The sequence below is a fragment of the Scyliorhinus torazame genome, chromosome 17 (assembly GCF_047496885.1).
Source record: "Scyliorhinus torazame isolate Kashiwa2021f chromosome 17, sScyTor2.1, whole genome shotgun sequence".
NCBI classification, from domain to species: Eukaryota; Metazoa; Chordata; class Chondrichthyes; order Carcharhiniformes; family Scyliorhinidae; genus Scyliorhinus; species Scyliorhinus torazame.
In genome coordinates, this window is record NC_092723.1 from 49,691,306 (window position 1) to 49,835,484 (window position 144,179).

At 47.1% G+C, this 144,179-nt stretch overlaps 2 protein-coding genes across 2 annotated transcripts; both read left to right on the plus strand.

Moving 5' to 3' along the window:
- Positions 1 to 3,909: 3,909 nt before the first annotated feature.
- LOC140393459 (immunoglobulin-like and fibronectin type III domain-containing protein 1) lies at positions 3,910 to 96,936 on the plus strand. The gene is made up of 20 exons (XM_072479791.1): positions 3,910 to 3,961; positions 4,080 to 4,202; positions 5,591 to 5,730; positions 10,191 to 10,290; positions 16,790 to 17,022; positions 25,419 to 25,532; positions 26,113 to 26,281; positions 26,638 to 26,907; positions 30,222 to 31,139; positions 40,200 to 40,324; positions 48,697 to 48,838; positions 50,887 to 51,183; positions 52,424 to 52,723; positions 52,847 to 53,020; positions 60,463 to 60,591; positions 62,782 to 63,084; positions 74,676 to 74,764; positions 74,852 to 75,044; positions 76,877 to 77,176; positions 96,432 to 96,936. The coding sequence occupies exons 1-20, from the start codon at positions 3,910 to 3,912 to the stop codon at positions 96,764 to 96,766; spliced, it is 4,506 nt and encodes a 1,501-aa protein (XP_072335892.1). The 3' UTR covers positions 96,767 to 96,936.
- A 28,579-nt stretch (positions 96,937 to 125,515) lies between these two features.
- LOC140393865 (uncharacterized) lies at positions 125,516 to 143,928 on the plus strand. The gene is made up of 5 exons (XM_072480404.1): positions 125,516 to 125,868; positions 128,642 to 129,267; positions 129,477 to 129,630; positions 138,273 to 138,393; positions 140,012 to 143,928. The coding sequence occupies exons 1-5, from the start codon at positions 125,590 to 125,592 to the stop codon at positions 140,269 to 140,271; spliced, it is 1,440 nt and encodes a 479-aa protein (XP_072336505.1). The 5' UTR covers positions 125,516 to 125,589; the 3' UTR covers positions 140,272 to 143,928.
- The last annotated feature ends 251 nt before the right edge of the window (positions 143,929 to 144,179 follow it).

The window sequence follows — 144,179 nt, forward strand, 5'->3', positions numbered from 1 at the left end:
AATTGTCATGCTGGGAGAGAGTTTGAAGTATTTCAAGGTAACAGAGGGAAGCTTTTACCTTAATCTGACAAGACATTGAAATTGACATAATGGGAGAAACATGAAAGGTTTGAATCCTACAGAAGGAAGACTTTTACCTTCACCTGACAGACAATTGAACCTGGCATGCTGAAAGAGAGTTAAAGATTTTCAAGGTTACAAAGGGAGGACTTGCCGGACAACCTTTATCCTGGGAAATAACCCCCACTTTAGCCCCTCAAGTCCAACCCAAGCCCCCCGACCCCCACCTCCCTGGGATGACCCTTTTTGGCATCCTGGAGGTATGTGCAGCGATGGTACTCATCCCATTGCTCCCCCTCAGTGTCCCTGGCATCTTGAGCCCACTTTAGGGACTAGAGGTAATTCGTGCCCGGGTGACTTCCCGCTGGAGCATGGAGAATGGGCGAATAACAGGAGCCTGCTGCATTCGACTTTAATCTCATTAATGAGAATAAAATGAGTTCAAATAAGTTGTGATCAGGATTTCATCCTTCTGGGTAAGATCCTGATCATGCTAGTTGGAGTGTCTCGGGAGACTGGGAAACTGATTTGCCCCTGGGTGCTCTTCCACAATTCTCCCGACAAAGCAGGATTCATGCCGGGCACAATACATCTGGAGAATTGCCTGCTGGCCTGCCCCCGAGTAGTGGACTTTGGGGATGGTGGAAGCATTGAATATAGTTATTAAGAAATTTGGAGTACCCAATTTTTTTTTCTCCAATTAAGGGGCAATTTAGCATGGCCAATTTACATTAATTTTAATGGATAACACCTCACGGTTACAGAAGGTCAGAAGTACAATATTAATCCTTATCATGTTCTTCCAATTAACAGCTTTGACATTACAATCATAAGTGGAGAGTAAGAAGGAAAACATGGACAAGAACGTGAATCCATCAATAAATAGCACCAGACCAGGTAATGCTTTTTGAGGCCATGGGTAAAAATATCTGTTTTCAACTAATGCTCAATAGATTATGCTAAATAGATTGACAAATTGGTTTATCAAGTTTTCATCAAATAAAATGTCCACTGTGGGCACTTTTAGATGAGATTTTGCAACTAGCTGGAGTTACAAAGAGCTCAGGTCAGCTTCAAGCAGTGGGGATTACGTCCTGGCGATAATCTCCAATTTCTCATTGTGTGGCGATCTAAAGTCATCTGATTCATTATCTGATTTATTAACAATACTTTGCAGACACTTTTCACCTGTCCTCATCAGCAGATGATTAGCATCACTCGTTCTTTATCATACACTTACTATCATAGACTATTCAATGGGGTTGGGGGCTGCTTTATTGACTCTTTTAATCACTTTTTGATTATATGTTTTAAGTTTCATTCACTCTTTGTTTTTGTTTAAGGCAGTATCCCCTTTTAATTTGCTGATTTAGTTTAATTAGTTGAACTCAAAATAGTTCAATGGGAGGGGGATGAGGTTATTCATGAAGGCCCCACCTTCTCAACCTTGCCCCTCGCCTGAGGTGTGGTGTTCCTCAGGTTAAATCACCACAAGTCAGCTCTCCCCCCCCCAAGGGGGAAAACAACCTATGGTCATCTGGGCTATGGTGACTATTAACTGAGAAAACAGGACCTTTTAAATACATGGGGTGGGATTTTCCATTTCTGAGGCTACGTGCCGGCGCAAACGGAGAATCCGTGGGAGTTTTAGGATGGGAAAACCGGCGCGAACCCATCACCAGTTCCGGTACCGCTGAGGGGCTAGCACCAGCACCACGTGTAACGCCTGCAAATCATGTTGAATATGGCCGGAGAATCGGCGGGTCCTGGCCCGCGCATGCGCAGGGCTAACGGTCTGCACCGGTTGCAAGGGAAAACATGGCGCCGGCCATGCTGGAACCCTAACCTATCAACCCAGACCCACGGCCCATCCCCCGTCCACCCCCCACACCACTCCCCCAGCCCTAGCAGAAGCCCCCCGTTCAGCGGCATGGATCCCAGGTGAGTGTGGCGCGCTGGACACTGACCGCAGCCGGCACTCCGGTTTCCCGATTGCTGGGACCAGACGTGGCCCGTGCCATCGCAAACTCGGCCCATTGAGGTGAAGCATCGCGGGTGGATCGGCTGATGACGTGCCAACAGCGTTGCAACTGCGCGCAGCGCGCGGCCCGATGACACCGGTTTAGAGGGGGCGGAGCATTGCTGACGGGTGTCAAACTGGCACCTGCCCCGATTTTGGCGTCGGAAGCCATTCTCCGCCCGATCGCCAATTCCGATTTCAGCGTCGGGCTACGGAGAATCCAGCCCATGATTTTAAGTAAATTTCAATCAATAGATTCTAGGACAAATGCAAATGAGAAAACCATTTAAGGTGTTCCTTCCAGTAAAATTCCTGTTCATCCCAATGGCATCCACTTGTTCCTTCAGTAATTCTATGTTTTTTGTCTAAGTTGGAAGTGTATCACCTGTCTGCATGCAGAACCTTTGGCATCACTCCTAAATTTCCCTTTTTCTTATTGAAGCTGTGTTCTCGTGATTAAATCTGAAGATATTTTATCTTTCTGTCTTTTCCACATTACCTATTATTTCGTGAACATTATAAAGTCACCACTTGATTGACTCCTTTCAAGGTTGCTTCAACTGTCTTTTCTCATCAGTGAATGGTTTGAGGAGGGCAGAGTCATGACTCTTGCTGAATCTAACTGTAGCAATTGTATGTCAGTGTCCCTTGTGTTCCCAGACACTGGGTCCAACAAAGAATTCCAGTTGGCTCAGAAAGTCACCGCATTTTTGTATTTGCTGATTTACTGCCATCTTACTACTACCGTTGCTATGTACTGATGAAAATTGTTTGATGGAACTTTTCCCAAAAATAGTCAGAGTGGCACAGCGGGTGGGAAAAATGACGAGGAAGCCGCCAGCCCAAACGATGGCTTTCCCTGCCGTATCGTTCAGCTCATAGTCAAAAGAAAATGAAGGGGCAGGTCACACAACATCATGCGGGTGGGGTGGGCTCCGATTGGGCCCACCATGCCAGCAACTTCAGTTTTAAAAAATCGGGGCGCACTTATGCAAGAGATTAAAACAAAAACCTCCCCCCCCCCCCCCCCACCACCACCACACCAAACACCACCCCTGTCAATACCCAATGCCCTCACTCCACAATGCTCCGCCACCAAATGGAACACATCCACACGTAACCACTGCACCTCTACCCCCACCCCACATAACCTCCCGCCCATGGAATTCCCCACCACAATGGAACATTCAACCCAAGCAATATCCCCTTTCCCCAAAGAACGCACCTGACCAGCTAGACCAAGCACAATGCCTGCACTGCTCCCTGGCACTTCCAAAGGAGTGAAAGTTAGGGAGGGGTTTGGGGCGGGGGGGGTGCAGTTATCAGGTATAAAAGCCTGATAATAACATTTAAATATCTTGAAATTGGGAGTCTCGTTACATCATTAGGCAAACGGCTCAGCTGCCCTCCGCTCATTCACACACTTATCCTTTGGCCACGAGAGGATCCTCAGCAGTGAATCTCTTCTCTTTTCTGTTTGACTGTTGGCAGCTGCCTCTATGGTGCTGACACTCCTAGAGTACGCTTTTCAGGCATCTGGGCATGCAGTGCACTAATCATCCTCTGAGACATGGCACCTGCGCCTTTGAGAAAGCATTTGAGAGTTGAGAATATTTTGTTTATTAAATGGTTAACAGTAACAACAATTTAAAAGTCAACCACATAATATTCCACATATCACACTGACCATTAAACAGCAAGGAAACATTACCATTCCATATTGGTACCAATAAGATTGAAATGAATGAAAATGAGGGTCAATGATATTCTCGCCATTTTTGGGCGAGAAAAGGAACTCACCATCGGGAGTGGGCTGGGTAAATCTCAAAATGGTTTGCGTTCAGAGTGAATCTCGATTTGCCCTCTCCAGTTATTCGCCTGGTGCGCCACGATCCACGCTGGGTGCAACGCAGTTGCTGAATCGTGTCCAAAAAGTGCTAAATATTAGTGTCTCTTCCGCTTTAGCAAAACTATTTTTGTTTTTATTAAAACTCAGTAGGTGTCAAAACAAAGAAATCATCAACTCCAGGAGTCACAATAATAGAGTTCACAGAAAATATCCCACAAGGATATAGCGGACCAGATATTGAACGCAGACCAGTCCCGTTGACCATGCAGGAAGGTAAGGATCTACATCTTTTGCCTCAACTGTGCTATGTTCAAAGGTAACCTTCAGAAAATTGTGCTGCAGATTTCTACTTACCTTGGAATACATTCACACACCCAGTTTTGTGGTGGTGTGATTTAGAGGTCATAACAATTGCAAAACAAAAAGTGAAGATCTGAATTTCTGGGCTTAACCTGACTCCAGAGAAAGATAGACAGGGAATTCTCTGAGGAAGTAATCTAATTTCCGCTTCATTGGATTCTGCACAGAGGATGACAGAGTAGAGAGAGAGAGAGAGAGAGACTAGAGAAGCTAGAGTTGTTCTAATTAAAACAGAGCAAGTTAAGGGGAGATTTATAGAGATGTTAAATTTTATGAGGCGTTCAAAATTATGAAGGAGAAACTGGCAAGATGCTTCATAGCTCGAGGACACAGAGTCAAGATATTTGGCAAAAGATCCAGCAGCGAGATGAGGTCAGGTGAGATTCTGTTCTCATGCAGAGAGTCATTATGATCTGGATTGTGTTGTCTGCAAGGTTGGTGCAAGCAGGTTCAATAGATTTCAAAAGAGAATTTAAGATATGTTTGAAAGGGAAACATTTACAGCACGATGTAGAAAGAGTGGAGGAGTGGGACTAATAATTGTTTTAAAGAGCTGACATAGGCAAGCTGTTGAAGTTGAAATTTCCTGGAGGCCGCTGGATGGACACCATTCTAATTGGTTGCGAGCAGGCAATTGAGCCTGTTAAGAAGTCAATTAAATGGTCTATTCCACAGGTTTTCAGATTTTCCCAGCTTCCACACTGCTAGCTATTAATTACACAGCTCTGACAAAATTCCCTTTCATCTTCAGCTGTCACAAAACCTGGCTGGCATCCTGATATTGTGAATTCCTTACTGGAGACGATATTTTGCCCTATATTTCTATTACACCTTGGCAGCATAAAATCAATGACCAGGAGGTCTGCCACTAGTCACTTTCATAAAATGACCTCATGGCTCCAACAAATGATTACCTTCGCTCTTCGATGTCCAGCTAAACAATAGTGTAACTTGGCATTGTAACAATGTGCCGAATACTGTGATCTCTCAGATATTGTGTCCTCCTCAAGGGCAATTAGAGATGAGCAACAAATGCCAGCCTTGCCAAAGGCACCCATATCCCATAAAGCAATAAATGTAAACTTGCCACTCCATTAGTTCCCCTCCCTTTCAGAAGGAGGAACAAAATGAAGATGAAGCCATCTGTAAGCCACCAAGCCTGTTTGCTTTTATATGTAATGTATGGCAGTCACTGGCATTCAAGGGCTGATGAATTCATTATATACAAACTGTAGTGACACAATTTTTTTCTGGTCTGGGAATGGGCTCATTAACATTTTTGTGTTAACTATTTTTAAAAGGTAAAAGTACTCATTTTAAAGTTGCTGTGCGAGGAAATCCAGAGCCTACTGTAGTCTGGAACTTTAAAGCAGAAGATCTTAGTAACAGTGGCAAATATAGTGTCTACTTCAACAAGACTATGAATGAACATGTTCTGCAGGTATGAACTGTGCACCTAGCTTGCCGTATGCAATATCATTGGTTGAATAAAATATACATTATTTTCTCAGTGTGACCCTTCCTGAAGAATACGTTGAGCAGAAAACAGATATTTCAGTCAGTCTAAAGTCCTGATGATCAACAGTATTCCCTCACATTCATGGATTTCTATTATAGCTGCATATGTAGCTGCTGTGAGTCCCAATCAGTAAAATAATCACCTCTGGAAATGTATTCTGAATCACAAAAACGGTTTGTTGGATGGTGAAGTTCGTACAATCTCAGTCTGTATTTTGGGCCCAAAGAGGGAACCCATCAGCCAGCAAGAGGTGACTAATGTTGTAAACTAGTGAAGTGGGGGGGGGGGGGGGGGTGCTGTCAAAATTGGCCACCTTCCTGAAATATTAAAATGGACATTTAAGGGTCAAATAAGGCTTGTTGTCAAGCCCATTGTCCTGAATACTATGCTGCGCATGCTCTAACACTTTTCCTGTGGGCAACAGGGCAAGAGCAGGAAGCCTGACTTTTAACCTCAAATGGTTCGAAGGCCAGAAGAAAGTGGGGTTGCAAGTTATGGGGAGCCCCCCACCCCCACCCTCCCCTCGACCGAGCAAACTCTTCCTTAACTCCCTCTCTTAAACCCTCCCCGCCCGCCAAATAATAACTGCTGCTTTCTCTTGCCAGTTACAACACTGTACTAGTAATGCATCAAATGCAACCAAATCTATGTCAAACAGATATCTGCGGATGTTCAACTGCTCCACCATTGAATTAACTGCAACTCAGAAGGCAAGGTAGCTCCTACCTGTTTGAAATTTGCCTTTCAACAGAAAATCAAGCTCATTCACAAAGTCTTAACACACTGTTACATTAGAGGTTCCCAGGTAACGGTTTATGCAGCAATTGTCCAGTAGTGCAAACTTCCCCTGGACAAATGCACTGTTCTGGGAATCATCCAACAATGCGATATAAATCACTAACTTCAAATGGTTCTCACAGGTTATACTAATGGTAACTCTGAAAGAATTAAAATAAATAAAAGCACTTCCACATTCAAAGCAATGATTTCAAATGTCCAGACTGATCCCCACACGGGACACCCCCACCCAGATCCCCCACTCACATGGTATTACCTAACGCCAATCCCACCAGACCCAACCAGCAGCTCCTCCCCCCCCATGCGACTCAACCCCATATACCCATTCTGTCCCACACTAAAACGGACCTGACCAGACCTGACACTAACTTCCCCCTCCCTCAACCAAATTTACCTGACCTCCTGACCAGACATGACCGGCTGGACCACCTCTGACATGACCACCACATTATGACTCGACCTGATCTCCACCTCCCATGATCTGTTCTCCCCTCCCCTGACGTCCGTCCCATCCACCCTCCCCAGACGTCTGAATCCAGCCCGCCAACGTTGTCCAACGCCCCGATGTCTGACATCCCCACCCTCAAAGTCAAATCACCACCTGATGTCCTCTCCCTACCAATTGCTGACCCTCCCCCGATATCAAATTTCCCTCCCGCCCATGCTGAAGGCCGTCCCCACTTCTATAAAAGAAGAGGGTGTGTCCTCCTTCGCTCCGCTTCTTTTGGCCTCCGCTCTAGACTCAAGGACCTGCTGCATTGCTTGAATCTTACCCAGCCTGAGTCCGGGAGGCCAGGCTAGGCAGGCATTTAAGAAATTTAGCACTGGAAAGTGCATGTGGAGTGGCAATTGTTACGTACCCATTTTGTGTTATAACTAGATGGGAAGATCCCAAAATGGGCTTGAACCAGATTAGCAAATTTGAATAAGCATTTAAATATGCTCAGTTTGTTTAAAATCGGGCCTCCCATCTTCTGGGATTCTGTGCCATGCCAGGAATCACTATTGGTTTCCATCAATGGAGTCATGATTATTACGCTGGTGGTGGTTGCGGGGGGGGGGGGAGGGGGGTACTGGAAGGTCACTGTGTGGTTGGGGACAGGGTACTATCCCCGACAACCTGTCAGTGCCAGGGTGCCAAGGTGCACTCCCAGAGTGCCAAAGGGGTAAGGCCTGAAACGGGTGTTGCGAAAGAAGGGGGAATGGGGGGCCATGAAAAGGGGGGAATTGAGAGGAGAAAATGACGGGTGGACCATGCGAGGTGGGCAGAATGGGGGGGAGGGGGGTGCTTTTGATGACCTTATTGCAGAGTGTCTCTCACATGGGGGTGGGCCACCGATGCTGTCAATTGTGGGGGGATGTGCCTGATGGGGCTAATAGGGGGTATGTTCTGAAGGAAGACTCTTTGGGAGGGCCCAAATGGCAGCGATCCTTGGGAGGTGGTGGTGCCTGCACTGTTACTTTGAGATCGGGCACCCAATCTCTCTTATGTTGAACTTGCCGGCATTTTTAGGTCCCCCACATCACTTTCCGGCAGCTGTCACCCCATGCTCCAATAAAATGACTGTGTGGGAGAATTGCGATGGGAATCGTGCCGGAACAACCAACTGGTTGTACTGGTTTCCCCACCCGAATAGACACTCAGGGTGGAATTCTCTGCCCGGCTACCTGAATTCCTGCCTGAGGTCAATGGGCCTTTACATGGTTCGGATCCCGCTGGATCTTGCGGTGCATGGGGTGGAAGGATCCAGTCTCAGTCATTTTTAGGAGAACAAGGAAAAAACATTAATTGAATCTGAAAAGTTAGATTACAATACAATCCTTCTTTACTCCCCCTTTATTTTTACAATTGCACAGAGGTTTTAGGATTAACAGGTATTACAAAATACATCTTAATCTACAATCGTCTCATGAACACACAAACTCCCTTTTAAGCATATCAAATGACTGCGTGCACATACAGTTCCCACTCTGAACAAGTGAATGCCTCCTCAGAATCCCCTCCAGATGATTTCCACATGAAAGTTTCCAAACTCCACTCCCCAAAACACGCTTTAAAATTTTTGCTCATAATTATGCTTTCCCTTTGCGGCTTGCATTCTGAAATCCAGACCAGCTTTTCCAAATGTCACTTTTAAACAAAGCTTCCACTCCAATGTTAACAGCGATTCACTTAGCTGAAGGGGGCCAGCAGGGCGCTGGAGTGCTCAGCACAGCTCTGGCTGCCGATACAGGGCCCTGCACTTCCGACCGCGGGTCCACGCATTCGCGCGGCCGCCACCTGTGGCTGCAGCCCCGTGCAACATGGCGGACCCACACAGCAAGCCGGCCCACACAAAATAGGCCCCGCCCCAGATCGCGCACACTCGCCGATCGGTGGCCCCCGATCGGGACCCTGGCTGTCCTGGAGGACCCCCCCACCCCGGTAATGGATCCCCCCACCCCCCACCAGGGCGGCTGTAGCAGCCACCACTCCGAGTGCCCGCCGGGTGGAACCATGTTAGAACCACACGGTGGGAACTCGGCCAGCTGCCGGTGGAGAATCGCCGTGGGGGCCTCTTTCAATGGCCCCCGACCAGTGCCACATCAACCATGCTCGCGTGACTGGTGGCGATTATCCGGTCCGTGGAGAATTGTGGGAAGGTGTCAGACCCAATCGCGGGTCTGACGCCCCATTCTCCGCCCCTGCGCTGAGCGCGATTTCGGCGGGAAGGTGCGGAGAGTCACGGCCTTTAACTCTCAATGCCCATACTGTTTTTAAAATGACATCAAATGTTTCATCTTCCTCTGAAGTCTGCTGTCCCACTTTAAATCTAGTTACTACAGTTGGCTTTTAACTCTTTGTTTACTCTTCCTTGAATTCTTCTGAATAGTACTTGGGCTCTGTTCTCTGAACTTTAGTTGTCTTAAACACTCTTTCTGTCCCAATTCACTGGTTATCTGAACTGTAACTTGTACTTTAGGAAGCCTGCCTCTTTGCAGCTGCCATCCTGTCCAGTCTTTCTACTGGCAGATTTGAGGGATGTGCTGTCCCCGAGATCTTGCCCACAAATTCAGCTGAAATTAAAACTTAGAAGCTTTTATTAACCTTACAATGGCCTTCAGTTGCTAAGAAACTCCCACACCCTTCTGCCTTTTATTTATTCTTCATGACATAGCCCTCTCTAAGCACAATAGACACACAGTTGGAATTTAACTGACCCCTCCCCCACATAGAAACACTTTTATCCAGCATCATTCCAACTATAGGTTTTACACTTCCAGGCACAGAAACATTAAATTAAACCCATTTAAAACTATACTTTAGTTTTAATGTTTACCAGAACAAATATAAATCCCTTAAAACTACCTTTATTTTCTGAGCGCAATTCAACACTGATTACCACTCTGAGGAAATTACGGCTCAGTGCATAACATACAAAGGTAATTCTGTTACCTGAACTATTCTCCTGAGTTATAATCTATGGTTTGAGAACCACTATTCTAAGTTTACACCAAGACCATTTGGATAGGGAATATCCTGCATGGAATATATTTTGTTTTTGAGACATAAATGTATTAATTTATGTTTATTATTATTTAAGATAAAAAAACTGACTACAGATGATGCTGGTTCCTATAACTGCATTGTGTTGAATGAATATGGAGAGGCCAAATGTAAAGTAAATCTCAATATTATAGAAGGTAAGAATCTAGTACAATACCCCTAATGTTTGAAAGTTACCATCTCAGTTAAATACTTAAAATACGCACAAGTATCTTCAATACTTTAAGCTGTGTCCTGTTCAATATATTTACTGCTTTGTGACAATCAATAGAAATACCAGGAATGATTTTCAGCCCGCATTCGCTTTCAGAGAGAATGGAAAATCCTGAGAGAATTGGGAAACGCAATTCTCTCCAGAGAGATTGCATCTCTCGATTTTCCCCGCCCCTTGCTGGTGGTGTCGCACCTCATTTTAATGAATTTTAATAAATTGAAATGTCATTAGGCGGCCTCCCCTCCACATAAACCTGCCCTCACTGAATATTCACACCTTGATGATGTGAGACTGACAACAGGTTTAGAAAGACAAGATTCAGTCGAGGGGATTCCTGCAGGGGTGCAAAGTTAAGTATACCTTTCGGGAGAGAGGGACATGCCTGGGCTGTGCCCTGATACTGCCTCCTGGCACTGCCCCAGCACAGATGCCAACCTGGTAATGCCAATCTATGCCAAGGGGCAGTGCCAGAGGTCATTGCCTGGGTTGGACCCTTGTGGAAGCCCTTTTGGGAGTTCCAGTAATGTATGATTGTGGGGGGGGAGAGCAGGCACTGAGGGTCGAAGGTGTAGGCATGGGGGAGCTTGAAGTGAAGGAGGAATGCCAGCGAAACATCCGCTGTGGTGAGACAGTGGATCACCGATGATTGTCCAATGGGGGAGGGGAGAGCCCCGATGATCATCACTGCTACATGGGGAGCCTCTGATGATTGTTTGTGGCAGGGGGTGGTAGCAGGGGGCTCAACTTCACTGCTGATCAGCGCGCCCTTTAAAGATGGTGCCCTGATCGCTTTGGACCCAGCCTTGCTCACTCTATTAGGCCTCATCCCACCAGACTGAGGGTATAAAATACATCCACTCATTTTATTTATCCAGAGAGACTCAATCTCAGCAGAGAAAACTGGTCTGTGCAGAGCTTCACACCGATTTTCATTCTGAGCCTGACACTTTGAAAAAATATGATTGGATTCCACCTACCATAAGAGTTCTCAGAAATGACCTAACAAGCCATTCATTCAAGGATATATAGGGATGGACAACAAATGCTGGTCCAGCCAGAGCCACCCACATCCCATGAATGAATGAATAAAAAGAAGTTATTAAATGAGGGGACGATGATATACAATGGGAAATATAACCCAACTGGTGAACCTAACTTGTGTATTGATGTCCTTCAGGCGAGAAACGCATTGTCCTTACTGGATCTAGTCTACATTTGGCTCCAATCCCACACCAATTTGGTTGACTTCTCCTACTCTCTGAAGTGGCGTATCAAGCCACTTCAGTCGCCCATCAAACCCTAGTTGTAACTAGGGATTGGCAATAGATGTCAGCCTTGCCAGCAATGCTGACAACCCAAGAATGCATGTAAACAAAAGATTAAGGAAACCAGTATCAATGAGAAGTCTTACAACACCAGGTTAAAGTCCAACAGGTTTGTTTCGAATCACCACATTTTGGAGCGCAGCTCCTTCCTCAGGTGAGTGAAGGAGTGAAGGAGCTGTGCTCTGAAAGCTAGTGATTCGAAACAAACATGATAGACTTTAACCTGGTGTATAAGGCTTCTTACTGTACCCACCCCAGTCCAATGCCAGTACCCACCCCAGTCCAATGCAACTTTTCTGGAGGAAACATGAGGGAGAGAAAGAGCAGCTTCTTTCCTCTAAGCATCTAGGGCTCCAACTGTCCTTCCCCCGGCTCTCTGCAAATCATCCCATTCAGAGGATCCAATAACTGGCTATTACTGGGCAGAATATGGCCTTTTGGCCAATTCATTGGCCACCAGCCAACCAATCAAAACGAATCACCTGATGCCGAAAAATCTGAGCTCCACTGTCTGAAAGACAGCAGTGTTTTCTCTGGAATTTCTGAATTCCCCCCTACCCCTGCTTGACTTAAAGATATATGTCTGTTAAGTATCCATGGTTCAAAAGGATGACAGCACAAATAAAGAAAGGGGAAAAAAGGGAATCAACAAGGGCCCTTACAGTAGACAGGATAAATATGTCCGATTTTGGAATTAATTCAATCACTCATGATAAGCACAGTTGGAAGTTTGTCATGGTTATTTTTAACCGAACCTACAACTGTTCTGTTTTGCAGGTTAATTTCAATACTGCTTCCTACACAAATGCATTCCTGAAATGTAAAGGGCGGGATTCTGACCTCACTGGGTCAGAGAATCGCCGGGGGCGACGTGAATCCCGCCCCCGCCAGCTGCCGAATTCTACTGCTCCGGGGATTTTGCAGGCGCAGGAATTGGCCGCGCCGGTCCCCCCGGCGATTCTCCGGCCCGTGATGGGCTGAGTGGCTGCCCGTTTTTTTTTGCCGGTCCCGCCGGCATAAATTAGAGTAGGTACTTACCGGCGGGACCTGGTGGCGCGGGCGGCCTCCTGGGTCCTCGGGGGGTAGCAGGGGGATTTGACCCCGGGGGGTGCCTCCACGGTGGCCTGGCCCGCGATCGGGACCCACCGATCCGCGGGTGAGCCTGTGCCGTGGAGGCACTCTATTGTTCCGCGTCGGCCGCTGTGGTCCTCCATGATGGCCAACACGGAGATATACCCCCCTGCGCATGCGCTGGGATGACGCCAGCACATGCTGGCGCTTCTGCTCATGTGCCAACTCGCGCCGGATGACGGGGGCCCTTCAGCGCCGAGATTGGCGCGGCGCCAAGCCCCTTCCCCGCCGGCCGGCGAGGCGCAAACCACTCCGGGGCCAGCCTAGCCCCTGAAGGTGCGGATGATTCCGCACCTTTGGGGCAGCCCGATGCCAGAGTGGTTCACGGCACTACTCGGCGCCGGGACCCCCCGCCCCGCCGCGTAGGGGAGAATTCTGCCCAAAATGTTCCAGCAACTGTTTGAAATTTCCATCTGATTTTAGTCAATATACCAGCTGAGGGATGAAACGTAGCACATTTGTACTTTTGTTACATTTCACTAGTAAAGACATTCAGTCCTTCTCATATCTTGAACATACATCATTTAAAGCTTAGGGTAAATACAATTAAAAATCAATATGGGCATCACGATGTGATTGCTAACTCTGATTAAAAAAACACACCCCTGATGCAAAACTCTTACTTTGAACTGTAGAAACCATAATAAGGCCCTTACATTATTTGAAGCAATGAAATGTACATAAATTGAAGTGTTAGGTGTTGTGACTATTGCTGGCACTAGTGATAGTTAAAATAGTACCTTGATTTATTCACTTGGGCCTAAATACTCGAATCTGGGACCGTGATGTTTTTACACATAGAAATTTGTGAAGCTCACCAATGAAGTTACCTTATACTGCTGGTCATGGCTGATTCTCTGTTTGGAAAATAAATCCCTGTCGTCAGCAAGATTCGTAGAAAAGGCAGAATGAGTATAAGACTGGATTGCTGCTTGCCGCCAAAATAACATTTTCACAAAAGCAAATGCTCTCTTTGTCTGATGACTTGGGTAAATTGGAAAGTAGGTTATTATTTCAAATGAATTATTTCAATAACTGTTACCAGTTTAGCCCAGCAAAGGAAAGAAACCTCCCAGTAATATATCTTTGTATATTCCCACATACAGAAAACCCCTGCTTTATCCATCGACAGCATTAATCTTATATTGTTCATGAGTGCAGAGTACAAAACTACTTTTATTTCCTTTGCCTTAAAATTTCTGAATTTCAACTAATGTGTTTCTCTTTTTGTTTGCCACTGATATTTTCGGAATTAGATGCATACAAGAAGAAATTTAAAAAACCTGGAGAAGTAGAAGGTGAGCACGCATATTTAATTATAAAGGAAAAATTCTCAACTACACTTAACAGATGAAGCAATTTTGGTGTGTGTCCTTCAATAGAACATTTTGGCTTTGATGGGGAGACAAGTGGCTGGTTTTGGAATATTACTGTATACAGTGATAGGATAATCTGGCGGCAGAACTATATTTTCCTACGAGGCAAAGAAAGCAATGCTGAGGTAGCAAATTTAGATTAAACAAAGCTGGAAGCTGGAAAAATTAGCCTTGTGTATATGGACATACAGATATATATTCCATTCAAATTCTCTTCCCGCTCCTAATGGTGCACTAAGGCAGATTTTTGTCTGTTTCCATAGCTAGTAATTCCGGGGACAGGTCATTAGTCTATCGCCGGGCTTTTATAACTTGAAGGGACTCCACTCTACATCAAGCATTGCTGGCCATGTGTCTCGCCTCTCTTAGCACCCACCATTTGTGTGTTGGAAGTATTGACAGGTTGACACACTCGACGTGTTGGCTGCGTTATGAACGCACCTTCCTTGGTTATCAGCTCATGGGTGGAACTCAAACCAGGAGCTTCTGGCTCAGAGGCAGGGACGCTACCCATTGCACTACAACACCTTTGTTTTAGATACATGACATACCTAATATGGGGGCGGCATGGTAGCACAGTGGTTAGCACAGTTGCTTCACAGCTCTAGGGTCCCAAGTTCGATTCCCAGCTTGGGTCACTGTCTATGCGGAATCTGCACATTCTCCCTGTGTCTGCGTGGATTTCCTCCGGGTGCTCCGGTTTCCTCCCACAGTCCAAAGATGTGCAGGTTAGGTGGATTGGCCATGATAAATTGCCCTTAGTGTCCAAAAAGGTGAGATGAGGTTACTGGGTTATGGGGATAGGATGGAGGCGTGGGCTTAAGTAGGGTGCTCTTTCAAACAGCCGGTGCAGACTCGATGGGCCGAATGGTCTCCTTCTGCACTGTAAATTCTATGAATAATTCAAAGACCCACTATTAAACGCATTGTGACCATTGTGTTCTATTCTCTGCAGCGAAAAGTACAGATCCTGTGGATTTTCGGAAGATGTTGAAAAGGTGGTATGCATTTTAAGCATTAAGTAGTCAGTTGAAAAAATATTCGATTCTGAGACACTTATGGTTAAAATGAAAAAGGACAGCCTTGTATTTATATTAGAACTTTTCCTGACCACTGAATGTCCAAAAACACTTTACAAAGCCATGGAATATTTTTGAAGTGTAGTCTCTGTTGCACTGTGGGAAACATGGCAGCTAATTTGCACACAGCAATCTCTGACAAACAACAATGTGATAATGAGCAAGTAATCTAAATAATTGTGATGTTGATTGAGGGATAAATATTGGCCGACACACCGGGGATAACATCCCTGTGCTTCTTCAAAATAATGTCATGGGATCTCTTACCTCCACCTGAGCATGAGGACAGGTCTTGGTAAATGACATGCTACATGACGCAAGCAATTAGAATTTGCACTTTGAACAACTGAGAGGAACAGCAGGGCCAAAATTGAACAAAGATCCCACAGTGCACTGGAAAATAATAGAGGCTGTGAATTGATGCTAAGATTGTTTGCACCTGCCCTTTGTCCTCCTCTCTTACCATGGATTTACTATTGTAATGAAAGAAGTGAGTGGAGAGCCATTTGCTCGTTCTGTGGCACAATAGATCAATATTGCAAGATGCCTCGAAGGAGGTAAGACAGGCATCAGGGTTCAGTTGACAGTTCCTGTCACTGATTAAGCCAGCTTTATGCTTCATGGTTCCTAGCAATAGATTGCACAACTCCGTTTCTGACTCTTTGTTGACCCAAACACTCAACCAGGGAGATGGAGGAGTGCCTGCAGGTGTAGTTGCTATAATTTTGGCGAGTATGGCTGAGTACATTTTGTTGGCACGACATATTGTATGCAGTGCCAGTGAATGCATGAATTCAGGTATTGCCATGTATTATTATTTCTGGCAGTGGCTTTGCCTTCCCAGCTTCCTATGGGAATAGCAGCACTATTTCTGTACAAAAATGCAGATTGTCTACCTCTGTCTGCAGCTAGACAGAGGTACAAGAACTGATGAATGAACATGGAGCACCCCTGCTGCAGTGTGGCCTGGATAATTTGTTCTGTTGTTTCTCCTCCTCTCTCAACAAGCCCAGGAACCCCAGGAGAACTGAGAAATAGGTTGCTCGTTCTCGTTGACTTTCGGGTTCCATTGCGAAGGTAATCACCTCAAAGGCCCATTTGAATCGAACACTTGTAAGCTTCTTTCCACGATGGCTAACTGCAGGCTAACAAATGTGACCAAAATCACACAAGGCTGCAAAAAGATTGATGTAGTGACCACTTGCACTGATATAGATAATGGTCCTTGTTAACCTATGCTGGAGACCTTAACCCTGATGTCAGCTGAACTCCTCAATAACCTCTAAGGGGAGGTACATTCTCCCGAGGTAAGGACTTCTAGATCGCTTTCTTTTGTGGGTCAGATCCTTTTTTCTTCTCAAAATCGATCAAAATATTGACAATTATTCAAAGGACAATCAAGGCCTAGACCTTTATGAACTGAAAAACATGGACAGAGAACTCAAACTATTGTTTGCTGATTTGGTAAATGCATTAAATATTTGTATGTTGTGTGCCTCACATTTTTATAGAGAAAATTAAAATGAATTTATTAAATCCATTCCCTCATGACAAATCATGCAGTGTTCCTTCACCCGGAAAGAAAGAAGAAAAGTATCGAAGTGAAAATGTCTGGGATATTCTAATGCATGCTGACAAGAAAGACTATGAAAAGATTTGCATGGAGCATGGCCTCACTGATTTCCGAGGCATGTTGACAAAACTGACGCAGATGAAAAAGGAAAGAGAGGAAAAGCAAGCAATGGTAACGTACAGTTGTTACAGCTGGTGGCCAATTCTACAAATTAGTTCAATTTAGATCATTCCCTGATACTACCTTGGAGTAAAACAAATATGCCACAATAATGTAACAAACATGAGTTTTATGATGTTGTGTGTTGACACTAAGGGCGGGATTCTCCATTGTTAGTCCGCCTCCATACCGCTGCGAGTGAGGAGGGAGAATTTAGCACTCGGTTAAATCTCCATGTACTGCAGCGGGACCGCAAAATCCCACAAATTTAGGGTAAAATTAGAACATTAGAACATTAGAACATTACAGCGCAGTACAGGCCCTTCGGCCCTCGATGTTGCACCGACCTGTGAAACCACTCTAAAGCCCCATCTACACTATTCCCTTATTGTCCATATGTCTATCCAATGACCATTTGAATGTCCTTAGTGTTGGCGAGTCCACTACTGTTGCAGGCTGCAGGCAGGGCATTCCACGCCCTTACTACTCTCTGAGTAAAGAACCTACCTCTGACATCTATCTTATATCGATCTCCCTTCAATTTAAAAGTATGTCCCCTCGTGCTAGACATCACCATCCGAGGAAAAAGGCTCTCGCTGTCCACCCTATCCAATCCTCTGATCATCTTGTATGCCTCAATTAAGTCACCTCTTAACCTTCTTCTCTCTAACGAAAACAGCCTCAAGTCCCTCAGCCTTTCCTCATAAGATCGTCTCTCCATACCAGGCAACATTCTGGTAAATCTCCTCTGCACCCTTTCCAATGCTTCCACATCCTTCCTATAATGCGGCGACCAGAATTGCACGCAATACTCCAAATGCGGCCGCACCAGAGTGTTGTAGAGCTGCAACATGACCTCATGGCTCCGAAACTCAATCCCTCTACCAATAAAGGCTAACACACCGTACGCTTTCTTAACAACCCTCTCAACCTGGGTGGCAACTTTCAGGGATCTATGTACATGGACACTGAAAAATCTCTGCTCATCCACACTGCCAAGAATCTTACCTTTAGCTCAGTACTCAGTCTTCCTGTTATTCCTTCCAAAATGAATCACCTCACACTTTTCTGCATTAAACTCCATTTGCCACCTCTCAGCCCAGTGCTGCAGCTTATCTATGTCCCTCTGTAACTTGTAACATCCTTCCGCACTATCCACAACTCCACCGACTTTAGTGTCATCTGCAAATTTACTCACCCATCCTTCTACGCCCTCCTCCAGGTCATTTATAAAAATGACAAACAGCAGTGGCCCCAAAACAGATCCTTGTGGTACACCACTAGTAACTGGACTCCAGTCTGAACATTTCCCATGAACCACCACCCTTTGTCTTCTTCCAGCTAGCCAATTTCTGATCCAAACTGCTAAATCACCCTGAATCCCATGCCTCTGTATTTTCTGCAGTAGCCTACCATGGGGAACCTTATAAACGCTTTGCTGAAATCCATATACACCACATCAACTGCTTTACCCTCATCCACCTGTTTGGTCACCTTCTCAAAGAACTCTATAAGGTTTGTGAAGCACGACCTACCCTTCACAAACCCGTGTTGACTATGTCTAATCAAATTATTCCTTTCCAGATGATTATACATCCTATCTCTTATAAACCTTTCCAAGATTTTTCCCACAACAGAGGTAAGGCTCACTGGTCTATAGTTACCGGGGTTATCTCTACTCCCCTTCTTGAACAAGGGGACAACATTTTCTATCCTCCAGTCTTCTGGCACTATTCCTGTAGACAAAGATGACTTAAAGATCAAGGCCAAAGGCTCAGCAATCTCCTCCCGATCTTCCCAGAGAATCCTAGGATAAATCCCATCCGGCCCAGGGGACTTATCTATTTTCACACTTTCCAGAATTGCTAACACCTCCTCCTTATGAACCTCAAGCCCTTCTAGTCTAGTAGCCTGAATCTCAGAATTCTCCTCGACAACATTGTCTTTTTCCTGTGTGAATACTGACGAAAAATATTCATTTAGCACCTCTCCTATCTCATCGGACTCCAAGCACAACTTCCCACTACTGTCCTAGACTGGCCCTACTCTTACCCTAGTCATTCTTTTATTCCTGACATATCTATAGAAAGCTTTAGGGTTATCCTTGATCCTATCTGCCAAAGACTTCTCATGTCCCCTCCTGGCTCTTCTTAGCTCTCTCTTTAGGTCCTTCCTAGCTAACTTGTAACTCTCGAGTGCCCTAACTGAACCTTCATATCTCATCTTTACATAAGTCTCCTTCTTCCTCTTGACAAGTGTTTCGACTGCTTTAGTAAACCACGGTTCCCTCACTCGACCACTTCCTCCCTGCCTGACAGGTACATACTTACCAAGGACACGCAGTAGCTGTTCCTTGAACAAGCTCCACATTTCCATTGTGCCCATCCCCTGCAGTTTTCCTCTCCATCCGATGTATCCTAAGTCTTGCCTCATCGCATCATAATTGCCTTTCCCCCAGATATAACTCTTGCCCTACGGTATATACCTATCCCTTTCCATCACTAAAGTAAACGTAATTGAATTGTGGTCACTATCACCAAAGTGCTCACCTACCTCCAAATCTAACACCTGTCCTGGTTCATTACCCAGTATCAAATCCAATATGGCTTTGCCTCTCGTTGGCCTATCTACATACTGTGTCAGGAAACCCTCCTGCACACATTGGACAAAAACGGACCCATCTAATATACTTGAACTATAGTGTTTCCAGTCAATATTTGGAAAGTTAAAGTCCCCCATAACAACTACCCTATTGCTTTCTCTCCTATCCAGAATCAGCAATCCTCTCCTCTACATCTCTGGAACTTTTCGGAGGCCTATAGAAAACCCCTAACAGGGTGACCTCTCCTTTCCTGTTTCTAACCTCAGCCCATACTACCTCAGTAGATGAGTCCTCATCAAACGTCCTTTCTGCCACCGTAATACTGTCCTTGACTAACAATGCCACCCCTCCCCCTCTTTTACCACCTTCCCTGAGCTTACTGAAATATCTAAATCCTGGCACCTGCAACAATCATTCCTTTCCCTGCTCTATCCATGTCTCCGAAATGGCCACAACATCGAAGTCCCAGGTACCAACCCATGCCGCAAGTTCACCCACCTTATTCCGGATGCTCCTGGCATTGAAGAAGACACACTTTAAACCACCTTCCTGCCTGCCGGTACACTCCTGCAACTTTGAAACCTTACTCATTACCTCACTATGGAGGAATGACGGTAGCCATGTGATCCATTCTAAATTCTGCTGACAATAAATCTGATAGCTTGATGGATAATGGTTAAAGGGTTATTTTAGTGGGAAAAAGATACAAAAGGCGCTGTCCACCGGCCGCGTTGCGCACTCCGTCGAGCGAGGTGCAGCCAGTGAATCCTGGGAGAGGCCTCTTGTGGGCTTCCTGGCAGCCTTCACGCCTCGGGGCATCCACCCAAGTTGCATGAGGTGTTGGAATCTGAAGTACTCCAAAAGGGTGGTGAAGTGTTGGGAACTCTGATACACAGACGAACCAACACGGTTGCGAATGGTACAACGCAGTTTTATTTCAATGAACTATAAACATAGTAAACTCTGGTATTCAGCACCTGGTTAACCTCTGAGTGGCTGGCAATGAGGTCTGTGCCCTGAGCTCTCCCCTGCTCGAGTGCCCAGGACGTGTCGTGTTCCCTGCTTTGTACTGTGTATGCTCTTGTCCGTGATCGGCTGTCGTGTTTTGTGTGTTGATTGGTCCGTTGATCTGTCCATCATTATGTGTGTGCTGTGATGTTCATCTGAATATCATGACAGGTGGGACGAAACGACATGTGCCAATGTCGATTGAAAAGCGGCATAGGCAAACGTACCCAATATCGAGCGGCCACGAGAGACCTACTGGTCTCCCCAGTGAGGCCACAGCCGGGCACCGTTCAGCAGTGGTCCACACAAACGTAGCCCAGGCAGAACGACACCCGGTGGGTCTCCCTGGCCATCGGAGACCCCTGGGTGGTCAGGGTCAGTGCAGATTGGCTCCCTGGTCCTCCCCCAGGAATGAAGACACCTTGGCACTGCCCAGCTGGCACCTTGGCACTGCCAGCCTGGCACTGCCAAGATGTCCAGCTGACACTGCCCATCTGGCAAGAGCACTGCCCGAGTACTAGGCTGGCAGTACAAGGGTGCCTGGTGACAATGTCAAGGCTTAGGGGCTGAGGGGGGTCATGCCCATAAAAGGGGGGATGGAGGGAGGCACGTGGGGGAGGGGGGGTGCATGGCAGGTAAGTAAGGCCCTTTGGGATGTTGGGGGCTGAATGGTGGGGGGCCTGAAAGCGGGGGCCTGTAAGGGGACATGGGTTGGCGTGAAGAAGAGGGACGCCAGGGTCCCCATAGCGGGTGTCCTCACTTGGGGCATGTGGGCTCATGCCCATGTGTGTGGGGGATGACATTTCCCATGGGTAGGGGGTTTGGGGGACCCACAAGCTCAAATAGAGATCCGGGCACCCTTTCAAAATGGCAAGTCCGATCTCTGAGTTCAGCTCCCCAGTGCTCAAATAAATTCCAAGTGTGGGCTGAACTGGTGAGAAATTCCCAGAGCCCAAAGAAGTGACTAAGGGCGTGATCCAATGCAACACTGTGCCGGAAAAGCAGTTTATCGCAGTGTAACATGGCCATTGAAAGCCAGGAGACCCCGCTCAAGGGATCTACTTGGCTCACCATGCATCGCGAGATTCAACATAATCTCGCAAGATGTTGCGATGTGAATCCCACCCACAATGGGTGGGATCGCTTTTTGGAAAATGTTCATGTTAGAGTGAGGCAGTATGTGCTGATTCTCGAGGTACCTGAGGCTTTGTGATTCAAACCCTTCACCTCAGAGAGCTCGGGCGAACACTGCTTAGCACTGGTCCCCACAAACGAGGACCAGATGGAACGGCACTTATGGGGGTCTCCCAGGGAATTGGATACCCCCAGCTGGATGCCCTTGGGACAGGGCGGTGCCCTGGCACTGCTGCTGCCACCTTGGCACCCTGGCCGTGCCAGCCTGGCACCTTGGCAGTGTTACCTGGGTGCCAGCCTGGCATTGCCAAGGTGGCACTGCCAGCTAGCATGTTCACTGCCAGAGCAGCAGGTTGGCAATACCAAGCACGGTAGCACATAGGTTAGCACAGTTGCTTCACAGCTCCAGGGTCCAGGGTCCCAGGTTCGATTCACGGTTTAGGTCACTGTCTGTGTGGAGTCTGCACGTTCTCCCCTTGTCTATGTAGGTTTCCTCCAGGTGCTCTGATTTCCTCCCACAGTCCAAAGATGTGCAGGTTAGATGGATTGGCCATGCTAAATTTCCCTTAGGATCCAAAAGTTTGGGTTATGAGGTTAATGGGATAGGTGGTGGTGTTGGCATAGGTAGGGTACTCTTTCCAAGGGCTGGTGCAGTCTCGATGGGCCGAATGGCCTCCTTCTGCACTGTAAACTATATGATATGGTGTGATGATTTTGTTGTGCGCAATCGGTTGTCTAGTGTGTGTGTTGGGGGGAGGGGAGGAGGCCGAGGACCCTCCCATTGTGCGGTTCGGGCTGTGGGGTTGCGGGGAGGTGGGGGTTGTTCAGGGGTCTCAGTGATTAGGATGCCGAATCTCTCACTACTATGGGGAGTTTCAGCGAGCAGAACATCCCACTGTACAAAACAGGCCTTGGCCGCGCGTTCTCCATTCTCGCCCTTTATTCAACGTGAGTGTTTCTCAGCATTGAGAGCGACTGGAAACACGCAACTAAACACGCTTGTTTGGAACCATGGACAGAGTCAATGGATAGTGGTTGGGAATTCACCACCAAAGCCAACGGGAAACTCCCTGAAAAATCCACCATAAATGAACTTAGAAACTTTTCTGTTGAATCGCACCCAAAATATTCAGACCTGTAAACAATAATCTAAGACGCTATGCTGATGGTAGATAGACGGTTAATCTCCAAGGCCAAGGGAGATGTTAGGGTGTTTTTTAATTCTTTCATTTTAACCTGTCTATTTAATTCCAAGATAGAATGGTGTTGAGCAATCTAGTGGCTGTCTAATCAGCATTTCTTTTTTAAGAATTAAAAAAAAAATTTAGAGTATCCAATTCTTTTTTTCCAATTAAGGGGCAACTTAGCATGGCCAATCCACCTACCTACACATCGTTGGGTTGTGAGTGTGAGACCCACGCAGACACGGGGAGAATGTGCAAACTCCACACGGAGAGTGACCCAAGGCCGGGTTAGAACACGTTCCACCATGCCGCCCCCCGCCGCTCCCCCAATCAGCATTTCTACATGGATACAAGGCCTATGTGATCAACATTGCCATACTAATGAGGTTTGAGAAGGGAAGGGTTGAGCCATTGTTGGATCAGGTTGCAAATTTTCCTAAAATATCACTGGATCTCAAGAATGTGGAAATGTGAGAGCAGAGAGATAGAGGCAGCAAGTCTCTATTGTTCATCATGGAAAAGGAAGTTCACACTCCAATTGAATAAACTAAGGTTGTGAAATTTAAACAAAGCTGAAAGATTTGCCTAGCTTTGGCTAGAGGGAGCGATCTCCAAGGTAACCCAACAGACTTTTATGGGGTTAGATGTCATCTGGCTGGAAAAGGAAAAGGAAATAAGAATCACTTTGAACTTGTTCTGAGGAAACATGGTATCTACTTAAGGAACAAAGTAAAGTATAACTGGGGAAGATTTTAAGTCATTTAAAAATTTTAATGGTGTGTCTTTTCTGTAGTTTTCTACAGGTGGAAGTTTTCTACTGAAATAGTGTATCGTCAATGTTGCTTTTAGCTTGTGTGTTATACACTCATAATATCCTTAAAGTGGCAATGATGGGTGAATTGCCACTCCGGAGGGACTTACCTTCACTGTGATTGCAAAGTCTGTCTCACCCAGACTTCCTCATTCAGGCTGGGTGAGACAAGAGCAGCGAAGCATTCCTGCACCAGCGACATGCAAATGGAGTACAGCAAGGGTGGACATGGCCGCTTTTTACAGCAGCAGCTGGTAAAGGAAAAAACGGGGGTTCACACATAGGACTGGGGGCTGGGGGGGCCAGAGTCAGATCAAGGTTGTAGAATTGGACCAGGGGGCAGAGTTAAAAGGGGTGGCGGAGTGGAAGGTAGGTCATGTTGGTGGGGGTGGGAATCAGGCTGACAGGAGGGTGCAGTTATTGGACTGGACATAGGAAAGGGATGGGCCTTGAACTGGAGTGTCAGGTCAGGGATGTCTGGTCGGGAGGGCAGGGTGGTTGTCGACTATTGGGTTGGCCAAGGGTGGAGGGGTGGTGGCGGTTAGTCGGACGGGGGTGTTGGGCAGGACCGGGTTGTTGGCCCAGACTGGATGGATAGGTCCAGTGGTGGGGGAGGTTTCTGGCATCGGGTCTTGCTCGGGTTCAGCTTGGATTGGGCGATGGTCAGGGATGGTGTGGGGATGTCCCTTGTGAGCTCGGTCTGGGTGTTTAAAATAGTTATGCTAAAGTTAGAAGTGTTTGTTTTTTCCTTCTAACTCTTTCAGACTAACTATGAGTGTAAAATTGGCAGAACCATCTGAAGTTAGCGATTTAAATCACTTTGTGAGATGTTTCTAGCCCTGCACAATTTGTCTAGTGAAAATTAGCCCTTTTAGAAAACTGCCAGGTAAACACTTAGCTGGGATCTTCCAAGAGAGATACCCCAGCTCATCTTTGGGGCAACCCACAAATTCAACACTGTAGAGCCAGAAAGGTTTGGCGCATAGTAAAAATCTTAAAACATGAAATCTAGTCATGTGATTCTTTCAGCCTTTCACTTAAATTTATTTTTAAAAGTTAGAGATCTCTTCGATCGGGTTGAAATTTTCCTAAAATATCACTGGACCTCAAGAGGGTCATTGTTCAAGAATATGAGAACGAGAGAGCAGAGAGGGTTCAATTTGCATTGTCCTACAAGATTATCCATCAAACATCTCTTTACATAGCTGAAGTGCCCAAATTCATCATTTTGCATCAGCCACTCAATAAGGTTGGTGGTCAACCTGGCGCCTCTTCTCTACACTACCTTGGGCCTTAGATGCCCCCCTTATTCTGAGCGATCAGAACTAAACAGAATATATAAGGTGGGGTCTGACCAGAGCACTGTACAATTTGATCATGATTTTCTCTGACTCGTATTCACAATGTTCTGCTCTATTAGGACTTACCAAGGACTTTATTTTTGTTTACTCCGAAAGAGAAAAAAAATCATTAGACTAAACAGAAAGTGTAAATTATTCAATTGCCTGTATTTGGGCCATTCAGAAGCATGTGCAAGTATTGACAATCAAAGTATTTTCCATATGTTGAAACAAATGGTAAGACATTCATTTAATAACTTTAGCAGATAGATGGTGATCAGTGTACCCTCTGACATATTTTTTTCTTATCTCTTCTATCCTACTTCTAGTATGTGAAAGAAATCAGTAACCTGAAACATGTTGCCATGAAGCCAGATGGATCAGCTAGCTTTGGATTTGATATGGAACTCAAAAGTCCACTGCTAAATATTTATGTGTACAAGGTGATTGTTAGTTTTGCCTTAATGAATTTGCAGCAGTAATATAAAATGCTTCAGAGATAGACCAGAACATTCAATCAGTGTTTGCCCATTACTTACAAAAATGACAATTTTAGGTCTGGCAGTTAATTGGTTAGATATTATCTGTTATGCAATACAGTTGCTTCAATAAGTTGATTCGAACATTTCTTTTGTGACAATAGTGATATAGCTGGTGCTTTCATCTCAAGTGATCTTCCTTACCTTCAAACCTTCCGTCCCTTTTCAATTACCAAGAGTAGTGACTGTGTCTACTTACGTGTGTTATAGTGTACCAGACAAGGTTTTGCTTGTTTAGCTCTGCTGCATTAGGTGCCTGTCACTTTCTCTTCTTTTCTGACTTTCACAAAATGGTCACAGAGTTAGAATTGTAATGGGCTGGACAGTTGGACAATGATTGCACTTTTGTATGATTAGAATAAGTAGCACAACTCGTTTGCGATCAAAGTACTCATAGCAAATTTAGAGCCTAAAAAGTAAATAATCTCGTTTTTGTTTACCACACATTGATTCAGCAATAAGCTGTTTGTAATGTTCATTAAAGGACGGAAAACTGATCAAGCTTTCGATGGACGAGGACCAAAAGCATCAACTCAAACGTGCAGGCAAAAAATACACCTTCTGCATTAAAAATCTCCAGCTTGACGATGTTGGAATGTACAAAGTAAATGTTGAAGATGTAGAGATTTTTGTAACAGAAGTGGATATCAATCGTAAGTGCCAGAATTTATGTTGTAACCCACAAGTATCTTACGGGGTGGGAATAGTTAACTTGCCCATGAACCTTCAGAATACGAGCTCCCCCGTTAAGGGGACGGGGAACCTCTAAACAATGTCTAGTTGTATGACATATAAAGCTGGCCAGTTAGGCACCGGTAAGGCAGACCCAGTTGGGATCTACCATGTGATGTATATAATAGTTACTGTAAATAAACTAAGTTTACTTGAACTACTCGCTGTGGATTTCTTCGTGGCCTTATAAAAATGTCCTATTACACATCCATTGTATTCTTATTGGACATCTTTGTTCTAGTTATTAATTGTGCTGCTTCTTTATTTTTAATTACAGTTATCCCTGTTGAGTTCAAACAGCGAATGAAAGATGTAAAATGCAAGGAGAACAGTGATGCCATCTTTGAGTGCACTATTTCATTACCCCTCCCAGCAGAGTGGTCATACAAAAAGTTAACCCTGGAAAACAGCGATAAATATAAAATGCGGGTCTCAGTTGACGGTTTGACTCACAAGCTAATTATAAAGGATGCACATCCTGTGGACAAAGGAGTGTATACAATGTCTGCAGGAGCTGGGTGCTGTGGTGCATACCTTACTGTGGAAAGTAAGTTTTCTGTTTTATGAGCTTGTACTACATTCCAAAATCTGACTTCTTTAAATCTTTGTTAAGAAGTACCATAAGCACAATTTTATCTTCAGAAGCAATGTACCGAAGTAAAGAGGACATGAGATTTTAAAGCCAGTCAGAAAGGCGAAAACAATTTCCAATAAATTCTATCAGCCAAACAACCAGCTAAATTTTAAGTAAAACAATCTGAAAAGGGGAATGTTATCTGGCCAGGGCTTTCATTTTAGACAGATGGATGTTAATTCTCTTTGCCAATCAGAAGCCAAACTAGGGTGGTTGCGGGTGGGTAGGATGAAGGTAAAAAGGAGTGATGAACATATCCATTCTTTTAAGAAAGCAGGAACATTAGAAATAGGCGCAGGAATAGGTCATATTTCTCCTCGAGTCTGCTTCACCATTCAATCAGAAAATGACTAATTTTCTACCTCATCATGACTTTCCTGCCCTTTTCCCACATCATTTGATTCCCTTAAAGCCCCAAAATCTGTTGCTCTTAATCCTAAATATACAAACCATTTGCACATTCACAGACCTCGGAGTACAGAGAACTCTAGACCAGTGAGGAATCAACATTGAGGGAAAATGTGGCTCCTGATCTCAGCCCTAAATAGTGTGCACATTATCCCTAGACTACATGTGACGTCCAGTCCTGGACTCTCCAGCCAGGTGAAAAAGGTTTCTCAACATTAACCCTGTCAAACCCTTAAAGAATGATACACGTTTTGATAAGATCAGAAATGCTGAGTTGGTGATCCAGCTTGGCCCCCTCCTGCATCAGAGATATCAGTCTTTAGTCAATTCATTTCAGCCCATATGATATCAAGAAATGGCTGAAGGCACTGGACACAGCAAAGGCTAGGGCCCATGACAATTTCCTGGATGTAATACTGAAGACTTGTACCCCAGACTAGCCTTGGCCCAGGCAAAGCTGTTCCAGTACAGCTACAATAATGGTATCTGCCTGACAATGTGAAGAATTACCCAGGCCGTCTTGTCCACCAAAAGCAAGACAAATCCAATTCAGCCAGTTGCTGCCCATCAGGCTATTCTCCATCATCAGCAAAGTGAGTGAAGGTATTGCTGGCAGTGCTACCAAGTGCAACTTACTCACAAAATGCCTTCAAGCTGTGCCAAGCTGGCCCTCCATGCTGCTTAGTGGGTCTGTGACGTAGAGGAGCAGATCATCCGCATAGAGCAAGACTCTGTGCTCTCTGGCTCCTCTTTGGATCCCCTTCCAGTTTTTTGCCACTCTTAGTGTGATCGCTAGTAATACGATCGCTGCTCATTGCTGCACTCTAGCTCATATTACACCCCCCCCCCCCCCCCCCCCCCCCCCCCTCCGCCCCCTCATGACCCCAAGAGGTGACAATCTGCCCACAGAGTTGTAGCCTGCATCCACACTGCATAGTGACAGGACTGGATTAATACCAGCAGGGCCAGGATGGTCATTATTTGGTCACTTTAGAATCTCAGTTGGTGGCAGGGTTGAAAGGTTGACCATAAGCTTTTCTGCCCATAACTTAACTCTGGGTTCAGGTACACGACCATCCTGCCTAATTAAATGCCCTTCCTACTTCCAAGCTCGTCATCCGAGAGAACAGACGATTCCACTCCGCCTCTCGTTACAGCATCTTTGCATCCTCCACACTGCTTGCATACCCACTTAGTTTTGTATCATCAACAAATCTGAATTCATTGCACTCTGTCCCTCAAGACATTGATATTGATTGTGAATAGTTGAGGCCCAAACATTGATCCTTGCTACAACCATCTCAGCTGAAAATGAGCAATTTATTTCTACTCTCTGCGTCGTGTTCATTGACAAACCTCCCTCCATGCTAGTTGATAACCCCCATAAATTAGACTCAAGACATTGCTACACAAGATTATAATTGTGAATTGGGGGTTATCAACTAGCATGGAGGGAGGTTTGGAAGTAAGAAGGGCATTTAATTAGGCAGGATGGTTGTGTACCTGAACCCAGAGTTAAGTTAGGGCAGGGATTCCGGAGAATTCTGCCGGTGTGAATGGCTGGAGAATTCCGGCCTACATCGTGCAGGTAACGGGCTTCCAGCCCATTAATTGCATGCTTATTCATGCTAAACATGAATTTGCATCTCCTCACTGGAAGATGCCGCTCCGGGGCAAAAAGTGCGCTACAGCCAGTGGCGGGGCAGCAAAGCCATTACAATTGGTCTGGCGCCCTGCGCCGATCCCATTTTTTGGGGCGACCCACCATTCTTCACCCAATCAGGAATCCCAATACCAGCGTCTGGCAATGGAGGATCCACCCACATATCTTTAAGTTTAGTTTCCCAATTTACCTTCGCAAACCATTCCTATCCAGATCGGAATAATTTCAAAATTAAATTGTGGTTATCAGGAAGAATTCCCCGAGCCATCCTGGATCCCCCCTAAAAATAAAAATCACATACCAATTACATTATCGGGATCCCAACGTGCTCTTTTGAACTTGAAGCCTGAGCAGAGAGCAAAGATGGTGCTTATGCTCAGGCAGACCTGCCAGGAATAGCAAGCAGTCGGCACAAAAGAAACCAACAAAGTATTTTTCATTTTTTATACACTTTATCTCATCATCACACAAGCAGGTGATGTCAGGGGGAAACTTCTATTATTGATTATTGGGTTGCCAGCTCACCATCGCACTCTGGCTCATATTACATGAGAAGTGGAAAAACTGATTAAAGGGAAAGGTGGGAGCATTGGTTGAACTTCAGACAGAGAGGAATGGGCAGGAGTTGCATTTTGAACTATTGACAGGTGGATACAATAGCAGAAGAAGGGACAATTTAGAAGCATGAATGTGAGGGAGGGCCCTATGCCAGGGGATCCAGGATATAATTAAATGTTATTTATGTTAGAAGCATAGGAGAGCATCATAAGACAAAGCTAGAAAATATGAAGGAACTAAGATTGGTGATTTTGGAAGTGGGGAGCAATACTCACATCATTTTTAAAATTACGAGAATAATCAGTTGCTCTTAAGGGAATGGCATGTGCGTGAGATGGCAGAGTGGTCTGGTAAAATATGCTGAAGTTTGAATTAATTTAGAGTTTTCTTTGTTACTCAGTGCAAAACCTTCAAAATATTTCAGTTATTTCATGAAGCTTTTTCAATGTTTAAATCTAACTTTTTACACAGTCGCCCTCTAAAATAGTTATTGATATTCAAATAATTTCATTTTTATCTGAAAATGTCTATGCTTTTTCTAATCTTAATGCTGTAATTATTAGGTTAGATTAACAATGTAAACTAATTCTCATTTTAGAAAATCAAGTTGCTGCTTCACCAGCTTCAAAAGGATTACAAATAAATTCTAAACGCAGTCGATGGGACTTTTCAGACAAACATTTAATGACTAAAGACCATCTGAAGAAGAAGAGTGGCAACTCATCAGAGGATGACAGCAGTAACTTGGGTGGAGGAGGTTTACTGAGTTCCTCAGCAGATAGGTTGGATGATACTGCCAAAAATGGCCAAGGTGGTGACAAATCGGGAAAAGATAGCAGTAATAGCTTAGATAGTGTTGGAAAAGGTGGTATTGCTGGAATAGATGGAATGAATAAAGATGGTATGGACAAGATGGGTGGATTGGGAACAGATGACAAGGGCGCATTGAATGGAATGGGAAAAGATGGTGACAGCAGACTGGATGGAATGGAAAAAGATGGCAAAGGGAGCTTGGATGGAGTGGGAAAAGATGGCACAGATGGATTGGGTGGAATGGGAATAGATGGCAAAGGAATATTGGATGGAATGGAAAATGGTGGTGATAGAATGCACGGCAGTGGAATAAATAACCAGGAAGGTTTGGATGGCAATGGAAAGGCTGGCCAAAATGGATTAGACATATCAGGACAGGTAGAATTGCAAAATAGCTCAGCGGATGGTTTGACAGGGTACAGTGACTCCACTGGTGCTGGGACAGATGGTAATAGTCAATTTGGTCTTAATGACATTGATGCATTAAGTATGCCAGAGGATCCAGCCTTATCATTGGACAACCAAAAAGGTTTACTGGGAGAAGATCAAACGTCAAACCAAAATGAATCAGCAAGTAATCAAGGGGTGTCAACTTCTGATGCATATCAGAAACACAAGAGTGGGAGTTCCAGAAGAAGAAAAGGAAAACTTTCTGAAAGGGACATCAATGAACTTACAGAGGAACAGGACCTCAAGAACAAAGGTAAAAGAGCTGAAACAAACGTTTCAGGAAATGAGTCAAACGATACATGTTTCTGATTCTTAAATATGATGAAAGAGGCTGAACCCATAGCTGTAATTGTACTTTTAAAATCATAGAATGGTTCCAGCACTGAAAAAGGCCATTTTGTTTTTAATGTTTTAAATCTTTATTGTCACAAGTAGGGTTACATTAATACTGCAATGAAGTTACTGTGAAAAGCTCCTAGTCACCACATTCCGGCGCCTGCTCAGGTACATGGAGGGAGAATTCAGAATGTCCAAATTACCTAACAGCATGTCTTTCAGGACTTGTGGGAGGAAACCGGAGGAAACTCACGCAGACACGGGGAGAATGTGCAGACTCCGCACAGACAGTGACCCAAGCCGGGAATCGAACCTGGGACCCTGGTGCTGTGAAGCAACTGTGCTACCGTGCCACCCATAAACTAGAAGCATGTGATGTTTCTGCCCGGTTTGGCCCATCATGTCCATGCTGGCCCTCCAAAGGAGCAATTTACCCAGTACCATTCACCCACCTCCTCCCTGTCGACTTCCACCTTCTTTCTTTTCAAATAATAATTAAATTGCCTCTTGAATGTTTCGATTGAACCTGTCTCCACCACACTTTCAGACAGTGCATTCCAGGTCCTAACTACTTGCTGCCTGAAAAGATTTATTCCTCATGTTGTCATTGATTCTTTTGTCAATCACCTTGAATCTGTACCCTTATTGTTCCACCAATAGGAACAGTTTTAACTTATCCAGACCCTAGTGTTTTTGAATAAATCCATAAAATCTCCTCTCAACCGTCTCGTCCCCAAAGAAAGTCCCAACTTCTCCAATCAATCGACATGCATGAAAAAAATGTCTTTTCACTGAAAGTGAATTCTGTCATGTTAGGATGTAATTTTTAAAAACTGCTTAAAAACACTGCTTGATACATTTAAGTGTTAAACTGTCGCAGTTTTACCCGTACAGCTCAAAATCGATTTGTCAAAAGAAAATCACATTTATCATATTTTAAACCAGTGCGTCTAGTTCACCTTGTGTGAGTAACCTGATTTTAAGTAGCTGAAAGTGATTTTAAAAACGCTACGAACCATTTGCTAGATATATCAGAGAAAGTCTGTTTCTCAGCTTAAAGCAGGTTCATTAGCATATTTACACCAAAAAAAAGAGGCTACATTTCAAGTACTACCTCAAAGGTACACAAATGGGTACATTTTGTATGTGCAGACTCATATTGGTGCTAATATCAATCTGGGGCATGACCAGATTTGAGGACTGAGTGAACTTCTCTTTAGAGACAGGCAGCTGAACTTCTCAGTAATTATTACAGCTGGTTAGGACAATTTTGGGAGCATTGCACTGAAAACAAATGCTACGAGGAAGAAATACCAGGGGCGACATTCTCCGACCCCCCCGCCGGGTCGGAGAATCGCCGGGGGCTGGCGTGAATCCCGCCCCCGCCGGTTGCCGAATTCCCCGGCACCGGATATTCGGCGGGGGCGGGAATCGCGCCGCGCCAGTTGGCGGGCCCCCCCCCGAGATTCACCGGCCCGGATGGGCCGAAGTCCCGCTGCTAGGATGCCTGTCCCGCCGGCGTGGATTAAACCACCTCTCTTACCGGTGGCACAAGGTGGCGCAGGCAGGCTCCGGCGTCCTGGTGGGGGCGTGGGGCGATCTTTCCCCGGGGTGTGCCCCCACGGTGGCCTGGCCCGCGATCGGGGCCCACCAATCCACGGGCGGGCCTGTGCCGTGGGGGCACACTTTTCCTTCTGCCTTCGCCACGGTCTCCACCATGGCGGAGGCAGAAGAGACCCCCTCCACTGCGCATGCGTGGAGTGCCGTGAGCGGCCGCTAACGCTCCCGCGCATGCGCCGCCCGGCAATGTCATTTCCACGCCAGCTGGCGGGGCGGAAATCAGTCCGGCGCGGGCCTAGCCCCTCAACGTTAGGGCTCGGCCCCCCAAGATGCAGGGGATTCTGCACCTTTGGGGCAGCGCGATGCCCGACTGATTTGCGCCGTTTCTGGCGCCGGTCTGCGGACATCGCGCCGATACCGGAGAATTTCGCCCCAGGTCACAGTACATTTCAAATTCTCCTGATAATAATTTGGTACAGTTTTAGAGATGGAATATCTGCTGCTACATGTATTATATGGAGAGAAGGCAGTTTATTATTGTTCGATATCAGGAGGGGGGGCGGATTCAACATATCTGGATACATTTAATATGGCACTTTAAACAATTTCCCGACATCACCAATACATTTAGCTAATGAAATGTTGGAACATCGAATAAATTAAATCTCCAGTACCATTGATTAGGAGATACTTGAACTTTTGTTAAGATATAACAGTAACTTTGAATTATAAATACATGTTTCATCTAAAGAATCGTCAAAAAACCTTGACCTCAACTTTGACCAAAACCAGGTATTGTCAAGAGATGAAAGTTTTAATATGCCCATGGAATGCAACTGAAACTCAAACATGGGGCGTCATTCTCCGACCCCCCGCCGGGTCGGAGAATGGCCGTTGGCCGCCGTGAATCCCGCCCCCGCCCCCGCCGAAGTCTCCGAAGGGAGAAAAGTCGGCGGGGGTTAATGGCGCCGCTGCCGCGGAGAATGTCACGGGTCTGCGCAAGGCAGCCGATTTTCGGCCTGCCGATATTCTCCCTTCCGGATGGGCCGAAGTCCCGTCGACGTGATGACCGTTCACGTCGACGTGAATCAAACCTCCTTTTCATCGGCGTGACCCAGTGCTCCAGGCTCACGCCGACCAGCGAGGAGGTGAGTGACGGCCTGGGGGGTTGGCTCTGGGCAGGAAATGGCGTGGCCGCAGACTGATTGCATGAGGAGAGGTGTGTCTCGGCTTGTGTGTGTGTGCGGCGGGGGGGGGGGGGGGGGGGGTGGGTGGTTAGAGTAGGCTGGGCTCCGGGGGAGTGCCGGGAAGGGGTCCGTGCCGGGGTGGAGGTTGGGGGTTGGGGGGGGTCCGTGCCGGGGTGGAGGTTGGGGGGGGGGTCCGTGCCGGGGTGGAGGTTGGGAGGGGGGGTCCGTGCTGGGGTGGAGGTTGGGGGTTGGGGGGGGTCCGTGCTGGGGTGGAGGTTCGGGAGGGGGTCCGTGCCGGGGTGGAGGTTGGGAGGGGGGGTCCGTGCTGGGGTGGAGGTTGGGGGTTGGGGGGGGTCCGTGCTGGGGTGGAAGTTGGGGAGGGGGTCCGCGCCGGGGTGGAGGTTGGGGGGGGTCCGTGCTGGGGTGGAGGTTGGGGGTTGGGGAGGGGGTCCGTGCCGGGGTGGAGGTTGGGGGGGGGGGTCCATGCTGGGGTGGAGGTTGAGGGGCGTCCGTGCTGGGGTGGAGGTTGGGGGTTGGGGAGGGGGTCCGTGCCGGGGTGGGTGATGGGAGGGCAAATGAGTTGGTCCACCTGGCCAGGTGCCAGCCTCCAACAGTTGGACCCATGCGGTCCATGCCATCTGGCTGGGGGGAGGAGGTGGATATGGGCGATGATGACATGTCGTCGTTCCCCTCCCCCCCACCAGGCCGTCATGTTTTCAGACCATCCAGCGATGTTGGCCGCCGTGGTGGCAGCCGCTCATGTCTATGTTGCCCTGGATGAGGAGGAGGAGGAGGAGGAGCGTGCCAGAGAGGCGGCGCAGGCTGCCGCAGAGGGGCAGGGGGCAGCCGCCCAGGCTGGAGGGACACCTGACCGACAGGACGAGGAGGGGGAGGAGGACGTCGCGGCCCCACGGCAACGGAGGCACCCGAGGGCGCCCCGTGTGTACCGGCCCCGGCAGTCATACCAAGACCTCACGGACCGGGAATGCAGGAGGAGACTCCGGATGAGCCGGGAAACCGTGGCACACATCTGCCACCTGCTGGCACACCTGTCACCGCGTGGCACTGGCGGGGGACACCCTCTCCCCGTTTCCGTCAAGGTTACGGTGGCCCTGAACTTTTATGCAACGGGGTCATTCCAGGCACCGAGTGGGGACCTGTCCGGCATATCGCAGACATCGGTGCATCGGTGCATCCGGGCAGTGACAGATGCCCTTTATGCCATGGCGCACCGCTACATCCGCTTCCCCGTGGACCGGGCCAGCCAAGATACCTGGGCCGTGGGCTTCTCTGCCATTTCCGGGTTCCCCATGGTCCAGGGCGCGATCGATGGGATGCACGCCGCCGTGCGGCCACCTGCAGAGAACAGGGCCGTGTTCACTAATAGGAAGGGGACCTATTCAATGAACGTACAGGTGGTCTGTGACCACCGCATGATGATCCTGCACGTCTGCGCCCGTCACCCAGGCAGTGTACACGGCTCATTCGTGTTGTCACGGTCATCCATCCCCGGCATGTACGAGGGACGCCATCCCCGGCTGAGGGGCTGGTTGCTGGGCGACAGGGGCTACCCATTGCGATCGTGGCTGATGACGCCTATACGGAGGCCACGCAATGAGGCGGAGAACCGCTACAATGATGCCCATGTAGCGACAAGGGGAGTGATCGAGAGGTGCTTTGGCGTGCTGAAGGTGCGTTTCAGGTGCCTGGACCTCTCTGGGGGCGCCCTCCAGTATCGGTCAGATAGGGTCGGCCGCATCATTGTGGTGTGCTGCGTCCTGCACAACATAGCCCAGCAGAGGGGCGATGTGCCGCAGGCAGAGGAGGGCGGAGTGGAGGAGCAGCAGGAAGAGGCCCAGTCCTCCCCAGATGAGGGGGATGGGGGCAATGGTCAGGGCAGACGGGGTAGACACAGGCGGGTGGCTGTCTACCGTTACCGGCTGGCCCAGCGGGCACGGGACAGACTGATAGACGCCCGCTTCACTGACTAGATGGGCGTGGGAATCGGGTAGTATGGCCACAGACCGCACACCATGACAACAGCCGACCACCCACACCCCCCACCCATCCACCCACCCAGCACCCTCACCCCCCTCCCCAACCCCACATACCCCACCCGCATGCACACCACCCCCCCCCAATTGCCGATCCACCGGCGGCACAACGGGCCGGGCTCACCCAGTTGCGGGTGGACGCGTGTCTATCGCAGGCCATGGAGGATGATGACAACCCGCCTCCGATGAGCTCCTGGCTCTACATCGTTGGACTATGTCTGACCCATGGCCACAGTACCACCATCCACCCGGACCATCCCTGCATGCGGCTGTGACACTGCAGCGCATGGTCCCGTCCTCTGCCCGGGGGATGTTGATGGCGGCCCAGGGGGAAGGGGGCAGACTCACCTGGGGCTGAGGTAAGACCACCCGTCACACACACACTTGCGCTCAACGTACATGACACGCCCGCACACTTTGGACAGAGCACAAAGTCAGCTTCGGTAGGTGTAACATTGACTTTAATAACCAAAGGAGTTCATGCACGTGCCCTAGCCCCTAAAACTCATCTGTGCCCTGCACCCGTGCCAACTTACTCAGTGTCTAATTGTTTGGCCTTACTGGCCCTTTGACTACGTCTACGTGGTTCCCCAGACGGTACAGCAGAACTGGAGGTGGACTCCTGTGATTCCTGCCCTCTGACACTGGATCCCTTTGGCGGCCGTTTCCTGGGGCGTCCTGGCCTAGGTGGGCCAGGCTGCGGCCCGGGCGACTGGGATGGCGAGCTGCCAGCCTGTCCTGCCCGTTGCCCACCCGATGCACCTGGGACGGAAGGGGGGGAGTCCGAGGTGTCGCGGTGTACCGGGACCTCCCCTACAGAGGGAGCCGGGACGGACCACACCACCTCCTCCTCCCTCGGGGTGCCCGATGGCCCCCAGGCCTCTACATGGGTGGGGGATGCGAACGGACTGGCCATCCGACGCGCCCCCGACATCTGGCGCTGCCAGTCCTGGAGGCCCGTGCTGGTATCGACAGGGGTCTGCAGGTTTGCAGCCATGGAGCCCAGGGGGTTGTCGAACCCTGTCTGTGACAGTGCGACGCCGGCTCGCACATGGCCACTGGCGCCGATGCCCTCAGCGATGGCCTGCTGAGACTGGGCCATGGCCTGCAGAGACTGGGCCATGGCCTGCAGAGACTGGGCTATGGCCTGCTGAGACTGGGCCATGGCCTGCTGAGACTGGGCCATGGCCTGCTGAGACTGGGCTATGGCGTTGAGCGCCTCTGCCATCTGGCGCTGGCACTGGCTCATGGCCTCCTGTGAGAGGGCAGCCATTTCCTGGGCCACAGACGCCGCCTGCACGGAAGGCCTCAGGCCTCGCAAACCGTTCCCCATGTCTGACACCGTCGCACCCATTGCCTCCACCGAGGACGCCACCCGTGCGGTGTCAGCCTGGGTGGCACGCATGACCGGGACCACTCCCAGCTCCTGGACGCGGGTGGACTCCTCCACCTGCGACCGCAGCCGCCGCAAGCCACCCGTCACCCTATTCGCTCGTCTCCGTGTCGGTGGTTGCATCGGATCTATGTGTGGGTGTGGTAACTGCAGGAACCCGGGATCCATCTGGGCGGCAGATGTTCGCTTGGCCTGGGCTGCCCTCCGACCGCCCGGTCCCTCTGCTGCTCCTACCTCCACCTGCTGTACCGGGACGGCTGTGTTGTGCGCACCAGTGAGTGTACCAGACGCCTCATCACTAAAGTGCCCAACCGTGGTGAGTGTTTCTGCGATGGTGGAGGGTGTTGGTGACAGCAGTGGCGTTGTGTCGTGCTCTTCGTCCCACTCTGAGTCCATGGCACTTTGGGGTGGGGGTTCGTCTCCACCCATCCACTCTGAGTCACTGTCCGGTATTTCGTCTTCCCGGGTAGGGGTGTCCTGGGTAGTGCTGTCCCGGGTAGTGCTGTCCCGGGTAGTGCTGTCCCGGGAAGTGCTGTCCCGGGTAGTGCTGTCCCGGGTAGGGGTGTCCTGGGTAGTGGTGTCCCGGGTAGGGGTGCCCTGGGTAGTGGTGTCCCGGGTAGGGGTGTCCTGGATAGTGGTGTCCTGGGTAGTGGTGTCCTGGCTCGGATGTGACGGGGGCCTGTGGCTGCCCCCCTCATCGCTGGGTGGTCGCTCCCGCACGTGACGGGGGTGTCGTCTCCCTGTTGCTCCAGGTCTCTCCGTCTCCCGTGGTGTCCGAGGGGCATCCTGCGGGCGTCGCATGCTGGAGGGTGCGGGTCTCTCCGTCTCCTGTGGTCTCCGAGGGGCATCCTGCGGGCGTCGCATGCTGGAGGGTGCGGGTCTCTCCGTCTCCTGTGGTCTCCGAGGGGCATCCTGCGGGCGGTGTGCATCTGCGGGGATGGGTGCCTGGACGTTTGGTCCTGCGATACACAATGAAGCATGCATGGTTAGACATCAGGCAGTGATCAGGTGATACGGGGGAGGGGGATATAGGGGAGGGGGGATATGGGGACGGGCTGTTGGTGGCTCACTTGCTCGTGGGGCCCCGACATCTGCATCAGCAACCTCCCGGTCCTCAGGTCCGCCAGCCAGTTCCAGGGCCCTTTCCTCGTGTACGGTCAGTGGCCTCTCACCAGCGGGCCCTCCTCCAGTCCTCACATGCTCCCTATTGTTGTGTGCGCGCTTCTCCTGTGGGGGGGGGGGTGGTGGCAGGGGTAAAAGGCAACAGTGTTAGGCAGGTATATGAATGCACGCCATCGGTTGCGCGTGCATTGCAGAGGTTAAGGTTAGGGCTGGATTCACTTGGGGATATGGGGGATATGGGGGAGGGGGGATATGGGGGATATGGGGGAGGGGGGATATGGGGGAGGGGGTATATGGGGGAGGGGGGATATGGGGGAGGGGGGTATGGGGGATATGGGGGAGGGGGGATATGGGGGAGGGGGGATATGGGGGAGGGGGGATATGGGGGAGGGGGATATGGGGGATATGGGGGCGGGGGGATATGGGAGGGGGGATATGGGGGAGGGGAGGTATGGGGGATATGGGGGAGGGGGGATATGGGGGATATGGGGGAGGGGGGATATGGGGAGGGGGGGATATGGGGGAGGGGGGATATGGGGGAGGGGGGATATGTGGAATATGGGGGAGGGGGATATGGGGAGGGGGAATATGGGGGAGGGGGAATATGGGGGAGGGGGGATATGGGGGAGGGGGGATATGGGGGATATGGGGGAGGGGGGATATGGGGGAGGGGGGATATGGGGGAGGGGGGATATGGGGGAGGGGGGATATGGGGGAGGGGGATATGGGGGATATGGGGGAGGGGGGATATGGGGGAGGGGGGATATGGGGGAGGGGGGATATGGGGGAGGGGGTGATATGGGGGAGGGGGGATATGGGGGATATGGGGGATGGGGGATATGGGGAGGGGGGATATGGGGGATATGGGGAAGAGGGGATATAGGGGAGGGGGGATATGGGGGAGGGGGGGATATGGGGGAGGGGGGATATGGGGGAGGGGGCGATATGGGGGATATGGGGGAGGGGGGATATGGGGGAGGGGGATATGGGGGATATGGGGGAGGGGGGATATGGGGAGGGGGGGATATGGGGAGGCTCACCCTCCCTGCTCTGACGAGGTCGTTCACCTTCTTGAGGCACTGGGTGCCTGTCCGTGGTGTTAGGGCCACAGCGGTGACGGCCTCTGCCACTTCCCTCCACAGACGCCGGCTGTGGCGTGGGGCAACTCTGCGGCCGTGCCCGGGATACAGGGCGTCCCTCCTCTGCTCCACCGCGTCCAGGAGCGCCTCCACATCGCGTGACTCGAACCTCGGGGCTGAGCGACGGCTAGCCATCCAGTCGGGTGTTGCGGTCGGGTGTTGCGGTTGGGTGGGGGGAGCTGCGCGGCCTTATGAGCCGTCACGCCGTGCAGCGCGTATGACGCTGCACGGCGTGAACCATTGCGCAAGCGCGGATCCCGTCACGTTGCTGCTAGCCCATTTCGGGCCGGAGACTATCGGCCCATTTTTATGACGTGACGCAAGTGGGATTTGCGCCGTTTTTTGCCGTTTTTTCCGCCGATAACGGAGAATTTCGCCCATGATTTGTATAATGAGTTAACTTATTATAATATGAGAAAGATAGTTTCATATCCATCATGTTACCTATTCAATTGCAGATTAATTTCTAATTCACAACAAACATGTCATTTTTATATCTCATTTTCTTGTGAATTTTCACAGAGCCAGCTCGCCGTTTCAAAAGCGGACTTTTGGATGTGCATGCTCGAAAGGGAGAGGCAGCTGAACTCTGCTGCGTAACAACAAATCAAAATGCACAAGGCACATGGTTTAAGGATGACACACAGGTAGTTCAACTTATTTTTCTTGACATATTATAAAATTGAGTTAGCAAATTACAGCTACTGTTTACGACGTAAATAAATAGCTGATTTTGATTTCCACACTCTGGTGCTCAGGGTAATTTTTAAAATCTGGATGTCATGGGGAAAGTTAATAATAATTTTCCACCCCTAATTGCCTTTGAGAAGGTAGTGGTGAACTGTCTTCTTGACTACTGCAGTCTATGAGTACAAGTTCACCCACAGTGCTGTTAGGAATGTAGTTCCAGGATTTTGACCCAGCGATAGTGAAGGAATGGCAATACATTTCTAAGTCAGGATCATGCGTGACTTGGAAGGCAATTGTGAAGTGGTGATAATCTCCTGTGTCAGCCACCAGTGTCCTTTTGGGTGTTAGAGATTGTGGGTTTGAGCGGTACTCCTGGAGAAACCTTGGCATGTTGCAGATGGTACGCCAGTTGTGGTAGGAGTGAATATGTAAGCTCGTGGATCAAATGGACTGCATCATTCTGGATGGTGTTGATTTTCTTCAGTGTTGGTTGTGTCGCACTCAAACAGGCAAGTGGAGAGTATTCCTGCACACTCCTGGTTTGTGTAAAAGACTTTGGAGAGTCAGCAGTTGAGTCATTCACTACAAAATTCCGAGCCTGACTTTCGATAGTCAGACTCTTTAAGTGGCAGTGGTCATGCTACATTTCTGGTCAATGGTGACCACCACGATAATGTGTTAGAGGATTCATCTTTGATAGCATCATTGAAGATGAAGATAATGTAGATGATTCATACTTGTTGGATATAATCTTAGCCTGGCACTTGTGTGATGCAAAATGTTTCTTGCCATTTAATTGCCAAGTCTGAATATTGCTGAAGTCTTGCTGAATACAGACACAGGGGCGAAATTCTCCCCCAACGCGCAATGTCCGCCGACTGGCGCCAAAAACAGCGTCAATCAGACGGCCATCGCGCCGGCCCAAAGGTGCGGAATGCTCCGCATCTTTGGGGGCCGAGCCCCAACATTGAGGGGCTAGGCTGACGCCGGAGGGATTTCCGCCCCGCCAGCTGGCGGAAATGGCATTTGTTGCCCCGCCAGCTGGCGCGGAAATGCAGCGCATGCGCGGGAGCGTCAGCGGCCACCGACAGTTTCCCGCGCATGCGCAGTGGGGAGAGTCTCTTCCACCTCCGCCATGGTGGAGGCCGTGGCGGAGGCGGAAGGGAAAGAGTGCCCCCACAGCACAGGCCCACCCGCGGATCGGTGAGCCCCGATCGCGGGCCAGGCCACCGTGGGGGCCCCCCCGGGGTCAGATCGCCCCACGCCCCCCCCAGGACCCCGGAGCCCGCCCATGCCACCTGGTCCCGCCGGTAAATACCAGCTTTGATTTACGCCGGCGGGACAGGCAATTTTTGGGCGGGACTTCGGCCCATCTGGGCCGGAGAATTGAGCGGGGGGTCCCGCCAACCGGCGCGGCCCGATTCCCGCCCCCGCCCAATCTCCGGTACCAGAGACTTCGGCGGAGGCGGGGATGGGATTCACGGCGGCCAACGGCCATTCTCCGACCCGGCGGGGGGTCGGAGAATGACGCCCAAGTTGTCTCATTAGCTAAGAAGCTGCAGATGATCAGAACATTATCAAATCATGAGTGAATATCCCCATTTCTGACCTTACGATAGAAGGAAGATCATTGTTGAAGCAGCTAAAGATGTTTAGGATTAGGACGCTGCACTGAGGAGCTCCAGATGTTATGCCCGAAGGCTGAGTTGATTTGTCTCCAATGACTACAACCCTCTTTCTTTATACTGAATAGGACTACAGTGTTTTTTCCTCCCTCCAATTCCCATTGACATCAATTTTAATAGTGCTCCTTGATACTACACTGGATCAAATGCTGCCTCACCTCTTTTATTTAGCTATTTAGTCCATGTTTGGACCAAGGCTGTAATGCAGTGAGGAGCTAAGTGTCTCTGACAGAACCCAAACTAAGTATGAGTTAGGTGAGCAGGTTATTGGAAAGTGCCTCGTGATAGCACTGTCCTTGACCCCTTTGAACACTTTGCTGATTATTGACAGAAGACCGATGAGGTGTTCATTGGCCCGATTAGATTTTTCCTGCTTTTTATGAACAGGACACCCTGGGAAAATTTCCACTTCATCTGTTAGATGCTAGTGTTGTGGCTGTACCGAAATAACTTGGCTAGAGGTGTGAGAAGGTCTGGAGCACAACCTTTCAGTAGAAAAACCAGTATGTTGCCTGAGGTCATAGCTTTGCAGTATACATGCTGTTTCTTAATAACATATGGAGTGAATCAAATTGTCTGGTGATTGGCTTCTGTGATGTTGTGACCTCAGGAGTAGACTGAGATGAACTGTTTAGTCAGTACTTTTGACTGAAGATGATTTCAAGGTGAAGATATTCCAGCCTAGCCTTTTGTACTCACATGCCTCTTTCCCATTTACCTTGAGGAATGATATTGTTAAGTAGCCTCCCCTTCCTGTCAGGTGTCCGCACCATTCATGATTGGAGTTAGCAAGATTGGAAAGCCTTGATCTGCAATGTCAATTGTTTGATCATTTGGCTCTGCTTATTGTGTGTTCCTTTGCCTGCTCAGTGTATGGCCCTGTGTTGCAACTTCACCTGATTGGCACCTCATTTTTAAGTTTGCCTGCTGCTTCTCCTGGAATATTCTCCAGCTCCCTTCACTCACTGAACCAATGTTGATCAGTTAGCTTGATGATAATGATAGAATGAGGGAAATGCTGAGCCATGAACTTACAGAATGTGGTTGAGTACAGCCCTGCTGCTGCTGTTGGCCCACAGCATCTTATAGATACTCAGCTTTGAACTGCTAAACTTGTTCCGACTCGATCCCCCACTCAGAAAATTGTTAGTGCCACACAGAGAGGTGGTGGCATTGTGGTATTGTCACTGGACTAGTAATCCAGGGACCCGGTTCGAATACCACCATGGCGGATGGTGAATTTTGAATTCAATTTAAAAAAACTAGAATTAAAAGTGAAACCGCTGTCATTTAAACTGCCCACCCCTCACCCCCAGATAAGGCAGCATTGGTTAGCACTGCTGCCTTACAGCACTAGGGATCCGCGTTCAATTCCGGCCTTGGGTGACTGTATGGAGTTTGCACATTATCCCCGTGTTTCCTCTGGGTTAGGTGGATTGGCCATGCTAAAAAATTGCCCCTTATTGTCCAAAGATGTGCAGGTTTGGTGGGGCTATGGGGAAAAGTTGATTGAGTGGGCCTAGGTAGAGTACTCTAATGAAGGATCAGTGCAGACACAATGGACCAAAAGGCCCCCTTCTGCACTGTAGGAATTCTATTATTCTAGGTAACATGATGGACATTGTCCTCACTGTGAAGGCTGGGCTTCAGCTCCACAATGATTGTGTGGTGATCACTCTAGACAATACCGTCATGGACAAATGCATCTGTGACAGGTAAATTGTTGAGGACAAATCAAGTAGGTTTTCCTACTCTGTTGGCCTAGTATGGCAACTATGTCCTTCAGGACTCGACCAACTTGGTCAGGAGTGGTGGTATCGGGCCACGCTTACTGATGAGCATTGCAGTCTCCCAACCATTGTACATTCTGTAATTTATCTGCTCTCAATGCTTCTTCTAAGTGATATTCAACATGTAAGAGTACTGATCCATCAGTGAGGGTGGGCAGTAAGTGTATTCAGCAGGCACTTTCCTGGCCCCATTTTTGACCCAATCAATGCAACCTCATGGTATCTGGAGTCAATATTGAGGATTCCCATGGCTATTTTGGGCAGCATGGTAGCACAAGTGGAAATCACTGTGGCTTCACAGCACCAGGGTTTCAGGTTCGATTTCCCGCTGGGTCACTGTCTGTGCGGAGCCTGCACATTCTCCCTTGTCTGCGTGGGTTTCCTCCGTTTGCTCCGGTTTCCTCCCACAGTCCAAAGATGTGCACATTAGGTGGATTGGCCATGCTAAATTTACTTTAGTGTCCAAAAAAGATTAGGCGGGGTTACTGGGTTACAGGGATAGGGTGGAGGTGTGGTCTTAAGTAGGGTGCCCGATGGGCCGAATGGCCTCCTTCTGCACTGTAAATTCTATGATTCTATGACCATCACTGGGTATATCTGCTTCCATCAAGTGACAGCACAGGACAGATCCACCAAAGGTGGGGACACAGTGATCTACAGTTAGAAGGAAATATACATAGAAGGAGTATATAGTGCAGAAGGAAGCCATTCGGCCCATCGAGTCTGCACCAACCCACTTAAGCCCCCACTTCCAGACAGTGACCCAACCCGGGATTCAAATCTGGAGCTGTGAAGCAACATTGCTAACCACTGTGCTACCGTGTCACCCATGGTGTTGGAGGAGTGGAGGATGTTGGCTGAAAGTTATGATTCTGTGAGTATGACTATGTCAGCCTTGATTAGTCTGTGTTTGTATCTCCATTCACTGTCACTCTCTACCCCCACTAACCCCAGTGTTGTGACATTGACATTTAACTGTTCCTATCCCTTTAAATTTGATTACACCCAATTTTCCTCCTTTTCTAATTGTGTCATCCCAAAACCAGACTCAGTTTGCAATTTGAATTGTAAATTACTATGAGAGTATCCAAAAACACTGGGGTATCTTTTCACACACAAGATTCAGGTAGGTACTAATGCAAACAAAATTAGAACTGCCTTGGACAGAACAATGAAAATGATCTGGGGAAAAATGATTTTCAAAGCTCAGTTTAATAACAAACTTCTTAGCTTGTTGAGTTAATGACTTGAAAAAAAACTTCAGACAAAAGAATGTTCTTCATGCTATTGTCATCTCCTCTGATTTTAGGACTTTGGTTACCATAGTATCACTATTGTCCCTGGGTTAAATATACCTTCTTGAATAACTGGATCATTCAAAACAACAGGGTTGCTCATTGAGCTCTCCTGAATTAGTAGTTTGTTGTCATGGCAGCTGGGCGTTCTTTAACAGGCAAGGCAGTAATACATCAAGATATTGAAGTGATATCCATCAGCCAGAGAGCAAAGTCTGAGTTTCTGTAAGATTATTTGCTGCTTTTTCAGTACAGCTAATATAACCAGTTAAATTACAAATTCATCAACAGCAGGGAGTTTGACCAGAACCTCCCATAATGTCAGAGAAAAGTCTATACTGGCCTCAATGCCTAAAGTCTATGCTGGCCTCTTCAGGCAAACCATGAGATTATATTGCACTTGTTGAGATCTCAAATTAGCACACCAGATTTGTTCCTGTGTTGTATGTCATTTATAACAGGCTAATGCCACTACTAAAACAAAGAAGGGAGGAGATTCAGATGATTATTCTCTAGATAATTCTTCAAGATCAGGGGCGAGATTCTCCGACCCCCCGCCGGGTCGGAGAATCGCCGGGGGCTGGCGTGAATCCCGCCCCCGCCGGTTGCCGAATTCTCCGGCACCGGAGATTCGGCGGGAACGGGAATCGCACCGCGCCGGTTGCCGGGCCCCCCCCCCCCCCCGCGATTCTCCGGCCCGGGTGGGCCGAAGTCCCGCTGCTAGGATGCCTGTCCCGCCGGCATTGATTGAACCACCTACCTTACCGGCGGGACAAGGCGGCGCAGGCGGGCTCCGGGGTCCTGGGGCGCAGGGCGCAGGGCGATCTGGCCCCGGGGGTGTCCCCACGGTGGCCTGGCCCGCGTTCGGGGCCCACCGATCCGCGGGCGGGCCTGTGCCGTGGGGGCACTCTTTTCCTTCCGCCTTCGCCACGGTCTCCACCATGGCGGAGGCGGAAGAGACTCCCTCCACAGCGCATGCGCGGGGATGCCGTGAGCGGCCGCTAACGTTCCCGCGCATGCGCCGCCTGGAGATGTAATTTCCGCGCCAGCTGGCAGGGCACCAAAGGCCTTTTCCGCCAGCCGGCGGGGCGGAAATCAGTCTGGCATGGGCCTAGCCCCTCAAGGTTGGGGCTCGCCCCACCAAGATGCGGAGGATTACGCACCTTTGGGGCGGCGCGATGCCCGACTGATTTGCGCCGTTTTTGGCGCTGGTCGGCGGACATCGCGCCGATACCGGAGAATTTCGCCCCTAGACTTTGTTGGCAAGGCTAGGATTTATTGTTCACCTCTAGTTGCGCTTGACAGGATAGTGGTGGGCTACCTTCCTAAACCATTGCAGTGCATTATGTGAAGCTACTCCCACAATGTTATTAGGAAGAGTGCTCCAGGATCCAGTCATAATGATTCACAGAATAGAATTTACAGTGCAGAAGGAGGTCATTCGGCCGATCGAGTCTGCACCGGCTCTTGGAAAGAGCACTCTACTTAAGCCCGTGCCTCCACCCTATCCCCGTAACACAGTAAGCCCACCTAAAGTTTTGGATACTAAGGGCAATTTATCATGGCCAATCCACCTAACCTGCATCTTTGAACTGTGGGAGGAAACCGGGGCACCCGGAGGAAACCCACGCAGACAAGGGGTGAACGTGCAGACTCCACACAGACAGTGACCCAAGCCGGGAATTGAACCTGGGACCCTGGCGCTGTGAAGCAACTGTGCTAACCACTGTGCTACCGTGCTGTCCCTGTTGCATTAGTACTTGTTAGGCTTTTGCCAAGTGGTGCATTTTACAGGCCAATGTGATAATACCTTATCATTTCCATACCTCTGCTGGTGGGAGTGTGATGATTGATTGCTCAGCGTGAGATAGACTATGGGTGTGTAAAACCAAAAGGGGTTTGGTAAGAAGTTACTCAGCTACTCTCTGCCACGGGAAGGGTCATCGCGAGAATCCTCCTCAACCATCTTCGCCCAGTGGCTGAAGAGCTCCTCGCTGGCTTCCACCCATCAAGATGCACAATGGACATGATCTTCAGTGCATGACAAATCCAGGAAAAGTGCAGGGAGCAGCATCAACATCTGTACATGACCTTCTTTGATCTCGCAAAGATCTTCGACCCTGTCAACCATGAGGGATTGTGGAACACCCTCCTCAAATTTGGCTGCCTGCAGAAATTCATCACTATTCTCCACCAGCTCCATGATGACATGCAAGCCATGATCCTCACAAATGGAGCCATCTCAGACTCAATCTGTGTGCCAACTGGGGTCAAACAGGGCTGCATCATCATGCTCTTGTCAATCTTCCTCTCAGCAATACTCTACCCCATCACCCTGAAGCTCCCCGCTGGAGTGGAGCTAATCTACCAGACAAGCGGGAAATTGTTCAACCTCTGACACCTCCAGACCAGAACCAAGACCACCCCAATTACTGCCATCGAGCTGCAGTACGCAGACGACGCCTGTGTGTGCGCGCAATCAGAGGCCGAGCTACAAACCATCGCCGACACATTTTACCAAGGCATATGAGAGAATGTTCTCTCAAAGGTTCTCTACCAGTCCGCTCATGCCATGCAAACTGCCCCCATGGTAAGCCCTTGGACAAGGTTGATCATTTCCCATACCTCAAGGGCCCCCTCTCCGTGCGAGCAGACATCGGTGATGAAATCCAGAATCGACTCCAATGCACCAGTGCAATCTTTGGATGCCTGAGGGACAGAGTGTTCAAAGACTGAGACCTCAAATCCAACACTGAGCTTATGTTCTACAGAGTAGCTGTGGTCCCTGCCATCCTGTGTGCATTGGAAACATGGACAATGTATAGAGACACCTCAAATCCCTGGAGGGATATCACCAACATTGACTCTGCAAAATCCTGTAAATTCACTGGCAGAATAGACGTACCAATGTGAGCATCTTCTCCCAGGCCAATGACCCCAGTTTGGGGGCACTGGTCACGCTCAACCAGCTGTGATGGGCGGGCCACATTGTCCGAATGCCCGACATTAGACTCCCGAAACAAGTGCTCTACTCCAAGATCCGCAATGGCAAGCGATCACCAGGAGGGCAGAGGAAACACTACAAGGACACTCTGAAAGCTTCCCTAAATAAATGCAACATCCCCATCGACACTTGGGAATAGCTTACCTTAGAATTCACAAACCGGAGAAGAACCATCTACGAAGCTGCCAATTATCTCAAGCTTCACGGGGTGGAGCACACGGAGGCCAAACATAAACAACATAAAGAAAGCGCAGAATCCAGAGCGTCAAACCCACCTCATCAAACACCACCTGCCAATCCTGTGGCAGAGCCTGCAGATCCAGGATTGGATTATTCAGCCATCGCAGAACCAACCTCTCTGGAGTGGAAACAAGTCAACCTCGACCCTGATGGACTGTCCAAGACATTGGGATTTAATTATGGAGAACATCTTTGCACTATAGCAACTAACAATGAAACGATGCAGGTACACTGCAGTTCTTTTGTTCTCTACTTAGCAGTATTTTAGAAGTTTTTAGAACTTACCTATGTTTGTTGATATTTGTGTGATTATAGATTACCTCAGGAGATAGAATAATAGCTGCTCAGGAGGGTGCTGTGCAAAAATTGACCATACAAAATGTCCAGGAGGAAGATTCAGGGACGTATAGATTTGAAGCTGATGGAGGAAAAACTGAAGCTTCTCTGTTTATTGAAGGTAAATCGTAATGTTTATGAAAGTAGCATCAGCTTGTTGGGCACCCAATTTAATTCAAATCCACAGTAAACCAACAAATAAGAATAACAGTTGGAAAAAGGAGAACTTGAATCAAGCCTATTCCTTTAACAGAAATACTTCCTCTCAATATATTCCTTCCGTATGAAATGACAACACCAGAAATGTAGAATGTTAAATTTACAGGCTAAACAAATCTTCACACAAAATGAAATGCTTCACAGTGTGACTTATAGGTCAACAACATATTCAAACGCCTGATGTATGCACATTTCATGCTCCAGATTTTCACTTTTTACAAGTTGGTTCCTGAAATCTTAGCATTTTGGAAAGAAAATTGAATAGCCTTTACGTTTTCACTGAACTTGCAGCTATGACTTAACATCATTGCCTGGAGATTAGCCAGCACTGCAGTTCGTAGCTGGGTCTTGCAAAGTGGTTAAGAACAAACTGACAGTTTTCTTTTGTATTTGACCAAATCAGTGAAGCAGTATTTCATTTTCCACTGAAGCTTGAAACAAATGAATTCATGTGTGTTGACACATTAGCACATTTGAATCTGATGGCTCAGTGCTGACTGAATGACAGATAAAGTATGGGTATTGCGACTCAACTCCGTTTTTTCAGGAATAGGAACATTTCTGCAATATCATTTTCAGACACCCAGGTCAGTTATCAATTATTTTGGTTTTGGTCTTTGGGGGCAGGATGAGAAGAAGAGACAATTAATGTGCTTAAACATAACATTTGCTATTTTCTTTCACTAATTAGATACGGCCGATGAATTTCTATTTATACAAAGCATTATGTGTCTCTTCGGATATTTTGAAGCACTTCACATCAAATCAATTATGAAACAAATGTTGGTCCTATCAAATGATGCTACAAGTTCTGCTGAACAAACTCCTCCGGTCAACTTTATTAGCTTAACTCATATAGCAGTTAATTAGTATACAAGATATTTTTTCCACATACGAGCCCATATAGTAAATGGTAGTGCCCCAATCCCAGCTGATATTATACTGGAAAAGTCAGATCCAGAGGGAAACATGGCTAATAGATCCTAACCTTTTTTTTTTAATAGAAAACTGTAGAGGAAAGTTACTGAACAAATTCACATGAATCTGCTGATGAACTTTCAACACAGAGAAGAAAATATTTGTTAAACAAGTAAAATAGACTATATTATACCAGAGAAAAAGGTTGAAAAGATCTCAATACAAGGAGATTATTCAATTTCCTGCTATTACTTTACCCAGCAATGCATTTACAGACACACAAATCATTAACTAGTTATCACTAGCTTGACGCAAATGTTTCTTGTTTGGGATTAGCCTACTTGCAAACAGTTTTCTTCCAGTGAATTCTTGAACATTCCCTTGATGCTTCTCACACAACTCGTATCTCTGCCCAAGACACCCAAAAATAGCCACACTTTAAACTCACTGTTTCAGTAGCAACACCGCTGAGCTGACCACCTTAGTGGGCCCTATAAGTGATGATTCAGTTAACTGCTGTCCCTCAAGCTTTGTACTTTGCTTTTCTCAGAGAGCTGAATACTCCCTGTCTTCACTCTCTGACACACAATGAACTCTTCCCTGTCTTTCTCTGTGTCCGTTGCCCACTGTCACGAGGCATCAGCCTAGTTTGTCACACTTTGCGTCCCTCCGCGCCCCCCCCCCCCCCCCCCCCCCCCCCCGAATCACTAAACTTCTTATCCCTTTTTAACCATTTCTTTAACTTCAGGGGACAAATCGAAAAGGCTGACCTTTCGGCCACATGTCCATCCAGACCTCTCGGCACAGACTCATATCACACCCACATAAAACTGAAACCACTCTACCCTCCTTAACACAAAAATACATATAAATAAAAATACAACTTAAAAATGATTGGTTCTTCCAGGTAGCAATAAAAACTGATCTTAACACCTAAAATTGAAGCATAAGTTGAAACATTTTGCTATCATTGAATTTATCATTATGAGATGATTGCTAATTATTTTCTTGAATGTTACTCTTTAACATCAGATCCTCCAGAGTTTGATCAGGATGTGCTTAACCAGCTGGGAAATAAAATCACGCTTGTTAAGGCTGGTGATACTGCAATAGTGAAAGTGCCGTTCTCAGGGAAGTCACCAATGAAGGTGTCTTGGTACAAGGATGGGGAAGAATTGTTCGAAGACAACAGAATCAGCATTGACAACAGTAAAAATGTTACACAATTGTCAATCTCCAACTGTAACAGAAAGGACAGTGGAAATATGACAATTAAATTGAAGAATGAATGTGGTATGGCAAGTACAGACATGAGCCTGCTTGTCACCGGTAATGTATTTAAATCTCGCTGTTTTCTTCATTGTGTCATTTTAGTTATTATTGTCATTTTTGTTACCTCAAGTTCAATATTGTGTTTTGCTTCATTATTCCTTTGTTTATATAACTTTATTTAGACTATATGCAACTTCTTACGATTTTGATCTGGTGATAATGATATATAAATCTCTTCCCACAAGTTTACTCCTCTTTTAAGCCCCAAAGGCTGATAGGCTGGTAAGTGGGAAGCAGCAATGGTCAGTGGAGACTTCTCATTTGATGGTTTCCTCTCTAAGGGAGAAAAGCTAGTCCCATTCAGCAAGGCTGAGATCAGAAACTGAATGTGATGGTGCATCAAATCGGTGCTCGTGGTTTCATGTATTGGTGTCTCAATCTATTCTCCTATATTTTGATAACTCCTGTCCGGAGAAACCATGAGTATTTTTGTTTTGTAGATGTTTGAGATGCTTTGAACTAATCACTTGAAATGAAAAGTATGTATTTTTACAAATGGCATATTGTGGCCAAATCTTATACAACCCCGCTGGAACAACCAGCCACCTAAGGTACCTATCTTTAAGGCATGAGGGTCTCCCAATGTTAGGAGTTCCCTTGTCCTTCCTGTCACAAGGATATAAGTGGATGATGGTACACTCAGTGATAAAAGGCTAAGTGATGACCTTCAAAGGGCTACAAGCCGGGGGCATGACCTGAACCTCAAAAACACAGCAATTGGTGAATTTATGTTCAAAGTTAATGCAATCTCCTTACCAAGGGGATTGCTTGAGGCCAATTTTCATGTTTCATGCACAAGTGGTGGAGAAACCCCCACCAATTTTGCTGAACTTGGAAGCATGGTGCGCACATAGTCACACATATGTCCACCAATTCATCCCAATAGGGCTATTTCGCTTTGAATAATCCAACAGGGTCATCATTGGAGGGCATCAGTTGCCCATGACTCCAGTACAATTGCCATGATTGAGGCTATGGTCATTTTGTGTATTTTCTTTTATCCCTAGTGGGTTGAAATGACAAGAATTTCAGATAAACATTCTCAAATTGTTACCTAATTATTTCACTCAGCATCACAAATTTCCATAAGATCTCTGATTTTAAGAAATATCAACAAACTTCTAAACATTTGTTAACATCACCCGAAGCCTTTGACTACAGGGTATTAAAGCAGATATATCAGAATCTGGTTTGACTGAAATAAATTATTGACAATTTTATGGGTGTCTTGTTTCAGATAAACCGCAGGCGCCTCAAGGGCCGGTGGAAGTTCTCGAAAATTCTGAAAGTTGCATTTCATTTAAGTGGAAGGCACCCAAAGATGATGGTGGTCAACCCATAGAGCACTATGAAATTGACAGGCAACAGGTGGGTAGAAAAACATGGACCAAAGTTGGTGAAGTGGACAAGTCAACAACAACATTCTCTTTTGACAAAGTGGAGCCTGGAAAGAAATACAAATTCAAAGTTTTGGCAGTGAATTCAGAAGGCATAAGTGAAGGACTGGTATCCGATATAATCACTGCTAGTAGAAAAGGTAGGTTCGTGCAAGGTTGGGCTTTTGTATGCCCACGTCTTTATACAGCAGTAGGACAGTGAAAATAATTTTCATTCAAAATAACTACCAAATTTAATGTTTAATGCAAATATTTTTTTGCAGCTGTTCCTGGACCTCCAGAAAATCCAAACATCCTGAATGCAAACAGCAACTCCATTACAATATCATGGACTCCACCACGTAACACTGGCGATTCCAAAATAATTGGGTATATCATAGAAAAGCGCAAGAAAGGTAGCAACACCTGGAGTGCTGTCACTGACATTCCAATCACAGGTAATGACAAGGGCTGAATTTTACGAGAGGCATTGGGAAGCTGACATTGGGGTAAAAAGTGTCTCCCGAGCTCTGTGCCATACCCATTCGACAATGTTACCACAAGCAGCTTCTGGCCATCTGTGGACCCGCTATTCAATTAAGAACATGGGCTTCTGATGCTGCCAGCCAATCACAAGGCCAGAAGCTCTGAAGACTTAATAGTAGAGCCACCGAGCGAGGTGGTCGTTGCTGAGGTACACAGGAAATCTCAGGCCCCATAGTAGATCAGTAAAGAAAGTTTTATAATTCACAGGGAAACCCCTCTAGGGAACTGCTCAGGGCTGTCTTCCCTTCCCATAGCTCACCCTTTGTTCCATGAAATTATCCCTCCATACTGTTGAAGGGAGGCCACCTCCATTTCTTTCCAAAAAAAATTATTTTTTATTTTTCCGATTAAGGGGCAATTTAGTGTAGCCAATCCATCTACGCTGCACATCTTTGTGGGTTGTAGGGGTGAGACCCACGCAGACACGGGCAGGATGTGCAAACTCCACATGGACCGTAACCCGGGGCCGGGATTTAATCTGGGCCACAGCGCCGTGAGGCAGAAGTGCTAACCACTGCGCCACCGTGTAACCCTGGGCTGCCTCCATTTAGCTGGCAATCTCCCCACACTGCTGAGGGAAATGTAAAAATGTCAATAATTAGCCCGTTAATTACATAAATCAGATGTCTCTCCCCCACTTAGAGTAGGAAGCCTCACAGCACCCGATCCTACCATCAGTAAAATGCCCAAAAGACAATCTGACCCGGCTCCCTGTGATTTTCCCACCCCATCTCCCAGGGCTGGTAAAATCCTGACTCGACACTCAGCCATTTTGATTCAATAATAAAGATGGTGTTGAACTGTTTGCATGATATATTATAAAAAATGTAATAATTTAAATGCATGGTATGTAATATTTGATACCTAACATTATATCATAGATCATTTTAGATAAGAAAATGTTGGCAGTACTCAAAAAGCCTCAATCACAAAACAAATAATGGGGCTTTACCTTGTGGGCAATATAGATGATCCAATAAGATTACTGGAGTTATTTCTAAAACTCAAAACTCATTAGGAGGAATTACGCTGTTCTTTCGAACTAACCTGTTAAAAGGGTTATTATAAATTACCAATATTTAATGTCACTTCCTCTAAAAATCAGTTTTGGATAGAAACGTGATTACATCTGCAATGTGTCATTTTGCTGGAGAAAAATTAGTGTCTTAGTTTAAGATTGAATGCAAACATCTTTAATTTAACTTGGGTACAAGAAAAGACTCAATATATTAAGATCTTGTATCATGTGAAAGAAAGAGTTCAATTCTATGCTTCGGTTTGGTGTTTAAGATGTGTACATCTATAAAATATATTTATTAAAGTTTTTTAACACAATTTTTCACCCTTACAAACAATAACCCCCCCCCGTAACAAAATAACAAGAAATCGCACAGAGCAAGATATATACATGGTAAAATGACATGTTTACATAGCTTTGTACACTGGCTCTCTCCCGCACGTGCCAGTTTCCCCAACCCTTCATGTTATCTCTTGCTCATGAACCCTGCCAGGCAATCCACCATCCCCCCCCCCCACTCCCTAGGTTGCTGCTGCTGCTGACAGACCTTCCTCTAACGCTCCGCGAGATAGTCTAGGAACGGTTGCCACCGCCTGTAGAACCCCTGCGCAGACCCTCTCAAGGCAAACTTAATCCTCTCCAGCTTTATGAACCCAGCCATGTCATTTATCCAGGCCTCCATGCTAGGGGGCTTCGCCTCCTTCCACATTAGCAAGATCCTTCGCCGGGCTACTAGGGACACAAAGGCCAGAATGCCGGCCTCTTTTGCCTCCTGCACTCCCGGCTCGTCCACTGCTCCAAATATTGCTAGCCCCCAGCTTGGCTTGACCCGGACTTTCACCATCTGAGATATTGCTCCCTCCACTCCTCTCCAGAACCCCTCCAGTGCCGGGCATGACCAAAACATATGGACATGGTTCGCCGGGCTCCCTGAGCACCTTCCACATCTGTCCTCCACCCCAAAGAACCTACTCAACCTCGCCCCCGTCAAGTGCGCTCTGTGAACCACCTTAAATTGTATCAGGCTGAGCATGGCACATGAGGAGGAGGAATTAACCCTACCTAGGGCATCAGCCCACAGACCTTCCTCAATCTCCTCCCCCAGCTCCTCCTCCCATTTACCCTTCAGCTCCTCTACCAGCGCTTCCCCCTCTTCTTTCATCTCCTGGTGTATTGCCGACACATTGCCCTCCCCGACCCATACACCCGAGATCACCCTGTCTTGAATTTCTTGTGCCGGGAGCAACGGGAATTCCCTCATCTGTTGCCTCACAAACGCCCTCACCTGCATATATCTAAAGGCATTTCCCGTGGGGTATCTCGAACTTCTCCTCCAGTGCCCCTAGGCTCGCAAACGTCCCGTCAATGAACAGGTCCCCCATTCTTCTAATCCCCGCCCGATGCCAGCTCTGAAACCCCCCGTCCATCTTCCCCGGGACAAACCGGTGGTCACCCCTGATCGGGGACCACACCGAGGCTCCCACTGCACCCCGGTGCCGTCTCCACTGGCCCCAGATCCTTAGCGTTGCCACCACCACCGGGCTCGTGGTGTACCTTGTCGGCGAGAGCGGCAACAGTGCCGTCACCAACGCCCCCAGGCTCGTTCCTTTACAGGACGACATCTCCATCCTCTTCCATGCCGCCCCCTCTCCCTCCATCACCCACTTGCGGATCATCAACACATTTGCTGCCCAGTAATAGCTCCCTAGGTTTGGCAGCGCCAACCCTCCTCGGTCGCTACTGCATTCCAGGAACCCTCTCCTTACCCTCGGGGTCCTATTCGCCCACACAAACCCCATTATACTCCTACCTACTCTCTTAAAAAAGGCCTTGGTGATCACGATGGGAAGGCACTGAAACACAAACAGAAATCTTGGAAGGACCACCATTTTGACCGACTGCACTCTACCCGCCAGCGAGAGCGGTAACATGTCCCATCTTTTGAAGTCCTCCTCCATTTGCTCCACCAACCTCGTCAGATTCAGTTTATGTAGGGCCCCCCAATTCCTGGCTATCTGGATCCCCAGATACCGAAAGCTCCCCTCCGCCCTCCTCAGCGGTAGGTCCCCTATCCCTCTTTCTTGGTCCCCTGCCTGTAATACAAAGAGCTCACTCTTCCCTACATTGAGCTTATAGCCCGAAAACTCCCCAAACTCCCTTAGAGTCTGCATGACATCCACCATCCCCTCCATTGGATCCGCCACGTACAGCAACAGGTCATCCGCATAAAGCGACACTCGATGCTCTTCTCCCCCTCGGACCACCCCCCTCCATTTACTAGACTCCCTCAATGACATGGCCAAGGGTTCGATCGCCAATGCAAACAACAGGGGGGACAGGGGGCACCCCTGCCTCGTCCCTCGGTACAGCCGAAAGTACTCCGACCTCCGCCGGTTCGTTGCTACACTCGCCACCGGGGCTCTGTAAAGGAGCTTAACCGAACTGATAAACCCTCCCACGAACCCAGACCTACGCAGCACCTCCCAGAGGTACTCCCACTCTACTCGGTCAAAGGCCTTCTCCGCGTCCATAGCTGTCACTATTTCCGCCTCTCCCTCCTCCGATGGCATCATTATCACATTTAAGAGCCGCTGCACATTAATGTTTAATTGCCTGCCGTTTACGAATCCCGTCTGGTCCTCGTGGATCACCTCCGGGACACAGTCCTCGATCTTCGTGGCCAGCACTTTTGCCAGCAACTTAGCATCCAGATTGAGGAGCGAGATCGGCCTGTACGATCCACATTGCAGTGGGTCCTTGTCCGGCTTTAGGATCAAAGAAATTGTCGCTTCTGACATTGTCGGGGGCTGGGTCCCCTCCTCTCTTGCCTCATTAAAGGTCCTCACTAGTAACGGGGCCAACAGGTCTACGTACTTCCTGTAGAACTCCACCGGGAACCCGTCCTGTCCCGGGGCCTTCCCCGCCTGCATACTCCCCAAACCCTTGTTCAGCTCCTCCAACTCAATTGGTGCCCCCAAACCAGCCACCTCTTGCTCCTCCACCCTCGGAAATCTCAGTTGTTCTAGGAATCGTCTCATCCCCTCTTCCCCCGCTGGGGGCTGGGATCTGTACAGCTCTTCATAGAAGGCCTTGAATACCTTGTTTATTTTCGTCGCACTCCGAACCGTGGCTCCCCTTCCATCTTTGACTCCCCCTATTTCCCTCACTGCCATCCTCTTACGGACCTGGTGTGCCAGCGTCCGACTAGCCTTTTCCTCATACTCGTAGGTCGCCCCTGCGCCTTCCTCCACTGTGCCTCCTCCTTCCCTGTGGTCAACAGGTCAAACTCCGTCTGGAGCCATCGTCTTTCCCCAAGTAATCTCTCCTCCGGGGCCTCTGCGTATCTCTTGTCCACTCTCAAAATTTCCCCCACTAACCTCTCCCTTTCCATGTCCTCTGTCTTCTCCCTATGAGCCCTGATGGAGATTAGCTCTCCACTGATCACCGCCTTCAACGCCTCCCATACCACCCCACCCGCACCTCCCCGTTGTCGTTGGCCTCCAAGTATCTTTCGATGCACCCCCCCACCTTCCCACACACCACCTCATCTGCCAGCAGTCCCACATCCAGCCGCCACAGCGGGCGTTGGTCCCTCTCCTCTCCCAGCTCCAGTTCCACCCAGTGCGGGGCGTGATCTGAAACGGCTATGGCCGAAAACTCCGTCCCCTCCACCCTCGGGATGAGCGCCCTGCCCAGAACAAAAAAATCTATCTGGGAGTAGGCTTTGTGCACATGGGAGAAAAAAGAAAATTCCCTGGCCTGCGGCCTTGCAAACCTCCATGGGTCCACTCCCCCCATCTGATCCATAAACCCCCTAAGCACCTTGGCCGCCGCCGGCCTCTTTCCAGTCCTTGATCTGGAGCGGTCCAGTGCTGGGTCCAACACTGTATTGAAGTCCCCTCCCCTTATCAGGCCTCCTAACTCCAAGTCCGGAATGCGCCCCAACATGCGCTTCATGAATTCAGCATCATCCCAGTTCGGGGCGTATACATTTACCAACACCACCCACGTCCCTTGCAGCCTACCGCTCACCATCACATATCGCCATCCATTTATCCACTACGATAGTCTTGGCCTCAAATGACACCCGCTACCCCACCAATATTGCCACCCCTCTATTCTTCACGTCCAGTCCCGAGTGGAATACCTGTCCTACCAATCCCTTTCTTAACCTGACCTGGTCCGCCACCTTCAGATGTGTCTCTTGTGTCATGATATTCAAACACACACATCATGATGGACACACCAACAGACAAATCAGAGCACACAACACCACAACCAATCACACACAAGGACACCAACCACATAAAAGCACGAGCACGACACCTAGTGGACAGTAGGTCTGGGGACAAAGACACGGACAAGACCTGTTACAAGATCACAAACAGGGAATCCCCACGTGCAGAGTATCAAGACAAAACTGTACATAGAAAGTTTAAATAAAATAGCGTTGTACCATATACAACCGTGTTGGCTCATCTGTGTGTCAGAACGCCCAACACCACATGCATGACCACGTCTGCCGGATTGGAGGGGCTCTCCCCCCCCCCCCCCCCCACTAGCCATCTCCTTTTCTAGGCCAGTCCCGTGTCCGCGCCTCCCTCACCCTCCAGTCCCCCAGCCGGGGGACCCCCGCCCCGACCACCTCTTCTGTGTCCCATTCCCTTTCAGCCAGTGCAGCAGCAACCCTTTTCCCCCCCTCCCTCCCCTCTGCTAGACCCCTGTCTAGCTTTTTTGCTCCCCCCATATCACTCCCGTAAGTCAGCTGACACCTGCTGACCCCGGCTTCCCCCGCCGCCCCATTGACCTCCCCGTGTGGGAGTGTCCCAATCAGTATGCGTTCCTCCGTTCCCCTTCCCGTCTTTCTTCCCTCACGCGGGAAAAACCCTGCACTTTCCAAAGCCTGCCCCGCCCCCTCTGGCGCAGCTCCTGTCGCGGCGTTGTCTCTCTCCCCCAGCCCATGTAACATTTCCTGCGTGTGATTGACCCCCTATATACAACAACCATCACACATCAAACCTCACACATCCCCCCCCACCCTCACAAACCCTCAGTTAGAGTCCAACTTTTCGGTTTGCATGAAGGCCCACGCCTCTTCAGGCGTTTCAAAATAATAGTGTTGGTCCTTGTATGTGACCCACTGTCGCGCTGGCTGCAGCATTCCAAATCTCACTCCTTTCCGGTGCAACACTGCTTTGGCCCAGTTGAAACCCGCTCTCCGCTTTGCAACCTCCGTACTCCAGTCCGGGTATATTCGGATCTCTGCATTGTCCCACTTACTGCTCCGCTCCTTCTTGGCCCATTTCGGGACCCTCTCTCTGTCCGTGAACCGGTGAAATCTCACCACCATCGCCCTTGGCGGCTCATTTGCCTTGGGCCTCCTCGCCAGCACCTGGTGTGCCCCGTCCAGCTCCAGCGACCTCGAAGGGGCCTCCGCGCCCATCATCGCCCCGAGCATCGTGCTCGCGTATGCCCCGGCATCGGCCCCCTCCAATCCTTCAGGGAGACCCAGGATCCGCAGATTCTTTCTCCTCGACCTGTTCTCCAGGTCTTCGAGTTTTCCCGCCCACCTCTTGTGTAGCGCCTCGTGCTGCTCCACTCTCACCGCCAGGCCCAAGATCTCGTCCTCATTCTCACTGCCTCTTTTCTGTACCTCCTGGATCTTTTTCTCGTGGGCCTTCTGGGTCATCCCTAGTCCTTCAATTACCGCCAGCATAGGCGCCAGCATCTCCTTCCGCAGCTCCTCGAAACAGCGCTTGATGAATTCCTGCAGCTCCGGCCCGCACTCCGCTTTGTCCCCGGCCGCAGCCATTTTGTTTTTTTCCCCTCGCTTCTCCCGCTGCTCCAATGCCGCATTTTTGGCCGTTTCACTTCTGGTCCGGTCCATAAAAGTTGGAGGGGGACCTCTCTCTTCCCTTCCCCACGGGTTGTCTTCGAAAAAAATTCCATTGGGGCTCCTCTAACGAGCCCGAAAGTCCGTTATAGCGGGAACTGCCAAATCGTGCGGCTTAGCTCCGCATAGCCGCAACCGGAAGTCCCATCTATAGATGTTTTAAGGAATCAGTATTTATGAATGATGCAATGGAACAAACCTAATAAAGATTGGTTCATTTAAATACACAAATGTTCACAAACTCGATTCATGCTGGAGATGCTGTCATGCAGACAGCTAAAAAACAATGAACTGAATGTTAACAGTCAGAAAGGTTACAAGTTAAGAACCAACATTCTTTGTAATAGCGCATTCACTGAGTTCCACATTAACTGAAAAAAGGGCAAGAAGACATCTTAAGTACTTGCTGTGAATTTTAAAATGATTGTACCCATTTTACATAGGTAATGAGTGGACGGTTACTGATGTTGTCGAAGGGCTGGAGTATGAATTCCGAGTGATTGCCGTAAACTTCTCTGGTCCAGGAGAGCCCAGCAGTGAAACTGAAGCAGTGTTTGCTCGTGAGGCCATGAGTATGTGCTCTCTATCTACTTTACCTAGAAGGATAATAGTTCATCATATATTGTGCAATAATGAGAGAATATAAAAATAGAGGGCGTGAACTACCTGCGTTGACATGCCTCGCGAGATCCAGTGCAATGCGCGATCTAAATCCCTCCCATTGTGGCAGGATCATTATCTGACAAATCTGCATATTAGAGCGAGACAGCTAGTCCCACTCGGCACATCTACCGAGGCCCTGGGATCTACCCCTTTCACCTCGGAGACCTCGGGCGTGTGCCATTCAGTGCTGGTCCCACAAATAGGGACCCGATGAAACGGCATTTGGGTCTCCCAGGGGATCGGAGCCCTCCAGTTGGATGCCGGGCAGGGTGACACCTTGGCACTGCTGGTGCCACCTGGGCACCTTGTCAATGCCAGCCTAGAATCCTGGCAGTGCCACCTGAGTGCCATCCTGATTATTGGGTTGCACTGCATGTGTGGGGGTGCTCGAGGACCCCATTATAGCTGAGCTGGGGCTTTGGAGGGTGCGGGGGTCGTGTCGGGGGTCAACTGAATGGAGCTCCTCAGTGCAGGAAACGGGACTAAGTGCGGCTTTGGCATTCCCACTGATGCCCCAAATTGCTGAAAGATAGCACGCTGTTTGGTGCTCATCATGGGACTCTGTTGCAATTTGGTTAGATTGTGCCTATAGCTTTTACAGGAGTGTAACCTATAATTCCTACAAGTTCCTACACGCTGACTGCGTCTGCGCCAATGGCACCAATTCTCCGTTTTGCGGAGAATCGTGTCCCAGAGTCGGGGCGGCGTGGCGCGATTCGCGCCGGTCGCGCCGATTCTCCGGCCCCAGGGTGAGAGAATCCCGCCCAGTGTGTGTGCATTATTACTGCATATTTGCGATTAGTGTGTATATATAGATGGTACATGATATGCATTCAACACACATACATATATTGCAGGTGTCTCTGCCCACGCCCTAAGCTTATATATGCCACCCCACCATTTTTTCAGCCACACCATCCTCCATCCCCATACCGCCTCCACCCTTGTCTCCAATGAGCCGGGAAAATCCAGCCCTATATTTAATTCCTCATAGATAGGCAGGCCCATTGTAGAGTAGTATACTGTTATGAAAATTATAGTTGTCAAATTGTACTTGTACTGATCAAATTAATTTTGTCCAAATGTTTAAAATACCCTTGATGCTCTGGAAGGTTAGGGTAAATATTATAGTGATGTCACCTTGTATCTTGGCAGAGATGAGAATCTGAATGTTTAGTGCTCCCAGCAGGTGTGTTTCTGGCAAGGGGCACATAAGTAGGGTGGGGGTCCACCCCACCACCTTCTTGCCCACCCCCAAACTCACCCACACAATACAGGTAGAGGGCAGGGGGGGGGGCTTGAAATTGGCAGGAAACCCATGCCCACCCAAACTGGCTGTCCCTCGGCTATTTTCCATTCCATTTAAAGCTAATTGATTGGAGACATGCCTCATTTGGGAGGAAGTCCTCTTTCAGCGATATGCCAGCCAATCTGATTGGCCACTAGCTCTCTAGTTCCTGCAGTGCCAGAAGCTACAATGAACAGAATAGGGACTCCATGCAGTCCCCAGCATCTAAGTTTCAGGGCTCCAGCACTAGCTAGGTTTTGGGGTCTCAGGGTAGGCAGGGAAGGTGTGGACCACTGTGGTGGGCAGAAGTGGGGGAGGGGATGTTGGTGGAGAGGATGTGGCAGGGAATGGGGGAAGACCTGGAAGGACTAGACCTTCTGCAGGGGTTTCCAACTTTAAGAGGAGGCGGCTGATAGAGGTACCCCTTTCCTTCCCTTCTCATCCGAAGCCTGCAGGTGATTAATTTTGGGCTTCCCCCCTGTCGCAGAACTCCAACCACCAGCCTGAAAATTGAGGGTAGGTGGGAAACTGCCTTTAAGTAGTTAATAATTAGCAATTGGGGCAAGGCCTGCCCCTCGTGCCTGTCCAAGCATAAAATCACAGAGAAGTCAGGGTGGGTGGGTATCTTGCGGGAAGGTCATCGGATAAACTTTCTGTTCACCGCCTCCCTACAAATGCACGAGTGGGAGAATGTAAAATTTTGCACTTAATAATGTGTTTGAAACATTTTTTAACTTCAATAATTTATGAGCCAAACTCAAACTATGGTAGAGATATGTCTTGACAATTTTACACTACCTTCTACTTGCAGAGCTACCAGGAACTGTAAGAGACTTCAGAGTAACAGACACCACCTACTCAACCATATCTCTTGCATGGAATCCACCAATTTATCAGGACAACAATGTTCCTAAAGGGTACATAGTTGAAATGAAAACTTCTGGGAGTACAACATGGACGCCATGCAACACTGCTGATGTGGGGCTGACTTCATATACCTTGAAGGGCTTAACAAAAATGGGAATGTATTATCTACGTGTGAGAGCTTTCAATGATGGTGGAATGGGGGAACCCATAGAATTAGACAATTACATCCTTGCCATGCCTCCACCAGGTAATTGAGTTTATAGTTTAACCTTATTAGTGTTCTTAGAATTTATTTGGTCCATCGAGCCTGCACTGACGCTCTGAAAGTGCACCCTACCTAGGCCCACTCCCCTGCCCCACCTACCTGTACATCTTTGGACACTAATGGGCAATTTAGAGTGGCCAATCCAGCTAACCTTCACATCTTTGGACTGTGGGGGGAAACCGGAGCACCCGGAGTAACCCACACAGACACAGGGAAATGTGCAAATTCCACACAGTCACCCAAGGCCGGAATCGAACCCGGACCCCGCTGCTGTGAGACAGCAGTGCAAACCACTGTTCTACTGTGTCGCCCTTATTTTTTTATCTGTAGACTCAGGAAAGGTGAAGTAGATAATGTAATAGCTCAGTGGCCATGAATATAAATGCATGATCAATGGAATCCTTCACGTGAATATATTTTGTAATATAAAGCAAGATGGGAAATGCTGAGGTGGTTTTGCTCTGATGTGGGACATATTCACATCAAAGTAGGCCAACATTGGTCAAATACGATAATTAATAAGTTAACTTTACTTTTAGCTGAGTTACATTAAAACACACATCTAGAATTAAATTTAGTAACCCTGAATTTCCAATCTGTTCTCTTGGTGTTCCTGTTAACCTGGTGAGGATGGGGATAGAAGTGTGTTCACCCACATATGCGTGGGTTGCATGTAAATTCACTCAAATTTAATGTGTTCTCATTAAACACGGACACAGGGGCTTCCGAATTGTGGCATTCAATGTTTAATGGCCAGTGTAGAAAAACATAGTTTGTGCTTCAACTGGGCCCGGCAAAGTCACTCTCGGAGCCAGGCCCCTGGAGCTGGAATCAACATTCTCTCTGAATAAACAGGAAGTGATTTAGACAACTTGGAGACTGTCTCTTCACTGCTAGTAGGTCCTGTGCTCTAGCTTTTTGGTTTCAGTTCAGTGCAACGTCTCGGCACTGAATCTCGGGAACCTTCTAGAAGTACCCGCTCAGAGAACTATAGAGGTTTACAGCACAGAAAGGAGGTACTTGGCCGATCATGTGTCTGTTGGTTCCTTCAGTAGAGCAACCTTTTGCCCAGCTCCCTCTCCTTAAATGTATGACAATATGCTTCTGCAATCCACATCTTGATTTCTTTCAGCAGCAAGGGTGCCAGCACAGCTGAGTGAATTATCAGCCTGAATTTACTAACCTTTTTGGAATCAGTTTTTTATAGGTATCTCTAACAAATCTTCAATGTTCTCTTCAACATATTTACTTCTGTCATAATTAGTAAATAACAAATGCTAAATATTATTTAATTTCTTCACTACGGATTAATGCTCAATAATTGATCAACTTCACACCAAGTTGTTCTATCTTGGCTTTATCCTATCAACACATTTGCAGTGCCCTTTTGTGTTCATCTGCACATTCCCTTTTTTGTTTCTCGTTCATGGGATGTGGGCATTGCTGGCTAGGCCGGCAATCATTGCCCATCTCTAATTGCCTTGGTGAAGGTGGTGGTCTTGAACTGCTGCACGTCAAGTGGTGTAGCTAACCCATATTGTTGTTGCGGATTTCCAGGATTTTGACCCAGCAACAATGAAGGAACAGTGATATCGTCGGGATGGTATGTGACTGAGAGGGGAACTTGCAGGAGGTGCTGGTCCCATGCATCTGCTGTCCTTGTCCTCCCAAGTGGTAGAGGTTGTGGGTTTGGAAGGTTTTATCGAATTTGGTGAATTGCTGCAATGCATCTTGTATATGGTACATGCTGCTGTCACTCGCCACCAGTGATGGTGGGATTGAACATGGTGGTGGATAGGGTGCCAGTCAAGCTTTCTCTTAGATGGTGTTGAGCTTCTTGAGTATTTTCTGGGCTGCACTCATTCAGGCGAGTGGAGAGTATTCCATCACACTCCTGACTTGTGCCTTGTAAATGGTGGACAGGCTTTAGTGGGTCAGCAGGTGAGTCACGGCAGAATTACTCGTGACTGAACTGCTCTTGTCACCACAGTATTTATATGGCTGGTCCAATTCAGTTTCTGGTCAGTGGTAACCCACATAATATTGATGGCAGGGGGATTCAGTGATGGCAATGTCATTGAATGTCATGGGGAGATGATTAGATTCTCCCTTGTTGGTGATGGTTATTGCCTGGCACTGTGAGGAATGAATGTTACTTGCAATTTATCAGCCCAAGCATGAATGTTGTCCAGGTCTTGCTGGATATGGACACAAACTGCTTCTGAACCGAAGAGTGGCAAATGGTGTTGAACATTGTGCAATCATCAGCAAACATCCTCACTTCTGGTCTTATGATGGAGGGAAGGTCATTGCTGAAGCAGCTGAAAATGGTTGATCCTACGACACTATCCTGAGGAATCCTGAAATCACTGCTAGGTATGACTCCAGCAGGTGGAGAGTTTTCCCCCAATTCCTATTGACCTCAGTTTTGCCAAAGCTCCTTGATGCCACACTCAGTCAAATGCTACCTTGGTGTCAACGACAGTCACTCTCACCTCATCTCACCTCACATCTTGAGTTCAGTTCTTTTGTGTATGCCAGGAGCTGAGTGTCCCTGGCTGAACCAAAACTGAGCACATTGAACAGGTTTTGCTGAGTAAATGGCATTTGATAGCAGTGTCAATGACCCCCTTCAATCATTTTTCTGATGACTGATTATAGACTGATGAAGTTCATAATTGGCCGGTTTGGATTTGTTCTTTTTGTGTACAGGTCAGGGTCGGGATTCACCAATAATGGGGCTATGTCCCCACGCCCGCCAGAAAACAGGCAAGAATCACTCCTGCTGTGCAGCTCCTGCTGCCGATACGGGGCCCTGCACTTCCGGCCGCGGATCCACGCATGCAGTGGCTCCCAATTGCGTGCCTGGTCATCGTGGTGGTGCCCCCCAGTCTCTGAAACCCCCCACCTCCCCATCAGGACGGCCACCACAGCAGCGACATTGCGCTCCCGCCGGGTGGAACCACATGAGAACCCCGCTGGCGGGAAGTCGGCCGGTGGACCGCGGAGAATCGCCACGGGGGCCTCTTTCAACGGCATCCGGCCAGCGGCGCATAGATCCCGCGCACGTGGCTGGCGGCGATTCTCGGTCGCCATAGGATCGCGCAAAGGCATCGCGGGTCCGACACCCTATTCTCTGCCCCCGCGCCATGTGCAATTGCGGCGCAGAGGCTCGGAGAATCCCAGCCCATATCTGGGCTATTTTCCAGATTGCCGAGTAGATCCCACTGCTGTAGCTATACTGGAATAGCTTGGCTGGGGATGTGGCTAGTTCTGGAGCAAAAGTCTTCAGAATTACTGGCAGAATGTTGCCAGGACCCATAGCCTTTGCGATATCCAAGGCCTTAAGCCATTTTTTGACATCATGTAGAATGAATCATCTGTTATGATGGGGACTTTAGGAGGAAGTGCAAATGGATCATCCATTCTGCACTCCTAGCAGAAGCTGGTTGCAAATGTCTCAGCCTCATCATTGTACTGAGATGCTGACCTAAAAGCGAGCAACTGTCCCAATTTTGAGGGATGGTCCCTTACTTGACTGTCCCACATACCTTAAAGGACAACATGAAATTGAAGGAACAGATTCCCTTTTGGTTCCCGCGTACTTTGACTTCACAGCGATTTTACGCAGGGGCATCCCTAACTCTGGCCTCTTCCCCAAAGCCTCAAATACCCAATTTCCACCCCCACCCCCCACAGGCATTCCCCGGCTGAGGACCCACAAAACCTACCTTGCCATCCGGTCCTAGGACTCAGGAGCTGACACGTTGATGTTAGACGTTTTAGTTGCTGTGATATGAAGAGTCTAAAGTTCTGTTCTTTTTTCACAAACACACATTTATTTCATTCCAACAGCCTTTGCACAATACTCTAACTATACATCACCTGACAGAGGCCACCTGAAGCCCCTTTACATATCAGTGTCAATTAATGGATACTTAACATAAATGAGACAACTAATTGCAATGTCTCTTAACCCATTACTTAACAGTCTCCCCTTCCTTGGAGAAAGAAATAATTATGTGAAAAAAAAATTTCAAGAAACTTAAAACACACACATAATTTCCCCTCTTTTTTTTGTTTGGACGAGAAAGAAAAAAAAAGTCACAGAAACAAGCACCCTTCATTAACAATATCCAAAAGTTTCTGTGAACTCGCCCCTCTTTTCGTAAAACAGTCTGACAGTTGATAGCCCCTGTCGACCCATTTAATTTTTGTTATTTCCCCTCTGTCCAACAGCTGCTTCAAACTTGCAATGTCTATCCGTAACCTCTTTTCATTGACACTTTTTGTAGAGTGCACATTTTCCCACAGGGATTTATTGTCAATGTGACAGTCAATAGGTATATTACCCAAATCCCCTAATCCCAAAATTTCTGTCAATATCATACCTATATAAAAGGCCATGTCCACCGCCTCTACAAGGCTTAACGTCTCAGTAGCCAAAGTGCTTTTTACCACTCTCCTTATTTTCTTTGTTTCCCACACAAGCGGGCAAAATGTACCATTGTTCCCCAAAAGGAAAATTATAAAACCTCCTGCGCTTGAAACCCCATCACATAAATTTTCATAGGACGCATCACTATAAACTATGAGTTTCAAGTGCCTAAGGTCACCTAAAACCGGGTACTTCAAAACACACTCCTGCATTTTTAGTTTGGCCAACGCTTTATTTGCTCTTATTATGTCTTCCACTTTGGGATCATTCATTTTTGTACTCAACTCTAAGACATCAAAACTCACGTCCGGTCTAGTCTGTCTACCTAACCATTTCAGTTGCCCAATTAAACTTCGCAGTTGTTCTTTTTCTATCTTTGAAACCATTGCGTCTTTTTGTGAAACTCAGCCACGACTAATTGCTATGGGCTGATGCTTTCCAAATAAGATTGCTGACATAAAGTTGCCCCTAACTTACTCTGTCCAATTTCCAGTCCAATACATTTAAATGCACCGGAAGCCTGACTTCCAACCCTGAATTCTTTCCTCAAACCAGAGATTACAATAGCTTCAAAATCACTAGTCCCACCCCACAAAAAAACATCGATATGCGTCATAAAAATGCCAGAAAGATTTCCTTTATAGTGCCAGTAAAACATTGCGGGATCTGCTTTCAACTGGCAACAGCCTAACTTTAACAAAACTGACCTTACCGAAAAATACCAGACTCTAGATGCATCATTTAATCCATATACACATTTGTTCAACTTCCAGAGTACCCCTTCTGTGTTAGCTGCTTCTTTAGGAGGACGGAGAAAAATGTCTCGCTGGGGCTGCTGCCCCTGCAAAAAGGCAGCTTTTATATCTATAGATTTGCATTCCCATGCCTTTGTGGCGAATAGAGCCAAGAAGATCTTTAAAATAACCTTTCCTGCTGTAGGTGAATCTACCCTTAAATCCTGATCTTCTAAGTTTTCTTCAAATCCCCTTGCCACAAGCCTGGCCTTTGCCTTATAAGTTCCATCCGGAAGAACCTTTTCCGTGCAAATCCATCTGTGGGATTCCGCTATACACGGAAGTCCACTATCCAGCACTTCCGTGTATAGCCCAAATTCACTCCAACTATGCAATTCTTGCTGTTTATCTTCTTTGATAACTTTTTCATCTAATTTATTTGAAGCCACCAAAATTCCACGTGCATGTGGGCTTTTACTCCTATTAGTATTCGTAGTCTTACTCATGTTCCTAGATCTTGATAAACTACGTCCCCTCTCCCGCCTGGTATCTCGTTCTGTACTGCTACTGTTTGATCTTTCCCTTCTGCTGTGAGATGTCCTTTCAATAGTTCTCAACCTTTTCCTGCGGACCTGTTCACTATCCGATGTACTATCTGAACTGGCACTGCGTTTCTGTGCCCTCCATTTTTGAACTTCGTTTTCCCAATCCATGGTCTTGACTCCTTCCCCTGAATGCTGTACATTCAACCAATGTTTATACTTTCCAGTGGCCTTCCCTGCTATACTAATAACAGTTGCATCCTTCCATTGACTAGACCCTTCAGGCAAGTATGTCACTTTTGTACCAACTTTTGGCAGTTGCCCTTTCAGAAAAATGGCCTGTTCTAATTCATCAGAAGTGTTGTGTTCCTCCACAGAAACCCTGTCTATATGAAATGAATGAATGAAATGGAATGAAATGAAATGAAAATGAAAATCGCTTATTGTCACAAGTAGGCTTCAAATGAAAAATGAAATGAAATGAAAATCGCTTATTTTCACAAGTAGGCTTCAAATAAAGGTACTGTGAAAAGCCCCTAGTTGCCACATTCCGGCGCCTGTTCGGGGAGGCTGTTACGGGAATTGAACCATGCTGCTGGCCTGCCTTGGTCTGCTTTCAAAGCCAGCGATTTAGCCCTGTGCTAAACAGCCCCTCTAATTCATCAGAAGTGTTGGGTTCCTCCACAGAAATCCTGTCTATATGAAATGAATGAATGAATGAAATGAAATGAAATGAAAATGAAAATGAAAATTGCTTATTGTCACAAGTAGGCTTCAAATGAAAAATGAAATGAAATGAAATGAAAATCGCTTATTGTCACAAGTAAGCTTCAAATGAAGTTACTGTGAAAAGCCCCTGGTCGCCACATTCCGGCGCCTGTTCGGGGAGGCTGTTATATCAGTTCCTCATAGTTCTGTAACACATGCGTACCAGATGACTCTGGTTCCTCGTCATGTCTGTCTGCTCTGTCTAAATTTGAAAATTTGTAATCTGTACCCATTATCCTTGATGAATGGACCCTAACAGTTTGATTACCATGTTGCAAAATAGTTGTTTTGCCATCTATGCCAATGATCTTCCCTGGGCCTTTCCATTCATTAGAATTGTCTCTCTTATAGTATACCATGCCTCCTTGCTGAAAAATGTCATCTGATGGCCGTACGTTATGTCTTAAAGCTCTGTGAATTCTTTCAGAGACGTCTGCTTCCAAAAAAGCTTTTCTACTGCTATGTAATGCATTTAAGTGTTGAGCAAAACCAGAGCTAATTGTAGTCCCCTCCCAAGCTGGAGGCTGGTCATCCAAAATGGACGGAATTTTAGGATTTCTACCAAACACTAATTGATAAGGACTATAGCCCCCAACCATCTGCAATTAATTCTTTGCATGTACTGCCCATGCTAAAGCTGAATTTAGCCTGCAATTAGGTCGATCTGCCAAAATTTTCCGAAGCATGACATCGATGACAGCATGATTTCTTTCACAGACACCATTACTAAATGGGCTTTCTGCAGCCGTATTCATAACTCTTATATTCATCTTTTCACCCATACCCCTAAACTCATCATTAGCAAATTCACCCCCATTGTCCGTAAGGAATTTTGCCGGTGGACCCATTCCTGTCCCTATCCATTTTTCCATGATTTCATAGAATTACTCTCTTTTCTTTACTTCGTACAATCGTTGATTGACTAAATCTGGTTGCTAAATCTGCAAAATGCAAAATAAATATATTATTTGCTTTATCCCAGATCTTAACGTCCATGGCCACAATGTCATTAAAATCCCTGGCCAAAGTGAGATATCTTTGCTTCTGAGCCAAAGAAATCCCTGGCCAAAGGTAGGGTTACTATCGGTCGTGCTGGTGTCCTTCTGTACTTCCTACAAACTTCACAGCGGTCACTAACCTGTTCTATCAGTTTAGTATAGTCGTCATCCCTTACCCCTGCATCCTTTAATAAATTTTTCAGCCTCCGAGGAGACGGATGTGCAAATTGCCTATGCAGTTTTAATACCACAAGCATTTTATCAGCTGAAGTCCGATTTTCAACTGCCATTAACACATCCTTAACCACTCCACTTGAAATATTATTTGTCAGTAATGGAATAAAATAGTGTCCCGACTGTGTAAACTGTAAGTCCACCGTCTTTCCAAAAACTGTTGCCTTATCCTGTTCCATATCCAGTTTCATGTGTGCTTTCTTCATCGACGGTCTGCTCAGAAGCAAAGGTATCTCACTTGATACAACATCCGTGCTAATGAAATGATTCACTCCGGCAATATGGCAAGGGATCACCACTCTTTTCAGCGACTTCAGAGTATTATCATCCCCAAACCTGAAACTTGCGGAACTTTCAAATTCCTTAACCTTGTTACAATTTTCAGCATTCAAAGAGTCCAGGTAACATTTTAACCAGTCAATTCCACACACAGTAGATGTGCAGCCACTGTCCAATACAGCACAGTTGAAGGATTCTGCAACCAACACCCTTATTACCGGCGTAAAACTGCTTGTCAATAGGACAATGCCTTCTTTCTGGTCACTATCTTTTTCGCTTCTGACTCTTCCGTGTCATATGTCGCTTCAAACACTCTATCGTAACGAGTTGGACAGTTGAAAGCATAATGGTATTGAGAGTCACATTGAAAACATCAATTTATCATGCCCCGTGCATTTCTGGGGTTCATCTTCCTATTGTAGGTTCTAACTGGGTTTCTGTTTCATAATTTCCTTGTCTCGGTCTCCTTCTATAGTCTTGAGCCCTGTTCGTAGCCATACGATTTCGCCATCCTGGGCGTCCTTCTCCGACCCCCTGCCGGGTTGGAGAATCGCCAGGGGCTGCCGTGAATCCCGCCCCCGCCGGTTGCCGAAGTCTCCGGTACCGGATATTCGGCGGGGGCGGGAATCGGGCCGCGCCGGTTGGCGGGCCCCCCCGCTGGATTCTCCGGCCCGGATGGGCCGAAGTCCTGCCGATAAATTGCTTGTCCCGCCAGCGTGGATTAAACCACCTTTTGAACGGCGGGACAAGTCGGCGTGGGCGGGCTCCGGCGTCCTGGGGGGGGGCGCGGGGCGATCTGGCCCCGGGGGGGCCCCCACGGTGGCCTGGCCCACGATCGGGGCCCACCGATCCGCGGGCGGGCCTGTGCCATGGGGGCACTCTTTCCCTTCCGCCTCCGCCACGGTCTCCACCATGGCGGAGGCGGAAGAGACTCCCTCCACTGCGCATGCGCGGGAAACTGTCAGCGGCCGCTGACGCTCCCGTGCATGCGCCGCCCCGATATGTCATTTCCGCGCCAGCTGGCGGGGCAACAAAGGCCGTTTCTGCCAGCTGGCGGGGCGGAAATCCCTCTGGCGTCGGCCTAGCCCCTCAATGTTGGGGCTTGACCCCCAAAGATGCGGAGCATTCCGCACCTTTGGGGCGGCGCGATGCCCGTCTGATTGGCGCCGTTTTGAGCGCCAGTCGGCGGACCTCGCGCCGTTTGGGGAGAATTTTGCCCAATGTTAGTAGTGTATCTTCCATATTCTGCCTCATTGCAGGCTGACCTATTTGGGCCATCAGAGCCATCGGAATCAAATGTTTCCCCAGAAACTTTTGTAAAGCTTTTGTCATCTGTTTGAATAAGGTATCCTTATCAGTAAACTGAACTCCTGTCAAAACCAGGAGCCTATCCATGTTGCTCACTCTAGCACAGTCAAGTAATTTAAAGGCCAACACAGACTGTGGAAATTCCAGATTGTGTTTCTGCAGCCTGTCAAATCCATTATTTAGTCTTCCATGGAGATATCCTCCATTTTCCGGAACTTATCAAAATCCGACCATGCTTCATACACACTTAACAAGTCATCTTTCTTATAAATCTTGTCCATATAATATAATAAAGTCTCCAGACCTTCTTCTGAGTCTAACTCTTCCAATTCCAGCTCAGAAAGCACTTTGTTTCGGATTTTACTGCCATACGTTAGAGAAAGAGCCAATGCCATACCTTGTTTTCTCTTTCCCAAAGCAGTTAACCTTAGTCCACATAACTACTGCACTTCTCCATTGGTCGTACGATTCCCTTTCAGAAAATAAGGGAGGATAGTCATATCCAGCCATCTTTATCCTCGGTTCAGCCATATATCCCTTCTTTTTTTTTTTCTCACTCACTCCTTGGTTTGATCTGGAAAAGTTGTATCTTTCAACCCTTCACATTTACACAGCAACCATCCTCTGCTACCAATTGTTAGACATTTTATTTGCTGTGATATGAAGAGTCTAAAGTTCTGTTCCTTTTTCACAAACACACATTTATTTCATTCCAACAGCCTTTGCACAAAACTCTAACTATACATCACCTGACAGAGGCTACCTGAAGCCCCTTTACATATCAGTGTCAATTAATGTATCCTTAACATAAATGAGACAACTAATTGCAATGTCTCTTATCCCATTACTTAACAGTTGAAGCACTTCCTCTTCAGTCCACTGCTGCTCCTGTCACTGCAGGGACCGATCTGATTGTCTGGCAGTTCTCGAAGGTGAGACTGCCTCCTGAGTGAGGGATGTAAGTTCCGCCCGTAGCCAACTGACGCTCATTTGCATGTGAAATGGCTACAGGGCAGTTAGAGTCGGCTGGGATGTGTCCCCTCCTGACTCTCCAAAATATGCCAGCCATAATTATATTGTGGTCACTATTTTCCATTTTTCTATCTATTCTCGCTTTAATTCGAATCACCCCAACAGTGCAGAAGGAGACCTTTTGGTCAACGAGTCTGCACTGACTCTCCGAAAGAGCACTCTAACTAGGCCAAATTCCCTGCCCGAACCCGTAACCCTGTGCATTGATCTTGGCCAATCCACCTAACCTGCACATCTTTGAACTGTGGGAGGAAACTGGGGCACCTGCAGGAAACCCACGCAGACACAGGTAGAACATGCAAACTCCACACAGACTGTCACCCAAGGCTGGAATCAATCCCGGGTCCCTGGTGCTGTGAGACAGCAGTGCTAACCACTGTGCCACCGTGCCACCCTTATTTTCCCCATTTCATTTCCCAGAAATCTAACAATGCTCCTTTCTCAGCACCTTTCACATCCTCAGACATCCCAGCCAATAAAGTATCTTTGAAGTATGGTCATTGTCAACATATAGTGGTAAAGTAATATTCCACACACAGAAATGCAGCAAATGAGCAGCTAAGCTGCTTTAAAGGTTTGGTTGAAGGATAAATGTTGATCAGGACAATAGGGGTTGAATTCTCCATTGGAGGGGTCCTCCATTTCGCCGGCAGCACACTCACGCCCGCGGATTTCCCAACAGCGCGGGGGTGCCCACAATGGGAAACCCCATCAGCCAGCTGCCGGGATGGAGAATCCCACTGCCGGCGGGGATGCGCTGCACCGGAAAACACGTGCAGCGGGAAGGAGAATCTCGCCTATGATGTCTTTGACCTTGGCCTTTTATATATAATCTGAACCAAGTGATTTGCATATGAAATAAAAGCCAACAAAAGCCACATATATATTTTATAATTAATTCCTCACTGTCTATCATTGTAACAACCAGCCGGGGGACGGTTTAGCTCAGTTGGCTAGACAGCTGGCTCGTGATGTAGAGCAAAGCCAGCAGCGCGGGTTCATTTCCTGTGCTGGCTGAAGTTATTCATGGGGCCTGCCTTCTCAACCTTGCCCCTCGCTGAGATGTGGTGATCCTCAGGTTAAATTACCACCAGTCAAAAGGGAAAGCAGTCTATGGTCATCTGGGTCTGTGGCGACTTTATCTTAGCTTTTACACTAATGATATATTTAAAATTCTACAAACTTGTATTTGTCTCTGTTTTCTGCAAAGTTATGATTTTATTTATTTGTTACATTTCAGTGGGTCCCAAATTTATTATGGATGGATCTGTAAAAGGTTTTATGGTCGTCAAAGAAGGGAATTCAATTCGAGTCCGCATGCCATTTGAAGTGAGGACCTCCATAAATTGGTTTATGCATTTCTGCATTTGAAATACAACAGAAGTTTAAAACTTGGGTTTTCTATGTACATTTTAGGCATCACCTCCTCCTCAAGTGGTTTGGCTCAAAGGTGGATTTCCGCTTTCAGAACAAGCTACGGTAACCAGTACCAACGATGACACTCAGCTTATCATTCCGGTTTCCCAGAGATCTGACTCTGGAATTTATTCTGTGACACTGAAGAATCTTCATGGGCAAGAATCATTTTGTTTTGAGATAAGAGTTACAGGTGATCTCAAATTTGCATATAAAAATTGGAAGAGCCTGCTTTTATATTAAACAAACCTTGCACTTATAGGACAGCTTTTACAATCTCGGGATGTTCCAAGGCAGCTCACAACTAATGAGTTTGTTTAGAATGTATTCATTGTTTGTCATCTGGGGAATTCTGGCAGGACGTTAACACACAGCATGGTCTCTAAAACCGCAATACGATAAGGCATTGTGGTGACTGAGTTTCCATCTTGTCCCAGCCTCAGGGCTTCACAGCAGGAAAACATGGCCGCTACCGCTAATTTTACACAAAAGGTCTCACATGCAACAATTGAACAAATGACCAGGTAATCTGTTTTAAATCACGTGGCGATCACATATTGCTACTCTGATCGAAAATGATGGGATCTACCATGAATGTAGAACCTGTGGAACGTTTCAAGAGGGAAATAGTTTCCTGATTATAGACAGATTCTAATGATATAGATTTGCTGCAAGACAGGGAGATAATTTGCTACATTAAGTTAAAGTGCTTTCAAAGTACCCGGTCGCTGAACATTGACAGAAAATTATTCCTACCTTTTGCCTAATATTATTGACATATTTCTTTGTTTTCTTTCTTGAGATCATTTAATATAAAATTGGAATTAATCGTAAAGAGACTTATTGTGCAAATGAACAGAAAATGATGACATACATTATTAGAAAATGAACTTAATTGTGGTGCAGGTTTATACTAACATAGTGAGGAGATCTGGGGCGGGATTCTCCGCAATCGGCGTGAAGTCCGCCGACCGGCGCCAAAATCGGCACGAATCAGTCCGGCATCGCACCGCCCCAAAGGTGCGGAATTCTCCACATCTTGAGGGGCCGAGCCCTCACCTTGAGGGGCTAGGCCCGCGCCGGACTGATTTCTGCCCCGCCAGCTGGCGGGAAAGGCCTTTGGTGCCCTGCCAGCTGGCGCAGAAATGACTTTGCCGTGCGGCACATGCGCGGGAGCATTAGCGGGCGCTCACGGCATCCCCGCGCATGCGCAGTGGAGGGGGTCTCTTCCGCCTCCGCCATAGTGGAGACCATGGCTAAGGCGGAAGGAAAAGAACGCCCCCCAGGCACAGGCCCGCTCGCGGATTGGTGGGCCCTGATCGCGAGCCAGGCCACCGTGGGGGCACCCCCCCCGGGGCCAGATCGCCCCGCGCCCGCCCCAGGACCCCAGAGCCCGCCCGCGCCGCCTTGTCCCGCCGGTAAGAGAGGTGGTTTGATTCTCGCCGGCTGGACAGGCATTCCAGCAGCGGGACTTCAGCCCATCGCGGGCCGGAGAATCGCCGGGGGGGGGGGGCCGCCAACCGGCGCGGCGCGATTCCCACCCCCGCCGAATATCCGGTGCCGGAGAATTCGGCAACCGGCGGGGGCGGGATTCATGCCAGCCCCCGGCGATTCTCCGACCTGGCAGGGGGGTCGGAGAATCTCGCCCCTGGAGTCACACATAGGCCTAACCACACCAAGTAAGGATATCCTTCCCTAAAGAACATTAGTAAACCAGATGGGGTTTTTTTTAACGACAATCGACATTGGTTTCATAGTCATTAGACTTTTAATTCCAGTTTTTCCATCAAATTCAAATTTCATCATCTACCGTGATGGGATTTGAACCCAGGTCCCCACAGCATTACCCTGGGCCTCTGGATTACATGTACAGTGACAATACTACTTTATGTTTCAAATAAATGTGAATATCTTGTAGTTCATGTGGCAGAATGCTATTGGAGAGTAATTATCTTGAACATTCCAATTTTTATTTTGATTAAAAGTCTCTTTTTTAATGTAACTCTGGCATGTATTATTTTACAGATGTTCCCAAACCTCCAGGTCCAGTAACACTGGATGAAAATGTCCCTTACACAGTGACGGTTTCTTGGGAACCGTCCAAAGATGAACCTCTCGATGATCACTTGTGTTATGTTGTTATGAAAAGAGATTCGAGCAGACTGAACTGGCACACAGTGGGAGATAACATTTATAACAACAAATTTACAGACATAAATATTGTTCCAGGACGTAACTACTACTTCAGGGTTCTGGCGAAAAATGATATGGGCTACAGTGAATCTTCTGATACTCGAGAGCCATGGTGCATTTCAAAGCAAAGAGGTAAGCAATTGTTTTAAATGTCGCTACCTTCTCAAGGTCTGACTGTTTAAATAAATAAGTGCAAATATAAAGAAGACAAGAACTAATAATGAAATTATAATCAAGAGATCAATTCAATACAAAGAAAGCATTGTCTAAATCTTTTGAAACTTGCTCCATAGTTTACATTTTAATTTAGATTTTAAAATTCAGGAGTTAATCATTCAGAACAAAGAACATAAGAACTAGGGGCAGGAGCAGGCAATTCAGCCCCTCCAGCCTGCTTCTCCATTCAATATGATCATGGCTGTTCTCTCGCTGTCAACTCCACTTTCCTACCTGTTCTCCATCACCTTTCCACCCATTACTAATTAAAAATCTGTCTATCCTCTTGAGCTTACTCAATGTCCCGGCATCCACTGCACCCTAGTCGTGAATTCCAGGTTTGCGCCTCTTTGAGAGAAGTATTTTTTTCTCATCTCTGTTTTAAATCTGCTACCCCTTATCCTAAAACTATGACTTCTCGTTCTAGATTACCCCACAAAAGGAGCAACCACTCTATGCCTACCTTGTCAATACTTTTTAGCATCTTATATACCTCAATTAGATTTCCTCTTATTCTTCTAAACTCAAAAGATTATGGGCCTAAACTGCTCAATTTCTCTTCATAAAACAAACCCGTCACCTCTGGAATTAATCTAGTCAACCTCCTCTGAGCTGCCTCTAATATAAGTACATACCTCCTCAAATGAGGGGACCGAAGTTATACAGAGTAGTCCAGTGCGGTCTCACCAATGCCTTGTACAGTTGCAGCAACACTTCCCTAGTTTTATACTCTATTCCTTTAGCTATAAAGGCCAACATTTAATTTGCCTTCCTCATTACCTGCTGTATCTGCATACTAGTTTCCTGTGATTCATGCACAAGGGCACCCAGATCCTTCTGCACTGAAGCATTTTGAAGTCCCTCTCCATTTAGAAATAAGTTGTCTTTCCATTTTTCTGACCAAAATGAATGAGCTCACACTTATCCATGCTAAACTCCAAATTGTGTCCTATTCACCTAACCTATCAATATCCATTTGTGAATTTCTTATTTTCTCATTTCAACTTACTATCCCAGCTATTTTATATAATCTGAAAATTTAGCTACAGTACCTTCTATCCCTACATCCAAGTCATTAATATATATAGTAAATAGTTGGGGCTCGAGGACCGAACCCTGTGGCACCTCACTAGTTACATCTTGTCAACCAGAAAAAGACACATTTATCTCGTCTCTCTGCCTTCTATTGGTTACCCAGCCTTCTATCCATGCTAATAAATTACCCATAAACTGATGTAACCTTACCTTGTGTATTAATTCTTTGTGCAGCGCCTTATCAAATTCCTTCTGGAAGTTCAGATATACTACATCAACAGGATGCCCATTATCCACTTGGCTTGCTACATCTTTAAAGAAATTTGTCAAACACAGTTTTTTCTTCATAAGACCATGCTGACTCTGATAGATTGTGTTTTGACTTTCTAAATGTCTTTTATTACTTCCTTAATAATGGATTCTAACAGTTTCCCAACAAAAGATGTTAAAATAACAGGTCTATTGTTTCCTACTTTCTGCCTTCCTCCGTCTTTGACTAAGGGCGCTACATTATCATTTTTCCAATCCACTGGAACCTTTCCTGCATCCAGGTATTTTGGAATATTATAACTAATGGATCCACTATTTTTGCTCCCACTTCCTTTATGAACCTAGGGTGTAGGCCATCAGGCTTTGGCTGCCTTCAATCCCAATAGTTTGTTCAGCACCTTTTCCTTATTGACGATGATTGTTCTAAAAGCCTCCCTTTCTATTACCTCTGCATTACCTGTTACCATTCAGTTGGTATTTGTGTCCTCCACATTTGAAAACTGAGGCAAAATATCAATTTAGCATCTCCATCATTTCTGTGTTCCCCATTATTAACTCCCTGGTGTCATCCTCCAAGGGACCAACATTCATTTTAGCTACTTTCTTCCCTTTTATATACTTATAGAAACTTTTGCTATCCTTTTTTATATTTTGCATTAATTTTCTTTCATAACTTATCTTTGCTCTTTTTATTACTTTTTTAGTAACCCTGTGTTGATCTTTAAAAGTTTCCCAATCTTCCAACCTGCCACTGGTCTTTGCAATATGGTATGCCTTAGTTTTTGTCTTTATGCTATTTCTAACTTCCTCGCTTAGCCATGGATGTTTTTTTTTCCCCTCTTACAATCTTTCTTTCTGTCTGGAATATATTTTAGTTGGGAGGAATTGAATATTTCCTTATAAACTGCCACTGCTCATCAACTGTCCTACCTTTTAGTCTTTCTGCCCAGTCTACTAGGGCCAAATCTGCCCTCATGCCGACATAATGACTTTTGTTTAACTCCAGAACACTAGTGTGGACTCCAGTTTTGTGCCCTCAACCTGAATTTGAAATTGTATTATGCTATGATCACTCTTCCTTAGAGGATCCTTAACAATGAGTTCATTAATTAATCCTTCCTCAGTGCACAATACCCTTCTCCCTGGTTGGTTCCACAACATATTGCTCCAAGAAACAATCTCTAATACATTCAATGAACTCTCCCTCAAGGTTACCCTTCCCAAATGATTTATCCAGTCTATATGTGTATTAAAATCACCCATGATTATTGTTGTATCTTTCTTACAAGCCTCCAATATCTCCTGGTTTATACCGTGCTCCACTGTGGAACTGCTGTTTGGGGATCTATACATTACTCCCACCAGGGACTTCTTTCCTTTGCTGTTTCTCATTTTTACCCAGATTGATTCCGCATCATGATCTCCTCTGCCTGTATTATTTATGTCTATAGCACTGATCCCTTCCTTTACTAGCAAAGCTAGGGAGGTGGTGGCATAGTGGTATTGTCACTGGACTAGTAAACCAGAAACCTAGGGTAATGCTCTGGGGACCTGGGTTCAAATCCTGCCAGGGCAGATGGTGGAATTTGAATTCAATAAAAATCAGAAATTAAAAGTCTCCTGATGACCATGAGACCAATGTCAATTGTTGTAAAAATCCATCTGGTTCACTAATGCCCTTTAGGGAAGGAAATCTGCCATCCTTAACTGGTCTGGCCTAAGTGTGACTCCAGACCCACAGCAATGTGGGTGACTCTTAATTGCCCACTCAAAGGCAATTAGGGATGGGCAATAAATGCGACACCCATGAATAAAAAATAATTTTAAAAATCCCTCCTTTTCCTTTCTGTCTATCCTTCTAAAATACTGAGTACCCTTCAATACCCAGACCTCATCTCCTTGTAACCATGGGCACAAATCTACTGTCTCGCTGGGCTCTCGCTTGAGCACAACGTGGCCCGTGCATGCCGGGCAAGGCCTCCAACGAGCCTCCCGACGGGAGATTCTCCAGAGTCCTGCAAGACGTCGGATTCAGAACCCCGTCCTGAACCTACTTACGACCTACCTGCGCAGGATCCAGTGACTACCTCGATTCTTCGGTCTCCCAAGGGAGGATGCAGCAGGGTGCTGATCAGTGCTAGTCCACACAAACGTGATCAGGATAAGTGCAGAGCAGCTCCCTGCCCCTTCCCCTAGAACGTGGACACCTTGCTACTGCCCAGCTGGCACCTTGGCACTGCCACCCTGGCACTGCCAAGGTGCCCAGACTGTCATGATATTCAGGTAAACATCATAGCACATACATACATACATACTGATGGACAGATTAACGGACCAATCAACACACACAACACGACAGCCAATCACAGGCAAGAGCATACACAGTACAAAGCAGGGAACACGACACTTCCTGGGCACTCGAGCAGGATACGGCTCAGGGCACAGAGCTCATTACAAGCCACTCAGACATCCACCATGTGCTGAGTGCCACTACATGATAGAATTAGGAATAGGTCCACAGAATCAAGGGTCATGATCGAACCTCAGTAAACAGTTTACCAATGTAAATAGATGTTTGAAATAAAACTGCGTTGTACCATTTGCAACCCGTGTTGGTTCGCCTGTGTAGCAGAGTACCCAACATGTCACAGGCGACACTGCCAAGCCAGCAGGAGGACTGCCTGGGTGCCAGGGTGGCAGTGCCAAGGGTCAGGGGGCAAGGGGGGCTATGACCATGAAATGAGGCTGACAGGGCATTTGAAAGATGGGGCAGGTAAGTAGGGGCCTCTGGGAGTTTTGGTGGGTGATGGGTGGGAGTTCTAGAAGGAAGGGAGGGCCTGAAGAGGGTGGATCTCCAGGGACCCCATCGCAGGACACTTGGGATGTGTGGGGTAGTGTCCATGTGTGTGGGGGTGACATTGCCCATGGGTGAGAGCTGTGAGAGACCCACAAACTCACTTAGAGATCGGAGCACCCGATCCCGGAGTTTAGCTACCCAGAACTAGAAAAAATTTCAAAGTGTGAGCTAAGCCAGTGAGAAACTCCCCAGGGCCCCAAAAAGTGACTCGGTGTCATTGAATAGCGGTGGGGAATTCCCTGGTAGAGCCTGCGGGAAACTACCTGAAAAACAGTCACAAATGAACTTCAAAATCTCTGTAATTGCAACCAAATCATATGTCTTTATCTCTATTTGTATTGTTAACTCATTTGTCATGATCCTCCGGCCTTGTCACAACCAACTCAGGACACGAGCCACCTCTCGCAAGATTTTCCGGCTTCGTCCATCTCGCAAGTTATAATGAGATCTCATGAGGCATCGCGATCTGGATCCCACCTATAATGGGAAGGTGTGCAGTCAGGCACACTTTAATATGCTCTCCCAAGGTGTGGGATGTACCCCCATGCCTCGGAGACCCAGAAAGAGTGCCATTTAGCACTTGGCTCCACCAACGTGGATCAGATGTGTGGGCGGGGGGTGGTCTCCCTGACGATCGGGGGGCCTCCATGGGGTCTGGGTAGGGTGGTACCCTGGCACTTGCGATGCCACCCAGGGAACAGTGTCACTGCCAGCCTGGCACCCTGGCATATCACCTAGGCACCCTATCAGTGACAAGGTGCCAGGAAGGTACTTTGCCCATGCTGGGGATCAGACCTGGGGGTGCCCTGTCCTTATGAGTGTTGTGTTAATCATCCCGGGGTAACACGGACTCCAACTGGATGCAGTTGTACTTGAAAGTAGACTCCAAACTTTGATGTTAGTTCAATACGCTTTTTTGATCTTGTTAGGCAGTGCACACAGTTTGCTGTGGGTTTGACACTCTACAAATCTAAGCCTGCTTACTATAATGAACTGATGCACGATCAGTTACACAAAGACGAGAGCAGGATGTAATCGAGGCTTTATTACACTGAGATGTGTGGCCTCCTGCAGCAGCTGACAAAATGTGAGCACACATATTGATACGCCGCCTACTGGGCGGAACCAGTGGCAGGGATCTACCCCCGTACCTGTAGTACAGTGACCTTACCATAAAGCACCTATATTAACATCCTATATATACAGTATATACATCAGTGGTGACTACCACATTCACCCCCTGTTAAAAAAATTAGTCCGGCGGGGGTGGTGGAGAACTATATACAGAAAGTTGTGTTTTAAAAGTACAGATAATATTACAAATTCAGGCGGTCTGCTGCCTTGATCTGTCGTTGAGATCGCCGCAGTGCTGGTGGCGACTCCGGCTGCGGCTTGGTCTTCGGTGACTCCGGGAGCGTGTCGAAATCCTCTTCATCCCCGGGTGTGAGCAAGGGGAGGACGGATTGTCCCGGAGCAGGGGCTGCAGTGGGATGCGCCGGGGGAGGATAGGGTGGCGCCGGGGCATGGGGGGGTGTGGAACCAGCTAGTGCCAGGTCCCTGGGGGAGACTGTGTCTTGGCGGCCATTGGGGTATACTACGTAGGCGTACTGCGGGTTGGCGTGAAGTAGCTGTACCCTCTCAACCAACGGATCTGCCTTGTGGAGTCGAACATGTCTACGGAGGAGAACGGATCCTGGAGCCTTCAGCCATGTTGGGAGCGAAACTCCGGAGGTGGACTTCCTAGGGAAGGCAAAGAGACGTTCATGGGGGGTTTCATTAGTCACGGTGCACAGGAGCGACCGAATGGAGTGAAGGGCGTCGGGGAGGACCTCCTGCCAGCGGGAGGCCGGGAGATTTCTGGGCGGTAGGTCCAGCTGGACGGCCATCCAGACCATCTCATTCTCCCTCTTCACCTGCCCGTTTCCCCTGGGATTGTAGCTGGTCGTCCTGCTCAAGGCAATGCCCCTGTTGAGCAGGTACTGGCGCAGCTCATCGCTCATGAATGAGGATCCCCGGTCCCTGTGGACGTAGGCGGGGCAGCCGAACAGACCGAAGATGGTATTGAGGGCTTTGATGACGGTGGCAGGCATCATGTCGGGGCATGAGACGGCAAAGGGGAATCGGGAATATTCATCGACCACACTGAGAAAGTACATGTTGCGGTCGGTGGAGGGGAGGGGCCCTTTGAAGTCCACGCTGAGGCGTTCAAAGGGGCGGGAGGCCTTCAACAGGCGTGCACGGTCTGGCCGGTAGAAGTGCGGTTTAAACTCCGTGCAGACCTGGCAGTCTCTGGTGATTGCCCTGACATCCTCAGTGGAGTAGGGCAGGTTGAGGGCCTTGATGAAATGGTAAAAACGTGTGACCCCTGGGTGACAGAGGCTGTCGTGCAGGCTCCGGAGTCAGTCCACTTGTGCGCTGGTACATGTACCTCGGGATAGGGCATCGGGGGGCTCGTTGAGCTTACCAGGGCGATACAAAATCTCGTAATTGTAGGTGGAGAGCTCGATCCTCCACCTCAAGATTTTATCATTTTTGATCTTGCCCTGCTGTGTGTTATTAAACATGAAGGCAACCGACCATTGGTCAGTGAGGAGAGTGAACCTCCTGCCGGCCAGGTAATGCCTCCAATGCCCACACAGCTTCAACGTTGGCTTGGGCCTCTTTTTTGATGGAGGAGTGCCGAATTTCGGAGGCATGGAGGGTGCGGGAAAAGAATGCCACGGGCCTGCCTGCCTGGTTGAGGGTGGCGGCCAGAGCAATGTCGGATGCATCGTTCTCGACTTGGAAGGGGAGCATCCCATCGACCGCGTGCATCGCGGCCTTGGCGATGTCGGCCTTGATACGGTTAAAGGCCTGGTGAGCCTCGGCCGTCAGAGGAAAAACAGTGGATTGAATGAGTGGGCGGGCCTTGTCCGCATAGTTTGGGACCCACTGGGCGTAATACGAAAATAACCCCAGGCAATGTTTGAGGGCCTTGGGGCAGTGGGGGAGGGGGAGGCCCATGAGGGGGCACATACAATCGGGGTCGGGCCCCAGAACTCCGTTCTGGACCACATAGCCGAGGATGGCTAAGCGGTTCATGCTGAACACACACTTCTCCTTGTTGTACGTGAGGTTGAGGAGAGTGGCGGTGTGGAGAAATTTGGCAAGGTTGGCGTCATGGTCCTGCTGGTTGTGGCCGCAGATGGTGACGTTATCCAGGTACGGGAAAGTGGCCCGCAGCCCATACCAGTCAATCATTCGGTCCATCTCCCTTTGGAAGACCAAGACCCCGCTGGTGACGCCGAAGGAACCCTAAGAAAGTGGTAAAGGCGGCCGTCTGCCTCGAATGCAGTGTATGGGCGGTCCGCCTTGCGGATGGGGAGCTGGTGGGAGGCCGATTTCAGGTACACTGTCAAGAAGACCCGGTATTGTGCAATCTGATTGACCATATCAGATATGCGTGGGAGGGGGTACGCGTCGAGCTGCGTGTACCGATTGATGGTCTGACTGTAGTCAATGACCATCCTGTTTTTCTCCCCAGTTTTGACCACTACCACTTGGGCTCTCCAATGGCTGTTGCTGGCCTCGATAATGCCTTCGCGAAACAGCCACTGGACTTCAGACTGCTCGTTTGTGTCCTGTTGGCTGACTTTCCCATCAGCCTTTGCCGTTCGCCATTTTAAATCGGGAGTTAGCCATTCTAAATCGGGAGTTAGCTATTTTAACTGGCTGCTTTCCCTCCTTGTGATCCTAACGCGAAGCATGAAGGATCACATAACTATATTGCTTTCCATTCCCTGCCCTGGGGGGGATACTTCCTTCATGGCCTCTGCACTGACCATAGCTATGCAAAAAAATTTTAACTAACAATTCTAAGGGTGCTATGTCAAACAGGGACATGCATTACAAAACAATAAACTGGGAACCTCTAACTATTCTTAATACACTACACTCACTTAAACACTTCATTATCTTAACTTCCTTAATCATACAACAAAATCATACCATTTCATACACAGTCTTTCCTGGCTTGGCAGTCAAGCTCAGGATCATACAGTTTGCTCATGAACAGTTCTTTACACTTCTTTATTTACAATAAACGCAAATGAATACACTTTATTATAGATCGCGGGGGTCGGGGGTCTGGTCGTATCCGAACATAGGGGATCTGATCCTATATACCGGGGTTCGAGCGCGGTCAGCTCTCCTTCTCCATTTCCGTAGACGCATAGTCTGCACCAAGCAGCAAAGTATCGCTAATACCAGTAATGTTTCGATTACATAGGACAGAGAGTACCAGGTTATAAACCTGGCACACCAAGATGATGTAGTGTCGCTGGTGACTGGGCTCTGGGTACTGCGGGGAAGTAAAACATTAACGGCTGGGGGGCTTGAAGTCATGGGGTTCGCGTTCACGCGCAACCAAATGTCCATAATCGTGAGGGTGATCCACGTGAAGGAAGTCCTCATGGCTCTTCTCTTTATTTTTCTTTCTTCTCTTCTCCGGTCCTGGAGCTTCTGGAGTTCTGTAGAAACAAGCATAGTGTCTGTAACTATCTTTGTTTAATATCTCGTACGATAGTGTGTCTGTCCTGTAGTGCCAATTATTCCCTTTATTAATTGGTCACTATGTGTGACTCCCTCATTTTTTTTTTTCAAAAATCGAATTTTAGGACAAGACACACTTCCCAATAATGAACCAGTGCGAGCCGTCTCGCAGACTGCGCAATTTACCATCCAAATGTTTCAGCATGTAAATATCATGTGGTTGGCAACCTAAAGGTTACCTAAACAAAACAAAACTTTTTGAACTGAAAGTGCCAAAATGAGGTGCCTATGGGCCGCGACGGGTACGATTTGGATGGAGTCCCCAGGTAGGATGGCTACCAATGCCGTATCTCTCCTACCCGAGCGTAGTTGACCAGACGGGGGGGTTTGCAGGCAGGGCGGATCCCAAGCCGTTTCTCCACTACCTGAGCAACCGACAAGAACCGGCAAAAAATGTAGTCATCGTGGTGGGGCTGCCGTAGTGGTTCTACCTTCGAACCAGAAGGGCAGTTACAAACGGGCGTCTGGTTCCTTAACCAGGCTCTGCAGACAAACTCTCAGAGGTTTCTGCTGAACTAGTGTCTGGCAACGGTGAGTCTCTGTAGGCAAGTCCTCAGAGGTTTCGGCCGAATAGGCGTGGGGCAGTGAGAAAAAAAATTCTCCTGTCGGACATACAACATTTAACAAACGTACAAACAACATAAAACATTCTGCAGGTTCCATCAGAAAGGACAACACTTCTCCCAAGCGGTTCCCTTTAAAATATCATCTGGACACCTCAGTTCTCGGCTGCGAACAGGGTCGCAAAGGGGTTTGTGGTTTGGGAGTCAGACCCAAGGTCGTCCTCTTCTCCCGGGTGCCACACTCTTGAGTGTATCAGGGCTGAAAGGGCTGCATGGTGTGAGGTGGAGTTGCTCTCGTCGTTGCGGACGAGTCTTAACGAGTTATTTCGGTGCCAGTAATTGGTGTCTAGCTGTGTGGGGACAAAATCGGGGTCGTCAGTGTAGGTCGGTGGTCGCTGGTGGGGTTTGTTCAAGAAAGTGATCATGAAGGGATCACTCGGATCGTAGTCGGAATCGCTGGGTGTGGGTCCTGTTGCATGGGGATGGTAGGGAGGCGTGCTGTGGCTATCATCCGAGTCACAGTCGCTGTCTCTGCTGCTGCAGTCTGTGGGCGTTCCGGTGGCGGAGTGCATATTTAGGGGGTCAAGGTCGAGTCCGTGGCTGGCTGGACGTGTTGGGGGATGGTAGGGTTACGTTGGCTGTGGGCGGGGTGTGGTGTGCTGCGTCAAGCATGGCGTGGTGTGCGTGGTTCGACTGTGTTCCATATGCCTTCAGCTGGTTTATATGAAACCACGCAGCCTTACCGTTGGGGTACTTTATTTTATAAACGGAAGGGCTTACTTTGTCCGCAATGGAATACGGACCCGAGTATTTTGGTGACAGGAATGTGCTGGGGTTATATACAGAGAGCATCACTTGCTGTCCGATACTGTACTCAGTTGCATGCACTGTCTTGTCGAAACAAGCCTTGCTCTGTTTCTTTCTGGTGCCCAATTTTACTGCGGCTGCTAGCTGAGCCATTTTAACATTTTCCACTAATTGTGCTACTGCTTTGTCGTGTGTGAGGGCCGCCACTTCGGGGCTGGTCAAGTCCAAACCTAACAAATATTCTGTGCCTTTCATGGGGCATCCGGTCATGAGGGTGTGTGGGGTGTAACCTGTGGAAGTAGAAATTGTGTTATGTATGAACATCAGTGCAGGTGGATTTTAGGGTCCGATTCATGCGCTCCACGATACCACTCGACTGTGGGTGGTATGCTATGTGGAATTTTTGGGTGATGCCAAATATCGTGAGGACGTTCTGCATGACACGTCCTGTAAAGTGGGAACCTTGGTCGGATTCAATGCTGCGGGGGAGTCCCCATCTTGTAAAGATGTGGTGGGTCAAAATCTTGGCTGTGGTTTTTGCCGTGTTTGTGCAGGCTGGGAATGCTTCCACCCATTTTGTGAATGTGTCAATCACCACAAGTACTATTTAGAGCAATTCCTGCAAGGGGGCAATAGTCCTATAAAATTGGAGGTTAGTCCAGGGGCCATTAACAGGTCGGCTGTGGCTGAGTTGAGCCTTTTTGGCATATCTGGCCGGGTTATTCTGGGCACAGATAAGACAATTCTCGATGTAGTGGTTTACTTCTTCCTTCAAATTCAGCCACCAACAAAGCTGCTTGAGATGGGCTGTAATGGGATTGATTCTCTGATGTCCATGACCGTTATGGAACAAGCAAATCAGTTGATTCCTGTCCTGTTCAGGAACCACATAAAGGGTGTCTTTTAACACACCGTCATGTGTGGTCAATGCATTTTTGAACCTCTCATAGGGTGCTGGATATTTTCCTTCTACAATCTCCCTGAGATTGCTGTCCTGCTTCTGGGCCTCCACTAGATCCTCGATATTAACCTGTGAGACCTGAACTGCACTCACTGGTGCGCTTTCGGGGGGGGGGTCCAAAAGTAACCGTGTCTGGAACCTGCTTTAGCCAGTGAGTCGGCTTTCACATTTCATGGGGGGGAGGAACGATGGTGATTGCGGACTTTGATTATCCCATGAGTCCTGTTCTGGGCTTTTTCTAAAATATGACGGAGCAATGGGGCTGAGGGGAGGGGTTTTCCGTCTGCTTTCCACAGTGGCAGAAATTCCGTAAGGCTGTTGCAGATATAGAGGTTGTCCGAGTATATGTCTGCTGGGCTGGGGAAGGAATATGGCTGTTCAACTAAATACGCGATGGCCGCGGGCTCTGCTGCCTGCACGCCTAAGTAGTTTTAACGATATTTCCTCGAGGGCGCATCCCTGTGCGTCCTCGACATAGATACCGCAACCTGTTATGCGCTTCCCATCCAAGACTGTGGAAGATCCATCCACATAGATCTTTATGGGCTCACACGTGTCCCTGTGCTGGGGGCTCTGGGTTGAACTATCTATCTTTCTGGGGGGTGTTTTAATGATAAAGGAGCCTGTGTTGCGCCATGGAGAGATAATTTCGCATTCATTGGGGGTTTCAGGATTTGTCGGATAAATAGGTGTGCGTCTTTGTCCTTTTCACAGTGATGTCCCGTCCCTGCAAGAGAAGGGTCCATCTAGCTGCTCTTATTTGACTGACTGTACCGTCCTTGAGTCGTCCGTCCAGTAAAAGTTGGGGGGGGCGGGGGTATTCGGTGAGAATTGTGATGGGGTTCAGTCCGGTAATGTACGAAAAATACTGGACTGCCCAGAATACTGCGAGCAGGTGCCTCTCACAGGCTGAAAATCCCTGCTCCACAGCATCTAAAAGTCTGTAGGTGTAAGCTACGGGCCTTAACTGGTCGTGCCGTTCCTGGAGGAGCACGGCTGAAAGGGTGCTGTCTGTGGTCCCTACCTCTATGGCGTAAGGGGAAAGCGGGTCTGGATCTTGTAATGCGGGGGCTGCTATGAGTGCCTGTTTTAACGAGTCCACAGCATCCGTATGCTGTGGAAGCCATTCCCATGGGGGCTCCGTTCTTCAGGAGGTCTGAGAGGGGCGCTGCCTTGCTGGCGAAAGCGTCAATGTGATTTCGGCAGTAGCCAACCAGACCTAAAAATGACCGGAGGGCTGAAACGTTCTGGGGAAGGGGCAATTTAGCAATCGAGTCAATCCTTTTATGCTCGATCTCGCGTTTACCATGCGTGATAATTGTTCCCAAATATATCACCTTTCATCCAAAATCTGGGCCTTTTTGGGGTTGACTTTACAACCGATTGAGTGTAATAGTTCCAGGAGTTCGGACAGAAGCTCAATGTGCTCTTCCTTGGTGTCTGTCTGCAGTAGTAGGTCATCTACGTACTGTACCAGACATTCGGGGCAAGAAAATTTGGCTAAACCATTTGCCAGCTGTCGGTGGAAAATGGAGGGGGAGTTGTGGAATCCTTGTGGCAGGCATGTCCACGTGTACTGCTGTGCTTTAAAGGTGAAGGCAAATTTGTACTGGCACGCCTTTGCCAATGGAATGGACCAGAATCCATTACTGACATCCAAAACCGTAAAGAATCGGGAATTGAGTCTCTGCTTGAGTATGGTCTCGGGACTTGTTGCTACTGTGGGGGCTGCTGCGGGGGTGACTTTGTTGAGTTCCCGGTAATCGATGGTCAGTCGCCATGATCCATCGGGCTTTCTCACTGGCCAAATCGGGGCATTATTAGTGGAGGCTACTGGTCTAAGTACGCCCTGCTTTAATAAGCTTTCTATTACCTTGCAGATTTCTCCCTCTGCCTCTTGGGGAAATCCATATTGTTTTGGGGGTCTAGGGTGAGGTCCTGTTACTTGTACGGAGCCAGTCATCTGTCCACAGTCGTGCTTGTGGGTCGTGAATGCTGCCCTGTTCTTTTGCAGAACTGCCCTAACCTGCTTGTCCGTACTTAGCGTGGTCGGGTTGAACCAAAATTCGCCTACTGCGCTAATTTTGTTCATGTACTCTCCTATGTTGAGCGTTGCGGGGGCTCTCGCGGATTTTGCCATCTTCCAGACACACTGGTTGACTGGATCGAATGAAAGATTATGGGAATTCATGAAATCGATTCCCAGAATGTGTTGTGGGGCGAGATTCTCCGACCCCCCGCCGGGTCGGAGAATCGCCAGGGGCTGGCGTGAATCCCGCCCCCGCCGGTTGCCGAACTCTCCGGCACCGGATATTCAGCGGGGGCGGGAATCGGGCCGCGCCGCTTGGCGGGCCCCCCCCTGCGATTCTCCGGCCCGGATGGGCCCAAGTCCCGCTGCTAGAATGCCTGTCCTTACCGGCGGGACAAGGCGGCGCGGGCGGGCTCCGGGGTCCTGGGGGGGAGCGCGGGGCGATCTGGCCCCGGGGGGTGCCCCACGGTGGCCTAGCCCGCGATCGGGGCCCACCGATCCGGGGGCAGGCCTGTGCCGTGGGGGCACTCTTTTCCTTCCGCCTTCGCCACGGTCTCCACCATGGCGGAGGCAGAAGAGACTCCCTCCATAGCGCATGCGCGGGGATGCCGTGAGCAGCCGCTAACGCTCCCGCGCATGAGCCGCCCGGAGATGTCATTTCCGCGCCAGCTGGCGGGGCACCAAAGGCCTTTTCCGCCAGCTGGCGGGGCGGAAATTAGTCCGGCGCGGGCCTAGCCCCTTAAGGTTGGGGCTCGGCCCCCCAAGATGCGGAAGATTCCGCACCTTCGGGGCAGCGCGTTGCCCTACTGATTTGCGCGATTTTGGGCGCCGGTCGGCGGACATCGCGCCGATACCGGAGAATTTTGCCCCTGCTGTGTGGGGCAGGTCAACTAAAACCACGGGGTGCTTGGTGGTAATGTTACTGATCTGAATGGGTACAGGGGCTGTGATGTGTCCCTGCTGTGAGTGGCCTGTAAAGCCGCTGAGGGTGATAGTGGCTGTAGTGGGCGACGTGTCTTTTTGGAACATGGTGGAGGAATTTATTGTGGTGCGGGACCCTCCTGTGTCCCAGAGAAATGCGATGGGCTGACCCCGAATTTTTGCAGCAACTACCGGTCGTCCGGACCTATCCCAAAGGGTGTCGCAGACCCAACTGGGGGAGCCCGAACACCATCAGTCCGTTCCGGTCAGGTCCGTCTGATCTGAACGGGCGCTAACGCTATGAATGGGCTCTGTCTTTTTCTTACTCAGAGTGCCCGTCTGCTGGGCTCTCTGTGGCTTTTTAGGGGCATTTCATTCCCTTGCAAAGTGTCCCAACTGTCCGCATTTGTAACACTCCTGTGACTTGGGTGGGGGGCTCTTCTTTCCCTCATTCACACATGCGGGGTCGTGGTGTGCTGTCTTTACTGCCTGCATATCTGCGCCGGCCTGCTTTTCCTCAGTATTCTTAACTGAGGGTTTACTTTGAACAGATTGTTCCCAAGCGCGGGACAATCTTTTCACTACCCACTTCTCATTATTGGCCTCCTCTGAGGGATCATAACTCACGCAGGCTTACTGTCCTGTTTCTGTGGCATGGGAGATAAGGGTGCGGGTCCATTTGGCCATGTTGTCTGGGAGAAATGGGCACGGTCTAAGTCTCCGAAGACTGCTGCAAAGTGAATCCACAGGCGTCCAGCAAACGCTGTGGGGTGTTCGGATTTCTTTTGCCTACATTTGTTGAAGCCATCTACGGGGTCACCCCGGTTATACCCGATCGCATCCAGGATCGCGGTATGCATTTCTGCAAGGGTGCCTCCTCCTACGTTCTGTGGGTCGGGAAAGGCTGCTGCTACTGACTGGTCTAAACTTAAAATGATGAGCTTTACATGCTCTCGCTCTTGTGCCCGTTGACCTTCACTTTAGTTGAAGTAGCCACGAGGTTGTGTGGTCGAGACTGGTCAATCGTGACCGAGGCGAGACGCAGCTGGTCGTTGGCTGTTGCAGGTGATCAGTGGCCAGATGAGGTGCCCGATGGGCATGGGTCTTGAGTCGGGTAAGTTGGCGGTGCCCATGGGCCGCACGTGTCGTGGGGGAAGTAAGATGGTGGCGTCCGTTGGTCCTGGGAGGAACAAGATGGCGGCACCCACTGGCCGCATGTGGTCCCAGGAGGGGACGATGGTGGTGCCCACTGGCTGCACGTGTGGGGTGCCGGGACAATAGCGGCGATTGAGCATGTCTGGCACACTGCAGCGAAATGTCCCTTCTTGCCACAGGCCTTTCAGAGGGTGCTCCGCGCCGGACAGCGCTGTCGGGAGTGTTTTGACTGCCCAGAGAAGTAGCATTTGGGCCCCCCGGGGTTGGTTGGCTGCCGCACGGCACTGGCGTGGGATTGGCTGAGGGCGGTCGCTGATGGGGTCCACAATGGGGCAGCTGTCTGCGGAGTCCACAATGCACAGGGAGGGTGGGCCGCGCAGTCGGGGGCATAGGCCTGAATGTTGCGTGATGCGACCGTAAGTGAAAGTGCTAGTTTCTTGGTCGCCGCGAGGTCGAGTGTGGCCCCCTCTAAGAGGCGCTGGCAGATGTAGTCAGACCCTATGCCCGTAACAAATGCGTCTCTCATGAGCAAATTCGAGTGTTCCGTGGCCGAAACGGCCTGACAGTCACAATCTCTAACTAGGGGGAGCAGGGCGTGCCAGATATCTTCCACCGAGTCACCGGGAAGTTGACGCCGCGTGGAGAGGAGGTGCCTGGCATAGAATATATTAGTCCGCTGAGCGTAGTTTTCCTTCAGTAGCGCCATGGCCTCTGCATAGGTCGGCGCGTCCTGGACAAGTGGAAAGACGTTGGAGCTCAGCCGCGTGTAAAGGATCTGGAGCTTCTGGAATTTCGTCTGGCACAGACCCGATGTACGCTTCAAAACAGGCTCGCCAATGTTCAAAGTCCTTTTTGCCGTTGTCTGCTTGCGGATGCAGCTGCAGGCGATCTGGCTTGATGTGGAGGTCCATCTTCTGAAAAACTTAGTGTAATAAATTGATGCACGATCAATTACAGAAAGACGAGAGTAGGATGTGATCGAGGCTTTATTACACTGAGATGTGTGGCCTCCTACAGCAGCTGACGAAATGGCTGCTGTACTGGGAGCACACATATTTATACTCCACCTACTGGGCAGAACCAGAAGGCAGGGATCTACCCCCATACCTGTAGTGCAGGGGCCTTACCGTAAAGCACCTATATCAACATCCTATATATACAATATATACATCAGTGGTGACTACCACACTAACTAGACCAGACTAGCTCTGAGCCACGTGTAGAAGGTGCTAACTAATATATACACCCTGACTGTCACTACAGTTGTCACCAGTGGAAAGAAGCATGGGTGTTGTTGCCTCGTGTGTTTTATAGTGGGAGACCACCTTCTAGTGTTCTGCCTGGTGATTGGTTATGTTCTGTCCTATGTGTTGATTGGCTGTACTGGGTGTCTGTCACTGCCTGTCTGTATCTCATTATGTGCATGTGTGCATATCATGACAATGAGGTGGGGTGCGAGGAGGCTTGATGACCTCCTTACAGGTAGGTTGGGGTACTGGGTGGGTCCGGAGGCCGAGGTGGAATGTCTAGAGATCGGGGTTCCATTTTTAAATAGTGGCCCAATCTCTTCCTGCACTGGTGAGTGGAGCTCATTAGTGCAGGAAATGAGATTAAGTGCGACTATGGGACTAAATGCAGGAAATGGGACTGAGGAGCGTTCTTCGCCAAGACCCCGAAACAAAGGCAAGTCCCGTTTAATAGCGGGGTCCTTCTCGGCACTGCCAGTGCTGGACTCTGTTTCATTTCTGTTAATAAGCGCCCATTAATTTTGCACTGAATGCTTCATGCATCACACACAAACCTTTAAGTTACTTCTATTATCAAATTATCCTACTCTTGTTGATTCCTTGATGCAATATGACATTCACGCACGCTGTCCCTTCATTATATTTTCTGGTAACAATCCACCCCATCATTAACCTGCACCCCTACTTTCTCCGTTAAATTTAATTTTCTAATGGCACCATACAACTGAACCCTCCTCCCCATTATTTCATTTAAAGCCCTATTTACTGTCCTAGTTTTGTGATTCGCCAGCACTCTGGTCCCAGCATGATTCAGGTGAATCATGAATCATGATTCGGAACAGCTCCCTTCTTCCCCAGTGCTGGTGCCAATGCCCCATGAATTTGAACCCATTTCTCCTACACCAACCTTTGAGCCACCCATTTATCTTGTTAATCTTACTGACCTCATTAATCTTAAAACATCGTGCCATATTTATCCTCTGCCCGAGTAGAGGTATCCCCCCTAGGTCCGGCTGCCACTGCTCCCGGAAGATAAGTCAAAGCAAAATGTTTTGGGCCTAGCACCATGGATCTGTAAATAAGATCCAGCTTTCTGAAAATTGACTGACATATTTTGCCGTTCCTTGGCTAATTCAAGTCACAAAATAAGCATTATTTCAAGAAAATCCTTGATTCTTTAAATTCTTTCACGGGATGTGGCATTGCTGGCTCAGTCAGCATTTATTGTCCATCCCTAATTGTGCTTGAACTGCCTTTTCGAACCCCTGCAATCCGTGCGGTGTCGGTACACAGTGCTGTTCGGAAGAGAGTTCCAGGATTTTGACCCAGTTGTGAAGTGCCTTTTGCCTGCAGGTTTCTGTTAGTCAGGCTCCTTTTGAGAAAACTCAGCCAGTAGAAAATCGAAGAATTTTGTACTTCAAACATGACAGTTAGAATAGGGAAAACCGTGGCCTGTCTCAGGACCAGGTTCCTCAAATCAAAAAACATCTCATTTTCATCCTCCAAACCTGTGTAGACATGCAGCATGTACATTATTCTGTGCAAAGGTATTACAATTTATCAATAATATTCATGCATTTTGTTCCCTCAAATGGTTTCAGCCACTATGCTTTGCCTGCAGGATGGCGATCTCTAATCTTTGCGTTCTCTAGGCACATTGACAATCTTATGGCTGTCTGATCTGAAATATCGTTTTGTAGCACACCATTTTGTGTCTAATATATTACAGCATAATTTGGAGAAAAAAAAGCATTTCAATGTTAATATTGTTCAAAAAAGTTAATGTCACTGATTTAGGCTGCATTTGTTGACACCAAAAGCACAGAGGGTGCACTCTCTGCACATGTACACATCCAGTGTAAGTGCCTATGATGCCACTGTCTGTGATGTCCCAGACAGCTGCCTACATTGGTTGGTTTAGCTCAGTGGGCTAGACAGCTGGTTTGTGATGCAGAACGAGGCCAGCAGCGCGGGTTCAATTCCCGTACCAGCTGAGAATTCTGAATTCTCCCTCTGTGTACCCGAACATGTGCCGGAATGTGGCGACTAGGGGCTTTTCACAGTAACTTGATTGTAGTGTAAATGGAAGCCTACTTGTGACAATAAAGATTATTATTATTATTACATTGTCTGAAGTACAGTGGAAAAACACTGTACTGTCCCTCCTCATTTTGCCACTTCCCCTACCAATCCCGTTGCTGCTTGCCCTGCTTTTCCCCACTTCCTTCACTGCCTCCCCTGCTCCCTTTGCTTCTTCCTTCTCTACCCCCCCCCCACCCCCCCTCCCCTGCTCACTCACTTACCTTCATTCACCACAGGAGGGAAAGCAGCAAAGGGATTGGAAGGAAGCAGTGAGGGGAATGGAGAGAAGCAGCAAAGGGTGTCGTGGGGAGCAAAGAAGGGAGCAGTGTAGAGAGGGAGCAGCAAACACAGCAGGGGGATGTAGCGAAAGGAGAGCGGAGAAGCGATTAAACAGTGGCGCAATTGGTGGGAAGCAGAAGTTTTCAACGATGCTGCATTATGGTGGGTGATGACGTTTGGCATCTGCGGAATGGGTACTTGCAAACAAGGGTGCGAGCATATTCCTGATGATGTCAATGTTTTTTATGCATATGTGTGAACTTCGTCTGTGCACAGATCATACCATGCAATGTTGGTAGAATGTACAAATTTTGAAATAATTCAAGGAATTACCATTTAACAGTTACTAATCTATTGTTCTATTTCTTTTTACAGAACCATTTACTTTAAAATTGCCAAACTACAAGGCTCAGAATAATATGAGTGCCCCTGAATTCATTGTGAAGTTAAAGACTCACTTTACGCCCAGTGGATGTGACATTAACATGACCTGTGCCGTCAAAGGATGTCCTCGACCTGAAGTGACTTGGTTCAAAGATAATATAACTATCACGGATACTGCAAACTACTGGTCAACAAATGTCTGTGGAGTTTGTTCCCTTTACATTTTTGGAGCAAGCTCAAAGGAAAATGGAGAATATACAGCCATTGCAGAGAATTCAGTTGGAAGAGCTATGACCTCAACCAGATTAGTGGTTAGAGGTAATTAGAGGCGCTTCAGAATTCTTAATCTCTGTTTAAGAATAGACTTGGGAATGTGGAAGTGAAGATGTTTGTCTCATTGTCTCACTGGATTCAAATGCTGTTTGTTGGCTGATGATGGAATCCTGAGATGATAGCTAAATTCATTCAGTTGAGGGAAATCTATGGCAGCGTGAGGGCAAGGGGATGGAGGTTTATTGCATTAAGAGAACTCTGATGGATCAACTCATTTTGCTTTAAGCATGGAAAGAATCCCATTGCTTATTTGCATCTTTATTTCAATCGATAGAGGTTCTGTAGAAATATTTTGGAATGAATTGAAATCTTCAAAATTATTGATAAATCTCTGTTGATGTGGCACACGAGTACTCGGATAACTCAAATACGTTTTTTCATGCCTTCTGAGTTGTCTCTCAACTAATTTACTCACAAACTCAGTTCACTCTGCACTGTAATAGAGTAATGTATTTGTAATGCAATGATCGATTTGAAACAATAATACTGCTTGCTGACACTGAAAGACACTGGCCTTGCAGATATGTTTGTACTATTATTTACCTGCCACTTTGCAAATTTGTTTGAGGTGCAAATAACTTTGCATACTCTTCCCTCCCGAAAACCTCTAAGTTCCTGCCACTTTTGTTCGATCAATCCTAGATTTCTCTGAGATATATGACAAGAGAATATATATTTTCTCCTTCATTCTTTCATGGTGGATTTGTGTATCTTAAAGAAAAATGACTGATGTGGCATTGCTGAGTTTTTTCCCATTGTTAACTCATGGTTTTAATGGTTGGGGGGCGGGGGGCAGGGTGGTGCTCAGTTGTATGGAAAATTAGACAATCAAAATTAAATGAGAAGATAGGAGTGCGTGTTAATGATGAGGACTTTAAACTGGTTAAAGGTCAGGGGGAAGGGCTCAGGAGAGGTTAGTAACATTTCCAGAACAAGTTAAGAACAGAGGGCATGGAAAGCGGTAGGAATCTAACTTCAAGCCCAGCAGATAAAGGGACAACGATGATCAGGGGGGCGTTCAACGCAGGACTAAGGGTGTTGTACCTAGATGCACGCAGTATATGAAACACGGTAAATGAACTTGCAGCTCACATTGAAATTGGCGGGTGCGATATTGTGGGCATCACAGAGATGTGATTGCAAGGGAATCAAGGCTGGGATCTAAACTTCCAAGGATATGTGTCCTATCAAAAGGACAGGCAGATGGGTAGAGGGGACAGGGTTGCCTTGTTGGTATGAAATAAAATTAAATCGACAGCAAGAAGCGATATAGGGTCGGAAAGTATAGAATCTGTGTGGGTAGAGTTGAGGAATCGCAAAGGAAGAAAATACTCTGATGCGAGTTATGTACAGGTCCCCTAGCAGTAGTCAGGATGTGGGGCAGAAAATAAATCAGGGGATAGAAAAGGCATATAAGAAAGGCAATATTACAATAATCTATTACAATTTAAATATGCAGGTGGACTGCCCAGTAGCACAGTGGGCAGCACGGTAGCATTGTGGATAGCACAATTGCTTCACAGCTCCAGGGTCCCAGGTTCGATTCCAGCTTGGGTCACTGTCTGTGCGGAGTCTGCACATCCTCCCCATGTGTGCGTGGGTTTCCTCCGGGTGCTCCGTTTTCCTCCCACAGTCCAAAGATGTGCAGGTTAGGTGAATTGGCCATGATAAATTGCCCTTAGTGTCCAAGATTGCCCTTAGTGTTGGGTGGGGTTACTGGGTTATGGGGATAGGGTGGAGGTGTTGACCTTGGGTAGGGTGCTCTTTCCAAGAGCCGGTGCAGACTCGATGGGCCGAATGGCCTCCTTCTGCGCTGTAAATTCTATGATTCACAGCTCCAGGGTCCCAGGTTCGATTCCCAGCTTGGGTCACTGTCTGTGCGGAGTCTGCACGTTCTCTCCGTGTCTGCATGGGTTTCCTCCGGGTGCTCCGGTTTCCTCCCACAGTCCAAAGATGTGAAGGTTAGGTGGGTTGACTAGGCTAAATTGCCCCTAGTGTCCAAACAAAAAAGGTTAGGTGGGGTTGCGGGAATCGAGTGGAGGTGTGGGCTTGGGTAGGCTGCTCTTTCCAAGGGCCGGTGCAGACTCGATGGGCCAAATGGCCTCCTTCTGCACTCTAAATTCAATGACATTTCATTGACTGGAAAAAACAGGTTGGCAGCGGGTCCCAAGAAAAGGAATTTGTGGAACGTCTACATGATGGTTTTTTTTCGAGCAGCTTTTGATAGAACGCACTAGGGAACAGACAATTCTGGGTTTGGTGATGCGTAATGAGGCAGACTTGATTGAGGTGAAGGAACCTTGAGGGGGCAGAGATCACAATATGATAGAATTTACCTGTAGTTTGATAGTTTGAGAGAGAGGAGTTGGAATCAGATGCAATGGTTTTACAATTGAGTAAATGTAACTACAAAGACGTGAGGGAGGAGCTGGCCAGAGATGTTTGGAAGGGGAGCCTAGCAGGGAAGATGGTGGAACAGCATGGCAGCCGTTTTTAATAATAATAATAATAATCTTTATTGTGACAAGTAGGCTTACATTAACACTGCAATGGAGTTACTTCGAAAAGCCCCTAGTCGCCACATTCCGGTGCCTGTTCGGGTACACAGAGGGAGAATTCAGAATGTCCAAATTACCTAACAGCACGTCTTTCGGGACTTGTGGGAGGAAACTGGAGCACCCGGAGGAAAGCCACACAAACACGTAGAGAACATGCAGACACCACACAGACAGTGACCAAAGGGAATCGAACCTGGGACCCTGGATTTGTGAAGCAACAGTGCTACCCACTGTGCTGTCCAGTGAGGATATTCAGGAAGCACAACAGAAAATCATCTCAGTTTGTGTAGGGATCAGGATTGAAGGAGCTAGCGACATCGCCGCTCCCGACGGCCGGGGAGATACTCAGGGAGTCCGGTAGTAATAGCTTCGTTGAGAATTTGGAGGCAGTTTCGACAGCACTTCGGGTTGGGGGCAGGGTCAAGGAAAATGCCGATTCGGGGGAACCATAGATTTGAGCCAGGGAAGTGGGAAGGAAATTTTCGGAGATGGGAGGAGAAAGGAATTAGAACACTAAAAGATTAATTTCCTGGGGGTCGTTTTGCAGAATTGAAGTAGCTGGGAGCGAAGTATGGGATGGAGCAGGGGGAAATATTTAGATACATGCAGGTTCGAGACTTTGCCAGAAAGGAGACACAGAGCTTCCCAGTAGAGCTGGTTTCCACATTGCTGGAAGAGGTGCTGACGACAGGGGGACTGGAGAAGGGGTAGTATCGGCGGTTTACGGGGCTATTTTGGAGGAGGAGAACGTGTCACTGGAAGGGATCAAGGCAAAGTGGGAGGAAGAGTTGGGGGAGGGTATGGAGGAGGGGGTATGATGTGAGGTGCTCCGGAGGGTGAACGCCTCCACCTCGTGTGCGAGGTTGGGGCTGATACAGCTGAAGGTGGTGTATGGAGCGGACCTTACAAGGGCGAGGATTAGCCGGCTCTTTGAGGGGGTAGGAGATGTGAGTGAACGTTGCGGGGGAGGCCCCGCAAACCACGTTCATATGTTTTGGTCCTGTCCAAAGCTGGAGGATTACTGGAAGGAGGTGTTTAGGGTAATCTCTAAAGTGGTGCACGTGAAACTGGACCCGGGTCCTCGGTAGGCCATATTCGGGGTGTCGGACCAGCCGGAGTTGTAAACGGGCGCGGAGGCAGATGTTGTAGTCTTTGCCTCGTTGATTGCCCGAAGGTGGATCCTGTTAGGGTGGAGAACAACCTCTCCACCCTGTGCCCTGGCATGGCGGGGGGACCTGCTGGAATTCTTGACGCTTGAAAAGGTCAAATTTGAACTGAGGGGAAGGATGGAGGGGTTCTACAATTCATGGGCGTTATTCATTATGCACTTTCGAGAATTGGATCACATCGGACATTCGGGGGGTTGTGGGCTGAGACAGTTGGGGAAAGGCTGACTGTATGTGTTAATGGTGACTATGGGTGATTCCTGATTCCTTTTTGTCATTTGTTTATGTTAACATGTGGGCCAATGTCTGGGGTTTGGTGGAAGGATGGGATCATTGTTATTGATATGGGGATTGATATTACATTCGTTACTGATTATTGTTTATTGTTTTGGTGTAAATTTGGGAGAAAATGTGAAAAAGGAGGAGAATAAAAAAATATTTTTTTTTAAAAGAAAATCATCTCAAGGAGGAGGAAATATGCTAAGGGGAGGATGAGGCAACCATGGCCATAAGGGAAGTCAGAGACAGCATAAAATCAAAGGAAAAAGCATACAATGTGCTGAGGATTACTGGGAAGCGAGAGGATTGGGAAGCCTTTTAAAGCAAGCAGAGGACAACTAAAAAAACAATAACGGGGGAGAAAATGAAATATGAGTGTAAGCTAGATAATAATATGTAAGAAGATTGCAAGAGTTTTTTTTTCGATATATAAAAGGTAAGTGAGAGGCAAGAATAGACATTGGACCACTGGAAAATGAGGCTGGAGTAGTAGTAATGGGCAACAAAGAAATGGTAGAGAAACTGAATAGTTACTTTGCATCAGTCTTCTCGATGGAAGACACCAGTGGCATACCAGAACTCCAAGGGAGTCGGGGCAGATGTGAATGTAGTGACCATCATTAAGGAGAAGGTGCTGGAGAACTTTAAAGATCTGAAGGTGGAAAATTCACCCGGACCGGATGGACTACACCCCAGGATTCTGAATGAGGTAGCTGAGGAGATTGTGGAGGAATTGGTGGTGATCTATCAGGAATCCCTGGAGTCAGGGAGAGTCCCAGAGGATTGGAAAATGGCTAATGTAACAACCCTTTTTAAGAAGGGAGGGAGGCAGAAGACAGGAAATAATAGGCCGGTTAGCCTGACTTTGGTCATTGTTAAGATTTTAGAGTCCACTATTCAGGATGAGAATGCAGGGTACTTAGAAGTGCATGGTAAAATAAGGCTGAGACTGCATGGCTTCATTAAGGTGAGGTCATGCATGCCAAATCTGTTAGTATTCTTTGAGGTGGTAACGAGGAAGTTAGACAAAGGAGAACCAGTCGACATGATCTATTTGGATTTACAGAAGGCCTTTGACAAGGTGCAGTACAGGAAACTACTAAAGCAGATAAGAACCCATGGTGTTAGTGGCAAATTACTGGCATGGATAGAGGATTGACTGACTGGCAAAAGGCAGAGAGCGGGGATAAAGGGGTCTTTTTCAGGATGGCAGCTGGTGACTAGTGATGTTCTGCAAGGGTCAGTATTGGGACCACAACTATTCACAATATACATTAACCATCTGGAAGATGGAACTGAGGGCATTGTTGCTCAGTTTACAGATGATACAAAGATATGTAGAGGGGCAGGTAGTATAGAGGAAGAGGGGAGGTTGCAGAAGGACTTGAACAGGCTAGTAGAATGGGCAAAGAAGTGGTAGATAGAAAACAATGTAGAAAAGTGTGAGGTTATGCACTTTCATATGAAGAATAGAGGCAGAGACAATTTTCTACATAGGGAAAGGCATTGGAAATCTGAAGCACAAAGGGATTTAGGAGTCCTAGTACAGGACTCTCATAATGTTAACATGCAGGTTCAATTGACAGTTAGGAAGGCAAATGCAATGTTAGCATTCATTTCGAGAGGGCTAGAATACAAGAGCAGGGATGTACTGCTGAAGCTTTATAAGGCTCTGGTCCGATCCCATTTAGAATATTGTGAACAGTTTTGGGCCCCGTGTGTAAGGAAGGATGTGCTGGCCTTGGAGGGGGCCTTCATAAGAATGATTCTCGGAATGAAGGACTTGTCATATGAGGAGCAGTTCAGGACTCTGGGTCTGTACTCGATGGAGTTGAAAAAGGATGAGGGGGTTCACACAGAAACTTACAGAATATTGAAAGGCTTAGATAGAGTTGACGTGAAGAAGATGTTTCCACTAGTAGGAGAAACTAAAACCTGAGGGCACAGTCTCTGACTGAAGTGATGATCCTTTAATACTGAGATGAGGAGGAATTTCTTTAGCCAGAGGGTGGTGAATCTGTGGAACGCTTTGCCGCAGAAGGCTGTGGAGGCCAAGTCCCTGAGCATCTTTTTAAAAAAAAAAATATAGAGTCTCCAATTATTTTTTCCAATTAAGGGGCAATTTAGCCTGGCCAATCCACCTATCCTGCACATCTTTTGGGTTGTGGGGGTTAAACCCACGCAGACACGGCGAGAATGTGCAAATTCCTCACGGACAGTGACCCAGGGCCGGTATTTGAACCCAGGTCCTCAGCACCGTAGGCAGCAATGCTAACCACTGTGCCACCGTGCTGCCCCCCCCCCCCCCCCTGAGCATCTTTAAGACAGAGATAGATAGGTTCTTGATTAATAAGGGGATCAGAGTTATGGGGAGAAGGCAGGATGATGGGATGAGAAAAATATCAGCCATGATTGAATGGTGGAGTAGTCTCGATGGGCCCAATGGTCTGATTCTGCTCCTATATCTTACGGTCTATCTTATAAGAACATAAGAACATAAGAACTGGAAGCAGGAGTAGGCCATCTGGCCCCTCGAGCCTGCTCCACCATTCAATGAGATCATGGCTGATCTTTTGTGGACTCAGCTCCACTTTCCGGCCCAAACACCATAACCCTTAATCCCTTTATTCTTCAAAAAACTATCTATCTTTATCTTAAAAACATTTAATGAAGGAGCCTCTACTGCTTCACTGGGCAAGGAATTCCATAGATTCACAACCCTTTGGGTGAAGAAGTTCCTCCTAAGCTCAGTCCTAAATCTACTTCCCCTTATTTTGAGGCTATGCCCCCTAGTTCTGCTTTCACCCGCCAGTGGAAACAACCTGCCCGCATCTATCCTATCTATTCCCTTCATAATTTTATATGTTTCTATAAGATCCCCCCTCATCCTTCTAAATTCCAATGAGTACAGTCCCTGTCTACTCAACCTCTCCTCGTAATCCAACCCCTTCAGCTCTGGGAGTAACCTAGTGAATCTCCTCTGCACACCCTCCAGTGCCAGTACGTCCTTTCTCAAGTAAGGAGACCAAAACTGAACACAATACTCCAGGTGTGGCCTCACTAACACCTTATACAATTGCAGCAAAACCTCCCTAGTCTTAAACTCCATCCCTCTAGCAATGAAGGACAAAATTCCATTTGCCTTCTTAATCACCTGTTGCACCTGTAAACCAACTTTTTGCGACTCATGCACTAGCACACCCAGGTCTCTCTGCACAGCAGCATGTTTTAATATTTTATCATTTAAATAATAATCCCTTTTGCTGTTATTCCTACCAAAATGGATACCCTCACATTTGTCAACATTGTATTCCATCTGCCAGACCCTAGCCCATTCACTTAGCCTATCCAAATCCCTCTGCAGACTTCCAGTATCCTCTGCACTTTTTGCTTTACCACTTATCTTAGTGTCATCTGCAAACTTGGACACATTGCCCTTGGTCCCCAACTCCAAATCATCTATGTAAATTGTGAACAGTTGTGGGCCCAACACTGATCCCTGAGGGACACCACTAGCTACTGATTGCCAACCAGAGAAACACCCATTAATCTCCACTCTTTGCTTTCTATTAATTAACCAATCCTCTATCCATGCTACTACTTTCCCCTTAATGCCATGCATCTTTATCTTATGCAGCAACCTTTTGTGTGGCACCTTGTCAAAGGCTTTCTGGAAATCCAGATATACCACATCCATTGGCTCCCCGTTATCTACCGCACTGGTAATGTCCTCAAAAAATTCCACTAAATTAGTTTGGCACGACCTGCCCTTTATGAACCCATGCTGCGCCTGCCCAATGGGACAATTTCCATCCAGATGCCTCGCTATTTCTTCCTTGATGATAGATTCCAGCATCTTCCCTACTACCGAAGTTACGCTCACTGGCCTATAATTACCCGCTTTCTGCCTACCTCCTTTTTTAAACAGTGGTGTCACATTTGCTAATTTCCAATTCGCCAGGACCACCCCAGAGTCTAGTGAATTTTGATAAATTATCACTAGTGCATTTGCAATTTCCCTAGCCATCTCTTTTAGCACTCTGGGATGCATTCCATTAGGGCCAGGAGACTTGTCTACCTTTAGCCCCATTAGCTTGCCCATCACTACCTCCTTGGTGATAACAATCCTCTCAAGGTCCTCACCTGTCATAACCTCATTTCCATCAGTCACTGGCATGTTATTTGTGTCTTCCACTGTGAAGACCGACCCAAAAAACCTGTTCAGTTCCTCAGCCATTTCCTCATCTCCCATTATTAAATCTCCCTTCTCATCCTCTAAAGGACCAATATTTACCTTAGCCACGCTTTTTTGTTTTATATATTTGTAGAAACTTTTACTATCTGTTTTTATATTCTGAGCAAGTTTACTCTCATAATCTATCTTACTCTTCTTTATAGCTTTTTTAGTAGCTTTCTGTTGCCCCCTAAAAATTTCCCAGTCCTCCAGTCTCCCACTAATCTTTGCTACTTTGTATGCTTTTTCCTTCAATTTGATACTCTCCCTTATTTCCTTCGATATCCACGGTCGATTTTCCCTCTTTCTATTGTCCTTCCTTTTTGTTGGTATAAACCTTTGCAGAGCACTGTGAAAAATTGCTTGGCAGGTTCTCCACTGTTCCTCAACTGTTTCACGATAAAGTATTTGCTCCCAGTCTACCTTAGCTAGTTCTTCTCTCATCCCATTGTAATCTCCTTTGTTTAAGCACAAAACACTAGTGCTTGATTTTACCTTCTCACCCTCCATCTGTATTTTAAATTCCACCATATTGTGATCGCTCCTTCCGAGAGGATCCCTAACTATGAGATCCTGAATCAATCCTGTCTCATGACACAGGACCAGATCTAGGACCGCTTGTTCCCTCGTAGGTTCCATTACATACTGTTCTAGGAAACTATCGTGGATACATTCTATAAACTCCTCCTCAAGGCTGCCTTGACCGACCTGGTTAAACCAATCGACATGTAGATTAAAATCCCCCATGATAACTGCTGTACCATTTCTAAATGCATCAGTTATTTCTTTGTTTATTGCCTGCCCCACTATAATGTTACTATTTGATGGCCTATAGACTATTCCTATCAGTGACTTTTTCACCTTACTATTCCTGATTTCCACCCAAATGGATTCAACCCTATCCTCCATAGCACCGATGTCATCCCTTACTGTTGCCCGGAAGTCATCCTTAAATAACAGAGCTACACCACCTCCCTTACCATCCACTCTGTCCTTCCGAATAGTTTGATACCCTCGGATATTTAACTCCCAGTCATGACCATCCTTTAACCATGTTTCAGTAATGGCCACTAAATCATCATTCACAATGATTTGCGGCATCAACTCATTTACCTTATTCCGAATACTACGAGCATTCAGATAAAGTACACTTATGTTGGCTTTTTTACCTCTGTTCTGAATCTTAACACCTCGATCAGTAACCTCTCCCAAGTTATATTTCCTCTTAACCTTTCTCCTAATTTTCCTCGTCATTGAACCCATATCTTCATGTAACAACCTGCCACGTCGCTTACCATTAATGTTTTCACTTCCCGTTTTATTCCTTTTAGTATTCCTGGTCCTATTCACTGAGCTCCCCTCAGTCACTGTACCTTGTACTGTCGCCCTTTTTGATTTTTGACTATGGCTTCTCTGCCTTACACTTTCCCCCTTACTGCCTTTTGTTTCTGTCCCTATTTTACTACCTTCCAACTTCCTGCATCGGTTCCCATCCCCCTGCCACATTAGTTTAAACACTCCCCAACAGCTCTAGCAAACACCCCCCCTAGGACATCGGTTCCAGTCCTGCCCAGGTGCAGATACTGGTCCCACCTCCCCCAGAACCGGTTCCAATGCCCCAGGAATTTGAATCCCTCCCTCTTGCACCATCTCTCGAGCCACGCATTCATCCTATCTATCCTGATATTCCTACTCTGACTAGCTCGTGGCACAGGTAGCAATCCTGAGATTACTACCTTTGAGGTCCTACTTTTTAGTTTAACTCCTAACTCCCTGAATTCAGCTTGTAGGACCTCGTCCCATTTTTTACTTATATCGTTGGCGCCTATGTGCACCACGACAGCTGGCTGTTCACCCTCCCCTCCCAGAATGTCCTGCAGCCGCTCTGAGACATCCTTGACCCTTGCACCAGGGAGGCAACATACCATCCTGGAGTCTCAATTGCGTCCGCAGAACCGCCTGTCTATTCCCCTTACAATTGAGTCCCCTATCACTATAGCCCTGCCATTCTTCTTCCTGCCCAGCTGCGCAGCAGAGCCAGCCACGGTGCCATGAACCTGGCTGCTGCTGCCTTCCCCTGGTGAGCCATCTCCCTCAACAGTATCAACAACAAAGAACAAAGAAGTGTACAGCACAGGAACAGGCCCTTCGGCCCTCCAAGCCCGTGCCGACCATGCTGCCCGACTAAACTACAATCTTCTACACTTCCTGGGTCCATATCCCTCTATTCCCATCCTATTCATGTATTTGTCAAGATGCCCCTTAAATGTCACTATCGTCCCTGCTTCCACCACCTCCTCCGGTAGCGAGTTCCAGGCACCCACTACCCTCTGCGTAAAATACTTGCCTCGTACATCTACTCTAAACCTTGCCCCTCTCACCTTAAACCTATGCCCCCTAGTAATTGACCCCTCTACCCTGGGGAAAAGCCTCTGACTATCCACTCTGTCTATGCCCCTCATAATTTTGTAGACCTCTATCAGGTCTCCCCTCAACCTCCTTCGTTCCAGTGAGAACAAACCGAGTTTATTCAACCGCTCCTCATAGCCCTCCATACCAGGCAACATTCTGGTAAATCTCTTCTGCACCCTCTCTAAAGCCTCCACATCCTTCTGGTAATGTGGCGACCAGAATTGAACACTATACTCCAAGTGTGGCCGAACTAAGGTTCTATACAGCTGCAACATGACTTGTCAATTCTTATACTCAATGCCCGGCCAATGAAGGCAAGCATGCCGTATGCCTTCTTGACTACCTTCTCCACCTGTGTTGCCCCTTTCAATGACCTGTACTCCTAGATCTCTTTGACTTTCAATACTCTTGAGGGTTCTACCATTTACTGTATATTCCCTACCTGCATTAGACCTTCCAAAATGCATTACCTCACATTTGTCCGGATTAAACTCCATCTGCCATCTCTCCGCCCAAGTCTCCAAACAATCTAAATCCTGCTGTATCCTCTGACAGTCCTCATCACTATCCGCAATTCCACCAACCTTTGTGTCATCTGCAAACTTACTAATCAGACCAGTTACATTTTCCTCCAAATCATTTATATATACTACAAAGAGCAAAGGTCCCAGCACTCATCCCTGTGGAACACCACTGGTCACAGCCCTCCAATTAGAAAAGCATCCTTCCATTGCTACTCTCTGCCTTCTATGACCTAGCCAGTTCTGTATCCACCTTGCCAGCTCACCCCTGATCCCGTGTGACTTCACCTTTTGTACTAGTCTACCATGAGGGACCTTGTCAAAGGCCTTACTGAAGTCCATATAGACAACATCCACTGCCCTACCTGCATCAATCATCTTAGTGACCTCCTCGAAAAACTCTATCAAGTTAGTGAGACACGACCTCCCCTTCACAAAACCATGCTGCCTCTCACTAATACGTCCATTTGCTTCCAAATGGGAGTAGATCCTGTCTCGAAGAATTCTCTCCAGTAATTTCCCTACCACTGAAGTAAGGCTCACCAGCCTGTAGTTCCCTGGATTATCCTTGCTACCCTTCTTATCCAAAGCGGTATATCTGTTTTGCAGGGAGATGACCGCAGAGGACACCTGCACTGCCTTCCTACTCTTGCTCTGTCTTTTGGTCACCCATTTTCTATCTCCCTCAGTACCTTTCACCTGCGGTGTGACCAACTCGCTAAACGTGCTATCCACGACGTCCTCAGCATCGCTGATGCTCCAAAGTGAGTCCATCCGCAGCTCCAGAGCCGTCAAGCGGTCTAACAGGAGCTGCAACTGGACACACTTCTTGCACGTGAAGGAGCCAGGGACAGTGGATGTGTCCCTGAGCTCCCACATCGCACAAGAGGAGCATGACACGGATCTGAGATCTCCTGCCATGTCTTAAACCTTCGGTTAACTTCAACAGTTACAATTTCCCCCCCCCCCCCCCAATTTTTTTTAAAATAAATAAACAACAAAAAAAATATATATATATACCAATGAAAAGAAAAAGAAAACAGAAACACTACTTACCAGTCACTTGCCAGGGATAAAAAGCACCTCCTCCCAACCCAGCTTCGAATTCCCACCTAGATTTAAATTCCCAAACTCACTCTTGGTTCTGTCTCATGGTTTACTATCAGGAGCTGGCCAATCATCAAGCTTTAGGTCTGGCTTACTGGAATAGATATCATCTTTTTGTGATAGTAGGAAACAGGTGATAGTAGGTCAGCAGCTTATTGTATAGATCGAGCTAGGAAAACATGGTTGTTACTTTCTACCCTGACTGCTGTAGATTGTGTCTTAGAACAAGCCATTAAGATCACTGGAACAGGAACATGTTTGACCCTTATATCGACTGCTGTAGATGGTGCCACATCAGCTTTTAGCAGACATCTTTATGAAATTTGTATTAATGTACTGTACTACAATTCAAAATCCTTTAGCGTAAATGCTAACTGTCCTGATAGATTATTGTTCATAAATCCTAATCATTTCTTCTCCCACAATGTTCAAGATCTACTCCACTGACTCCAGCCTCCAAAGTCAACATCAAATAATCCCCTGCAGACCAAGTGAAATGTCTTAAACCTCAGACCATTAGCTCCGAATGTTATTCATTAGCTTAACCTGTGTATAATACTAACCAGCTAGCCATAAATGTGGATACTTAAACTTCTGTTTAGGTAGAGGTTCTAAAGTAATTTGCTTAAATAATTTATTCAAACTAATTTGGCTGTCACATTGCTTCTAAAATGAGGTATTTACATATATATAATATTCTCATGCAATAGTATTTTAATGTACTGATGCATATGATATAATGAATAACGATCAAAGAGATGGCACATAAAGTGATTATTCCCCTTTTTGTTTCTACACAGAATGAAGCAACTGCATGAAGAACTTTGGCATTGGTTTTAGATAAACAGACCAAGTGGAAGAAACTAATTAGATCAAATCATTACCATGATTCAAAGTGAACTTTCATTTCTGGCCAGCATTAGAGTTTGATATATAGCGAGCTATATCAATGGATATATCTTCAGAAATGATATTGAAACTTTGCATGCCACTTTTTGCATGTGTATTAATTATTGATCAGATATTGATGCGGAAAAATGGGATAAAGTCTGAACAGCGCATGGGGACCGCTGGACAAGAATAACTTTGTGCTGCCTGTCAACTTAAATAATAGGAATGTGCAGCCCAGTGCTAAATGCGTTGCTGAGAGGCTGCATGCCTTAGCAGGGGGCCACGATTTATACAAGGTTAACACCACTTAAAACTAAGCTGCACCTCTTATAGGCAGGTACTGGAACTGTTTGTGGAAGAGAGGCAGGTCAAAGAGTGAAATGGCACAGGAAGTCAGAGACAATACTCCAAAGGTAAACGATGCGGTATTGGTTCAGGAGATGGACAGGAGGATAGGGATCTTCACCCTCAAAACTGGGGTAGGAAAACCAAATATAAACCTATCAATTTAACCTTGGTGGTGGGAAAGCTTTTACAAACTATAATCTGGAACAAAATTATCAGTGATTTGAACAAATGTGAACTAATTATGTAAGGCCAGCAAAGGTTTGTTCAGGGAAAATCAGGTTTAATTAATTTGATTGAGTGTTTTGGTGAAGTAACAGAGAGTTTGTGAGGTAAGGCAATTGATGTGGTTCAGATCGACTTTCAAAGAGCATTTGATTAAGTGCCACATAACAGACTTGTCAACAAAGCTGAAACCCATTCAGCAAAAGAGGGCAATGACAGCATGGATACAAAGTTGGCTGAGTATCAGGAAACCAAGAGTAATGAATAGTTGTTTATCAGACATGTGCCATAATGGGTTTTAACATGGGTCAGTATTGGGACTACTGATTTTCTTGGTCTATATCAGTGACCTAGTGATGGGAAAACAGAAATTTGCAGATGACACAAAATTTGGAAGTATTGTGAACTGTGAGAAGGAAAGTGATAGACTTCATGCTTTGCCCCACTGACACACGTCTAGGATAAGATGGCACATAACTGCAGACTGCAACACCTGAGCAGTTGTGGACAGGCATGGCTGCTTATTTTTAGGCCCATGGAGGAGATAGTGCTGGTGATCATTGGATGGTCATGGCCAGTACAGGGCTGAACTCCATTTTCTCAGATTCTACTTCACCCTCATCCTACAATCTCTTTTGAATTATATAAGCTTTAAAAAAAAAATCATTATGGGATGTGGGCATTGTAAATCACATCATCATTTATTGCCCATCTCTAATTGCCTTTGTGAAGGTGGTGGTGAGCTGCCTTCTTGAACCACTGCAGGCCATGTGGTGTAGGTACACCCACAGTGCTGTTAGGGAGGGAGTCCCAAGCTGCAGATGACTTAAGCATTCACTTTCTGCTTTTCCTCTTCCCATTTTGTAACCCTACCCGTGTGCCTTTTTCATTTAAGGTACCCAAGAAATGCAAGACCAGGCAGTGTTATGGGAGTATGATGTCCAAGCAGTCGCCTGCTCAGATACTGACTCTGTTTGTACTTTAGAGGCAAATATAGAGGCAGGATCTGAGATCAGAGTCACTGGGCACGAGTGATCTGCAGGCAGGGTAGTGGAAACATTTGCGCTGATGTCAGCTCCCCAGAGGGTAAGATCATACACAAATGTATCTGCAGAGGACTAAGATGAGGACTCATATGGGGTGGTGTAAGGAACCAGGCTGATGGGCAATGAATAATTAAATGCTTGCGGTAAATTGCTGGCCTGTTGAAAAGCCAGCTGTCACTGTCAGGGAGCGTGGAGACATCACCTCAGCACAGAGCATTGTGATGTATATGAAGTTCCTTTTTCCAGCATGTAAATGGTGGTCATCTCTTTAATAAGGACATGGGGAGTCCACACCGAGTGAAGAAATTAAATAGATTTATTTACAATACGGTACATACACTGCCGGGTTACTCCCTACCCGGTTCCTTCTCTCTGATCGGTGCCTTACTGGCTGACTTTTTATACATTAGTTAATTGGAGTTCCCCAGCCCCTAGTGGGGGAGCTCGTACTCTGCAGGGACCATGAGGAAGATGATCATTCCCACCCCGCAGGTTCCATGCGGGATATTACAATCGCCACACGTTCATCCCCACTCATAATGCAGTTTCTGATGTCTCATGTCTCCGCTTCAACTGCACAAGCTGAAAGCACAGCATTGCAATGGAAGTGCAGTTTGAGGTCATGCAATCTCAGTTAGTTTTCATGCAAGACAACTTGTTGCAAAGCAGGCTCAAATTGTTACCATCATGGCCAAGGCTACAAGTGTTCAAACTGGCATTCAGGACAATGAACAAACCAACAATCTGTACTTCATAGATTACTAGGATTGCCCTGTGAGGTCAAAAATGGTTCCATGGAGCAGGAACCTGATGTCCTCTCACCTAATGGCAGCATTCATGTTCCCACCAATGTCCCAGTATTACCTGTCAATCACCAAACCTGCAGAGGACATCCTACACAGCTATATGCAGTCTTCCCCAGGGATGGAAGATGGCAGTTGTTATAACACGCACTAGTCTCATGGGGTAGTGATCATACCTTGGACTACCCCTTGGAGCTTGCAGAATATGAGCTCCCCCGATAAGGGGGTGGAGAACTCTTAACAATGTTCACTTGCCCTTATATAAATAGAGAGTCAGCCAGTAAGGCACCAAACAGGGAAGACCCAGTAGGGAACTACTGGAGCTGTATATAATAGTTAAAATGTAAAATAAAGTAAGTTTTGTTTTTCTTTACCAACTTGGTGTGGACACTTTGTTGCCCCTTACAAAACTGGTGACAAGGATAAAGACTGGTTCGCTATCATGTCTGCTGAGCCACCTCCCCATCTTTTTCAAACACAAGTTGGAGTTTTCCTCCAATTATTCCTCTCTTTGGACGGTTAGAGTGTTTGACACCGGACTGGAAGAATAGAATCAGTACGCACAGAGGACGCGCTACTTTTTCCGGGACAACAATATCGTGGAGAATGACCACCAGGTAGTAATTTTGTTTACTATTGCGGCACGCACACATTCACAGTGATACAGAGCCTTACTTCCCCCAACACTAAGGGCGGGATTCTCCGTTTCAGAGGCTAAGTGCTGACGCCGGGACAAAATCGGCGCCGGCCTCCGAGCAATTCATCAACTATGAATGGGCAGGGCAGCACGGTGGCGCAGTGGGTTAGCACTGCGGCCTCACGGTGGCAAGGTCCCAGGTTCGATCCTGGCTCTGGGTCACTGTCCGTGTGGAGTTTGCACATTCTCCCCGTGTTTGCGTGGGTTTCACCCTCACAACCCAAAAATGTGCAGGCTAGGTGGATTGGCCACACTAAATTGCCCCTTAATTGGAAAAAAAATGAATTGGGTACTCTAAATTTAAAAAAAAACTATGAATGGACTAGCACCGGTGCCACGTGGAACACAAGCGATTCCACTGAAAAACGATGTCCGATGCGCTCGGGTTGGGATTAACACTTGAGGCGGATATGCTGCAGCTGCCTATTAGAATTCCACTCCCCACACACAGTCATCCCAACCAACAAGATGCAGCACAGAGAGTGGTACCTGGTTTCAAAGATGTGGAGCTCGAGACCTGTTGGACGCCGTGGAGTTGAGATGGGCTACCCTGCACTCTGGGATAGCAAGGAGGTTGCCAGTCCCCGCCGTTCATTGGACCTGGGTGCAGGTGGCAGAGGTCATGAGTGCTGTGGGCCCCACTGTCAGGACCGGACAGCAGTGCAGGAAAAACATCCTCCAGTTGGCCAGGGTGAGTAGGCAGCCTTGGCACCAACCTCCATTCCAAATGCCCGTAACCCCTCCTACCCTCCATGCACCCGGAGGGCGACTGGGCCTCACCCACCAGGAATGTGCATGCTCCCCACCTTGCATCACATGTCAGCACCCATACCAGCCACCAAGGCTGGATGCTCTGGCCACGGAGGCCACCAACTGCCCAACCCCTGAATAGGTCCGACTGCCGAATACTTTGACCTATTTGTCTCTCCCCCACCAGGTGAAGGTGGTGTACTGCCGGGAGAGAGAGATGAGGTCGGCATTGGGGGAGATAGTGAGCCCCTCCTGAGTTGCGGCTCTCCATGGCACATGTAGCACGACCTCCTCACTACCCCTCACCACCCCCACACCACCCCTTCACCATCCCCAATCAACCCAAAGTGCGATCCTATCACGCATCGTGTCTTGTGTCTTGCAGGTCGATGAGGCAGGCCATTCTGGTGTTCTCCGACCCCGACCACAAGCAGATTCCAGTGATGATGAGGACAGGGATACTGAAGAGACCCCCGAAACCACAGCCCGTTACACCCTGGAGCACCAGTCTGGGGTGACACTGATTTCCTGTTGCAACTGTCTCCAACAGCCTCCACCATCCCAGAGACACTCACCTCGGTAGGGCAGTTTAGTGAAGAGGCTTCTGGGGCACTATCTGCTGCGAACCACACACGTGCTGCGGTACATCAGGTGGTGGGAACCCCCAATGGGGTGGGCGGTCAGAGGGCAGCCCAACTCCAGGAACTAGCTACCATCCGGACAGGTATTGGGATTCTGGAAAGGGCGGTCCCCTCGATAGTGGAGATGCAGTTGCAGAATCAGGCATTGCATGAGGGGTAGTCAGCAACCATCCAGCAGGTGCTGGTGGAGGAGTCCAACCACCTGTAGGAGCAGGAGGCGATGCCGACCATGTGTGTCACCCAGGCCAGCACCACACTGGTGGCGTCCGCGGTGGAGGCCTTGGGGCAAATCTTTGCGCACATGAAGTGGAGACAGCCTGAGTGAGGCAGCCAGAGTGGGACTTAAATTTGGCAATTTGGAGCAGTGTGGTAATTCAGTGCAGAGTGGGAGGAGGTCCTTTTTTCCTTTTTGTTTTGTTTTCTTTCTTCTTGCATTTTAACTGTTAATCTGCAGGAAGAGAGAGCTACAGTGAGCATCCTGGGTAGGTAAGTGACATAAAGACCTACCTCGGGTATCTGTAGCGATATGTGAAAGTAAGAGTTTAATAAATGTTCTTACATAATTTAATTGGTGATAGAAATGTTGGTCAGTGGGGTTAAGTGCTGCACATGTGAGATATGGGAGATCCGTGACGCTTCCAGCATCTTGGACAACTACATCTGCAGGAAGTGCACCCAATTGCAGCTCCTCACAGACTGCATGGATAGGTTGGAGCAGCAGTTGGATGCACTTAGGAGCATGAAGGTGGTGGATAGCGTAATAGACAGGAGTTTTAGTGATGTGGTGAACCAAGGTGCAGGCAGACAGGTGGGTGACTGCCAGAAGGGACAGGAAGTCAGTGCATGAATCCCCTGTGGTCATTCCCACCCCAACAAGTATACTGTTTTGGATACTTTTGGGGGAAGGGGGGGTGGCCTATCAGGGGATAACAGCAGCAGCAACCAGACAGTGACACCACAGCTCGCTCTGTTATTAAGCAGGGAGGGACAAAGATGACTAGAGCAATAGTTATAGGGGACTCGGTAGTTAGGGGTACAGATAGGCGCTTCTGTGGATGTGAAAGAGACTCCAGGATGGTATGTTGCCTCCCTGATGCCAGGGTCCAGGATGTCTCTGAACGGGCAGAAAACATTCTGAAGGGAGAGGATGAACAGCCAGAGGTCGTGGTATATATTGGTACTAACGACATAGGTAGGAAGAGTGATGAGGTCCTGCAGCAGTAGTTTAGGCAGTTAGGTAGAAAGTTAAAAAGCAGGACCTCCAGGGTTGTAATCTCAGGATTACTCCCTGTGCCATGTGCCAGTGAGGCTAGAAATAGGAAGATAGTACAGCTCAACACGTAGCTAAACAGCTGGTATAGGAGGGAGGGTTTCAGATATCTGGACCATTGGGATCTCTTCTGGGACAGGTGGGACCTGTACAAGAAGGATGGGTTGCTTTTAAACCGGAGGGGCATAAATATACTGGCCGGGAGGTTTTCCAGTGTCACACAGAAGGAGTTAAATTAGTTTGGCACGGGGGGTGGGAACCAAAGCAAAGGTGAATTAACTGAAAGGGAAATAGAGAGTAAGGCCAGTAAGACTCCGAGGAAGAGCAGGCAGGGTGTGGTTCCTGATCAAAGAGGGTCTGGTGGACTGAAGTGCACTTGTTTCAATGCGAGAAGCGTAACAAGTAAGGCAGATGAACTTGGAACTTTGATGTTGTTGCCATTACAAAGACTTGGTTAAGGGAAAGTCTGGATTGGCAGCTTAACGTTCCAGGATACAGATGTTTCAGGCGGAATAGAGGGGGATGTAAAAAGGGTGGGAGAGTTGCACTACTGGTTAAGGAGAATATCACAGCTGTACTGTGTGTGCAAACCTCGGAGGGCTCATACAGCGAGGCAATATGGGTAGAGCTCAGGAATAGGAAGGGTGCAGTCACAATGTTGGGGGTTTGCTATAGGCCTACCAACAGCCAGTGGATGACAGAGGAGCAGGTATGTAGGCAGATTTTGGCAAGGTGTAAAAGTAACAGGGTTCTTATGGTGAGTGATTTTAACATCCCCCATATTGACTGGGACTCACTTAGTGCTAGGGGCATGGATGGGGCAGAGTTTGTAAGGAGCATTCAAGAGGGCTTCTTCAAACAGTTTGTAGACAATCCAACTAGGCAAGGGGCCGTATTGGACCTGGTATTGGGGAATGAGCCCGGGCAGGTGGTCGGTGTTTCAGTAGGAGAGCAGTTCGGGAACAGTGACCACAATTCAGTAAGCTTTAAGGTACTGATGGATAAAGATAAATGTAGTCCTCAGGTGAAGGTACTAAATTTGGGGAAGGCTAATTACAACTAAATTAGGCAGGAACTGAAGAATGTAGATTGGGGGCAGATGTTTGAGGGACAGTCAACATCTGGCATGTGGGAGGCTTTCAAGTGTAAGTTGATAGGAATTCAGGTCCGGCACATTCCTGTAAGGATGACGGATAAATATGCCAAGTTTTGGGAACCTTGGATAACGAAAGATATTGTAAGCCTAGTCAAAAAGAAAAAGGAGGCATTTGTCAAGGCTAGGAGGCTAGGAACACATGAAGCAAGTGTGGAATACAAGGAAAGTAGAAATAAACTTACGCAAGGAGTCAGGGGGGCTAAAAGGGGCCATGAAAAGTCATTGGCCAACAGGATTCAGAGAATCCCAAGGCTTTTTAAAGGGGGCTGCACGGTAGCACAGTGGTTAGTACAGTTGCTTCACAGCTCCAGAGTCCCAGGTTCGATTGCTGGCTTGGGTCACTGTCTGTGTGGAGTCTGCACGTTCTCCCCGTGTCTGCGTGGGTTTCCTTCGGGTGCTCCGGTTTCCTCCCACAGTCCAAAGATGTGCAGGCAAGGTGGATTGGCCATGCTAAATTGCCCTTAGTGTCCAAAATTGCCCTTAGTGTTGGGTGGGGTTGCTGGGTTATGGGGATAGGGTGGAGGTATGGGCATAGGTAGGGTGCTCATTCCAGGGACTGGTGCGGACTCAATGGGCTGAATGGCTTCCTTCTGCACTGTAAATTCTATGAAATTCTACATATAGAAAGGAAAAGAGGGTAGCCAGGGAGAGGGTTGGCCCACTCAAGAACAGGGGAGGGAATCTATGTATGGAGTCAGAGGAAATGGCCGAGGTATTAAATGAGTACTTTGCACCCAAGAGAAAGACTTGAGGCTGGATTCTCCATTATTGGGACTATGTGCCCCACACTGGCATCAAAACCGTGGAGTTTTACTCCTGAAAATCCTGGATTAAAGAGGCACGAATTCATAGCCCTGCAGGGGGCTAGCAGGGAGCGGGAGTAAATCTCGCAGCTTTTGCTGCAGATATGGGCCCCTGAACTCCCGGGTTGGAGACCGTCAAACCCCGCGCAATCATTCCCCAGAGGGTAGCAAGGACTCAGTCCGCAGCCGTCACGTGAGTATCCCGACCGGCAATTGCAGGTTAGTTCCACGCTGTCGGGAACTCAGCCGACCGGGGGCGGAGAATGTCGGAGCGAGCCTCTGGCAATGGCCCCCGGCGGTGCGGTGTACTCCTTGGTGATGTTGCTTTTCGGTGCCTGGAGAATCGCCAAACCAGCGGCGGGCCCGATTTCGGCGTCAAACTGTGTTCTCCGCCCCAGCGCCGGCTGCGATTTTGGCGTCGGGTTGCGGAGAATCCAGCCCACGGTGGATGATGAGTCTGGGGAAGGGTGTGTAGATAGTTTGGGATATGTTAAGATCACAAAGGAGGAGATATTGGGGGTCTTGAAAACATTAAGGTAGACAAGTTCCCAGGGCCTGGTGGGATATCAGAATGCTGAGAGGGGCAAGGGAGAAAATTGTTGGGGCCTTGAGAAAAATCTTTGTATCCTCACTAGCTCCTCACTAGCTCCGGGTGTTCTGGTTTCCTCCCACAAATCCCGACAGACGTGCTGTTAGGTGAATTGGCTATTCTGAATTCTCCCTCTGTGTACCCGAACAGGCGCTGGAATGTGGCGATTAGGAGCTTTTCACAGTAACTTCATTGCAATGTTAATGTAAGCCTACTTGTGACAATAAAGATTTTATTATTATTGTTAGCTACAGGGAGGTCCCAGAGGATTGGCGAATAGCCAATGTTGTTTCTTTGTTTAAGGAGGGTAGCAAGGATAATACAGGTATTTCCAAGCCAGTGAGTTTTACATCAATGGTAGGGAAATTATTGGAGAGGATTCTTCGAGACAGGATTTACTCCCACTTGGAAATAAATGGACGTATTAGCGAGAGGCAACATTGTATTGTGAAGGGGAGGTAATGTCTCACTAACTTGATTGAGTTTTTCGAGGAAGTGATGAATATGATTGATGAGGATAGGGCAGTGGATGTTGTCAACATGGACTTCAGTAAGGCCTTTGACAAGGTCCCTCATGGCAGACTGGTACAGAAGGTGAAGTCGCACGGGATCAGAGCTGAGCTGGCAAGATGGATACAGAACTGGCTCGGTCATAGAAGACAGAGGGTAGCAGTGGAAGGGGCTGTTTCTGAATGGAGGGCTGTGACTAGTGGCATTCCTCAGGGATCAGTGCTGGGATACTTGCAATTTGTAATATATATAAATGGTTTGGAGGAAAATGTAACTGGTTTGATTAGTAAGTTTTCAGACGACCCAAAAGTTGGTGAAACTGCGGATAGTGATGAGGACGGTCAGAGGATCCAGCAGGATATAGATCGGTTGGAGACTTGGGCAGAGAGATGGCAAATGGAGTTTAATCCAGATAAATGTGAGGTCCAATACAGATGGGAAATATACAGTAAATGGCAGCACCCTTAAGAGTATTGATAGGCAGATGGATCTTGGTGTACAGGTACACAGGTCATTGAAAGTGGAAACGCAGGTGGAGAAGGGAGTAAAGAAGGCATACAGCATGCTTGCCTTCATTGGCCGAGGTACTGAGTTTAAAAATTAGCAAGTCATGTTGCAGCTTCATAGAACCTTAGTTAGGCCACACATGAAATGTAGTGTTTAATTCTGGTCGCCACACTGCCAGATAGATGTGAAGGCTTTGGAGAGGGTACAGAAAATATTTACCAGAATGTTGCCTGGTATGGAGGGCATTAGCTATGAGGGGAGGCTGGAGAAACTTTGTTTGTTCTCACTGGAATGACAGAGGTTGAGGGGCCACCTGATAGAAGTCTACAAGATTATGAGGGGCATGGACAGAGGATAGTCAGAAGCTATTTCCCAGGGTGGAAGAGTCAATTACTGGGGGAACATATGTTTAAGGTGCGAGGGACAACGTTTAAAGGAAATGTATGAAGCAGGTTTTTTACACAGAGGGTGGTGGGAGCCTGGAATTTGCTGCCAAGGGAGGTAATGGAAGCAGATACGATATTGACCTTTCAGGGATGTCTTGATAAATACTTGAATAGAATGGTCATGTGGGGTATGGTCCCCGGAAGGGTAGGGGCTTTTAGTTCAGACGAGCAGCATGGTCGGTGCAGGTTCAGAGGGCCAAAGGGCCTGTTCCTGTGCTGTAATTTTCTTTGTTCTTTGTATCAGCCATGGGCAAGGATGTCCAAGGTCTGGGGCACTCTGTGCAGGGGGTGGCCGAGGCATAGGAAAGGGTTGCCGTGTCACAGGCATGGGCCTCCAGGACTGGCAGCGCTAGGTGTTGGAAACAATTGTGACGGGACGTCAATGTCATCCCCGGACTGGTGCTCCAGGGTGTCGCGGCGTGTGGTTTCGGGGATCTCTCCAGTGTCCCTGTCCTCCCCGTCACTGGAATCTGCTTGTGGTTGGGGTCGGGTGTCAGGGCAGCCCTGTACCAGGGCCACCTGCACATTGCAGTCGCTCCAGAGCTTGGTCCAGTCAAAGAACACAGAACAGTACAGCACAGGAACAGGCCCTTCGGCCCTTCAAGCCTGTACTGGACATGGTACCTTTGTCACAGCGGGTCATGGCCGAGGACATCGGTGGCATTGCCCGGTCGCTGGCCAACCTGAGCCATGCACAGAGGGAGGTGGCTCAATCCTAGAGGGATATGGCACAGTCACTGGGTGATGTGGCACTGTCTCAGAGGGAGGTGGCCCACTCGCTGTGCTCCATGGCTATGAGCATTGAGACACTGGTCGAGACATGCGTGGGCCTCCAGGGCTGGCAGCAGCAGGTGGCAGGTGAGCCTTGGGGCTTTCACAATAAATACTTATTCACAATGTTGCAACCTGCCTTGGTGCTCTGTCGGAAGGGTGTGAGGGGTGGGCTGGGCTGGCCGCAGAAAGGGTGCTAGGGGCAGGGGGAGGAGATGGGCGGTCATTGGGGGTGGGCTCGGACCAGGAAACCCAGTGCAAACACTGCTCATCGCCCCTGTACCCTGCCCCACCCCCATCCCTCTTCACCCCAAACCCCCCTGCCGCTCCCCCAGCCAGCCATGCCAGTAGCAGGAACGGCAGGCCACAGTCGCGCCTCTAGGAACATGTCCTACCTCATCTCTCTCCCTCAGCAGCCACGGTGCCTATTTCCCGATTTTTAAAACTACAAGTGAAACACGCCGTCGGTATTTCCTCCTGGCAGAGGTGGAGCATTGCTGGGGCCCCAGAGAATACCGGGTCAGGCCCACTAATGATATGCTTATGGCGTTTACTGTATATGTGGGGTAGAATGCATTGACGCCGCTGTCGAGGCATTGGAGTGTGGCATTCTGTCGGGCACCAGGCGCTGGCCGCGATTGATTCTCTGACCAATCGCGTTTTGCGATTCCAGCGTCGTTGGACGAAGAATCCTGCCCTAAAACATTCAATGAGCTTGTGGAATTAGTGGGGCAATGTTTTAATCTGACCCCGTTGGTTATATTACAGCGGTACCAGTTTAATACCGCTGAAAGAATCCTAGGTGAGTCCATCACCGAGTATTTATCAAGGCTGCGAAAAATTGCAGAAATCTGTGAATATAGCACTGCCTTGTCTGAAATACTACGTGATAGCTGTCCTGGGGCCCCTTCCCATCCCACCGCCTTGCACTGTACCGAATGGTTTAAAAGCCCCATTCAGTGGCCAAAGAATGAGCCTTCCCGGCGGGAATCTTCCCCGGAGTCTGTAGAAGGAGCCAGGTCATTATGGGGCTGTGGTCACTGATCCCAGCTTGAGCACAGATCACAGGTAAACCAGATGTTCAGGCGCCCCGGTAGAGGCCGCCGCCAGCCCAGGGCCGTGCTTTCCATTTTGATGAGCCAGAGGATGACTGTGTGCAGTTACATTGTGTAATATCCCCCGAGTGGCCCCCATTAAGATTGCAGTATGCATGAATGGACACCTGCTTGAAATGAAATTGGGCACTGGGGCAGCGGTCTCCATGGCCAGTGATTCGACATTTGACCTCATTAAAATGGGAGCTCAGGCCCTGTGTTTGATAAATACCCAGACCAGATTGGCTACCTACATGGGAGAACCGTTGGCTATCGTGGGTACCACTATGATCCCGGTGGTTTATGGGCACCAGTTGAGCCTCCTGCGCATGGTGGTAAAAGGGCACGGACCCAGCTTGTTGGGCCGCGACTGGCGGCTTCACCTGCAGCTGCATTGGCAGCACATTTTTCAGACCAAATCCGATGGTTTGTCGAGGGGTTAGGAAAATACCCCAAAGTGTTCCAACCCGGGTTGGGGAAGATAAAAGGGGATATCGTCCGCATACAGGTTGACCCAGAAGCCATGCCACGCTATTTCTGGGCACGCCAGGTTCCCTATGCCTTGCTTGAAAAGGTGGAGACTGAACTTGGCCGCTTGGCATCCTCGGGTATCATCAGGCCCGTCCGATTCGGAGTGTGGTAAACACCACTAGTGGTATATTGTATGTATTACGGCACTGCCCGTATGTTACAGTTACGACGGTAAATCCCTGCCTGCTGGCTCCGCCCAGCAGGCGGCGTTAAGGGTGTGCTCTCCATCGCTGCAGCCATTCTGGTTCCAGCTACAGGAGGCACAACATCTTGCTCAATAAATTGATGTACCGTCAATTATCACGAGACGAGAATGATGGAACAATCGAGACTTTATTGAACAAGATGTTGTGCCTCCTGTAGTTGGAACCAGAATGGCTGCAGCGCAGTAGAGCACACCCTTTTATACACCGCCTACTGGGCGGAGCCAGCAGGCAGGGATTTACTGGCTTACCTGTAATATATGGGCAGTGCTGTAATACATACAATATACCACTAGTGGTGTTTACCACACGGAGATTATGCAGCATGATCTGCCTACTCTGCTCAGTTCTAATATCCTTACAACACGCTCACCAAAATGGCGTCCGGCGCTGATGCAGAAGCCAATTTAGTACCCAAACCACAGCATGATGCCAACACTGCAGACACTAAGGAGCTGATGTGTGTGGCCTGATTGTTTTAATCATATTTTTCTCTATTGCTAATAAGCCAGATTTAATTTTTAGTTGGGCTGCTTTGTCATTACAAATTCTTCCACTGGTCACTAGTATTTTCTTGAAGCTGTGCTATTTCCACATAATTTTGTGTGTTTTCAACCCAGAATTATAGGCAGAGTTACAGTGAACAGTACTTGCAGTTCTTTGCTGACCAGTACTTCTTGATATTTTACTATGTGAGTGATACAGTCAGTTCTATAAAATTAATTTATAAAAGCAGTAACTTGTTAACATTTAGTCACAAATTGGCCATAAATTATTTCACCATGTCACTATAATATTACACTATTGCAAATGAATAAAAGCATTTGACTTATATAAATAATTCAGAACTCTGTTCAATGTAGAATAATATAAATTGTGAAGGGTTATTTTTTAAATGATTTTGAATCCATACATAATTAAACATTTATTTTCATAAATGTGAGTGTGGTACAGAAAGTAAAAAAACATAAGGAACATAAGGTAGTGATGTTCTAGAACAATGCTTTTCAAACTTGTGAGTGAGGGAATTTGTGCTAACAGCAACTCCTTCCCAGGACTCTCGAGTATACATTGTCAATTACTCAAAAATCACCAACAAAATGTCTTGAGAAGTTAACAAGCACAGAAAAATTTTATGTGAATACAGTAAGTTCCAGAAACTGCTCATTGGATGTGAAATTCCCAGTCCCAGTCAGAAATTCATGGGTCTCAAATCTCCCTGGGATCCCTCACTCTCTTTCCTGATCCATGGATCCCAGTTTGAAAACATATATTCTGAAGTTATGTATGTTAAAGGAGATTGATCAAAGATGATTCTTTGGCATACTAACTGTAACAAAAACCTTTAAATGTGAAAATCTGAAGTTATCACGCTGCACCTTCTCTCAAGAATGTGAAATTCAAAGTGGAATGCTTCAACCAATTATTTTCACTTTTGAAATTTGTTGCGACGGATGGAATCCAATAAGTTATGATGAGAATTGAAAACTGTCTCAAACAACTATGACTAGTCCTGTCCTCCAGGTTTATAGCACCCACTCATTATAACAAACATAAAACAAGTTCTCGAAGTGAAACAAAATACTCATTCAAAAAAGAAAATTTCAATTAAGGGGTAATTTAGTGTGGCCAATCCACCCATCCTGCATATCTTTGGGTTGTGGCAATGAGACCCACGCAGACATGGGGAGAATGTGCAAACTCCACGCGGACAGTGACTTGGGGCCGGGATCGAACACGGGTCCTCGGCGCCGTGAGGCAGCAGTGCCAACCACTTTGCCACCATGCCGCCCCGAGACAAAATAGTCATTGGCTAACTGTGGGATATGTGTTAAGCTTACCCATGTAGATTATTTTCTGAAGTCACACTTCCAAGAAAAAAATATATTTTATAGTTATCCATTCTATTTGCTCCTGTCCCCACTTTTTTTGTATATGTCTGTCAAGCATTATAGATACCACAGAATGACTGATGTATCACAGCCACACATTTGATGCATAAATTAAAATATTTGGAGGTACAATAACTGGAATTATATTGTGTGAAGATTTTGAGGATGGGAAGACTAATAAAGTGTTGGTTTCAGCTTTAAAACTAATTTGTTATTATGTTTTAATCTGACTATAGGGACTGTAAGAATTGAATCATGGTGCAGTGTACTAACTTAATTTTAAGCCAATATATCAGTTTACTGTGAAAAATAAAATTAAGTTTACACTGAAATTCAAAATAGCCTCTGTATTACTGATTACTGATTTGCCTTCCAGATGTATACAACCTAGGACAGTGGGTTCATATGGATCAATCCAGTAAAATAAGGGATGGTTGGTCACCCCAGTTAACTGGGAGGCTAAGTATATGCATCTGGCTCCTACAGTCACTGCTTGTAGCCGGATACAAGTCATATGGGCCTAATACATCAACGGGTAGTGATTGACAACAGTTTAAGATAAATCCTTCAAGGTGCATGCTCCTCATCTTTCAACACATTGCCACAGCAACTTGGGACTCTCTGCATGAACTGTTAGCACACTGCCACCACATCTGCAAGTACTTCTGAGCTATTGGTTGTTTATGATGTATAAATTCGTCATCGTCCCAGATGACCTCGGCTACTTTCCCCTTGAGGGGGAGAGCTGACTGGTCATGATTAACCTGAGGATCACCACACCTCACCAGGCCAAGGGACAAGATAGAGAAGCAATAACCTCAACCGGTACGGGAATTGAACCCGCTCTGTTGGCCTTGCTCTGCATCACAAACTAGCTGTCCAGCCAAATAAACAAACGTAGAGTTTCCTTTTCACCCGCTTTGCGACGAGTTGCAGAAAGAAAATAGTTCAACGCTAGTTTCTATTTTTCTTGAACCCGGACTCAAGGACATGAGCGAAACTGGCCCCAATGGGTGGTGTTGTTTTGCAGACAATCTGAGCACAATAATTGATAAACGTCAGCCAGCAACATTTTATTCCACCTTTAAGCTATAACATGCTGAGTTCCCATTGTATTCAGATGGGCTCAGATGAAACCAAAGGCATGTGGAAAACAGCCCAGCCTCAGGTTTGTGATAGGTGTAGCGACTTAGCTCCAAAAAGCCGGGTGTCCTCCTGCGATTGGCTGGTCAGCAAAAGTTAGGTGCCTAGCCTCTGATTGGGCTAGGCCGCCCTATCGCAGGCTTGGATCCGCCTGCCAATCGTGCGTCAGCTCCACGGTTGGTAAAAAAAAGTTTTTGTTTTGGCGGGGGAGAGAAGTTTTGGAACAATGAGAAATCGGAAAGGCAAAGGCGGCCAACGAGTGGAGGAAAACTCCGCCAAGTCTGACAGTAAGAATGTGTCCGAGTCCCCCTCCGCTGCAGCCGGCCTGCCCCTGCTGCTGTGGACCTTCCTGCTGCTGCTGGTGGCCGGCTGCGGCATTGGCGGCTGGTACGTTCAGCAACAACTCCAAAGCATTGGCAGCCTGGATCAGACCATCCAAATCCTGCAGGAGAAACTGTCTCAGTTCGAAAAGCTCCAGGACCAAGTGCATGAGCTGAAGCAGAAGGTATGTACAGAAGCAGACAACCCCCCCAAAAATCCCCCTCCTCCTCCTCCCTTAATTTTACAATCAATCTATTTCTGGGTCTAGGAAGGAATTTAACACCATTATACCTGGGGATAATTTTGAAAGTGGCCCCAGTGTGTGTATGTGTCTGTCACAGCGTTGTCATTTTAATATAAGTTTTAATTCCTGGGACTTTCAGACTTCTATTTCAAGTCTCGATATCCAATAATCATTTCCAATTGATGCTGGATCTGATTACATTTTATCCCCCCTAATGTAAGATTTGAGAACTGTAATATTTCATTGATGCCATGGTGCAACTTTAATTGGTTTAGAGTTTGGAGGGAACCCTCCCATCGTCTCCCCCCCCCCCCCCCCCCAGTCTGTGTAATATTTACGTGAATTGATTTGAATTCACAAAAAATTTCACAATTGCTCCTGTTGCAATCTCTCCGGTTCAACAACTGGCCAAACCTTTTAGTTTCTCTTCCGCTCTCCACACCTCCACACTACCCAAAGTATCAAATGTGTTAAAATCTTTGGGCAACAGTTGGGTTAAGCACAAGTTTAACACTAATTTATGTTTAGATTACCGAAGATAAAGTTTTACAAGTTTCCATTCAAGTAATTATTTAATCTTTGATCCTACTTTGAGACAGTGACTGAACTAAATGTCACAATTTTATTTTCGAAGTGTGACTCCCAAACTTGGTCAATTTTTAAAAAATGTTTAAAAATGTTTTCTCCAATTAAGGGGTAATTTAGCATGGCCAATCCACCTACTCTGCACATCTTTGGGTTGTGGGGGTGAGACCCACGCAGACACGGGGAATGTGCAAACTCCACACAGACAGTATAGGGCCAAACCCGGGTTCTCGGCGCTGAGAGATAGAAGTGCTAACCACTGCTCCACCGTGGCACTCCACACTTGGTCAGTTTAAATTAAACTGGTCACCCCTGCAAATAACCTATAGGACTGCCTCCCAACAATAATCCTTCATCAGATTGCCTGGTCCATGATCAGGGTTGGAGGATGCTTGAGCCTATAAATAGTTTAACACACTTCCTTTAATATCGATTCATTTTATTAAATGCAGACTGTGAAGTTGTCATTTCTTTTCTGTAGCTTGCTCCTCATAAAAATATTGAAGATTCTTCCAAACTTCAAAGTCACCAATGCAGTTAACACAAATATAGTGTTGTCAGGCTATGAACAAAGTTTTATTTTAAAGTTACATCTATTGAGCAAGCACGAAAATGCTTCTGTGGTTTTGAGACAAGCTTTTAAATTCATTCCGTGAGGAGGAAATTAAGGCTTGATTTTGCTAATTACAAAGTCTGAAATCATTCCTTTACTCCCACACCTATCAACAATTTGTGTCCATCATCATAATAGAAAAATATTAAAAACAACAGATGTGATGCTCATCCACAACATTTTAAGCTGTCTTAGTTTCCTGTCTCGGCCTCCTTGGAAGTGGATTTAACTTGTAAAGCAATTTTTGGCAGAAACTATAAGAGATTGAGGAGAAAAAGAGAATGAAAAAGAATTAGATTTCAATGTTTAGTTGGTCACCAACAATAACATCTTATTAGTGCATTTAATATAATAAAACATCCCAAAGTGCTGCACAGGAACATTTTATGACTTTGTGTCACATTTTGTTTTATAATGAGACATTAGCGCAGATGACCAGAAACTTGGTTAAAGAATCTTTAAGGAGCATCACAAAGAAGGAAAGTGAGATAGAGACTGGGAGAGGTGTAGGGAGGCAATTTCAGATATTAGGGCCTAGGCAACTGAATGCACGGCCAGCAGTGGTGGAGCGATTAATTTTAAGGATGCTGAGGAGGTCAGAATTAGAGGAGTGCAGGCATCTCAGAAGGTTGTATGACTGGAAAATAGAAAAGGGTCTGGATTTTACAGGAGCGGGGCATGTGCTGTCATGTTACATAGGTTATGGGCCAATCCGCAGCAACAACACTGCCCCCCTGCCTAACCAAGCAGAGAGTGGGACATTCGCCCTTCAGTGCGACCAAGTCTCACCTTGGAGGTGCTGGCGCGACTCTGAATTGCATGCAGTTGTAGCAGATCCAACAGCACTAGAATGCAGGAGTGGTTGGTGCTGGAGCTGCAAGATGAGAAGAGCAATGGATCCTCGAGGACCTAGACCCGGATAAGTGATTTTTGGGCAGCACAATATTGTGCACCCTTGAGAAGGGGGAGAGATGTTGAGGGGTGGGTTTTAGAGACCAGGTGGGGAAGGGTTATCATTGGTTGCATAGGGCTCCCTTCAAAGAACACCCACTCTTGGCTTTCTCAGCTCAGATGGTGAAAACCCAGACTTAGCATGCCTGCCAGCCTGCCCACGCCTGCCAGCCTGCCCACGCCATGGTAAGTGTAATATTTTTGGTCAGTTGGCTTGCTAATAAGTTCAATTGCTCACTAATGTTTTTTTTTAATGGTAGACGGGCTGCTTATTTCAACACCCACACACCTACCCTATGATGTGAAACAGTTTTATTGAAATCAGAATGATGGCTTGTGGATTTTACAGCTGCGTAGGATGCAGAAGTCTCAATTTGCAAATGTAAAATCCCAGCCATGGAGAGATTTGAAAACAGGGGAAGCCAAGTGAGTTTAACCATTCAGTATGTGGTTGATTTGTCTGAAGTAAAAATGCAGATAAGTGAAAAACAAGAATGTTTCTCACAAAAAAACAAGCCCTTAATATTACTTAAAATGAAAAAAAAAGTTTGCTTTTTATTTCAGTTGTTGGTCACAGAAGAATATGAACAAAGGTTGCTGAATCTCGAGGTTTCTCACTCTGACTCTGAACGTAAACTTGATAAGACGGTGGTAGCCGTGGCACAGATTCAGTCCTCTGACCTGGATAATAAGTTGGCTACACTTCAATCAGAAATGAGCAAAAGCCTGAGTGAGCTCAGAAAGGACTTGCTAACGAAGACTGACTTGCAGCATGTAGAGGATACAGTTGAGCTTCTCAGAGGAACTGAATTCGCAAGGACTGAGCAGCAAGTTGCAAGCGTGATGTCTGCTAGTTCAAAACTGGAAGAAAGTGTCAATTCGCTCTCTGCTTCTTTGTCAAGTTTAACAGGTCGTATTACAAACCTAGAAGCAGAGAAACAGAATCTTCAAGCCATACAACAAAGTGCTGAGGACATAAGTGCGGTCAAGGAGTTAGTAGCTCATAGCCTTCCCTCCCTCTCCAATGGAGTGATTACATTAACAAACCAATTAAATCAGACTACCCTGGTGACGAATGCTATACAATCGCAGATAGCACAGCATGGCAAAGAACTCCTGGGACTTAAAGAGGTTACATCAGTCCAACAAGCAGAACACCTCTCCAGTAAAGAAGAGCTGGAAAATATCAGGTTTAACCCATGTTTTTGTCATTGGGTGGGGAATTGGGATTGATTACATTGAAAGGAAAATCAAATATTTAAGGAGGAGTATCGTAGCAACCACTAAATTCCTAATTAATTCATCCCAGTCCTGATTGGTTTGAGATTTTCTATGTTCTGCATGTAGTGGGTATTAGTTGGATAATGTCATCCATTTATCCATGTTGTATCCATTTCAGAGAATTGGCCCATCGATTACAAACCGAGAAGATCTCTTTGGAAGAACTTGAGACTGCTGTTCGAAGTACTTTGGCTGATGATGTTAGCCAGCTGCAAAACAGAAATAGCAAAATAGATGAAGTGATGGTCAATCTGCAGAATCACATCATGGAGGTAAAAAAAATTCTGGGTCATTAAGTTTCAATAAGTCACCTTTTTGTTTAATTACAATAAAAATTGTTAAAGAGCTATTCCACTTAACAGCTCGGTCAATAATTGTATTTGAGTGCAGCGCCTTGGGTGCTGGACCTTTAGTTGGATGGCGTCCAGTCCAAACCATGGTAAATACTTTCTGTATCGCGACAAAACTAAGTGACATTGATGAAAATGGGCCAACCTGGACTTTTCATTACCTGATTCTTGAAGTATTTCTCTCTAAATTGTCAGGACAAAGGCTTGCCGAACAGTTGTGTGCAGCCACTTAATGTTTATTGGTATATTATAAGTTGTATGAGAAAATAGATTACCAAAGCAACTGAAGCCCAGCTGGTTTCTAGGTGACAATAACAAAGTATTCAATTACAGGAAAAGATTCTTTCTCTGCTACTTTCAAACTGGAGGTCTGCTGAAACTTGGGAAAATAGAAGGAGCTGCATCTGGAAGACTCCGGCTGCATGTTTTGCTGCTGGGGGCTTAACTCCAAGGGTGGGCTGAGAATTGGGATGGCTGCCTGCCACAGAGGCGGACAGATGAGCAATCCAATTCATGTCCGTATCAGTTTTTCTTTTGCTCGAGTTGGAGAAACCTCCCGGCAGCAGACCAAAGGCCAGTAGTGCGGGAGGTTCCATGCTCCAGATGAAAGACTGATGCTCTATCCACCCGTAGTTCTGAAGAGCGTTTTCCCCATGAACCCGTACCAGCTCCTGGCCTCTTGCGTGCAAGAACCTGAGGAAGTTGAGGTGCTCTCTTGTTTTTCCTGGCAGCTCCTTCCTCTCCCACTGGGGGTTGGCAAATGGACATCGCTAAGGGCCTTGCAGCATTGGGAGCCCACAGTGAGCATGAAGACAGCTAATTAAGAGGCTGCCACCCAGAAGATTGTGCTAAAGGGTGTGTGCTGCCGACATTTACGGGCTCATCCCAGTGAGCCTGATATTGGGTCCCCGATGCCTTCTGGAAAATCCATCCCTGTATGATTTGTTCACCAGCTGGATTCCTCACCTATGTTTCTTTACCTCCCCAAGTTGATGACCATTGTCACAAATATAGAGCCTGTTCTATAGCCTGTGCACGTCTTCAATTTTGCAGTGTTCATATGAGTGGAATACAATTGGCGGAAAATGTTAGTCAAAATCAGTGAGTTTTGTCGTACTTTATATTTGACAAATAATCCAGAAAATACCTTATGACTTCATAATTTCAATCATCCAACTGAATGTGGAAAGCAACTGCTTGGTTTTTTGATAGAGAAGTTCTCTTGGAACTGTTTTCTAATCGCTTTTGGGAATTGTTTGGGATTCCATCTCATTAATCTGGAAAGTTCAACTTGTATCTGTTCAAAACTTAATTACTCAGAATATGTGAATGCCTTCGCGTTATGCCAAACAGGATCTGTCTATAATGTTTTAAGTTGAAAGCTCTTGTATTGGTTTGTGATATGAAACTGGAATTTTATTTTGTTGCTTTTGAATACCTTGCACGTTGATCTTAAAAAGGGGAAAATGTGGGAAATGTCTGGTGCAATTAATCAACATGTTTAAAGAAGTCATTCTTCTGTTTTAAAGCTCACTGGATTGGAAGTTTTTCACAAGTCAGCGGCTATTGTGCCTCGAGGGCAGTCAGCACTATAAAATTATTGATATAAGAGACCATTATATCATATTCTGTGTGACAGAACCTTTCACTCTAGTGGATCATGCTTTACATTTTCTTTTAAAAGTAGCTTGCCAAATTTGCTGATTAGCATAGAATTTACTGTGCAGAAGGAGGCCATTCGGCCCATCGAGTCTGCACCGGCCCTTGGAAAGAGCCCCATTCCTAACCCCATACCTCCACCCCACCCCCGTAACCCAGCAACCCCACTTAACCTTTGGACACTAGTGGTGATTTAGTATAGCCAATCCAACTAAGCTGCACATCTTTGGACTGTGGGAGGAAACCGGAGCACCCAGAGGAAACCCACGCATACACTGGGAGAAAGTGCAAACTCCACACAGACTTAGTCATCTGAGGCCGGAATTGAACCTGGGACCCTGGAGCTGTGAGGTAGCAGTGCTAATCACTGTGCCACCATGACACCCTAATTACTTGGGTTGTGTCAGGCTCCTGGATCAATGGGCAGGAAATTACGTGCCCATTTGAGGCAGTGGGGTGGGAGCGGTGGAGGTGAGAAGCCTAAAATTGAATGGATGGGATCCCCCCGCCCCCCCATGGAATTTTATGCTTGGGTGGGCAGGGCCTTGGGTGGGGAACCTGCCCATTCACCAATGAAGGCCCTTAAATGACCACAAGGGCCTTATCCAGTTTTTATGCTGGCAGGAGTGGGTAGGTTGGGAAAGTGACATTTACACCTTTCCCCATCTCAGGGCAGTGGGGGTGGGGTGGGGTCGGGGAGGGGGAGCATCTCCCACAGCAGATTGGTCCCTAATTGGTCCTACTCTTTCACTGGTTATCCTCTTCCCATTGAGATAGTTATAGAATATCTTGGGATTTTCCCTACTTTTACCAGCCAGAGATTTCCCTTATGCCCTCTTTGCTCTCCTAATTAATTTTTTATCTCTATCCTGCACTTTCTGTACTCCACTAATGCCTCTGCTGATTTACTCCCCTTGAACTTGCTGAAAGCCTCTTTTCCTTCTCATCAAATCCTGAATATCTCTGACCAGCCAAGGTTCTCTGGGCTTGTCACTCCTTCCTATCACCCTAGAGGTAGCATGTTGTGCCTGTACCCTCCCAATTTTCTTTTTGGATGCCCCAGGATTGAATCCCAGGCAGAGTGCTGCAGTCCCACTTTGGCTGTTACAACGCTGTCCCTGGCTGGGTTGAAGAGCTGTCGGCTAGTCTGATTTGGCCGACAGCTCCCACTGGCAGCACTTGCTTCCAAGGGCGGACAGAGGTTCCACCCACTGCCAATCAACATGCAAGTATGTTAAATGGCAGTGGGGCTAATGTTGGCGGCTGCGTGTTAGGTGCCAACTGAGTGACGTGCAAAGCTTTTCCATTATTTCTAAAGATCTTTTCGATTTTTATTTTGAAGTAATTGTTTTAAATCTCCTTTAAAAGAGCTCATTAATGAACCTACAGAAGTAGTGCCTGCATGTTGAGTTGAACTATTTCACTTTAGATTTATATCCGTATGAAATTCTTGAATTCTATATTCCCATCACATTTAAAGCTTAATTTGAAAAAAATTCTTTATACCTATGATACAGGCAGTAAGGGGTTTAATTTAGAACTGCCTTGATTTCTCCACTCGCTAAATGCCAAAGAACGGTGTTTTCGATTACCCCCTTTATAAGTGGTGGTGTATTTTCTCCAACTCTTTGGTTTTGGAGTGTTCTAATCCTCTATGAATAACCCCACAGCAAACTAAAGATAAGGTAAAATTGGAGAATTGGTTTATATTACACCCACAAAAAAATGTGGGAAGGAGTTTTATAGCATCTATCCCTTTTTGCATTTTTGCAATAACAGAGGAATACAGGAAAGAAGGGTTCCAGGTGTCGTCTTTTAAAATCTTTCCTACTTCAAGACTGTGAAGAAAACAACTTTACAACTCTGTTTCGATAAAACTAACTTTGTCTTTATTGACCAAAGTCTGCATGCAGATGGTTACAGGTTAGAGAGAGAGAGAGCTGTTAAGGTAAACCTGCTCATTCTTTCTCAAGCTCGCAAAGACATGGAGAAAACGTTCAATATTTATACAAAAGCTGTATCATTTTACAAAACAGACCTTGTTCAAAAATGTCAATACAGTCATAACTTCTGATCAAACATGTTGTCATGGAAAGACCCTGACTCGGCTTATTTGCAGTATTTTGTCTTTAGAGGGTTTAAGACGTGGTCCTATTTTGTTTTTACCTCTGCCCTCATGATGCCTTGACGCAGATGGACCTAGGTCATGAGGAGGTTGTGTTATTAGGACATTCCTAGATCGTGGCTTTGTTATCAGGTTTTAATAAGGTCAGGCACTATTTTCCCTCTTCTGGCCTTGTATGATACAATTATGTGGATTCTTAGCTTTGTCTAGTTTGTCAGGGTCTGATCTTGGCACTTAGCTGACACAGCTGTCTCACACTTGGTTACATAAGTTGGCTATTTTTCCCATCATGCTATTGCTGAGTTTGTACACTTTCACACAGGCAAAGCCCATGATAAAAAAATAAGAGTGACAATTTCACAAGAGTCCAGTAAGTCACAGTCCAATGAAGGTTCTTTCAGGGGTTTTGTCTGGCAGAAGGCTTGGTCTTAGGAACTCAGTGGCAGGCTGATCTCATTGACAGTACAGCAAAGTATTCTTATACCCTGGAAATTAGTCCACTCTAGGCAAAACTTTGGGAAGAGATGGAGGTCAAAGGCAGACTGCCAGCCTGAATCTGGGAGTTTTCGCTTCGGAGGTTAAACTGCAACTGACAAAACCCAAAAGCTGTATCATTAAAGCAATTCAACAGTTCAGGTCTCGGTCATGTTACAATGGTTTTGGGCCGAGCTATTCCGCTAACATTGACGAATGTGATATAAAATAGTTACTTTAGAGATATTAGTTAATGTAATGTAGAAATAAGCCACTTTGATTCTGGCAAGTAGAGACAAAGGATTTTAGACCGCATGGAAAAAAGCAGGAAGAGGTGTGTCTATGAGAGTGATGCTGAATTGATAGGGGCCGGAGAAAGGGATTGGAAGTGAGCCAATCAGAATAGATCAAACAAGTCAGGAGGGACATAGGATGACCTATGGGTGTCGAGTATGTGAAACTTGATGCCATTTGAATGTATCAGTACTGATCTCTTTGTCTGGGACATTCACTTAGTTCCCGGGGCTGCAGAGAGCAACATGTTATCTGTATCACTGTGGACTAGGTAGCTTGCAAGCTGAATAAAATAACTAATGTTATACTTGCAAATCCATCTCGACTTTTATTGAGGCCAGACTGACGGATAAAGAAATTTGGGATTCAACAACATGGCCCCTTATTAAAACTCTTGCGTGTTTTGAGTAGGTAAATGTAGAACCATCAGCACAACGTTGGAGATGAATCACAAATAGCTCTGCCTTTATCCACAGCTGGCTGGTGCAGACACCTTGGCAGGATTCTCCATCGGCGGGATCCTCTGTTTCACCGGCAGCGTACTCAGACCCGCGTATTTCCCGACGGCGTGGGGGTTCCCACGATGGGAAATCCCATTGGCCGTTGCTGGGGGGGAGATTCGCGCTGCTGGTGGGGGGCGCGCCATGCCAGAAAACGCATGCGGCGGGATGGAGGACCTCTCCCCTTATCTACTTTTCCTTTTGTGTTGGCTGACTGGAATGTTTATTCGTGCAATGAATGTTGCCTTTCAGGGGTTTGATTGAATCCAGCTGGTTTTGCTCAGTGGGTTAGACAGCTGGTTTGTGATGCAGAACAAGGCCAGCAGCATGAATTCAATTCCTGTACCAGCTGAGAATTCTGAATTCTCCCTCTGTGTACCCGAACAGGCGCCGGAATGTGGCGACTAGGGGCTTTTCATAGTAACCTCATTGCAGTGTTAATCTAAGCCTACTTGTGACAATAAAGATTATTCCCTCTTAAAAATTCACACGAGTACAAGTTTGTAGCAATTTTGCTTAAACTTTTAAAGGACTTCTTTTCTGTACTGTGAAGGCATTGTCCAAATGGAAATATCTCTGTAATGGCGGTAGAATATTTGAAAACCTGTCCTTCGAAACTAAATGGCAGTAGCAGTTCTAGCATTGAAACCTGAATGGCAAAACTTAAAAGAAACCAAATGAGTGAATTGACATATTGTGCACATTCCACAACATAACTGAATAGCTATTAATAATGATGATCAAGCTAAAAACCAATTGTCACAATCTCATAATATAAGTCATGCTCAACTTAGTTGACTTTAGAATAAGTTAAATTTGATCATGAACATTTTTGGGGGCACAAAAACAGTGATATAAATGGGAAAGTAGAAAATTGGATGGTGCAGTGGGTTCGAAGTTGGCCTTTCATCTTTGGGACCTGTTGTCCCATCTTACATTTGGTTTTCCATTCTGCGACTAGCTTTGGCAGTTATCTTTCCACTTGTCCAAGTGCAGATAGAATGTTAAAAATTGAATTTTGATGACCTTGTGTAATATTGCGATTTTAATTTTCACCCAACCTACCTACGATATGCATCCTGTTTGCAAAGGCCATAATATTGTGTATGTTGTCATGTAAGAGTCCCTTTTTTAAAATTGTATTGAGGTATTTCTTTTAGCATTGTTTATCTTGTTGCTGTTACAATGTACATAAAAAGGAAAATGTTAACATAGTGCAAATACCACCTCCCTCTCCCACAGGTCCCACCATTACTTAACCCCCTAATCTACGCTAGCCTAACCCCATCCCCCCCCCCCCCCTTCTGCTGATGATTAATTATCTGCGAAGAAGTCGCCGAATGGTTGCCACCTCCGGGCGAACCCTAACAGTGACCCTCTCATGGCGAACTTAATTTTCTCCAGACAGAGGAAACCAGCCATGTCCAATAGCCAGGTCTCCGATTTCGGGGACTTTGAGTCCTTCCATGCTAGTAATATCCGCCTCTGGGCTACCAGGGAAGCAAAGGCCAGAACATCTGCCTCTTTCTCCTCCTGGATTCCCGGATCCTGCGACACCCCGAGAATCGCCACCTCTGGACTCCGTGCCACCCTTGTATTTAATACCTTGGACATGATGTCGGCAAACCCCTGCCAAAATCCCCTCAGCTTTGGACATGTCCAGAACATGTGGACATGGTTCGCTGGCCCTCCCTCTTTCTGAGCTGCTGTGCAAGCGTCCTGCTGGCCTTCTCACCATGCTCGTAGATCGCCCCCCCTAGCCTTTCTGAGCTGTTCCACTGCCCTCCCTGTGGTTAGCAAGCCAAATTCCGCCTGTAGCCTCCGGCGTTCCCTTAAAAGCCCTGCCTCTGGAGCCTCCACATACTCACTGTCAACTTGTAGAATCTATTTTACCAGTCGGCCTGTCTCTGCCCTATCCGTCCTGTCCCTGTGAGCCCGGATCGAAATCAGCTCGCCTCTCACCACTGCCTTCAGCGCTTCCCAGACCACCGCTGCCAAGACCTCCCCCATATCATTCACCTGCAGGTAGTTCAACATACAATTCCTCAGCCTCTCGCACACCGCTTAGTCCGCCAATAGCCCTACATCCAACCTTCATTGCAGGCGCTGCTTGCTATCCATACTAACCTGCAGGTCAACCCAGTGCGGAGCATGGTCCGTGATCGCAATCGGCAAGTATCCCGTGTCCACCAACCCTGCCCATAGGACCCTAACCAAGACAGAAGCCGATCCGAGAGTACACTGATGTACTTGGGAGTAAAAAGAAAACTCCTTCGCCCTGCTGCCTAAATCTCTATGGATCCAACCCCCCATCTGCTCCATGAACCCTTTCAGCTCCTTTGCCATTGCTGGCACCCTGCCCGTTCTCGAGAATGACCGATCCAGGCCGGGATCAATAACTGTATTAAAGTCCCCTTCCATGATCAGCTTGTTCGAGTCCAGGTTCGGAATCTTCCCTAGCACCCTCTTTATAAATTCACTGTCCCTCCACCGAAGTCCCTCCCTCGTCAGCGGAACCGATTTTCCCCCCCCCCCCCCCCCCCCCCCCCCAGCAACACTACTCTTAAGACCTAGCCCATCTCATAAACTAAACAGATGCACAGCCCCCACTGTGCTTCCATGAGCTATCTCACCCAGCTAGATTGGTGGCCCCCGGCGCCAAGAAGTCTCCCACCTATTGTTCCCGCGCTCCCCTTCCCCCGCTCATACAAACAAATTCCCTCGCTCATACAAACAAATTCCCTCATCTAACAATCCCCAGACAAACACCCAACAGCAAGAAAACACAAAAACAAAAGCACCACCCACCGAAACTCAAACAGGCACGTCTCCATCCCATAAGAGTCCCTTTAAGAAATGTGTGTTTTTCAAATGGCAGCAGTGATGTCAGTGTTGGCGGAGCTAGGCTGTCTTTCTGTCTTTCACTTTCATTTTGAGCTGAGAAGCTGCTTTGTGGCTCAGTTTAGTTTCGTTTTAGATTTGGAGAAGCTGCAATCACAGCAAGATGTGTATGAATCCCTGCAAGCTAAAGAATGTTCATTTGGTGATTTCAAAGTGGTAACTGCTCTCAGTAGAGAATTTAAACCTGCTGTCCTTCTGCAAAAAAGTGTTTTTGTCTTGTGGATGTCTTATAGAGTACTGTATTCTTTGGGAGGGTGTATTTGAATTGATTGTTGCTAAGATGTTCACCATGCTTATAAAATGTTAACTGGGTTCATAGAATAAACATTGTTTTTGTTTAAAAATACTCTTCGTTCTCTGTCGCATCACACCTGTAAAGTGGGCCCTTCTGTTCCCCATAACCAAAATCTATTTAAATTTGTGGGTCAGGTGAACTCCATGATACACTTTGGGGTTTTCTAAACCCTGGACCATAACAATGTGGATCTATATAAATATGTGGTAGCACATCACTTAATGACTAAGTGTCAGTGGATCAAATTGGCACAAGTGGCTGATTATAGTTTGAGTTAATTGCACTATTAACATTGCAATTTCTTTCTGAAATGCAGGTCGAAAGTAATGGGATTAATCAAATTAAACAACTATCCGATGCCTTGGATCAAACATTTCATTCTGTGCAAAAAAGCTTGGGGAAGATTGAAACCTCGCTTAAGAGCACCGTTGAACAGTGTAAGTATTGGCACATCAGCGAATAAAGAATTGTTGCCAGTCAATAGTTGCACAGTGGTGCTTGTCTCAAGATATCTTGGTGTTTTTTTTTTAAATTGCTTATCTTTTCTTCTTTATATTGCTGAAGCTCAATCTAGGCTCAGAGAATCATAGAATTTACAGAGCAGAAGGAAGCCATTTGGTCCATTGAGTTTGCACCGGCTCTTGGAAAGAGCACCCTACTCAACACCACACCTCCACCCTATCCCCATAACCCAGTAATCCCACCCAACACTAAGGGCAATTTTGGACACTAGGGGCAATTTAGCATGGCCAATCCACCGACCCTGCACATCTTTGGACTGTGGGTGGAAACTGGAGCACCCGGAGGAACCCCACACAGACACGGGGAGAACATGCAGACTCCGCACAGGCAGTGACCCAAGCCGGAACTCAACCTGGGACCCTGGAGCTGTGAAGCAATTGTGCTAACCACTATGCTATTGTGCTGCCCACTTAATCCTGACTATTGATTAGCTATTCACTATTTTTTAAAACTGAATTATTGAGCCCAACATCCATGCACATAATCATCGAGGGGGGGTCAGTGGAGAGTGATCAGGAGAGGAAATCCTATGGTTTTTCTTTCTTCTCCTGCTCTCACCTCCCCAACCCTTAACTCTGAAATGCTGTAGTTAATCATAGAAACCCAGCCACTGGCTTGTCTGAAGTAGTTTAGCCCGCACGGATTTAGGACTTCCTTGGTCTGTTGACCTCAGGGGCGCGATTCTCCGACCCCCCACCGGGTCGGAGAATCGCCGGGGGCCGGCGTGAATCCCGCCCCCGCCGTGTCGCGAATTCTCCGCCACCGGTGATTCGGCGGGCCAGCCGGCGTGGATTGAACCACCTTTGGGACGGTGGGACACGGCGGCGCGGGCGGGCTCCGGGGTCCTTGTTGGGGGGGGGGGTGCGGGGCGATCTGGCCCGCGATCAGGGCCCACCGATCCGCGGGCGGGCCTGTGCCGTGGGGGCACTCTTTTCCTTCTGCCTTCGCCATGGTCTCCACTATGGCGGAGGCGGAAGAGACCCCCTCCACTGCGCATGCGCGGGGATGCCGTGAGCGACCGCTGACGCTCCCGCGCGTGCGCCGCACGGCAAAGTCCTTTCCGCGCCAGCTGGTGGGGCACCAAAGGCCTTTCCCGCCAGCTGGCGGGACGGAAATCAGTCCGGCGTGGGCCTAGCCCCTCAAGGTAAGGGCTCGGCCCCTCAAGATGTGGAGAATTCCGCACCTTTGGGGTGGCGCGATGCTGGACTGATTCGTGCCGTTTTTTGCGCCGGTCGGCAGACATCGTGCCGATTACGGAGAATCCCGCCCCAGATCTTTGTTTATACCACTTGGTCATCGGGGAAGAGCGGATCATTTTTATTAAATAAGGTAATCTGCGGTTGTCTATCCATCCTTAGCCACTCACACAAAATACGGATCTATATTTTAATTGCAATGATTTATTTTTTAATGTATGACCTAGATTGTTTTAGGAGCATTGGTCGGAAATGTGTGTCAGCACGTTCAGGAGTGGAAGATATTTTTGTGACAGAAACTAGTTCTTAGCATTGTTGCTTATCTTCCTTTAAACAGGTCTTTCAGGACAAGTAAGAACTTTCTGTGAAACTTCAGAGAACTGCGCTTGGCCACACATTCGAGAAGTTAACTTTCCTCATCGCATATTGAAGGTCCCAGTGATCATGCTGAGCTTGGCTGAAATCAGTTCGGTTGATTCAATTGGAGTAAGAGTAAAACCTGTTGATATTACAGACTCTGGCTTTAAGATCCAAATCAATAACGTTGGTAATTATAAGCTGGCAACTGTGAGAGTAAACTGGATGGCATGTGCATAGTTGAAGTCCCTTGAAAAATCTGAAAATTACTTGAGAATTGAACCCATTTGTACCAACTGTACAAGGATTAAGTTTGAGGAGAAATCCTTGGGACAACCGCTGTTTTCAGAGATGAATAATCAATAGGAAGACTCTGCTTTTCAAAGCTTATTGAGCTAATTCAAGACTAAAACAATGAACCAGTTTTTTTTTTACCAAGACTGTTTGTTTGAAACAAATGAATTTTTGCCATAACTGTTATGACATCCTACCTTTGCAAATGTACCAAATGTAAATGTATTTCCATCAGGGTATTGCATAAGTGCCACATTGGAGACGGCCAAATTTTCAGTTACAAAATGGCAATTGTAAAACAAATACACCCAACTGGATGACAGAGATATTAGAAGAACTACACTATGCTAAGGATTACTTGAGGGATTCATGTTTCGAGTGGAAAGCCAAAATATTTCTCCATAGATAAATGCAAAGGACACAAGAGGAAGCCCTTTTTATAAATGATCTGTTTGTACTGAGTGACCTCCAACATATAATGTTGCTCTATTCTTATTTATTTGGGAGCTGAAGTAAATCAAAATTCTAACACTTATTAAGGAAGGAAAATGTATCCAAATTTTTGGATGCTGGAATATAGGGTTATGGTGTGAAGGCTCATAAATAAGTGAAACTGTAATGGACGCATCTTCATAATGGACATATGAATATTGTGGTCCAGCATTAAGTCTCCAGGCCATTCAGTTAGATCATGGCTTATCTTTGATTCAACTGTATTTGGTTGTCTTTGCTTTGTGCTTGTGCCTTGATACCCTTGCCAAACAAAAATCTTAAATACCTATGTTTTAAAAGCTCTAATTTTCCGAGCAGCTGCAGCTTTTTGGGATTTTTAGTTCTAGATTTCTACTGGGGTGAGGAGAGACGAGCAGAAAGTCCTTTTGTTCCTGATTCTCCTAGCAATGGAAATGGGTAGAATTTTTAAAAACTCCGTTTATCTCTTTCGATATCTCATCACCCCTCAACTTTTATACTCTAGGGAATACAAACCAAATTTAGGCAACCAGTGTTCATGCAATCACAATTTAATCTTGATCTGAACCTGGATATCATTCTGCTGAAACTGTGCCGCACCCCTTCTAAGGCCAGTCTATCCTTCCTGAGGTGCCGTGAAACAAATTGAATGCAGCACCCCAAATGGAGGCTGATTTGCAACTAAGACTAAGCTTAATTTGCTCCCTTTTGTATTCCAGCCCATTTGAGATAAAGGCCATTAGCCTTTAGATTGCTTTTCGCACTGTCCACTAGCTTGGTGCTCATTTTAAAATTTAGTTTTACCCGAAGAAAATCTCTGATTTATCTTTTTTAGACACCTAAAGTGGATGATTTCATACTTGCCCAGATTTAACCCAATCTCTTTCTCTTTTTAACCTCCTGCTTGCATGTGCATGACTTTACTGCACCATCTGCCATGGGGGCACGGTGGCACAGCGGTTTGTTGCTTCCCCACTCCAGGGTCCCAGGTTCGATTCCAGGCTGGGTTACAGTCTGTGCAGAGTCTGCACGTTCTCCCCGTGTCTGTGTGGGTTTCCTCTGGGTCCTCCGGTTTCGTCCCATGGTCCAAAGATGTGCAGGTTAGGTGGATTGGCCACGCTAAATTTCCCTCAGTGTCCAAAAAGGTTCAGTGGGGTTACGGGGATAGGGTGGAGGTGTGGGCTTATGTATGGTGCTATTTCCCAGGGCTGGTGCAGACTTGATGGGCCAAATTGCCTCCTTATGCACTGTAAATTCTATGATCTGTAGACTTGAATATACAACTAAATCAGGATGGAGGTGGCAAGGTAGCAGAATCCTCACCTGCCACCCTTCTACCTGATTAAATGCCCCTCCTGCCACCAAACCTGCCATGGAGGAGGGCATTAAATTCTGCCCTTGGTCTCCAACCTCCCGATTTCCAACTCCAAATCAAAAGCTGCCTTCATTTCCATGCACTCTCATTTTTGCTAATGCAGATGTTTGCTTCCATCAACTTTAAACTATTATTTATACATTTAAAAAAATGAAATCATGAGCAATATCTTACAAATTAATTGATCTATATGATAAATAATATTTAAATCTTTTAAGGTCTGAAGGTAGGCAATTTGTTTATCTACATATTGCAGCATCTAGATCAGTCTCTGACTTTAATAGCATTTAAAATTCCAAAAGGAGTTCGGAATTGCTCAGGTCAGACATGGAAATCCTTTCACAATACAGTGATTTTGCTTTTCCTCCTGTATTTTACTTTTCTAAACAGAATAGAAAGAGTGCAAATAGGTATTCACGATTGTCAAGTTGCATCAGAAAATGCTGGAAATACTTGGCAGTTCAGACAGCATTTTCTTTCTAACATTGTAAACTGGGTGTGATGTACAGTTCGAAAAGGAAGGTACAAGAACAAAATCAAATCTCCGGGTTCAACCACACCAAAAGAATCTATGCAAGGGTACCATCAGCTTTTTAGTTCTAAATCTTTATGCTGTGTACAATGTTGATTTACTCCTCTAAACTAGATAATTCTCCTGATTGGAGAACACTGGTGCCTGAAATATATATTTAATATAAATAAGTTATACCTTTTGAAGGTATCAGGATATTATAAGAAGTTGTATCATATCTTTCCAATTGCATCGGGTTTTGAAGTGGGACAAATAATTAGGCACTGGTTACATAGCCTGGAAATGCATTGAAATTGGACCATTTTTTGATCAACTGATACACTATTTGAAGTTAACTATGCCCATGCAGTTTACTTAGATAAGATGAAGGAATTATAGAACTTCAAATGGAGGCCATTCTACCAGACATGATATCTGTAGAATACTTTAGATTTTCTTCTTGTTTGCCTAATTGTACAGAGGCATCCTATTTCTTCTTTCACAATGAGTAGATAATGCTCTGGACTGTTTTTGTCACAGATATCCCTTTTTATGTGGGTAGGTCATTAACTAGCTAAATACAAAGGGAGTCATTAATCCAATTGGATGTGTGTAATGTTGGACATACAATACCCAATTAGTGGAACTTTTGTGTCTACCTGCCAGGGCTCTGGTTATTTTATAATCTTGGAATAGCTCAGAAAAATCTTTATGGTTTCCAATGTTAACGAGTGCCTCCACGTGCCGACATTTAGTTTTAAATGGAAAGAGCACATCACCTTCCATAATGGAAAATGACTTGAAGATGCATGTGCTATCTTCCTTAAAAAAATTATAGCACTGTCCCCTGTTTTAAGACATCTGAGAGAGAAAGAGGCAGGGGCGAAAACTAAATCTGCCAAGTATCCTGGTGCTGCAAGGCTTCTACAAGTTAGTGCTTCAAAATCTTACCCAGGGTTAAGAGTGTCCTGCTGTGCACAGTTGTGTTGAATACATTTGTAAAAATGTATGATCGTGTTACCTTTGGGTCGGGCAGTATTGGATAGAAAGTTTTGGTATTGTTCGCTTGCTTCAGGTGTAGGAAAATGTTTTAATTATAATGTTTGAGGTATGTATCTTGGATCCAGTTTCTCAATTATGTGTTTGCAGCTTTCCTGTATTGTTTAAAATTGGTCATAATTATTTAAAGTGAATGGGAGCAGGGAGAGAATATGAACTGAATCATGAAATAAATTCCTTAGTTCCACTTCAGTTTTATTGAAAATATGTAAACTACCATTTGGTAATTTCACGACTATATTTTATCCATTATATATTAAGTCCAGTACACAAAGCGCATGTTATATTACGAAAAAGCATGGAGTACTTGCTACTGTCGCTGGTGACAGGCAGATGTTTTAATTCCTAAAGGTGCTTTCATTCTTCCTATCACCACATTTGGCACCTACGTGAGATGCTGTTTCATTGTGAGAATATGTTGCCCTTTGATTGTACAAT

What these genes read in the sequence shown, in the direction of transcription:
- LOC140393865 (XM_072480404.1), top strand. Translation starts at nt 125,590, where the DNA reads ATGAGAAATCGGAAAGGCAAAGGCGGCCAACGAGTGGAGGAAAACTCC. An exon ending in TGCATGAGCTGAAGCAGAAG is followed by an intron (nt 125,869 to 128,641) that starts GTATGTACAGAA and finishes TTTTTATTTCAG; the next exon opens with TTGTTGGTCACAGAAGAATA. An exon ending in TAAGAGCACCGTTGAACAGT is followed by an intron (nt 138,394 to 140,011) that starts GTAAGTATTGGC and finishes TCCTTTAAACAG; the next exon opens with GTCTTTCAGGACAAGTAAGA.
- LOC140393459 (XM_072479791.1), top strand. Translation starts at nt 3,910, where the DNA reads ATGGTTTGCGTTCAGAGTGAATCTCGATTTGCCCTCTCCAGTTATTCG. An exon ending in AACAGAAGTGGATATCAATC is followed by an intron (nt 26,282 to 26,637) that starts GTAAGTGCCAGA and finishes TTTTAATTACAG; the next exon opens with TTATCCCTGTTGAGTTCAAA. An exon ending in ACAGGACCTCAAGAACAAAG is followed by an intron (nt 31,140 to 40,199) that starts GTAAAAGAGCTG and finishes GAATTTTCACAG; the next exon opens with AGCCAGCTCGCCGTTTCAAA.